The 144,179-nt window shown below is 39.5% G+C and overlaps 4 protein-coding genes across 7 annotated transcripts; 2 read left to right on the plus strand and 2 right to left on the minus strand.

Annotated features, from left to right (window-relative positions):
* Positions 1-8,827: 8,827 nt before the first annotated feature.
* Positions 8,828-46,352, minus strand: msrab (methionine sulfoxide reductase Ab). Its single transcript, XM_055053182.1, is given in 7 exon segments — positions 8,828-11,092; positions 22,242-22,348; positions 34,792-34,896; positions 38,105-38,224; positions 38,436-38,504; positions 46,156-46,267; positions 46,269-46,352. Coding segments are annotated over 7 exon segments (768 nt in total). The 5' UTR covers positions 46,350-46,352; the 3' UTR covers positions 8,828-10,918.
* A 19,704-nt stretch (positions 46,353-66,056) lies between these two features.
* Positions 66,057-76,654, minus strand: ythdf2 (YTH N6-methyladenosine RNA binding protein F2). Of its 2 annotated transcripts, none has more exons than XM_055053181.1 (6): positions 76,573-76,654; positions 74,239-74,263; positions 72,279-72,358; positions 69,701-71,395; positions 68,142-68,207; positions 66,057-67,853 (listed from the first exon to the last, which is right to left on the minus strand). In XM_055053181.1, exons 4-6 carry the CDS (start codon positions 71,375-71,377, stop codon positions 67,830-67,832), a joined length of 1,767 nt encoding a protein of 588 aa, XP_054909156.1. In that variant the 5' UTR covers positions 71,378-71,395; positions 72,279-72,358; positions 74,239-74,263; positions 76,573-76,654; the 3' UTR covers positions 66,057-67,829. The 2 variants fall into 2 exon arrangements, with proteins under 2 accessions (XP_054909156.1, XP_054909155.1); XM_055053180.1 differs by lacking the exon at positions 76,573-76,654 and adding an exon at positions 74,490-74,687.
* A 7,768-nt stretch (positions 76,655-84,422) lies between these two features.
* vgll2b (vestigial-like family member 2b) lies at positions 84,423-91,339 on the plus strand. 3 transcript variants are annotated; one of them, XM_055053514.1, is made up of 4 exons: positions 84,423-84,739; positions 85,144-85,486; positions 86,547-86,779; positions 88,813-89,235. In XM_055053514.1, the coding sequence occupies exons 1-4, from the start codon at positions 84,653-84,655 to the stop codon at positions 89,131-89,133; spliced, it is 984 nt and encodes a 327-aa protein (XP_054909489.1). In that variant the 5' UTR covers positions 84,423-84,652; the 3' UTR covers positions 89,134-89,235. The 3 variants fall into 3 exon arrangements, with proteins under 3 accessions (XP_054909489.1, XP_054909491.1, XP_054909490.1); XM_055053516.1 differs by having other exon boundaries at positions 84,423-84,612; XM_055053515.1 differs by lacking the exon at positions 86,547-86,779 and adding an exon at positions 90,279-91,339 and having other exon boundaries at positions 84,426-84,739; positions 88,813-89,259.
* A 6,292-nt stretch (positions 91,340-97,631) lies between these two features.
* Positions 97,632-100,905, plus strand: ctsl.1 (cathepsin L.1). The gene is made up of 9 exons (XM_055053536.1): positions 97,632-97,730; positions 98,012-98,116; positions 98,238-98,380; positions 98,569-98,766; positions 98,857-99,048; positions 99,976-100,141; positions 100,226-100,331; positions 100,424-100,527; positions 100,685-100,905. The coding sequence occupies exons 2-8, from the start codon at positions 98,017-98,019 to the stop codon at positions 100,521-100,523; spliced, it is 1,005 nt and encodes a 334-aa protein (XP_054909511.1). The 5' UTR covers positions 97,632-97,730; positions 98,012-98,016; the 3' UTR covers positions 100,524-100,527; positions 100,685-100,905.
* Positions 100,906-144,179: the final 43,274 nt, after the last annotated feature.

Genomic DNA, 144,179 nt, shown 5'->3' on the forward strand with positions numbered 1-144,179 from the left:
TGTCCCGACTATCAGTCTGCAAGGTGCTCCATACTTTTCCCCTCAGATTCCTTGCTCCCTCTGCAGAGGACCAGAGGAACTGCATTCATGTAGACAGTTTAATGTAACTACATGAACTTGATACTAGGACACAATCTATGATTTTTTAAAGTGCATATAAGAGTTTCAATCTTTTGTGAGAAGCTCCACAGTCCACACAACTAGTAAATGTTTTACTTTGTGTTACTTACTGACCATTTCAAAAATATGCAGCATTTCAAAGGATTTTATATAAATATACAAACATTGTCTTTTGAAATGTTGCATATATTTCATACAGTTATTTATCATGTGGAGTTATATTTTATTTATTTCAGTTACTTATTGAATATATCATCAATAAATGTTTCTAAATGCTTCATTTATTTCAGTGAATTTATTTGCTACGTTAAACACATTATATAGCTCAATTGCACACAAACTGATGTTTTTAAATATTAATTTCTGGTCATTATGACCATTTTTCATTTACAGTCAATAAAACCATGACATTTAAGATAAAAATATAACACCAGAGCAATTAAAAAAAAAACTCATATACAAATATGGGGTAATGAAAAGTATGTTTTATACCTACCTAAAGGTTATTTTTAACAGACTAATGAGCCCCACTAGAACAGATATAAAAAGTTATTGATATTTCAGTCGATCTCTGTTAGATTCATCCTCAACACACGACGGGACCAGACAGCAATGAACATATACGTCTGCAGAGAGGATCGTCAGGGTTGATCGAACCACGGCTTGTACATGTCTGGGGTCAGGAAAAGGGCAGCTAACAAGTCTGCAGACCGCACACATCCTGGACACAAACTGCTTAAACTTCAGGTTAGTGTTATAGAGACATTTTCCTCCCTAACCCCGTCTCTCTGATGAACACTTACAGTGTCCAGACTCGTAACGTTCATATTTGCACTAATTCAGTCATATAATATCATACATAGGAAAGAAGAAAAAAATGTTTAATGTTATTTTTTATTTTCAGAATAATGTTGAATTAACGTTAAATTACTTATTTGTGTGCAAAAACTTGGCAAATCGAGATAATTTTGAAAATTATATATGCATAAATCTAATAAATTTAGCTTAAATTGTGAAGATGTTGTGAAGGAAAACCGCCTGATCCACAATTTTAGAGAAATTCTCCATGAAACTCGAAATAGTTTCCAAGTCAGTTCTTAAAATATGGCAGCTGATACAGAAAAACAGTGACGGATTGTCTTAAAATGTTTTTTTTTTTTTTTTTTTTTTTAAAACAAATATAAATTTAACTGACATACACATTTATTTGATATTGCTGCACCAGTACAGCACATTTAAACACACCAATAGCTCCAGAAGCTTGGTCAAACATGTCAAAACCACAACACACCTTTCAAATGGCTCAGAAAGAGAAAATTCTGAATGTAATATAAAATAAATACTAAATCTTGATGCTGCTCAGAGAATAAAGCATAGAATTAGACTTAACAGATTGGGGATTGTGCACATTGACTGATTCCCAATACTTTTTTTAAATATCTGGATCAATACAGAAATAAATATCGGATCGGTGCATCATAGTTTATCCATCGTTCAGCTCGGTGTGTAAAAATCAGGGCCACAGCCTTAAAACCCTCCAGTTTCTCCCACTGCTCTTAATTCTTTTGAAACTTGGTGGGTCCCCACTACAGCACACAGGGCCCCATTTTTTGATCTCCTCCCATCCCTCTTTTTTTCTCTCCTTCCTCTATCTCTCTCTCTTTCTCTGTCTCCCCCCTGCTAGGATCCCCACAGCTGCGTGGACCAGGTGCGTTCCGCCCCGACACACACGCACACACGAGCGCACAGACACACAGGCACACACACACACACACCCTTACACCCGCCAACGGACGCAGCAGGAAATGCCTAATACCAGTTTTAGAATGATGCCACTATGCCAGCTTGACAGGGAGGCTGCAGGATCTGTCATGAAAGAAGGCGACAAAGAGCAAGTGAGAAAGTGAGACAGATGGAGGCTAGTGTCTCGCCAAATTCTGGGAAACTCAAGGAATACGAAGAAATATTTGCATTAGTTAAACTTTTGCTTTTACTTTCCATCCTGAAAGGTGTCCACATGTGGACAGTTTCACTTCCGTCCAGCGTCAGAGCGCATTCAGCTGCACGTCTCTCCCCGGGATCATCGCACAAAAAGGAACTTCTGTCAGAGCGAGTGTCTGTCTGAAGTGGGGCACGCATGTGTGACTTTATGTGTGGGTGGATGTACATGTGTTTTATAAAAAAAAAAAAAGTACCAGTTATTTTGGTCTGTGGCTCACCACAGCTCACACTCTCCTGTGTCTTGTACTGATCTCACAAGGCCCTGAGCGAACAAGGGGGAAAAGTGTGTGACAGAAAGAAAATGTCAATGAATAAGGCCAAGGCAGATCAGAATATGCAAAAGAGATGACCAGCAAGTGAAGGAGGAGGGGGATTTCTCATTAGCATTTATCTGAAATATAAGATAATTTAAAAAAATCTATAATAAATGTAAATTTGGATGCATTTCTACACGCTCTTCTTTATTTGTTATCCTCCTTGACGTTTCTTTGTGTTTTTAATATTTATGTTTGAATAACTGTGGCGGTTTTGGTGCAAATAGCACAAAATGTGTCTTGGTTGCTTATTTTTGGGTTAACCCTCACAACTAAAAATGGTTTTCCAGGTCTTTCAGAAACATCTGTGCCCCTTCAAAGCCGTTATTATTGTGAATTTAACTTACATATGACATTTTTCCCATGTTTTTATGAATTTATTTTTGGAATATGATGAAAACTAGAAATTTTGTATTTATTTTCACCCTTTCTTGTTCAAATAATATATTTTAACTACTAAAATAAGCTGTTTTAAATATTTTTAGTCAGGACTAAAGTGATTATGCTGAAATATTTTAATTTTGCCTTTGACTGCACTGAGAAAGTTGCAGTCAAAGGCAACTTTCTGCAGGACAGACAGGTTCATGTATTAGCATTGTATTAGCATCTCCTTATAAATGTTTAACAAGAATTAACCAGTTACTTCTTATAAGTTTTGAAACCAGTATCAGGCAGTTATTTTAATTATGGACAAAAAATATAAGTAATCAAAGTATTTAAATAGTGACAGAGTATTATATTGTCTGACGTTGTTGTCCACTGTTTATTAAACATTAATGAATGTGCTACTACCTTATGAACACGATGCATAAATGTTAACCTATTAAATTATCCGACTGAAATGACTCTGAAAATTGTTGTAATATTTTACTCAGAACAAAATCTGAGTAATGTTTTCCCTCTGAAGTAACAAAAAAACAAAAACGTTAAACGTTTGAAACATGAAAGTACAATTAACAACCAAATTTATCCAGTAAAGATTTTGGGCATCACTGAATCTTTATTAGTTATAAATGTGTGAAAATGTTATTTTTGTTGATTATGCTGTTAACTTTCTACGGTCTGCACTCAGTCAAGTTCAGGACTGGAATCTGGATCTGAAATATTGAGTCTGAGCTTCTAAAAAAGTGTTTAAAATTTATATTTCAGCTTCTTTTTTCTCTCTCTTTTTTTTACAGTTGATACTGCAAGTGTTTGGCACTCAGCAGTACTGAAGTCAGGATTGAAACTATACAACTTTTATCTTTACTTTTTCAAACAAAAGTGTGAAAAATTTAATTGTAAAGGTGTAATAAAAATTATACTGTATGTTTGACAGATGGTGCTGCTAACATTCATTTAAATCTAATTGTTTTTTTTTTACTTCAAATTGATCATTTTCTTCCAAGACTAAATAAAAACTTTCATTATTGTAACCTTTTCAACAAGCATCATTTTTGAAGTTTTGAACATTTATTTTTAATTCATGAAAAACGGGGAGCGATTGCAATCAAAAGTGTCAGAAAACCACAGTTGGGTAAACTTTGTTAAATGTTAAAGGCTTTAAATGTTGTAACAGTTAGAAATATGACTTTCTAGATGTTTCATGCTGGTAGAAATACTTGTAAATGTAGATCTATAAACTACTGACTAAGACAGGTTGTGAAATAAGCTGAATTTTTCTGTTGTGATGTCATACAATGTGAGAATACCTGTTTTATTAAATAAACAGCATTTTAAATTGAGTCTATAAAGTTGACAGCAGCAACATTTCTATAACTCTGCTTCATATTTAAGTTTCAAATGAACAAAAGTTTTTTTTTGTTGACCTTAAAAGGCTATAACAGCACCATCACGCCTTTTATTAATACACATCCGCAATGAGAAGTAGATGGTCATTAATAGTGTCGTGTTAAGCAGACGTTTGACTCACAGCAGCTCAAATCTATGCGTTAGTTTCTGTTCAACTTTTAATCTGATGATCTACAACCTTCGACTTCATGTTTGAATTAATGGCAGCTGTTTTTATCTAAGCTAAATAACTTTGACTTTATGTCAGCCAAAATAACATACTCTTACAAGCTGCTGCTATAATTTATTTTTTGAAAAATGCTCATTTGGAATTCACCACGAAGTTAATACAATTATGGCTTTTTTTGTGTATTGCTAACTCTCATAGCTCTCATTACAAAATCCTCATGTGTTGATCAGAAACCATGAACTGGTAAAAAGTGAATCATATTTAAATCATGCTGAAGAATATGGAAGAAGCCATCTGGAGGTGACACTCCGAGGTCAGTGAGCAACGATGCAGAACACCCATCGGTTAGCTGCAGCAGCAATGCGGTCCACAAAAGACGTCTTTGCATTACTTTGGGTACGAAACCTGAAAAGGCTGCCACACTCACATAGTTGACGCATACACAATCACATACCCTGCTGACACCTCAGTGTGGCCACACTCTCACCTCAAACCTTTCCATTCAGTGAGTGACAGGCCAAGTTTTCCACCAGCGGATGTTTTTTGAGGCCAGCTTTTGTTTGAAGAAACACAAGGCCTCAGTGGGGGCCGGAGAAAGCCGCGTTTTCTGGTGGATACTTCACGTTTTGTTCCACTGACTGAAATCACCCTTTATCAGCTTTTTGTTATTTCTGTTTATCTGAATCAGACACAAATTTATCATTTTAAAGAAGCTGACCTTTCTCATGCGTCTCTTCCAACTTTGAAACAATAAATATGAGGTTACGTACAAAAAAGACACCCAAATCTGAACAACATGAGTTAATCCTTCCATATATGAAAGTAAAACACCTAAACGTCAGACAAAATAGTATTTTTTTTTTAGCTCTTGCTCAGATACACACACTCCAACAGGAAGAGTGTGGGTGTTTGGGAACAGCTGCATGGAGATGCATCAGACCCAGCTTCCTCCTGGTGCAGCGAGCACCAGCTCTCCTCCCTTTTTCTCTTTCACTCCCTCCATCTTCTCATTTCCTTGACGTTTAATTATTCTTTTCCTTTTTTCAACAACAACAACAAAAAAATCTGCTCCTCTCCTACACAGCGAGAAACAGACAGTATCACACCACCATCTCATGTTGGCTCAACTTGAGATTCAATCTGCACCGTTGGCAGAAATGATCAGGCTTTGGCATGCACACAGAAAACAGTTAGTGCATGTTGCAATGCAAACACAATGTGCACATGCGTGTGTGTGTATGTGCGTCTGTCCTGTTTTTGTCCTCCTTTCCACGTAATGGTGAAACATCAGCACATCACCACTTGAAAGCCTGAATATTGCACAACATTTTCCTGTGTCGAGGTCTAATCGCGGCGCTCGCTGGCAACGTTAAAACTTTCCTCCACTTGCACAGCTGTGTGAGTTGAGGCTGAGATGACTCAAGAGGCAGATGGACAGAGCAGATAAAGATTTAAGGTGAACATGGGGAGGAAGATGTTTTGGAAATTTGACTGTTGCATCAGCGACTCGGTTGTAAAATGTCAATGGTTGAGATGGTCTTTGAAGCCGGTTATCAAAATGATAAACGGATGCTGCATATGTTGGCAAATTTGTGCACCATATGAATGTTTCATCCCCCGGTTTGAAACAAGACCAGAGAAAGCTACATGCACAGGTGCAAGAGAGGCTGAGCATCTCCGTGTTTCACTTTCCCTTCCAGTTTTCTCTTCCTGCTCCCAAACGCTAACGCTTCGCGCCGTTCCAGCCGGTGTTCCTGCTGCTTTAAAGCCTCTTTCAGCCACTTTCTGTCAGCAGCACGCCCCCAGTGCACAGTAACTGCACTGAAGACACTCAGCAGTTATTTCTGGGTTTCCTGTGTCATGCGGTGATAGCTTGAGCTAGCTAGCATGGCTGATAAACACACAGGCTCACAGGTGCAGCATGACACAGAGTGGGCTGTCAGCCAGAAAGCCTGTGGGCCAGTTAGTAGTCTACTGGGCCCAGCAGCACGTGCTGCCCTCCACCCGAAACACGGCTCCAGTCCCAGAGGGGCAGAGAACAAACTCTGCCACATTTCCTCAGTGGAATTAAAAACCATTGTGTGTGTGAACATGTGTGAGCTCGCCACGCCACACAAACCTGTTTTAGATAACCTTTTTATTAACTTCACATAACTACATGCACAGTAGCTGCGTTTATTTACTTCTTCTCCCTTGGCGTTGAATCGTGATCCACAGATCAGACCTGGAGTTTAACCAGCTTGCAGGGGCCACCAGGATTTGCCCTCTCTCCCCAGCTTGCCCCCAAGCCACAGATGCAGGAACCCAGACAAGGCTGCACTTCTCTGGGCAACACAGAGACGCCGCTGTGCTCTGGTTCCTGGAGCCCCGACGCTCTGATTGAGACCGTGTGCCCCTGCAGGAACCAGAGGGAGGGGAAGAGAGAGCATGGGAGGGGATGCGAACACATCTGGCATCTGAAAAACCCCGCACATAGCTGCTCATATCATCAGGAGATAAATGTACAAGCAATTAAAAAAAAAAGTAGAAAACAGACATATCTAAAGCATGCCTGCTGGAGCTCTACAATTTGGATGAAGCAATTATGTGAGGAGCAGAACAAGAAGGCACAACCATTCTCCAGCTGGTAGGACAGCACAACTCCAAGCTATTGTTCTATTTATACAACCTACCAAGCAATGCAGTGCTGGTGTCTGAAGCAACAAATTATGTTACTGCAAAGCACAAGAAGAGGAAACGCCAAAAAAACAAAGCAACTTTCAATCATGTGTGTAAATACCGCACAAAAATAAGTTAAGATCTATTGATGTCGTCAAAGGGAAGTTAAATAGAAAGATGTGAAAAGGAGGACACAATAGAGAGTGTATCAGTGCAAGACATTTTGCGTGGGTGCACGACTGTGCAAGGTGTCTTTTTGGTGTCTTTTTGCTCGTTTTGCGTGGGCGCTCCCCTTTGCATTAGGCGGCGGTACAGGACGGCGTTCAGAGCTGCTGCTGCTGCTGGTGGAGACGTGTGTTTACGTGAATGCGTGTGTGTGTGGGTAAAAGTGCAGAGAACCTCCGATAAACAACCGACACCTTTATCTCCACGGCTCAGCCCACTGTTTCATAGCGCCACCTGTTTTCACAAACCTGCTCATTCCTTCATTAAGAGGGTTTTTATTGAACCCATTAACTAAGAGATGTGTATTTTTAAAATGTTTCAGAGAGAGACGCAGTTTGTGGCCAGCTGTGGGGCCATTATAAGCCCATCTGCAGACAATAGGCTCTGTCTGATGGGCACACAGAGCCTGGTTCCTGTCCTGCCTCGCCCCACTGTGCTTGTGTGTGGATGCCCATATGACAGTACCATGCATTTCCATGCCCCTTTTTAACCTATCACAAAGACGCCACACACTCCTGCAGCTATTTCTAAATGTGACTCATTTTTGCATGAAATTTTCGCAGCACATCTCGACTCATTCTGAACCTTGTGTGTGTGGCAGAAATCAGCAGCAGCTCACTGAGGCCAGTGGTGCAGGTGGCGGAGAAGCTGATCACTGATCCCAGCCTGCGATTAGAGCTCGCTTACCGTCAAAGCCTGACGAACTCAACAAGCTCATTTTATTAAAAGGTTATCTACTGTTTAAAAAAAAAAAATCAAACTGACATGCAAAGTACAAGCAGGCTCTGGAAAACAGCTTGTTGGCCAAACCACATACCACTCAGAGCAGTTCGATCAAGCAAGCCGCAGCTCCACATGCCTCGACACACACACGCACGCACGGCTCCTGCATGCAGACACATGCAAAAATATCTGCCCCAATACTAAAATAGGCCCGGGGAGGTTGCACCTGCACCTGTGCCCTGGTCCACACCTACACACAGGTGTCAGGATGTGACACATACACACAGACAGAGAGAGAGAGATAGCGGAGAGGGAGGGGGAAAAACAAGAGCGGGGTGAATCACACTACTGCGGTCGACCAGAAAGCTTTTTCTAGATATCATCTCTGTATTTTGGATTCTAACCATGAGTGTGATTTTCATTTTTAACAACACTTTCACAGCCGTGTGTTTAATTTTAAAAGCACGGCGTGCACAACGGTTTCCGGGGATTTCTTGTTTCTTTTCTCAATGATTGTATTTTTAAAGACGTTCAGCTGTAAGTTGTTTTTTAAATCCTAATTGCGGTTTTGCAAGAAGTGGGGTGAGGGGTTCAGCAAAAACCGAACCAGACAAAGAGCACAAAGGCTCAGAGTTTCTCATTCTGCTTTCCAAAATGAGTCCTCTCTGAACACGTGTCTGAGTCACAGATGTTCCCTTGCTGCTGTGGCGCGTCCCTTCTCAGACGGGACAAAATAGTTTATAAATATAGCATAAAATAGTGGGCAGGTGTGTGCAAAAACAAATACTGACACTTAGATAAAAATCATCCATGCAACAAACAAAAATATGAGAGATTAATTTTATTGTTTCTTAAATGAGATATGAAAGACAGCTTACAAGACAGCTTTAATGAAAATTGTTATGAAATGTTAAAAATGACAATAACAATAGAAAACTGGATATAAAGCATTTAATCTCTGTTAATTACTTTATAATGCGAAACATTATAAAATGTTTCACAGTTATTGTATGTTTACTGACCACATTTGTTTTAGTTTAGAAAGTTTACATAAGAAAAGTTTTGTGAGTTTATTTGATGATGATTTGTAATATGAAAAAAGCAAGTGAAAGTCGATCATGTTTAAGAAATACCACCACCGTGTGGACATTGAGTGTAACTGCAGTTCAAACATTTTGACTTTTTCTCTAAAATAACATCAGGTTTCTGTTTTACTTTTGTTTACTCATCCATCTTGAACGTTTATTTTTTATTTTTGTAAAAGAAAAATGAGCATTTTTCATGTTGTAAATGTGACTTTTGCAGCACATCTCCACACTTTAGCTGAAATTCTACATATGTAATTTCAGGTTTATTAATGCTCCAGTACATGTGAATAACATAAAATTATATAAACAACACTGTTTATGTACACTCATTGGCCATTTTATTAGGTACGCCTGCAAAAAACTAGCAGTGACTCAACCAATCACATCACAGAAACTCAATGTGGTCAGATGAAGCATTTCTGGAGTCGAGCATCAGAATGATGAGAAACTGCTAGAGTCCTTATACTGTCCATTCCTTTTTGACCACGATCTTTTGATGCCTATTTCCATCTAGATAATGAATCAGGTCATAAAGGTCAAATCATTTCAAGTTGGTTTTGGCTCTATGCCACAAAGCCACCAGGTAGATCCCCTTTGGGATGCAGTGAAACAGGAGATTCAGCCCATGGGTGAATATTAGTGTGTGATGTCATCAAGTGAATACGTCCACAATCTCTGAGGAATGTTTCTGAGCCCTGCTAAATCAATGCCACCACTTATTGAGCTTCTTCCAAAGGTAAGAGGGAGTCCAACCTGAAAGTGGGAGGGTGTAGCTAATAAAGTGGCTGATGGATTTCTATCATTTCAGGATTACATGCGACAGCCAACCTGTGGCTGAATGTTAATATACTGGAATTAGAGGTGAAGATCTTGGATCGTTGAGGCACAGATCAAACCACAGCAGAGGGATGGAGCGATCATCTGCTCTATGCATTGCTGCTCTATGTTCTTACTCTGATATATCAGTTTTTCATTATCTTCACAAATTAGCTTTCGTGTAGCAAGAGAGCGTGTTGTTACAGTTGTTTATTTATAAAATTAAAGTATATTTTTGAGCAGGAGGCCGAGTCACAGGGAGAATTAACACCGGAAAACCCTGGGTGTTGTGCAGGATAAAAATCAAATGGGTGGAAAATTTTTAAAATGACTCACCATGGTGTCATTTTTTACATCACAGAAACCTGACATTTTATAACAGGGTGTTTGTTCACTTTTATTGATTAGAAGTCTTTTTTTTTTTCACAAGTTGGAAAATTGCGCAAACTAATATCAATCTGGTTGAAGATGTTTTCCGTCATGAATGTCCTGTTATGTTTTTCTTTCTGAGCCGTTTCAATGTTAGGAAATTGTGATGAAATGGTGATTCTGAATTTGATGTAAAAAAACAAATTGAAAAAGTTCATGGTGTGTTCTTGCCAAATCGCCCACTTCTAACTGGAATGATTTAAGTATTTTCCAGTTTGTCATGTGGTTTTTCAGACTTTATATACAAAATATAATAAAGAGTAGATATGCATTGAATGTTATTTCGGTTTCAACCTCTCTGTTGCATTTCACATCTTTAGGTTCTGTTGCTACAAACATGTTAAATCTGTCACTAAATCTATAAAAGCTCCACTTTTCTTAAGTATTTAGGTTTCTCTACTTTATTCCATTGTTTTATTTTTCACTCTACTGCTTTAAACTGTAATAGTTTCACAAATTTGAAATGTTTTTATGATACATACATTTGAGCATATTTGTTGCTTCATTTTATTGCTTTTTGCTGATGTGAAACAACAAAATCCCTTTTTTGGATCAATATAGTTTTAATTGCCTCCACAGATGCCTTACAGCTCCTCCTTGCTGCCCCCAATAGGACAGGAGACCCCGGTCCCTTTAAGGCCGCAGTAACCTTTGGGTACCTTCCTCAGGTACTGCTGGTGGTAGTCCTCCGCGTAGAAAAACTCCTGTCCCTCCAGGACCTCAGTGGTGATCGGACCGTGGCCTTTCTTATCCAGTTCCTAAAGACCAAACACAAAAACTTAAATCCAAGCAGCAGAAAAAGTCAAATGAAACCATCAGTGCTGAAATGTCTTAATTTGCAGCAGAGCATTTCCAGTGGTTTCCTTCCAAACATTCAGAATGTACATCATTTTTAAATCCAATGTCAATGACAATTTTATTTATAAAGCACTTTAAAAACATTTAATAACATTTTAAGTTATTTGTTCATAAAATACATAAGTGATCACAATTATTCTTACAGAATTGTGTAATTATTTATTTTAATTTACTTTTTTTAAATTTCTTTGCTGGTGTCCATCATAAAATAATTGTAATTGTCATTATGACTATGAAATCAAACAGAATACCTCAAAAACAAAATAGCTCTAATTATTTAAACAGAAATTATTTCATTATACATTTCATATTTGAAAATAACCACTATGGTTGTCACAAGGAACACAAGATAGTTAAATAAATCTAAATAGAATAGTTTTATTTAAATAACCAAAAAAATATTGTGCTAATTTTGTTTTAAGTAACATAAATACATACATGTTTAATTAATTTAAACATTTAAATATTGATAAATCTGTTTAGTATTTTAAGGAATTGTAATTTTAGTTGAATTTCCTTGTATATAAGTTACAAAGCATATAAAAGGATTTTATTTATGCATTGAATTTATCCTCACAGTTGCAAATTTTTTATATTTCATTTTATGCTCCTCAGTCTGACTGCAAAGTGACACTAGAAAGGAACTACAGCTTCTTCTTATAGCGCAGCATGTCTTCTGCGGCTCTCTGTAGGACAAAGCATCAAAGACTATCCGCTCGCTTTGAGAACTCCTCAAGACATTTTCACACTTACCTTTTTCTAAACACGACAACAAAAACCTTCAAATGCTCTAAAACAACGCTTTCTTCCACACACTGAGCCTCTAACAGCTATATCAAAGCTATACCTGCTGTGCTGAGTGGTTTTCTCCATCTAATAATACACACGTTCACTCCTCTATAGATGGCTGCTGCTGGAGCTGACGAAACACGCCGGAGGAGCGCTGAGACTGTTTGTGGGCAACAAGCAGGTCTCTCCGCGTCAGAACAGTTTGCAGCACTCTGGAGGTTTGCTTTGCTTTGTGGGGGAGTACGCCAAGTTCAGCAGGCATCCAGAGAAAGAAGCACAGCATGTTCAATACGGGCTCAAGTTGTTCTCATCAGCCTACATCGGCTTTCTGCAGGATTTAAATATTTTGCTCCTGATAAGGAGGCAAAATATTTGACATGTTTGCGATGTTGGTCGGCAAACAAAACTTAAATTATTTGAGTGAATAAAAGTAAAAATTCTATGGCAATTTATTTTAAAGTGGCATTATGTTACTTATAAAAAAACTACTTGTATTCAAACTGTCACTATGTTGTGATACAACATAGTGACAGTTTGAATAAACATGAGACAGATAATCAGTGAAAAACTGAGTTTCTCTGCCTTCTCCCAGTGCTAACTAGAACAACCAATCAGAGCCAGGAGGCGGGTCTTACTGCTGTCAATCATGCCATTCAGTGACTTGCCCCATCTGCTCACTGACTGGGTAAAGCTTCTCCAAGTTAACAGAGCCCTTTGTGAATGCTAAGAACATTGACAATGTTGATTGACAGCGCTAAGACACGCCTCCTGGCTCTGATTGGTTGGTGTTGGTTGAGAGCGGTGCATTTCTTTCAACAGCTCAGGAAGGAGGAGGAGATCGAGCTTTTCACAGATTGCCTCATATTTTCTGTCACAATATGCTGCTAGCTTTAACTTTAAGCTTTAATCAAAGTTGTAGCTTTAAGGTTGTTGAAGGTTGCTGTATAAAGTTTCCAACTTTAAGTTTTAAATGCTGCCAAATCAGAGAAATGTTTCAAATGAAGAGCTTACATATGAGAAGTGTGTTGTACATGTTCATGCTGCTGGGAAAAACATACCAGAAGATAAAGAAAGAATGCATGTTTCTGCAAGGTTTGTATCTGTACCTACAAGAGATTTGCAGGTTCAGGAGATAAACACAAAAAGAGTTCAACCACGGGTGTGTTTTGTTCTCCTGACAATGCTGAGGATGTTAAACTTTAATGAAATGAGCTCTATTTAAAGATTCATTACAGCCTCGCGATCTGATTTATCTAAGAGTAAAAGGAAATTTTTATTTGAAGAGGATTAAGATGAGATTATAGAGGAAAAGGTCAGACAGCTTTCTGAAAACGGAGCCGTGGGCAGTGTGAGACCTTTCAGTGAGATAACCATCAGAAACTGGTCAAGAAAGCCTAACACACAAAAAGGAAACATTGTTGAACTCGTCTGAGGAAAACATTGACCTCAATTATGTCTTCTCACTGAAAAACGCAAATTTGTAGCTTAATTATGACTTTGCTTATAGAAGCATTTTAACAAATTAGATTGTCATTGAAAATGTTCATTTACAATTTACACAGAGAGCGTAATGCATTCAAGCATTTATTTTTACTTATTTCAATTATTATGGCTTATAGCTGATGAAAATACAAAGTTAAGTTTCAGAAAAATTGACAAAATGGCCACAGAAATAACAAAATGTAGGACAACTGAAAGGTTTTCCTTTACACTGCTTGTTTCTTTAGCATGAATTTGTGCAGTGATTCCCAAAGATTTTCTGGGCCTATGGATTACAATATAATCCCACACACATCATCCAACCAGACATAAATCTATACGCATGTTTGCTTTCAAACTCCACTGAAGGGAACAACTGAATTAGAGGATCAGTGCAGCGTGACATGGAAGGATCAGCCTGTAGTTCTTGCTTTACTATTGACCCTCAGTTTGTCTGCACTGTAGGCTCTCCTGTCTGCTGACCAACCAATCACATTGATCCCATGATCATTACACAAGCTACAGTGTACCAATTAATAAATCACCCAATAAACTGGGTGATTTATTGGTGGGGGCAACAATAGTAACCACACTGTTACCAACAATTTAATCAATTTTAAATATTTATTGACGTAAAACAAGCTCCTATATTGTGCTGAAAAGTTACTTGGAAGTTAGCTATGTCTCATTTCAAATGTACTGAAATATTTACACTAGAAGTTAAAACAGAAATACTAATAGTGTAACATTCAATTTAACAGTAAATCTATGTATAGTTTGTGTTTTTGATTGGAAAAACAAAGATAAACCACTTTTTGATTACATTTAATTTAATCCAGCACACTTATTTTATGATGGAAACTTTAGCAGCTCAGTTTGAGGGCACCGCTGGTTGAGCGTAACATCCTGCTCGAGAGCAGCCGTGTTGTGTGCATATTTGTCCACATGGAGGCAGTGTCACACCGGCTCAGAGTGGCAGAGCTGGGACTGATGCAGGGGAGTCAGTAAATCAAAGCTCTGAGCCCCACAGAGAGGCTGAGGCAGCAGCTGACCTCTAACTCCTCAGTGGCTGCTGCTTCAGTGTGAGGGCTCTGGTCTCCCTGCAGGATCCAACCAGCGCAGCCTTTAACAAACACAGCAGACAGATTCACTTTACCACTGCACACTATGCACACACCGCCAGAAAAGGCCATATTTTGATGATTTCAGGCAGCAGCGTTGTGGAAAGCCGGCTGATGGAAGCGCAGAGCTGCACGCAGTGGCCTAATTAATCAGTTATCACCAACAAACCACAGTCAGCGACGCAGAACTCTCCGGGGCGTTCTGGACGGCCAAGGAAAGGTTTGCTATTCCGAGCCAAACACACACCTCCACCCTGACGCCCCCGCACCACTCCCTCGCTCTCCATCCAAGCCTCTACAGCAGTCACAACACGGCAGCCATTTTAGATCTATAAATCAGAATGCATGGCGTCATGCCACTGTGTATAACCTTATGTGGCTTCACTTTCTCTCTCTCTCTCACTGCAGCAGCAGCAGAGGAATGGAGGAAAGAATATGGAGGATAAAAGCGTCAAACATGGAGGGAAACGGCGTTAGCAAGACGTCTTCAGGTTGATGCCAATCGGGATGTTTGGACTGAAACTGGCGGTCCTGTTCGAGTTTTGTGCATTACTGGGTGAAGAGGGTCCGCAAAGCGACAGAAATCATCTGTGGAAACCATTCAACACACCTAATGTTGGGATGTGAATCCTAAATGTAAACTAGAAGCGCATCTCTGCCTCAGAGAAAACCGGAGTCGGACGTGAACCAAATGTGGTTGAATCTAATGTTAAATTCAGAGTTAAAAATCTCTAAGTCGTCCTGAGTGAGAAAAACATCCCTGAGTGTGTGCGGCCAGAGCGCCGCTCTCTCAGCCCAGTCAGCCCTTCCTTTCTTCACGCCTGTCGGAAACACTCCCATGTCAAAGACATGGCTGAATGGGTGCATCCCTCCTCCTCCTCCTCTTCCACTCTCTCCGTCTCCTGATGGATTTTCATTCTCTTGCTTTCTCTCTCTCCCTCAGACCAACGCTCCAATGTCCTCCCTGCTTCCCAGCCAAGCGAGAGAACCCCTCCGCCCCCCAGCAACGTCGCCGTTGCCACACAGGCGACCCCAGGACACAAATAGGACGTGACACCCCGAGAGAGGGGCAGAGGTGGAAGAGGAGGGAGGAAGAAGAACATGTACTCTCCCTTCTTCTCTTCTTTACCCCACAGTCTTGTCTCTGTGCCTGCTTCCCTCTGAGGGCCTTCAGCAGAACAGCGGTGGGGAAGACAAGTGCACTGACGTAGAGTTTGTGACACTCAGTGACTCACAGTGAAGACATCTGAAAATGGATATGACCTCAATTTGACTGTTTTCTTAGCTTTGCTGCAAAAACACAAAATCGTACCAAGTACGTTTTGTCTAATTTCCAGTGAAAATATCTTGAAATAAGGCAAACTATCTTACAGAAGATTTATTTAAGAATTCCTTAATATTGTTAAAAAAGGTAATAGTTTTACTGGCAGATTATTTCACTTATAACATGAGAAAATGTGTCATTATCAGTAAAATAATCTGCCAATGGATCTTGTACTTTTTTATCAATATTGAGGAATTTTATTTACTTAAAACAAGCTCACACTTCTTGCTGAAAATTCACTTTTAAGCTAATTTTGTCATATTTCATTTAAACTAAGATTTGCATTAAAATTATAACAAAAATACGATGTAAGATTTTTTTTTTGCTGTATATTTTCTGAGCAGAGCAGTAATGGTACAAACATAAACTAATTCAAATTCAAAAATACTTTATTGATCCCAAAGGTAAATTAAGTGTTGAGGTAACTCGTACTAATTAAAAGAGTTATTGTGGAACAATCTCCTGTAGCAGTCTGTAATGCAGCGAATTTGAAGACGCCTCTGACTAAAGACAGTGTTTCTCTAAGACAGACTCATAAAGAAGCTAGTCAGGGTGGTCTATAATTTTCTTTATTTAATGTAAAAATTTCTGTGCAAAGCAACTTCAAACGTATTCATGACTCTGACATCTTATATAACAAGAGCAGAAAGATGGTGCTCTAGTTATATGAGACTAAAATCAAACTTTCGGACCTACATGCAAAGCGCAGCTGTGAACGAACACTGTAAAACTGTGATGGCTGCATCATGCTGTGGGGATGCGTTTCTGCAGTCGGACGGCTGAAGTGAAGAATGGGTGAAACTATTCGCACAAGAATGCTTAGAAGGAAACTGATGCTAAACATACAGCAGAGCGATCATGAAACGATTTGGACCAAAGCATATGTGTGTGTTTCGATTGCCTGAAACTAAATTTTAAAATAGAAAAGATGGTACCCAAAAACTTTCAGTGGAAATCTCACCTCTGAGATTTGAATCGGTAAAGAAAATGAATGTCTTTCCCTTTACTTCTCAATTATGAGCTACTTTGTGTTGAAATAAAACGAATATGTTGTAGTTTGTGGTTATATTGTGAAAAAATGTAAATAATTTAAGGGGTTTGATGTTCCGTAACTGCAGAAGGTAAAAAATTTAAAAACAGGAAGCAAAGTAAAATTAGTGCATTACTAAAGATATGGACTGAATTTAGTTTGCATTTAAGAAGCAGAAAGTCTTAGTAGCAAAGTTTAGATGTATCAGGGTGAATGTATAGATTTTTTTCCTCATGAAGAAATAATTTAAAATGAAATCTGTGATACCAGCTCATTAAATTTTGGCTAAATCCTGTATTATTTTTTACAATATAAAAGTTCTGTGTTACATGTTTTCTCGGTGCAATCAAAAATACATTTGATGAACATTTTTTTCATTTTATTAATTAAACAAGTTAAGCTTCAGCAGCAACCTATAGCTGGTGTCCTCTGAGCACGGCTCTGTTCTGGATCTCAAATACCTTAAACCTGGTAAGGTTAAATATTAAAATAAAAACTACATGTAGAGCTAAAGTTAAAAAGTGAAAATAAACTGCAAATTTCCACCCGAGATGAGTTCATTTAAATAAATCTAGAAGTTAAAAAGACAACAGATGAAGGGATTTCCATTCCCATCCAGCTCCGGATTCCCTTTGCTCTGATCTAAAACTGGAGTGGCGTCGACTGCAGCTGCACACCTGAACTCTGGAGTTCAGAAAAAAAAAAAAAAGCCCTTCAACATCTCAAAAATGTAAATACACTTTTGAGCACGCACTGCACACATCAAAGCTGCTCTACGGTGAAGAGGCGCTAGTAATAGACAGACTGTGGCTCAGCCTGGAAACACATGAAAAAGCCTGACATGGTGCAAGCCGACGAGCGCGCTGCAGCCCCAGGGTCGCCCTCTGTGACCTCAGAGAGGCAGAGATGGCAGGACGCAGAAAAACAGATGAAAAGAGGGGGATTACGAAGAGGAATGAATGCAAATAAAACGCATTTAGCTGTTGGGAAAAAAAAGAGGAACGGAAGATAAGGATGCGTCCTGAATGTGCCCGACGGATGAAGAGAGTTTTATTTTCTGCTCTCCTCATTCGTCTTTTCCTGCTGCAGTATGGGTCAGGATCCATTTTAGTCAGGCTCTAATCTTCGCCGAGCCCCCCTACATTTTGTGAGCGAGAAAGCCAGCACTCCTACATCCCTGGAGCAGAGAGGGATGCACGTGCTTTTTGGAGCGAGGGGATGAGAGCTTAAACTTGTTTTACTGTTGTTTTTTTAAGGCAGATGTGAAGCGGAAGAAAATCTCGGAAGGTCTGTCCTGATTTCACGTTAAAAGAGAAATCCCAGATTAAGAACAACTCATTTCATTAACGAATTTCTCAGTAAAATCAATCAGTTTAGGAGATGGCAATAACTTTTTCAGAAATTGGGGAACAATTAGAATATCAAAATCCCACTTTTGAACACTTTTCAGATAATAAAAAGCAAAAGTAAACTTGTGACTCGAAGTCTGATTACAAAACCTGCTAATGCTCCCCAGCCTCAGGCTTCTGCATTTCACTTCTAACCTCAAATGCCTTTTTTCCCTCTCCACTCATCATCAGAACGTCACCCCCCTTCCCTCTTCATCCCGTTTTCAAGCTCATTAAGTTGGGATGCTTTATCAGAGGGCACACTCCCTCCTCCAAGGCCCGACACACACACATGTGCATGCACAAACACGCACGCCGTATTCAAAGCTGGCTTGATAAACCCCATTGTTCGCACATACACACACACATATAAGAGCCCCCCGTTCATCCATTTTTCTCTCCAAACCCCTAACCCATCCCTAAGTCCCCCACCCCACCTGCCACCTCCGTCTCCTCCTAATCAACTCTTCCCATCCCTTCTCTCTCACCCTCCACTAAACCCTACACCCCTCACCCAGCTCTGGGGAGACACTTTCAGGCAGAGAGGGAGGGATGAAGAAGAAGGGGAAGAAGAGAGATCGGGGAGACGGAGAAAGAGAAGCACTCCTCCTCTCTGCTCTGCTGCCACAGCGGCTGGGCTACAGAAGCCTTTGATGTTCTGCAAATTTCAAATTTCATTACAGAGAACCCCCTTCTCCCCAGCACTCCCCCCTCCTCCTCCACTAACCCTCCCTCCCTCTTCGCTCTTGTGCTTAAACAAGCTTTTCTGCCTCTCTCACCCCCCAGCCCCCAAAACCTTCGCCTCAACACTGAAGTTAAGGAACTGAAAGCCCTGCAGAGGAGACTCCTCATATGGGTTAATTATTCATTGGGCTGCGCCTGTATGTGCCAGATGTATGTTTGCGTGTGTGTGTGTGTGTGTGTGTGTGTGTGTGTGTGTGTATACGTCTATGACTCACGGCCCCGGCAGTGGGTTGGAATCTGGATTTTTGCGATGCCTGTCTTATCTCTGGTCATCATCCACTCCCTCTTGTCACTTCAGTGAACGAGGCTTCGTTTCTGCCACGAAAGTCTTCCAGACCCCGAACGCAGGAGCAACGCCTTCATCTCGCTTCGTTCTAAGACAAGTGTTTGAGAGCAGCGCGCTGCCATCTTGGTTGGGGTTGTGTCAGCCGCTTTAGGAAGATGGGAGCCCCAGTGGCCCGTTGATGGGAGCGAGGTGACGTTAAAGTGCTTGACAGATTGGTTGTGTCAGCAGCGTTGGTGGGGAGAAGGAAGGAACGAATCTGAATGTATGCAGAAATGTGTTTTGAGAGTCTCTGCTGGAAACCTTTCTTGAAATCAATAAAACAAAATAATACAACTGTGTTTTAATATGTCCCTGCATGGTTTTATAAGCTTCTGATCCATGTTATTACTGTAGTTAGGCAGTGATATGGTGATTCTGTGCACCAGGTTGTCTAAAAATAGCAGGTAAAACAGAATTATATGCATGTGGATATATTTCCTTGACTCCAATACCCTTACATAAATTCTTTATCAACAAATTGCCTTCAAAAGTAATGTGAAACAGTCCACCTGAGTGTAATCGAGCTCTGTGAAGGCCTCAGATAGAACATTAGAGAGAAAGTATCAGGAATACAAAGGTCAAGGAGCGAGATATGCAGATGATTTGATAAATGTTGGGTTTTAAATCAATATATCAGGCAATGAACATCTCACAGAGCTCTTCTCAATCCATCAAGTGATGATGGAAAGAGAGTCTTAATCAGAGAAGCCTTTAAAACTTTGGAGAGATACACAGCTCAGGCAGGTAAAACAGTTACCAGGACAACTACAAATCATTTCTTTCCAGAAGTGCAGCAACGGGAAATCCACTGTCGAAGGAAAGCAATATGAACTCGTTTGCAGTTTGTTAGAGAAAGAAAACTGATGGAAGAATCTGAACACAGCATGACTCATGCTGAAACACGGCGATGGGAGTATCATGCTTTGGATGCTTTTGATTCAGCAGGGATGGAGAAGCTGACCTGATGTTACCTCTTTTAATCATCGCCCGCTGTATGAGGAAGAATTGTGTGTCTTTCAGTTTTTTGTGGCATTAATCTGCAAGTGTCAAAAATTGCAGCAACATTGATTATTATATAATGAAGTAAGCGTAAAGTTGATAATAATAAACTGCTCTGCCTGCACAAACAAGTGCTTTTTTGCTCATTGGTGGTGATAGTGGAAAAAAAAACCCAGTAATAATAGACACACAAACAAAAAGACTTACAAAAAACCCCAAAATAAATATCCAAGCGGTTGTGCATTTTGAATAGAAGTCAACAAAAGTTTCCTAAGAATAAAACCAAAATTATTTAAAAAAATATATAATTCAAAAATCACAAGACCTTATAAATTCTAAGACATAACTTTAAATATGAAATCTTTATTTGGCTCTAGGATTATAACTGAGTTAGGTACACAAACTAGTTCTGTAGACAATCCCAGACTAGAATATTCCACACCGATTTCATTTACAAAAAACGTTTGAAATTAGTTTTGTCTGGAAAATAAAAAGAAAGACTCATAAATATTATTTATGATCTCAATTTGCCTTGTTCCAGTGAACTCAGTATCTCCACCTGCTGGATGTTTTGTTGCACACCTATTTTGTGCAGAATTTAATTGGCTTTAATTGGCTGCTCAGTTCAGTGCATGAGAAGTGACAAACTCAAAAATATCAACTTTAATAAGGTTTATGTGTTTCAGGAAGTCAGTGTGGGACATGAGGTCAGCAGAAAGAGGAAGAAATGTCTCTGCAGGTTTTGTGAAATAGTTTGGTTTAGTTCAGGTTTTGATGTGAATGTAGAAACTCTGAGTTGCACATCTCTTAGTCTCATGATCCCTGAAACACTAAGGGTGCCTGGTTTATTACCACAGAAAGTGTGTGTGTGTGTGTGTGTGTGTGTGTGTGTGTGTGTGTGTGTGTGTGTGTGTGTGTGTGTGTGTGTGTGTGTGTGTGTGCGTGTGTGCGTGTGTGTGTGTGTTTCAGTTGACAGCCTGTCAGCAGTGACGGCCCCCTGACATGGCTTCTTCCATCTTTAGCTTTTCCTGCTGTCCTTCCCCGCCTCCCCATCCCTCTGGTCCCAGCTGCCAAAGCTCCCCTGACCCATGACCCCAGCTCAAGGCCAAGGTTGAGAGGTTGTTTCCACGACAACATACCAGCCCTCTGATCCTTGCCTGCTGACCCAGAGCGCCCAACGTAACCAGGAAGATGATAATTTGCTCTTCTTTGCCCCCCGTCAGCTAGTCCATGAATGGCATTTATATCTGAGAGGAGATGAATGAGCCAAGAAGATGCAGGGATCAATTTTAAATGATGGATGGATGGACAGATGAACTGAAAGAACAAAAGGGGGACGCGTGTGCTGCTAAAAGGAAATCAGTTAGGTTGACCTATTGACCCTCTTCCCTTCTTTCAGCTTAAAAAGATGGAGATGAGTTTGATCCAAACAGAACTCGTTTTTTCAAACTAAGTCTTAAAGCACGGACTAGTTATTGTGATTCAAATAACAAAAAAACGGTTAATGAGTGAAATAAATACATCATCTGCATGAACTTATTCTTATTTATTCAAAGTGACCGTCATGTTTGTTTCTTTTTACCCTTTGGTCAATTCAAACTCACATGGCGATACCATTTTAACCAAACACTTTATACCAGTAACTAAAGCAGATTTCAACCTTGTACTAAACTTACATTTTAGTAAGTTAACCTTAGTTTTAGATATTTAAAGAGTTTTTAAAGCTGTGCAAATACCATGATTTAGTGAGTCCCATCTAGCACACATGAGGTTTAAAAAATCATTATGGGACACACACACACACACACACACACACATGTGTGGGCTGGTGTGTGTTTGTGTGTGATCACCTTCTGGAAGGCCTCCTTGCTCTTCAGTGCAGCCTCCTGTTGAGCTGGGCTGGACGTGTAAATGACTGAATGATACTGAGTACCCTTGTCATTGTGCTGCTTCATACCTGCAGAAAACACAAAGCATAGAAGCCATGCAAGGGAAGCACAGAGGATGGAAATGTTCTGCATGAATACGTCATCACATTGCATTTTCACGGAATGAAAAAAACTACCAATATCTCATTTCAGTTGCCACGCTCAGCCCTGATTAGTCCCGGACATGTACAACATAAAGCAGGCCACATTTAGTTTAAAAGCAACATTTTCTGACAATTACTCATATTATCTTCTTTCAATATAATTCTTTAGCTAATCTGAAACAGGCAAAAAGGAAACAGAAGAATTCACAAAAAAATTTTCACAACAGTTAAACATAATATCTGGATCGGATAACATTTACTTGAATTTCTTAATTAATGCCAAATTGGTTTGGATAGTTATTGTTTCTCATTATAAAAACCTTGGTTTATATTTGACTGATATTAAACTTTGTTTATTGAAATCTTTAAGTATCACAAAAAAGTAAATGCAGATTTTAATTTGCAGAAGAGCAAATAGGACTGTAGGTCGATGCATTTTCGTCTCCTGTAATCTGAGAGACGCTCTCACCATTTTCATCAGATTTACATCAGTGGGTTTGGAAGGAGGCCAGGCCTAAAGCGCCTTGATTTAGAGGGCTAAACAGCTTCCATCACTTCTAAGGTTTTAAGAAGCTACAATCCTGAGCAGCTCTTGCATCAAGGAATGCATCAGTGTGCAACTCTCTGCTGGCTGCAGCGTTTGCTTTTTGTCTGATTCTTATGCTCATCCATAACTGGAAATGCTGCTGTTTCTCCATCTCTGGTTGTTATGAGCTGCAGTCAGTGGAGGCTGACGCCTTCCAGCCAACTGAACGCACCATCAGCTCCCTTCATTACAACTGTAGCGTTCTCCTAAAGAGGCACATTTCCCTGTCAGGACTTCTCTAATGTTTCTTATTGTGTTAGGTAATTTTCTGGCACTAATTCAAGGAGGAGCTCTAGCTGTAAACCCAACAGTGATTGCTAATCACCTTATAAAGTTGACGTGAGAACGAGTTGGCAAACGGCTTCTTGGTTGCATATCAAACATGCACCAGTGCTGGATTCCAAGCTGTGTTTGAGCTCATCCAACAAATACGAGTTTCAACATGAAAAATCCTCCTGAGGGAAATCATTGGCTTTTCAGTCACTAAATGTTCTACTATGTTCAATAAATAGTAACTCAGTGTCCAGGTTGGGTGATGTTTTTCAGCGCTGCCATATGCCAGAGCTACAACTGCACAGAAACCAAAACTGTCATTCTGTGTAAAACAACAATAATTTGTTGATTTGACGTCTTTCACAATACACAAAGTGTAAATCATTTTACAAATCAGTTAATGACATCAATTATAATAATCCCATATCATAATACTACCCACATCAATCTAAGAAATGCATTTCTTAGGCAGGCAGACACTTTAATGAACAAATATTTGCATTACTTATGAATTGTGCTAATTTGGTCTGTGGTTATCCACTCTCTATTTAAAGGGGAAACATCATGTAATTCTGGTTTTTGAGCTTCACACAGTCTCCCACAGTGATGGTGGCTCTGTGTGTAGAGCAGCTGTCTTGTGATTGGAAGGTTGTTGGTCTGATTCCAGCTTCCTCCTGCCACTTGTCGATGTGTCCTGAGCAAGGCACTTAACCCCAAACTGCCTACTGATCTGTGTATAAATGCATTGGTGAATGTGACTCTAGTGTAAAGTGATTAGACTGATCAAAATGTCGCTATATAAAACCATTATAATGTCATTCCTTCACGCGTGTTTGAGACATCCTGTAATCTGCACCCTGAAAGCCATTCAGGGTGCAGAAATGCTAGTTTTCAAAGTGTTGAATTGCAATGTAAAATCTTTTTTACGTCTTGTTTGATGTATGAAACATTTTAATGACAACTGAATTTATTTCGAACGGTTCTCAAAAACAGTTTCTATTAAACAGTGTCACTGCTTTTAATTAGTTTTCTATTGTTTTACACTTGTGCATATGTATTAATTAGTTTCATTTTGTAACCAGGTTGCTATGTATTGCAGACTTTTGCCCAGGTCCCTCTTGAAAATGAGATTGACCTGGAGAAATAACGGAAATAAAAAAAGGTAACATAGTTACTTTAATGTACTATAAAATTATACTATGTGCCTGTAAAACACATAATATTGCCCCTTTAATGAAATCAGAAGGACGGAGGTAGCAGTGATGTAAGGCTGCTCTGTGGCTCAGGCTCGTCTCCCCAGAGACGAGTCAGCACTTCACACATTGGGACATGTGTCCAAAACTGCTCACATGGCACCGTTAGCGACAAGCAACAACTTTCCAAATGCTAAGCTGTAAAGTTTGGATGAGAGGCGAAAGGTGAAAAGAAACAGGAGAAAAGTCCAGCTGCATCCAAGTAAAGCACTTCTGTTTGTCAACTCCTAGATAAGTGAGAAATTAGACCAGAAAAATACCAACATTCAACATTTGTGCAATTTCATACAGCAGCACTTATGTTGAGTGAGATTTACTCTGAGCCTTAAAATCTGGCATGACATTTGGCAAGCCTGGGAATTACCCAGAGGATGCATTAAGCACTTTAACGAAGATGTCTGTTACTTCTGGCTGCATTAACCCAAGATGGCCGAAGCCTGACTACTGAAACCAAGGCCTCAAAGCAGTGGTTGAGATTATGTTGCCTATATTTATCCGTTGTAATGAATGGATCAGTTGTGATCACAGCACTGTAAGTTAACCCTGCTGTAATGCATCAGCAGTACTGCTGCGTCGCCTATCTGTGTTCACCACAGGAGAGTAACAATCTCTACTGACACAGAAAATGTCTCCTTGACACAGTAATCTGCATATCTTGTTGTCTTTAGATTAAACGTTACCTTACATCATGGAATGTCACAACCTATCTGCGAAGCGGCCTGCTGGAGCGGAACGGCCATAAGTATTCATCTGGTCGTCATTCAAATCAAATCAGACAAGCAACCAGCGGCTGCTCTGTGACACACACTGAATAAACTCACAATAAGGGATGTTTGCTGCCTCAGAGAATCTGCTTCACTCAATGTTCCTCAATAAAACTACATTCTTGTGCAGTTCAAATGTGATAAAAATGTGCATTGGAGGGGAAAAGCTGAATTACAGAAACTTGTGCTGACAACGTTCAGAGGAAACATTTTTCATTTGCAAAGATTTTGAAAACAAAGGAGAGCAGCAGTTACAGTAGTTGTGATATCAGTTCATACATTCATCCTACAATTATTCAAACAAAACATTAACTTATTATTTTCCCATCAGTAACTTTGTATAACTTTTTCCATAAGAGCAAGAGGAAATATCTCATTGAAATATCAATCGTTATTGGAGAACTTTCCTTATTCTTTTATGAAGCAATAATCTATTAAATATTTCAGAACATTACAAATGAACTAAAGTTTTTTCTTTACATCTTAATCCCAAACAACATCCAGATGTTTTCCAGTAAAACCACTTCCTACATTAACATTACAGCAGCAAATTGTGCAGAATTTCTCACCCCTCTAGCACTTGCATATAAATTCTTTCTGTGAAATATTGCTGAGTGATGATGCAATTCTGTTAAATTTTACTTCACTAAAGTTAATCTGTGAAAGTTTTTCTATTCCCATAAGGAGTGCAGACAGTTCTTAAAGAACAATGTCACAAATATGTTCCAGCAAAAACAAAAAAAAGGAGGTAGCACGGTGATCAGACATCTAAATTAAAAAATTAGGAGGAAGGAAAATGGTCTTCAAAGATTTTTACAAATAAAAATCTAAAATTTGTGGCACGCAAATATTCAGCCCCTTTACTTTCATACCTCAAAATAAAATCCAGTGCAGGTTATTGCTTTCAAAAGTCACTTAATTAGTAAATATATTTCAGATGTGTTAATTTTATTCCTGGTATAAAAAATGCACAATCCAGCAGGCAAATCATTTTGGCCTGGCCCAGACCAAATTTTGGGTCTAAATGGTAGCAAAAAATCAATCTTTTAACAAGTAATTTTATAAAGCATTTGAAGACTAAACTATCTCCGTTGCTCACATTATGATCTATTAAAACAGTCTGAAGATGGCATTGAATAATAAACTTGCAATACCCGATGTGAGTATGCATGCAGTGACAGTGGAGAGGAAAAACTCTGCTTGAGCAGAAAGAAACGTCCAGCAGAACCAGAACCTGATTGAGTACAAGCAACCGTCCGCCACGAACGACTGGAGGTTTGAAAAGACAGAACTGATGCAGACTTTCAAAGTTATAAAAAGTAAAAACTTAATAACAAAAGAGGGGGAACATTTAGTTGTTGGCAGAATTACCTCTGCTACCACAGGTAAACAGAACATCAGACCAGAAGAAGGAAAAAAACTGAGAGAAAACATACAGACAACAGTTTCAAAATGAGCAAATTGTGCAATTTAGAGAGTAGTAGAAGAAGAAAGTAACAGATCTTATAATTGTCTCTATAAGATCCTTGTCTCCATGACTAAAAATCAAACAAAACCCCCATAAAAAGAAAGAAAAAAATAAAACCTCCCGCCTTCACCTCACTCTCTCCATTTTTAACAGCCCCCTTCGTTATTTTCTACATCCATCAAAGGCGGCAGTAATTATTAATGAGAACCTCCCTGTTCTCTCTGCATTATGCATGAGAGCCTTGCCTCTGAAAGCAGAGGGTAATGGGGGTGGACAGAAGAGGAGGGGCCAGAGGTCACACATGTGCACACACACATGCACACACCGCCTTGAGGGGTCACTGACCTACGCCCACCGAGCTGAGAATATTAATTAATAGCCCCTCCCAAAAACCGGAGAATTTCAATGTGGCTCCTTTAACTTACAGCTGAAGTCAAAAGGAAGTGGGAGGGTGGAGGAAGCGGGTGGAGGGGGTGTCGCTAAGGGAGTGACTCTCTCCAGGAGACAGTCATGCACAAACCTAAGGACACAAATGTACACGCAAACACTTTCGATTGTGTTCAAACCCGCTGAGAATTGTTGCAGCTCTGTAAAATCTCTTCCAGTGTTTTTGCTGCAAGGAGGGAAAAAATGGCTCCACTCAAGTTGTCCCTGCTGGCTGCCGGGGATAAAAGCCTGTCATTTTCCCCCCGCGTCCAACTTTCCAGATTTTGCTCTAATTCTCCATTCTCCTCCGACTCGTGGCTTGTTAATGTGTGTCCTTCCAGACTCCCTTTCAACTGTCTGAGCCAAAATTGAAAATCCTGTAAATTCAGGGGTTTGAGATGATTCGTCTTGCAGAAAGCACAAGAGTTTCACCTCAGTTCGGTTTTAGAAGATGAAAATATAATAAGAAGGTAGTCAGTTTGAAAATTATGTTGATATTTATGAGAAAGAAATGAGAGACAAAGATTTTATTTGCTTCTGAACTTCCTATTATTTTCTTTCTGAAGTAACTAGCTGCAATTTCACATTTCGAAAATACATTCATTTAATGGAAACACACCAATTTTGAAAAAACATCATAAGTTGATTAAAAGTATCAAAATTTGCAAAACACTTTTTTCCAATCACACGAGTCACATGATCAGCTGTTGCCACTGGCGGAAACCATGAAGAAAACAACAGGAAGTGGTAGGAGGATGATGGCGCGCTGTGATTTTTAATGATTTATTGCAGGAACAAACTTATTCACGTGTGATTTTAAGTACATTTCTTATTTAATAGAAACAGCACAATTGCAAAATTGTATTTTTTCAACATTAGCGGAATATTGACAAAGTTTTACACACTTCTGTAATGGAAACGCAGCTACTGATAAACGCAGCTACTCTGGAGTATCCAGTTATTGTGGTTTTCTATAACTGGCACGTTTTTGAGGATGAAGAAAGAATATTTGATCTCAAAATTGTTGCACTAGTTTTCTCCAATTAGACGGTGGTAAAGAGAACACTAATAAACAATCTAATACATTTTCCTCCCCATCCTTTTATCCTTTCATCGTCCTTCCCTTGAATGCAATATCAACCCAGTAATATCTGTAAAAACTGTAACCTTGCCCCACATCCGTTCCAACATCAAAGGAGATTGCTTAATGCTGATGGGGTTTAATTTTTGATTCTTTATTAGAGAAATGCGCAGAAAGACCTGCAATTCCATATAGATGCAGAGATCCCCGTACATGTGTGATAGTAGTAGTGTTTGTGCCGTGCCCTGCAGGCCCGTTCCGGCTGTGTGCGTGCCAGCAGAGCTCTCTCCTCCTCCTCTCTCCTCTCGACTTCTATTTTTGCCCTGTTCTTATGTAAGCCGCTGCTAACGCGCTGGAGACAGAGGCAGAGTACGGAGCACGGATGGTGAGAGCCTCCCTGGTGGACGCACACACCTGCACACACGTCCATATGGGCTGCGTACGCATGCAAATGCACAGAAAGGGGAACAGAAAGCGACGTTATGCTTGCACATACAGAGGCGATATTAAATCACAACGGTGACTCTGCACATGACACATCATGCACATTACCACAGTCGCTTTCTAGAAAGGGGAGCACATCTCGCTCGGTTATTATCTGATTGCTCATTAAATACACAGAGAGACACAAGCAGGCTGAGTTTACACTCTGCAGACGCTTCACGCGTTAAAAACAGCTTTATTTTTTGTTTTTAGTGGCACAGCGCTCTCTAACATGATCACTTCATGGTTCTGGGCACACTGTCACTCTGTAACTCTGGCCCTTAACTGTTTATTTTTAGCTGCTTCTAAATGGAATAAGTGAAGCTGAAACTGCATAAGATCTAAATTTTTACTCCTCAAAATGTATAACCGTCAACATTAGACAGTATTTTTTACTCAGCAGCTTTTTTTGAGGCAGATTTCCATAAAAATTATGCTCATCAATATTAATGGATTCTAAAACAACTTCACATATTTTCATTTCGTTAAATTTATTGCCCTTTTAAAATTAGATTACAATGGGATACGGAGTCAATCTGATCTCATATCAGTGTAAATTACTGAAGTAATTCCTGAATCAGATATTGGACTTTCCATCCTCTGGGTCAAACAGATCCTGTATTGTTGCAGGTCTTATTTTGCAAGATTTCCAGGTTTTATGTACTGTGATAGAAAGTCAGAGTATCCAGAGAGAATGCATGCATGCATGGGGAGAACATGTAAACTCCATGCAAAAAGACCCCAGCCCAGATTTTGAAGTATGAACACATGGACAGCCCTACCTTCTTCTGAGATATTCCAGTGTTAAAAGTAAAAAAAAGGAAGAATCTTGTGTGCTTTTTGCAAACATTTAGAGTGGTGGGGATTGTTTCCAGTGAAGTAAGATTGATCCTTCAATAGCTACAACAAGATTTCCCAACGTGCACCAGATAGATAAGTTATTCCAACGAGAGCAGTAGATCAGAAAAGGCATCATTTGACATTAAATCTAAGAGGCCTTGTCATAACTTTAACAAACCCTGACACTTAAATCTGAAAAAAAGCTCAAATGGTTGCAGCCATTTTTATTTTCCAATTTTATGTTCTTGTCTTCATTAAACTCCACTTATTTATTTTAAAGCAACAAACATATTAAGGCATTCTGAGGTTAAACCAGACTTGTGGAAGTCTTGGCAAACGTATTTATTTTTCCATGAACCGCTGAAGGAAGTGACAAAAACCTCAGAGGAAGACTCTTAGGGCAACTTCCTTCTGTGAACAAAAATGGAGTGGCATCAGATACAGTTTCACAAACAAACCAGACTTTCCAGGCAAACAAACTAGAGTTTGATTAAGGCGAACTACACACAATGCACTCTTAGAGAGTGACTCATTTTCATGCATCATAAATGCCATATTCTATAATGTTCTACAAAACACAAGACTTCTTCAAAAACATATATTACAAAATGTATTTAATCAGAATTAAAAGGGGGTTAAAACTCAAACCCCCGCAATGCATACACTCATGCTGCAATCTCCATAAATTAGGGTTGCAGCACGTGTGAGAATGTAATGACTGACACCTGGTAATGAGCAGGCCATCATCAGCCAGCCAAGCAGGAGAAACGGGGTCAGGTTAGGAGAGTGTGGGGCCACAGGTCAGAGGTCAAGGCCTCCTCATGGGAGTGGGGTTTGCTTTAGACGGCAGGGGCACCCCTAACATTAAGGGACGGGGTGACACAGGGGGATGTGAGGAGGAACCCCAACAGGGAATTGGCGTGTGTCACAGCCAGCTGGGCTAAAGATATTATATAAAGGAATATTCATGCTCATTTCAGCTGTCAGAAAGAAACTGCCGCCAGATGGAAGACAGCTTAATTTATGTCCGTTTGATTGTTTGACCCTATAACTGTGATGAGCTGCAAAAGTGTATCTTCATTTCGTGGACGGGTGCTGCACAGCTTACAGGGGAATCTAAAAATCGAAGTTTTGCGAAATGTCAAAACAAACAGTGAACAACTTAATCTCAAAAACGTGTCAGGCAGATATGCACAATGTCTTTTTCCCGACAATCCCGTTCCGCAAATGTTCCCAAACCGGTGTGAGCGTGCGTGTACGTGCAGACGTTATCAAATGAGGACAGCTGCGTCGGCCATTTTAGCTGTGCATTTGTGTTTTTGTGTCTATCGGCACACGCCTGAGTTGCCTGTTCACTGACGCAGCATCAGCAAGACCACACCATAAATACTGCATGGCCTCAAAAAATAGAGAGGATGAATGCAATGAGGGAAGAGGAAGTACAGGGGAGGAAAAGGGATCAGGAGGAAACAACAAGGAGGGTGGGAAAGCATAGGTTGTTAAGATGAAGGGCGGCTGGGGGTTGAAGAAAGGAATGGAGAAGAAGGGAAGATGGGGGGAGGGAGGATGAGGAACAGGAGGAGATAGTGACTAAGAGATAAAAGAGGAGCGAGTGGATGTGAGTGTGTTTGTGTGATGAGCGGATGGCCTGAGGGAGCGGCCGAGTCAGCGTGCCGCTCTGCGGATGTACCGAAGGGGCTCCGGGCCGTTTGCTCACTCACTCGCCCCTTCGCTCTGTTTGCTGCAAAAAGGACAAGGGTGGAGGGGGATGGGGGTGCAGGTGAACCTGACAAGTTGGGGGAGGATGGGAAAATGCACAAACATGAAGAGAACACAAAAACTGAGGGGGAAATGGGGGAGAAAGAGGAAAACCAGGAATAGGGGGCAACAGAGAAAAGTAGAGGATTGCAACTGACGCAAAGATGAAATGACTGGATGACAGAGAGAAGCTGCACAAAAGGATCCATTTTCCACTGCTTACCCACAAAATGTAAAGAAATCATTAAGGAAAACATGACCTGCAGGCCTCTGAAGGTATTTGAAAACAATAAACGGCAAAATATAAACAAAAATATAACATAAAGCTATTAGTGGGCCTTATTTGCATGCTTATGTGAATGTGCATTGGTTAACGTACCGAATATATATCCCGAAATCAAACAACCTTTTCAGTCATGATGATGAAACAGAATTGCTGTGACCCTCTGACACAAAGAAGCCACTTTGTTGACAATTTGTTTTGTGCCTGAGAACTGTGCATGAGCGCATGCGAAGGTATGCTGCTGAGGGCTTGTCAAAACACAGACATAAGAAACTTATGATATGGAAGCGTGTTGAATCGAGGGGGCATCGAGGGGCGGGGTGGGGTTTATGCAACATCCCAGGGAAGCCAGCGGAATGAGACTAACGTTGCTGAATATGGAAAGAGGGCACACAGCAAAGGCTGCTGGGAGTTTCTGATTGGCTGCTAATGTTGCTATCCAGGCCAGGATTGGTGGAGCCGATGCAGCCCGACATCACGTTGTTGGGACTAAACCCTTTTGAACTAAGGCAAAGCAGCAAAGGCACAGATATCAAAACACATCCACCCGCGCCCTCGCGCTCATGCATGCAAGCATTTGCAGCTGCACATATTACATGCAACTAAATAAGTACCTATGCACGGTTCCAATCACATGCCAACACTGATTAATAAATAAGCCTGGCCTCCGTGCTGATGCACATCAGGAGGAAACGGGATCCCAAAACGCTCTTTGGCTTTTCCCCATATACCATCTCAAGTGAATCTACACAGGTCAAAGCGGAAAGAGCAAACTTCTTTAATTTCTTCATTCTCTTTTAAGCCCAGCTCTAAGGTGGACAGAATAAATTGAAGCTTAAGCATGCATGAAGGCACAGCCAGCGGGCCGCTTTCCACCACTCCACGCTACATTTGTCAAATCAGAAGAATTTCTGCTACACGTGAACCCCGGATCTGAGAGCAGGGGAACGGCACGGATTCGCATTTAAGTCACGCGTGAGGAGCAGAGCTCCTAGAAAAAAATGTATATATATGAGCACTTTTGAGTTTGCGGTGATTTTTCAATATGTCGGTCGGTTTTAACTGTGACTAACAAAACAGAGTGCATAGAAAATTAGCTGCATGCTATTAATAAAACATGAGATGAGCCACAGCAGTGTGATCGGGGGAAATGTATGACGACTCCTTTGGCCTCGCTGCCTCTGCCCTGTGGCGTGTCGGCTCAACTCTGTCTGCGACTTTGCCTGTGGTAAGACGTGTCTCTTCCCTCGGCTACTGTGAAGAAGGGACTAATCTCTTCTAATCAGGAGAATGTGCTTCTCAGATAAACCAAAAAAAAAAAAAGTCTATGTCTTCCCCTGCCTCCCGTCTTAAACTTGCCGAACAATGAGCCGGCCTAAACCCCAACAAAACAACTCATAACTCATTTGATTTATTTTACAACACCAATCAATACTTTTTCACAGATCACCATAATGCCACCACAATCTTTAAAATATTTCATTGCTGTTCTTGTGTTATTGCAAAGTGGAAAAAGAAACAAAAATATTGAAGGTTTAGTAAAACTAAAGATCTTCACCAGAGGTAAAACATGCATTTGTTTTGCCAACCAGCTTTAGGTCAATTTTGAAGACCGCCACAGATTCTCAATCGGATTTAGGTCTGAACTTTGACTGGGCCGTTTCAATGCATTGATAAATTTAGATTTAGCTGTAAGGTGAGGCTCAGCCTATTGGAAGGTGAACAGCCTCTCCAGGTTTGTCCAACTTTGACCAGTTTCTATGTCCCTTTTGATATAAAGTTGCATGATGGGACTCTGTGTTTAACCACACAAAGTTTTGCCTATAGTTTCTATGAATGATATATTTTTCTCACCCAGGACATGTTACTGTGGAATATCATGCTATGTCACGAGTATCTCCAGTGTCTTACATCAGAAACTTATTTAGATTTGTTGCAACACTGACTGCTACTGGAGATCCTTCCTGCCCACAGCATCACAGACTCTTAGAGGATTCCTGAATGACAAGAGTAACAGCAGCATTTAATTTCTCTTTGTGAAAAAGTTTTTTGAATTGAAGTGAATTTGAATTTAGTTACGTTCTCTAACAGACTGAAGATGTCTCAATAGGACGACTAGATTAATTAAAGAGATTAAATTCCACACACGAGGACGAGATCTTTACTAAAGAGATTGACAATCATTTGCTCTGGATTTCATTTGGGGGTCTTGGAGTAAATACCCCTCAATGAATACATATGTACACCAAACGCTTGAAATTTATGATTGCAAAGACAAAAAAGTGCAAAATCGTCAAGGGATATGAATTCTTTCGTAAGGTATTTTATGACATTTCCTGAAGTGATGTTACTGAACGAGGTACGTGCGCCTATCGGGCTGAAGGTCGGGCCTATGAATCTTTGATCCGTCTCTCCTGGTCCCACCCAGCCCTACATTCAATATGAGCTAGCAGAGTGCCACTTGGCCCGTTCCTGTCATTTAGCACACACACACACACACACACACACACACACACACACACACACACACACACACACACACACACACACACACACACACACACACACCCTCCATGTGTCCTCCTGGTGCATTAATGTTCTTACATCACCTCCTCCAGTGAGCACAGAAAACAAGAGAGCACCAGACTCGAAGAGATGGAGAGATGGCTTTTAGTGGGGGATGGGTACGCTGTGCACGTGTGGGTGGCAAGTATGTGGCAGGTTTCACAATAATGCAGCAATATGTAACATAAGGCAAACACTTAAATCAGGTGCAAATTTACTCTGAAAAGGTCAGACTTGCTAAATTAATTTGCACCAAGAGGCTGGAGTTAGAAAAAATTATATTTTTTGCAAGATGTAGTTTTTTTTTTTTTCTTAAGTGTAACCTGTGCACAATAAAAAGAAAAAAATACTTTTTCCACAATTTTGGCTTGAATGTGCCACAGTGGCGTGCGCCATCATGGATGGCTGGGTCTCAGACACATTAACACTGTCTGGCATTGCCTTGCACCCACGAGACCTTCCCCCCACTGCAACATGCACGAGCGCATGCCTGGGCATCACCCTTCTGCTCTAATACACTCTCATCCCCTTGGGATGGCTCCTTTTCGGAGGGTGACTGCGGTTTGTTTGGATGCGTGCTCCTCCTACCTTGTGTAGGATCGTGATTCTCCCAAAACTGTCTGAGGAGTTCCTCCAGGCTGATGTCTTGAGGGGAGAAGACCACCCTCACCACCTCAGCGTGGGCCGTCAGACCTGAGGGGGAATCACAAATTGACATTGTTCAAAATAAATACCATCCACCGCACACCCTTTATTTACAAATACTGAACATTTTTAAAACTAAAAATAAAAGGAAATTCCAGGTTTAAAATTGTAGACGAGAGAATCAGAGTCCATGCACCTCAGGTAGAAAACACTCAGGCTGAATCTCCTATGAGATATGTTATTTCTCTTGGCACCAGAGGAGAAAGAGAGAAAAAGGGATGTATGGAGAGAGAAAAAGGCAAAGAAAAAGATGGAGCTTATGGTGGAGGTTGCCAAAAGCTCACAGATACTCATTCCTGTTTGCAGCTGCCAGGATACTGAAGCCTCAGCGAACTGCCAGCAGGCGCTCTCCAACTGAAGGCTGCTTTAGGTCTCATATGTTCTGCATGTGCATCTGTGCACGTTTATAGCAGAAAAGGTACTTTACATTTTTTAACATAGACATATTTTATTAGTAAATGAGGCATCAGCTAAAATCCTGCAGCACTGAAGAGGTAATATAACTGTAGACCTATGAACAGCGAAACAATGTAGGTTACAGGAGAAGATTGAGTTCATATACAAAATAAATTTTTGTGAAATATGATTTGCTAACAAGCGTGGAAAAAATTTAAATAAAACATGCATTTGCATATGTTCATCTTGGAAAAAAAAATCCTAAATAGTTGCCTGCCAACAAATAATAGGAATATATACTGGAAGCATCCATATACTGAAATGACAGTTTAGAAGCATTAAATACTCGTTAACAGCTACAAACTGTATGGGGAAGTAGCAGCTGCAGAGACTTTAGCCATAACAAAAAGCAACAATTTCATTTGGAACAAACAAGATCTTCTCAGGAAAAGGTGACCATGTGCCACATGTAGAAGGAGAAAGGCTGGGAAAGATCAGGACCAGTAAAGCTGCAAGAGCTTCAAAGTTCTGCTGAAGGACCGGTAATCCATCAGCAACAAGCCGGCCTGTTTAACTCCTCTGCCACTGAAAACAAGCAATGCAACTCCGGAAACCAATTAAAACGATTAAAATTAGGAGCAGAGCTTTTACATTTGTTCAAAGATGTACTGATAAAGCGTCATGTTAACATCCTAAAGTACACTGGCTCCTAATATTGTTTTTTTTTTTGTATTATTTTGCATCATGTTTTTGAAATGTAAAAAAAAAAAAACATGTCAAAAGTCATATGATGTGAGAATAATCCTTTACAACTGAAATGCAAAACAAACAAATCGTTTAAAAAGAAAATATAAATTGAAAAATAATAATGCAATAATGTGTTTGTACAGTGTGCACACCCTTGCATTATTTTAAACCCACTTTTTGTGTTGTATGCATTTATATAATTATTTTTCCTCCTTGTCAAAAAGTTAATTTCTTTACAATAAAACATGTCATTGATTGCATCCCACAAAATAAAATATAAAATAGTTTTTTTGCTTTAAGTCATGAAATAGTATTTTTAATCAACCATCCTTGGAAATATATTTTTTATTGAAATTGACTGCATTGTATTTTAGCAAGAACTGAATTAGATTCCATTTAATTAAAAGGAATGTGTTTAATTTAATGTGAATGTGATTATATAATTGAAGTGATTTTACTAAATTGGATCTTTTTCTTTTTTTTAAGTGTCTTGAGATAACACCTGTTGGGAATTGTCACTGTATAGAGTTAAATTGAAATATATGTTTAATGTAGCAAGTATATTTAAATGTAGCAAGTGTAGCAAAAATTAATTAAATTAAAACGTTATTTGTTCATTCACAAATAAAAAAGCCAGAGTATTTATAACTGAAGAGACTGAGTTGGTAATCATTGAAGATGTCATTTTGTTGATGAAACCTTTTTCTCCATAACTAAACGAGGTTCCTGGCTTAAACGAGGTTCCTGGCTTTTTTCAAACTGTAAATGGAAGAGATTTAAGTGCTGACCTGCACGGCATCAACCATGTTTTGTCTCTTCTCAATAATTTGCATAAAGAAAAAAACAAAAATGCCAGAAGGGCCTTTGAGCTCATTGCAGAGTACTGAACATTTTCAATAAAGGATAGAAAGTTGTATTATTGGTTCAATCATTTTACCCAGGTTCTTTGTAAATAACATTTTTCCTTACACAGCTTTGCATTCTACGTTGCAATTGTCTGGCGCATTAGACTGTGCTTGTCCTGTAGATGAGGTAAATTATGCTGATTGATAATAAGATGTTCCTCCTTCTACAAAGGGAATTTCTGACTGCTCCATCCTCCTGTGTTTGTCGGTCAGGCCGTCCACCTGTCTGCCTCTCCTTTGACAGTTCCATCAGCCCTCTCAGTCAGTCTGTCCTGCCACGGAGGCGCTGACAGCTCCTCAGCCACGTGCCGTCGCAGTGTTCTGCTCCGTCATGGCCACTGGAGCGACGCCTGCACTCTCTGAGCCGATGGACAGGACCACTGCTTTTTTCTCACGCTTTTTTTTTTTTTAACCTCCCTTAAAAAGTTTATTTTGCTCATTCCTTAAAACTTAGTCTCATCGTTTTACTCATCCTTCTCCATTTTCCTCCACAGATGACCATCTTGCTTCTAAGAAGCTGAGAGAAGCAGCAACAGGGGAGGCTGCTGGTAGAAACCATGTGATAGAGCATCCTGCAACCCAAAACTGCCCACCTCCTCATAAAGTCCCAAACGAACAGCTGATCATCTTCATTTTCAATATGCATCACCTTCCTACGAATCCATCTGACTGCTGCAATAAAATAACAGGAATTTTCTTAACATTAAAATCAACAAGAACAGAATCTGTTTCTGCAAATCACATTCTGTGGGAAAGAAGCCCATGTATGGCGCCTTTGACGCAGAAACCTCCGTTACTAAAAAAAAACACCGCAATACAGCACAGCAGAGAGCAAAATCCTCACAAGTAGGTCATGTGGGGGTGGGGATGTTGGGGGGGTGCAGCCCATCTGGAGCAGTGCATTCTGAGTAGTTGACTGCAGATGAAGGGAAGAACCAAGACGAGAGAGCTTTATTTAAAACAATCTTCCTCTGCATCCGCTTCCTTTTTTCTTTAAATTCTCTTTAACCTTGACACTTGCAGCGTCAAACGTTCTGCCAACCTGTTTCACTTCCTCGCAGTGAAGGTAGGAAGGTGGAAGGATCTGTTAGCGGGAATCGGAGCGTGGGGAGTGTAAATACCAGTAAAAAATGTGCAATGTGCAATACCTGTGCAGACTTCATTGTAGGTCGGGTTGGGTGTGAAGCCCCCGGCGAAGCCCACCTGGGTGGAGAAGACTCCTGGAAGCCGCCAGAACAGCTTCTCAGCTCCCCAGAAACAGCCCATTCCTGCACACACACGCACACACACGCACACACACACACACACACACACACACACACACACACACACACACACACACACACACACACACACACACACACACACACACACACACACACACAGGCACCGTTAGGCCTTTTTGCACTGCGTCACACAGAGATTTTATGAATGCGGTGAAGTTTTAGGCTTTATAAACGGATGACTGTGCCACCTCACCAAACATGATGGTTTCCATGCCTTCTGGAAAAGGCTCCACAGTGGGATTCCCATTAACAGCATGCTTCTCTGTGAGGTAAAACAGTGGAAAATGTGTTATGGGATCATAACAGTAAAAGGAAACAGTGTGACTTTCAGTGTGTTGAAGAGCCTGAAAGCAGCGCAGAGTTGGCTTCAGTGGCTCTCATTTAACAACATCCTGACGCAGGCTGACGGATCAGAGCTACAAGAAGATATTTAAGAGATTACACAGCTTTGATTGTCCCTATGATTCTTCCTGCTGTTCTCTCTTTATTCAACTACACACATCTAAGCTATTATTGTTCAGCTTTTATTACTCAGACGGCTCAAACGTCCAGTCACAGTTGAGACAACAAGGTGTCCCCATTGCATCACCTGATCTGCAGATGTAACTGTAACAAAAGGCGGTTGTGCAACATGTTCACTCAGGAGGATAAAGTACACATGCACACCACACTTTTCAGGTTTTACTTGGGATTTCATTTCACAATAAATCCCACAAAAATATGTTCAAGTTTATTGTTGTTCAAAATGTGGAAAAGTTTGATTAATATCTTTGAAAGGCACCAGGATTTACATTATATGACACACGTGATCAATATCAACAGGCAATATGTCCAATAGAATATTCAATATTCAGTATAGACAATATTCACTAAACTCCCACCCAGAACTACACAGCATTCTGGAGGATGTAGGCTGCAGGGGTTGCAGCATCCCAGGCAAGATTGGTAGCATCAACTAACTCACTCACCCTCTGGTTACCTAGCAATAACTTGTTGAGTAACTTGCGCAGCAGCAGTTTAAGGTTTTGCCTTCTGCCTCATAAATGCTTGATATTGTCGAGTGTAAATTATGGATAAAAGAGGAAAGGTTACCCCATAAGTTTTACACTAATTCAAATATTTAAAACAAAAAACTCATCAATAATTATCAATACGCTCTTCAGCTTTATAGAATAGTCCTATCTTAACCCCAACTTGCTCACAGTGAAAACATTGAACTATAAACAGAGTGTAGAAACAGTACAGCCTGAATTTAGAGTGCTAAACGGTTGGTGTGTGTGCGTGTCTGTAGCCCTCAGATATGTCAGGAGGATTAAGGTTTAAGAAGACTGAGGTGACTTAGCGTGCAAATCTCCACTCAGCAAGGCTGGTTTGTACTGCAACCCCTAATAGTTGTCTCCAGATAAACAGGCCACAGCATACACTTAGAGCTTAGCCATATATCGGTAATGGATGCTTACTCCAAGTTCCATGAGGTGATCACTTATTGTCCGATTAAGCTACGTTATGTGTGACACTGACCTGAATACTAACAATCGCTAATCTGATACAGACAGAATAGTTCATTTCCTAGATAGGCCTGGGATGATCCTTAGCTGTGACAAAAGGCCAAAGACCATTAGCTACCTGCAGTTTGCTTCAGACTTAAAGGAGATTACGATAAAGACAGACCACACTGGAGCACTGAAAAGAAATGTTTTCCCATGCTGGGACTCTAAAGATAAGGTCTTTTGAAGAAAAAAGGAAGCAAGGGGCCACTGCGACGCTTGAACAGATAATACAAGTCTTGTTGTATTGGGGCATTTTTTGATATTTTACAAAACCGTTTGGTTTTCTGTGCAGCAACAGATTGCAGACATATGAAGGACTAAAATGTCACGGAGGCCTGGATGCCCCCAGGCAGCCGCATCGTGGACTCCTATTGAGCGGCAATTCTGTTTTTGTTTTTTTTTTATTTTTAGCAGGAGGTTGTTTGGCGCTGCCAGGTCACGCTCACAAGCACAGTCGGCTGCAGAATCAAAGCACATCCATGTGACGGACATGCTAAATCTCCTCCGTCTCATTGGACGACTTCAGACGGTGGAAGAACAGAAGAAATGGTCTTTTACCATTTTCACCGTCTCCTAGATATCACCCCCCGGAGTTGCCAAATGACTTCGAGAGGTAAAATGAGAGAGTGAGAGGGAGTTAAGTGTGAGATAAAGGAGTAGGAGGAGAGGAAAGAACAGTCGCAGGAGGAGATATCCGCCTGCCAAAACGATAAAAAGAAGTAAACCGCCAGTTAGAAGCAACATATTAAAGTTAAGGTGAGGAAGCGAAAGACTCCCCTGGCTTTCAGACAACCAAACCTTCAGACACCTTATAAAGAGACAAAGCACTTAATGTAAGTGAGAACACCGAGAAAACAAACACAAACGAGAAAATATACAACAAAGAAAAGGCGAGTTAGCAAAGAACCTGTTGACATGATATCCGAGTGTTTAAGCTGCTCTCCGTCTTTACTTCACACTCGCTTCCTCACACTACCGCACTTTGCTCTGACAATCACTTGCATGGTGACGTGCATACAATCTGCAGCACAACTGTTGGTGCATCAACTGCTGTTGTGCTTTTTTTCTCCTGTGGAGGAGCTGGCCGAGGTCCAGTTGGTGCCAGGCTTTTCATTGTGCCGGGTCCAACACACCCTCCTTCTCACACCCCACTCTGCAAGAATTACCCCATCGTACACACACGCATCCAGAAAGAACCCGGCTGAATACCCTCACTACGCTGCCTTACTATCCCAGCAAAAGAAAGAAGACGATAAAAAGCAAGCGGGGAGGGGGATTGCCTGGGTTTACAAAAGAAGTTAACAGGCTGAAAATGTGGAAAGGACTCATGAATAGGTTTTTTTCCTGTTTTGGATGGGATCCAGGCTTAAGTTCTTTAGCACACCTTTGTTTTTGCAGATATCTGGAAAGTGCAGATCACAGTGTACGTAAGGAATGAAGCAAAATCCTTTGGTCACCTTTTGTTGCTTTAAGCCTAGCTGCTGTAGGCGGCTGGATCAGAACCAAAACGTTGGACCGGGCGCCCTACCATTCTGCTTGAATCAAGGTGACTACTGTTCTGGGGCACAACAATCTGGTGCTCAGCGGAAAACAAACACCCAGTTTGAAGTCGTGTGGTGGATTTTTTTTAGCCTTTCATACCTTCCGATTCAACCTATGGTCCTGTGTTTCTCACCCGCACAACTGAAGTCCAAGCGCTGCTGCCTCCTCACATAGAGACATGGGAGAGGCACTATCCCAGCATGCCAAACTGGTGAAGTTGGGTTGATTTCCAGACCGCTCGGTGTGTTTCCTCCCAAAAATCCTCTCTTTTCTCTTTCCCTTCCCTCCCTCTTGCCTTTCCTCTTTCTAGTTGCGCACAGGTTGGCAAGGAGTCAGGCACGAGTCGTCGGAGGAGGCTGATGCTTTATACTGGTGCCAACTACCCTCTGCTGGATGGGAGGAAGGGAAGGGACGAGAAAAGAGTGGGGCAAAGGGGGCGTAAAGACGGGGGAAGACTGAAATCTGTTTTTACACAACAAAAAGACGTAAATTAAGGAACTAATGAGAGTGACCTTCAAACAACCCAGAGAACTTTGTGAAACACTTAAACATACACGCTCTGGCCACTTTATTAGGTGCACCTTGCTTGTATCTGACTGGGCCCTCTTTTGTCAAAATTATTTGTGGCGTTTTGATTCATATACATTGTTACAGATTTCCATGATGCAAACCGGCCCTTCCTCCACACCCAAATAAAGCTCTTTTTGCAGTTTTAGCAGAAATGACTGAGTATTAAGTGAGAACCGCACAGATTTACTTTATTAGGGAATTCTATCAGATGTATTTTCTACAAATATTGATCATGTGACAATCAAGATTGATATGTTTATTGTATTATAGCCCAGCCCTAATATATTATAAATTGATTTGGGTTCGATACAGAAAAGAAAGGGGGGAAAAAAGGAAGAGAGGTTAGAGAGAAAAGCAGAAAATAAAAATAGGTAGAAGTAAGTCTGTTGCAGTAAGCAGTTAATCAAGTCATCACATTATAAATTGAAATGAGGTCAAGAATTTCTGCTCTGATGTTTAACATGTTAGAGCAATTTTGTTTACAGCGACTTCAAATCAGTTTTAATTATTGTTTCTGTTGTGTGTGGTTTTTACTCCTTTTTTCTGTTTTTGTTGTTGTGTTTCATTTTGGATATTGAAAAAAAATTTCTAGTTCCAGTTTTAAGTGTTTTGAAAAATTCAAGTTTATTTTTCTGGGAGAGAGCAAACTTGCATTATCATGCTATTATCAATAAGTTACTTGAAAATGGTCTCAAAACCATAATATCATTTATTGCTATAACTACTGGGACATCTTATTGTGTGCTAAAATCTGTTGTTGACAGGCGTAGGGAGACGCAGCGAGAGAAGGCAAGAAAACATACTAGGAATCTGTGTACAAACCTGCAGAAAGAGAGACTCAAGTGACTAAAACCTGAACGGGAAGTATCAACACAATTAATTCAACTTTTGACTTCAAGATAGACAAAGAACATAAAGTGTTCCTGCCATGGTGAGCCTTTTTAACCTAAAAATATTGTATCAACTTCCAAGCATGGGTTTGACCACATAATGCTAAAGGCATATTTCACATAACAGATTGCAGAAAGTGAATGAAATAGGATGGATGAACTTCTGACCAGAGCTGCAAACTGAAGTCCCAACTATAGATCACAATGCATATTCTCCATTTCTGTTTATAAAGTTAGATTTTTTTTTTTTTTTTTTTGCTCTCTGTCATCTATTGTTAAATCTATGTTTTCCAATATCAATATCAAGACAAAAAGGAAACGACTAACTTATATTTTAGGAAACCCTCCTCCACATAGAGGAAGTCCTTATTTTATTTGGCTCACATTTGCCTATCTTTGTAAACTTGCATCACCACTTTGTCGTTCTTCACAAACTGACTAAAAACAGAAAGGGCATCTAGAGAGAGCTATGAAACAATACTGGCGATATATCATTGCCATGAATCTGTTTATGACAGTTACAGCGAAACACGGAGCAGAAATTGATTTCAGTCGGTTTGCCCCGCCCCTCCCCCCCATCCTGTTCAGGAGAAATATTGGCAGTCTATCCTGCCCTGACTCAAAATAATAGCGACTGTGCCCCTACCATGTAGCAATCTGCCATTGCATAATTCTTGCCAAGGTCACAGACCACATCACACAGACCACAGTGAGGGAGGGAATGCAGGGCAACAGGAAACAGAACCAGGAATAAGGAGTAACTTTATCAGGGTGCCAGGGCAAAAGGTTAATCTGAAAACGAGTCCTGTTCGATGCAGAGAGGAATAAAACGGTGTCCGCAATCAGGTCCACGGAGCTGGGACTGAACTGGGCCCATGTGAAGACACTCCTTAAATCATTACTGTTTGGAGGACCACAGAAATACTACACACACATGCACACACACACACTGAAGAGAAAAAAACCATCCTCATCTAAACTGCCACCCCCACGGTGAAAGGGGAGGAACAGATTTCTGCCATGCCGTGTCTCCGAGCTGCTTCGACAGACGGAGAGGCAACTTACGACAGGGTGGAGCCTTCATGCGCATAATGCCCAGATGGGCCCCTGGATGCTGTAGTACCTCTTCCTCCTAAGCACTCACGCCTGGCTCCCACAATGCACTTAGCGGACGCAAGTGTCTGAACGGGTGACAAATGCAAGCAGCCGACTCAGATTGCATAATGTTTCTCATAACCGGCCATCCTGTTTCATAAGAGAAACCCAAGCAGGTGAATGAAAGTGCAGGTGCGATCAGCCAAGTAATAAAACTGTTGACAGCAACTACTAACAACAAACAACCCAGAAGGCTCTTACAACCACTAAAAAAAGAGTTTATCAGTGTCCAAAGATTAGATCTCAAAACGTTTCAGTGCTTCAAAATATTTTACAATGCATGTTGGTTGCCAAGGTTAACTTTGGACAAGAATTTTATAAGTTACCGTTGATTCAAAGATGTGTGAATCAACATCACTGTGTGTCCAGTTTAATATCAGGACACACGTTACAGCTATCTAAGATAGATATTCAATAAAAGTATCACCTTTTGACAACCAAACTTTTTGACTACCTAATCACTGACTTGTCACAGAGAACACTTGACTTAAACTGAGATTAAATTACCCATATGGAAATGGGATTTTATTTTGTTTAGGCATATCAGAATAAAGAGGCCACACTTCTTAGACTCTCATTTGTAAAACATGTTAAAATCTTGTACTATTTTCACATCACAATCATGCACCAGTTTGTGTTTTAAACTCACCTGCACAAAACTAAAAGTCTTTTCTGTGCTTGTTTGCTTCCAAACTGTTTAATATCGAACACAGAGGGAGCAGTGAGTGTACCAAAGGTTAAACTAATGTTAATATGTAATCGCGTCCTTGTTACTTAACTACAATGCTGGGTTTGATGTTGAAGAGCTCTGATACTGATATACTGTCAGCATTCGATTTTAAGAACTTTGAGCTGAAATATTCTGTTTTTTCAAGTTCATCAGCAAAGGGTGAAAACTGATCAAGGTAGCTTCAGTTCACTTTTTGTTTCCAGAATTCATGTTTTTTTTAAATTCATGAACACAAGTACTTTTTTAATAATAGCGCATTAAAAACAGCAATTTAAACTGGAAATCTAACAGTATTCACTGAACTTGATTCGTCTTTATTTGGATTATTACTCTGGATGTTTCTTTAACCTTTATGAAAAAAAAAAATCTTGAAATTTGGCTGAATCTGTTCGTAGAGAGAACTAAATCTTTTTCTGTGTTTTTATGATGATCATATTCCTCTGAACTGGACCTCAGTCATCAGGAGTCGGACCTCGATTGTTTTGAGAAACTGATGACTAGTACAGTTTAGGAAATATTATTTTCAATTGCTTCCACCTTTGGATATCTTCTTGTGATGGAAGGTTTTAGAAATGTTGAGGTTTTTTTGTTTTGAACCCGAGAGCCGCTATAACCCATAAAAACTGACATTTCTCTACTTTTCTAAAATAAGAAACTGCTGCATTTCTAGCTTCCCCTGACAAGCAATATACACCACCATTCAGGCATAACATTATGACCACTGATATGAAAACCTATACAGGTGGGATGCACTAGAAGTGAAAACCGTCCTGAAAGTTTAGTGTGTTAGAAGAGATTTGTGTGAGTTTAACAAGGACCAAATACTGATGACTAGACATTTGGATCAAAGTATCTTAAAACCTTTGACCATGAAGCAATGGTTTTTACATGATGTAGATTGTTGGGCGTGTATGAATTGTCTACCTGGGAAACACATGGCAGCTGGACATCCTTTGGAGGATGGCTTGACTTCCTCCCAAGTCAAAATTATGTATGTTAGGTGAATATGCCACTCAAAATTTACCTTACTGAGCTTTTACTGTTGTTTGCCCTGTTTGTCTGTGTTTTTCTATGATGTACAGGCTGAATAGGACCCAGCGCTTCAAGATGCCGCATGGATGGATGTAGCTCCTTTCAGCTGGATAATGCACTAAGTCACAAAGCCAAAATGCCTTAGAGGAGTTTTGCCTGCATCTGTTGCTGCAAATGAATAAGCTGATTGTGATTTAGGTATGCATAAAATATTATAAAAATCCGGATCAAAAAAAAATATATGAAGTTATTTTCTTGCATTATTTTGAATTTCAGTTCTTCTCCAGTCAATGTGAGTCTTTCTTTTCTTTTCTTTTTTTTTTTGTCAACGTTACATAACAAAGCTGTAATAGTTTCAGCAGAGACGTGGCTCCAGAAAAAAAAAAAAATCCGACTCCGCAATTTTGATCAACTTTTATAAACTTACGTTACTCTGCAATTTACCTGCTACGACCATTCTCTCCTCCCTCCCCTTGAGAGCCCGCTCTCTGCTCGGCAGCTCGGTCTGATGGGTCATTCTGTCAGCGGCGAGCAGCGACGCGCAGACCAGCAGCAGCAGCGCTGCGCTGCGCTGCGCTCTTTCTGCGTGTTTGTGGAAACCAGCCCGGCTGCGGCGGAGCCTTCCGGGAAGGTTTCATAACGGCTCGGGCACCGACTTACGTTACACGGCGAGGACTGGAGGGAGCGATACCGGAAAGGGGGAGAGAAAAAAACCCGCCATCAGTATGAATATTCATGGCACGTGGGCCACGTCGTGCGATGCATATTAACTAGTCAAGGGGTTAATATGACTTTGGCACAAAAGCCTGCAGAGCACCGTGTGCGGGAACGAAATTAAATTTAAATAAATATCCACCACATTCAGCATGCAAATGAGCACTCACCAATTATCTGCTCCCGTTTGGTGGGAGGTGCGTCTGGTGAAGCAGGTTAAAGTATAGATGTATAAAATACCAGTCTTAATGGTCTGTGCAAGTTTTGGTAATTTGGTGTTTTTATTAGAAACCAGCAGAAGTGGTTAGAGGAGCCAAACACTGTCCACAAGTAAGAGCAGCCATCAAAGAAACTGCAGAGAGTAAATATTAAATATCTGGTTTAATATTTAAGAATGATGCCATTAGGCAGTCAAAATATAAAACTATGCAGATGCTGGTGTTTCATAGAATAAAAAAATAAACACAAATACATGACAGTTAAAATCACTGAGAGGAAACTTTTCCAAATCAAATTTGTTCAACAGAAAGTTTGACAACAATCATTTCAGAGGCTAATGAAAGTGGTATATCTACATAGTATACTATCTATAAATTAATCAATTAATCAATCAATCAAAGTTTATTTGTATAGGACATTTTAGCAACATGCTGTTCAAAGTGCTGTACACTGTGAAAACTTCAAAAAAACTCATCAATAAACACATAACAGAGTCAACAATTGTGAAAACCAATAACATACATTACATTTTGTGAAGTGAATTCGTTAAAATCATCAACACATCAAATATGTTGGTCAGTGTTTCATTTATCATTGTTCAGGTGGGTTTCAGTCTCGATTTGAAAGGGTTTCAGCTGTTTCACAATTTTTTGAAAGGTCATTTTGTTGCTTCTCCATGTTTAATTCTGGTTCTGGGGAAGCGAAGCAGACCAGATCCAGAAGTCCTGAAAAGTCCGTAAGGTTGATCTTCCCAGAGCAGATCTTTAGTATATCTGGTGCTGAGCCGTTCAGTGATTTATAAACTAACAGAAGTATTTTAAAGTCTGTTCTCTGAGCTCTCTGAGAAAGCCAGATCTGTGTGTTCAACTGGGTTGCTTTAACTTCCTGGTTTTAGTGAGAACACAAACAGCAGCGTCCTGGATCTGCAGCAGCTGGTGGATTTTTTTAGGCAGACCTGTGGCGACACTATTGGATTACTAAATATGTTATGCAGGGAGCACAACTGTCCATGAATAGCTCTGTGAATACTTGAGAGCCCCTCTAAGTTTAAACACTAAAAATGCATTAATATGGATACTGGAAACCATCTTCGCACTTTCATTTTAATTTATAAGTTAAAATGAAGAAAACTAAAGTATTTGAAATATTTTTACTAAGTAAAAACCGCCGCAGTGAATCACCTGTGCAACTTCAACAGCTTTGTTATTGATTTAGCCAAGTACTTTGAATCAAACTTGTCTCACTATGTTTTCACATTATATATGTAATCATAAGTGGGTAAAAAAAATGAATATCAAAGAATGACATTTTCTATCAAATTCTCCACTGCTTTCAACTTGAACTTCAGGAAGACATAACGATGAGACGGTAATGACGATAATTGTTTGTCAGTGGGAGCATAAAGTATTATTCCTTGTTCTCTGATCCAGTCAATGAGAACAACAACAAAAAAGAAGTACTCAGGGCATTGTTCCCATATTCTGCAAGCCAAAATAACATCACAGCCTCTTCTACAACCCTTCCCTCCTCCCTGTCTTCCTTTTTCCCCTCTCTTATCTGCCAGAGAAATGAAGCTCAGTCACCTGTGGAAGAGCTGAATGCTGAACGGGGGGACTTTGCAATGCAAATGCCAGGTAATTACCCGAAAGGTAGGAGAGTGGAGGCACACGGATGAAAACAGAGCAGCCAGAATAAGAGCGGAAGGCAGAAGGAGAGATGAACCAAGTGCCAGGTTCACATGCCTGTTGATGCCGGATGATTGGGTGTAACTGTGAGTTTGGAGAGGCGGTGTGGGAAGAGAAGAAAGGATGAGGTACAGAGGACCAAAGGGATGCGGAGACACTACATAAATACAGTAGACACGCCATGTTCATTTTTTATCATTCTTCTCTGCTTCTAAAAATGCGCTTTCTACTTAAAAATCAATCAATATCATTTCTGTAACCTCTGCAGAGTTGTGATTTTAGAAGGATCTACTTTAATTTGAAGGAATTTCTGTGATCAAATGAATGTAGAAGGAGTGGATATGCATGTGCTTGAGTGCTTTCGTGCACATAGGCAATTTGTCCATGAGTGTTCATACATGCTTTCTTACACCACTTGTGCATACATGCATGCATGGTCGTGCATAGCTGGTGTGTCGTAGCAGAAGATTTTGCGAACATGCCAGCTTGCAGCTGTTTGATTGTCAGAGAGTGAATGCGGTGAGATGTGCAGATGTGATTATCAGAGAGATTATGAAATGACCTGGAATTAAACACTGCGGCAGACTTTATTTACCAGAGTATCACTCCATGTTGAGCCCGGGGTTTGATGGGAGACACTTGGTTAGCCAGGTCACATACCTGCTATATGCGGTGGAAGTCGACATGCCTTTTGTAATTCACTTCATGAAGACAGAAAGCCCTGCAGACAGACTTTTTGTATGTCTCAAAATACAGTTTCTATCAAATGTTTGCATCACTGGCATCAATTTAATTCATTTGGGGCTTTTAATGATTTATTTGAACTTTTGCTTTTCTAGGGTTTTATTGTGGTTTTTAAAATCAAAAACCATAATAAATATTAAAAACAAGAAATTGTTGGACAGGTCTAAGTTTAACATACATTTTTTCCCCATACATAACGTGTCAAAATGATAAATATAGGCTCAAATACTGACATTCATACAGTGAATGTTTCTTTTAATACCTTCTAGCAAGAGAAGAAAATCCACAAGGTTTTTCTAACTGTCAACAAATTTCTGGCATCATTCTAGATGGATTTTGATGACTCTTGTTTTGGCAGAGCTCCATTAAATTGGTTGGATTCCTAAGATGGACCCTTCTTTTAAGAGTACTCAATAAGTTTTCAGCAGGCTTGGACCTAATGGATCGCCATCTTTCAAACATCTTCTCCAAATTTGAATGAAATTTGCAGCTGCATGCATGGACAAACCAAAATGTTTCTGGAGAAAGGTCGTATGACCAACATGAGACAAAGATTCACTTGTTTGGCCAAAATGTCAGGAAGTAAGTTTATAGGAGCCAAAAGAAGACTTTCAAAACTAAGAACACAGCAGGGCCGTGCAGAGAACTTTGGAGGGGCGGGGGCTCAAATTTAAAAAAGGGCACATTTAACAAAAGAACAACAACATAGCAACAACCCATATTAATCAAGAATCTAACTGGATCATATGATATCATTATCAGCATGTGGGGACAATGCAAACAGGTTTAAAGTGTCTGTTTCTGCTGCTGACAGTCCTGGAGAGCTGAGTTGATCTGAGCTGTTAAACAGACCAGAGGAGAGAAGGTCGCTTCCTCCTCCAGGGGGCCTCCAGACATTCAGGGGCCCCTACAAATGGTCTAATTGTAACACAGACCATAGATCTAAAACTGTAGCATTCGTTTATAGAGAATGACAATGTTGTTCAATTTTATTCAATGCATTCAGCTCAGAAAAAAGAAATTGCACATTTAGGATTTAATTAGAAAGTTGTAAAAGTTTAAAGACCCCTCTGCATGTGCCTGGAACACAGTATCAATTGTCACATGGTGGAGGTAGCATCATGCTGTGGGTTTGTTTACCTGTCACAAGTTTAGAAAGAAAGGAGACTACCAACATTTTTTTTAACTATATCTAGAGCAAACTTAAGAGTTCGATGTTGTGAACTTGGACCACTTGGGTGTTTGAATGGAACATTAATGCAAAGCTAAAGCTACAGACAGTTTAAATTTAACTTGATGTTGTTTCAAGTGAGTAAATAAGTTAGATCCAGAACTTAAAATGCATACAACGGCAAAGTTTAGATCTGGCCCATGTTTCAGATTTAGAATTTTGACCCTATGAATTAATAAAAATCAACAGTAATTTCAGACTTGTGAAAACAATTTGTGCTTAAAATCATCGGTGAAATTGGAGTTTGAATATCGTCCAAATCCCATCATTAAAAGTTGAAATTAACATGACATTCCTGCAGTGAAAGAGTGGATGCAAGCTTCTGACCAGAACTGCGCTTCCATTAACATCTGACCAGAAGAAGAGGTCGTCAACCTGGAAACTGCTTTGCTTGTTTAGTCTAATTGTGGCTTTTTTAAAGTCTCACTTTGACTAATTAGAATAATAAATCATGCCGCCTCTGTGTTTTTAAAGGAATCTTTTCTTCTCGCCAAAGCAGGTGGGATTGTGGGCTGGTGAGAAAAAAAACAAAGGCTTTGATTGCTCTGCTGAAGCTGCTACAGGCAGTTAGGGGCAATGTGGTTCTCTGGCAGTATTCACAGACCAGAGTGGGAAAAGCAAACTTGACAAATTTCCATTCATATGCCTGCCTGTGCTTGAGTTCACTTGACATAAATCAGCAGGCTCATTGCAGAATGGGAAGAGATGGAGGCTAGTTTGAATGACTTGGAAGGGTGAGGGTGGTTTGGATAATGGAGCATTTCCAAGAATTTGCAGCAAATATATTCTCTGCATAGGTCATTCGGCTAGAGCAGAATCTGATTTTTCTCTCACTTTAGAGACCCAACACAATGTAACAAAGTGAAAATTATGATGCACCAAACAGTGACATGTTAATAAGTTGATTTATTTGAGCATTTCTTTTATAGATTCATTGGGAGAATTTTTTATTGTGCTCATAAAATCTCAATAAATTTAGAATTTTTACAAAGGCAAGTTCACTCAATATAAATAGTAGTTTTAAGAAAGTGTGTATTCCCCTTGAGATTTTCTGCTTTAATAAAACCTGGGCCTCATTTGTTTTGCACATGTACATGATAGACATGGAATGCACCAAATGCAGACCTCTCAAACTGAAAGACTGAGTAAGAAAAGGAGCTGCAGAGACCCACAACTCTGGAGGAATCTACGTGGTGAACATAAATTGTGTACAAATATGCATTAGTTGCGATAAAGCCATGTATGGGACAGAGCAATAACTTGGAAGGAGGTGACTTTAATAAAAGCCAGGTTTGTGGAGTGTATAAACACAATGTTTTCTTGTTAACGCATCTTTGTTCCTGAACTGTGGATTTCTGCAGCTCCTCCAGTGTTAACATTGCAGCTTTGATGGACATCCATGCCTTGGTGGATTTACAGTTTATAGATTTAGCAGAGCTCTGATCGACGTTGCTTTAAATTTCTTCACAGTTTTATTCCTGAGGTTTTTGCTGCTCTCCATCTTCAGGAAATGGGTTTCTTTTCGTTGACTTCTTCAACAGCCTGCCTGCAATCTAAATCAGTCGAACACTGAAAATCCATCAAGGCGTCTATTTTAAAGAAGAGAAGTGGACAAAAATAATGCAGAAAGACGCACCCAACCCACCAAACCAACTCAGAAAGACAATCGTCCACTTAGAATATCCTAGTGCTTAATTTTGGACTGCAGGAACTTGACGCATCAGGCAAAAGAAACCATTTTCTGCTGCATGAGAGTGGGGTGTTCTAACTGCTGCGATTCAAACCATTTTCCTTCTGTCCTGTTCGCTCACTGCTCTAATCTCTGAACCACCAAACTGGCCCTCACACATGTTAATATTTTTGAAACTAGAGGAGTCACAAATGGGAGATTTTGTTGGATAATTGAAAAGCCTTTGTAATATAAATGATCCCAGAGCTTGTCCCGTTGTTCCACTGATTAACTGTTTGATCATTATAAGACTTAAATGAAGCAAAAATAATAATAAAAGAAACAGTAACATTATTACTGCCTCTGAAATATTATTAAATATAACACGACTTTGAACTTTAGTGAAGTGTATTACTGTCACTTCTGAAATGTTTCCACTTTAAAGAAGAAAGCTGTCACAACCTCTTGTGTTTGAAAGTGATTACACACTGCATGCTCTCATATTTCTGTGCGCATTCCTCTCATTTGACACCAACTGCGCCTATGCAGTGTATACTTGGGTTTCCTATGCTTCTGAGGACCTTCTTCCAATTAGTTCTTCAGTTCAGACTCATGCAGCATAGTCTAAAGTGAAGTTTTGCAGTTGTTATGCCAGCAGTTCAAGTAATTAATTCCATTTATGAAGTGACTCTTAAATTATTGTCAATATTTACAGGTGAACTCAAATATGGAGTGCTCTCAAAACGTAATACCACAAGGATCATCAAGGTCTGCAGTTTAGTCAATGAAAGTACTCTCCATGGAAACTGTAGTCTTCTCTACATAATGAAATAAAACAAAAACACATGCAAGGTATAAATAGATTAGGCTCCTAATGACGAGCTCGTTATTGGAACTTCTTTCACATATATTTTTTAAAGATGGCCAAAAATATGAAGTAAGACATTCGGATCAAATTTGAGTTTTGGTGTTGGAGACCCTGATCAAATTCAACTTATGATACCTGCTGACTGTTATTTCAGCAGTTGCACTCTCAGCCTCTGGCAGAGCCAACTTTTAAGAATGTCGCACATTATTTTGTTGATCTAACAAACCTGGGAATTACTAGTTTTTCACTCAGTAATGCTCCAAGTGAAACAGAACGGCTGCTATATCTCAGTGTCAAGTTTTCCGCTAAGATATCTCTGGACAGCTAAATGTGTGTAGAGGGAGAGTGGTAGGAAAAATCATTAAAATATATGACTTTCAAAGCTAAGCTTACATTTATGAGACAGAACCATTTTTTTTTTTTGTTGACACAAAATTAACTGGAACTGCACTACAATATGATATAAGTTGAATCATCAACAGGTCATATTGCAACAAAGCAGAAACTAATGTTAGCATTTTAAGCTATTGTTTTTCTAGAAGATAAATTTTTTCACAGTAAGATTTTGTAAACATTTAGTCGTCAGAAAGCCATGAAGCATTTCGTCATCAAATATATTTGGATGATTCGATCATGACCTTTTTGGAATGACATCTGCTCATCACTGCTGCTGCAAATAAATGATGAAACTACATTTTAGGTACTACTTTGTACCAGCAACTTTCTTAACCACGTAAAAGCAGAATTAAGAAAACGACAGCTGGGAAAAAAAAAAAAATAATTGGTTGCTGGTTGGAGAGACTGCAGCATCCTGAACATCATAGGAGGAATATTCCTGATGAAATGTGCTATTTTAATGCATATTAATGCTGCAGAGTTCACAAGCTCATAAGTAGAACTGATTTTATTACGTTTACTGGTGCTTTGGTTATTTTAACTTAACTCTGGTTTAAACCTGCCTGCTTTATTCCTTTGTCTTTATGATGTTTTTGTAACAAACCTCTGAGGCCTTCGGAGAACAGCTTGATTTATTCTCTAAACTACACATCGGCGGACTGTGTTTTCTAATTAAGTTTGATGTGGATTTTAAAGGGGGCTCAAATTTGCATTTCTAAAAAATGTCCATCCTTTTCCTTGTTACCTTTATGTGGGTCTATCACATAAAAAGACCAATTTATTTTTATGGGTCTTTTTGGTTATGATGTGACAAAATGTGAAAATGTTCAGGGGTGTGAAGACTTTTACATATTGCTGTATGTGAAACAAGCAGCCAGGCAGAGAGCGGGTGGATAAAAGCAGAAAAAAAAAAAAAAAAAAAAAAAAGAAGGACCTGATGGGCGATTTGAGTGCTGGTCCATAATGCCGGTCCACTTCCTCTCCCTCTCGCTCCAGCCTTGCTAAGAGCGGCTGGGCTAAGCTACTCTTGCCCTACATACAGCCTAAACAGCAGATTACCAACTGTCCCTCTAATCCCATGCACCGGGGCATGTGCCACTGTCACCATGTACGAACCACCCAATCACCCTGCCACCTCTGTCGCAGCCCCCCGCTGAGCTGGTATCCGAATAACCTCCCCCCACTCCAAACCCAGACCACAACAGCTTCCCTCATTTTGATTTCTGTCTGTTAATTTTTATTTAATTCAATCTGCAAAAAAGCTTGCTCAAAGCAAAAAATATCGAAAACGTGACTCTATTTGCTGCTCTTCTTCTTCCCTAGCAACACCCCCTCTGATCCCACATCCTCTTCCAGCTTTAACCTCCTCATGACCACCTGGCATCATGGCACAGCCTCCTCCGGTCCCCCGGCCTTACCTAAACCAGCAGACCTGAGATTAGGGTTAATCTGGACCTTGTGTCATCCTGTATCCATCTACCTCCCCCCACAGCCCCATCCTTTCCATCCTACCTCCCTTCCTCTGCTTTACCAAAGAGGCTTTGATTTAAAATCCTTTATTGCAAACCCCCACTCCCTCTGCAGTGTCTTCCTGCATGCTGCCAACTGCAACTTTTCCTCCCGCACCACATCCTCAGCCAATCCTTCAGCAGACACTGGGAGAACCTGTCCCCGAGCGACGAGATGCTGCAAAGGATTTTTGGTTTTTTTACCGATCGTCTCCTCCGTTAAAATAAATCTCAAATTAGGCGTCAGCAGAAATGTGTTAAAATAAAACAAGAAATCTGTACATTTCTACAAAGTGAAACATAGAAAGTCTGCATCTATGAAGACTTTTTTATACTCAAGTTCAGGACAGAATAACTAAACAATTCATCGCTCCTGATCAAGGCTACCCGATGCATTTAGTGATTTCTGTTCCAGCCGGAGGACTGAGTGAAGATGTGAAGGCCTGAGTTTTATAATAGGTGGAGAAAGAAAAAAGCAAAGATGCACAAAGCAAGGAGACAAATAAAGAGCCAAAGTGCTAATGCTCCCTTCTTTTTCTTTTCTTTTTTCTTTGTCTGTGGAAGTAAATGGCAAATTCCCCCTCAAGCAAAGTCTCCCATCTTGAGTTGAAAGGCCAAAAAAACACAAAAATCCCCCCCAAAAAACACGTGGCTGACGGATACTGGTAGAAAAGAAGAATTAAAGTTGCAGAAGTGGCGGCAGATGTAGGCCACTGAGGATGAATAAGGAAACTTGAATGTAATGGGAAAAATAAAAAGGCCCTTGAGCATAAGAACCTGAATGAAATGATGCTTTCATGATAAAACAGAATGCAGAATGTCATGGCATGATCAGAAGATGCACAGCTTATAATATTAATATCCAATTCCTTGTGTAGTTCTAGTCAGTTTGCTTATCAGTGTTTAAGTTATTCACATTTTTCACCATGTATTTTTATTTTTTTTAATTTTAATTAAAGAGTGGATACACCCGTTAAAATATCATTCTGTTGCTTTTCTGTGAACAGAACAAAAATGCAGCTATGTAACAATCATTGCATGTAGAATTGGACCCGTAGGAGTGAGTGACGAAAAGTGAGATCACCCGCTGACGGATGGGGGAAAAAAAGTCAAAGAGAAACGGAAAGCGTTCGAACTGGTTGCTCAAAAAACGTCCTCAGAGAGCGAGAAGGAGAGAGCAAGCAATGTGGTTAATGGACATAAATTAATTGCTGTCATGTGGATTCTGATCCCAATAAATCAGGGTCAGTGAGGTCTCTGGTGCCATCGCTCCATCACTGGGATTCTGCAGGAAGAAACCTTGATCTCACACATACAGAGTCACACAGCGACCCACGGCTGTACACATGGAAATATTTGACTTTTTCAGTTGAAAATTAAAATCAAACATGCAGGTATAAATAAAAATTTTCCACCCAAAAACAAACAAAACCTAAAATAAGAATGCAAAAATAATATCAAGTTACTGCAGCACTCCACGACTGTATTTTGGATGCAGGATCCTCGCATCAGTGTGGGTTTTTAAAAAATTGCACCACAAGTCAAGGCAGGGCCCTGGATGCCAACTGGTGCAGATCTAACTGGGTTATAAATGCAACGTGCCTCAATAAATTAGCAATGCTTATTATTAAAAATTACCAGTGTGCTTTCTGCTTAGCTAGGCTGCAACATTGATTTGCCTTATTTTCTGACCATGGCCATCACAAACACATCCTCTCTGCTCTGAGAATTACTTCACGTGTTAATCAGAAAATATGTGAACCATGTATTTTAACTACAATTCACACAAGAAAATTCAGAAACAAAAACTGGTAAAAAAAATAAATAAATAAAAAATAAATAAAAGGCCGCAGCACAACAACCCACAGATAAAACTCAGAACAAAAACGCCGTCCACGCTGAAGTTGACATTTTTATATTTAATTTATAACCACTTACAGTAAAGCATGCCTTATTTTGTATACCGTAAAATGTGCCCTCTTTGATACCGTATGCCCCAAAGCAAATCACTCATGTTCAAACAATAATATCTGAATGCGAGCGAAATGGTGCAAAATGGGAAGTAGGTCACATAGCAATTTATTTGACAAAAAGGGGAATGGGGGGTGGGGAACTGGGACAGGGTGTACGCAGCAGCAGCAGCAGCAGCAGCGAAGATTTTCGGGACCAGAGATCAGATTTTAACGGAGAAAGTGATCGATCCTGGAAGAAAAGTTACAAACACTTAACGCTCATTAGATCTGTGTTTGGGCTGGTGTGAAGCTGGAACAATAAGCTCGGCATGAAGCCTCGCACACACGCCAAGTAAAGCAATCTTGCTTATCAGAGGCTTCATTGTCTGTTCTTGTGAAATTGAGACCAATTTCGCAGCGTTGCAACGATACTGCACATCAGCACAACTGACAGCAGCAACATTGATCCCTGACCAAAATACAACAAAACACAAGCGGATTTCTAAAGATATTTTCAACAAGAAATATATTTTAAAAACTCTGCATAAACTACAACAAGTGTATCATTAAGCATCACAAATGTATGATTAAAAAATAAAAAAAACATTTCAATCCTATGTATTTTTCTGATAAACTGCACTTTTTATTAAGGAATAATCTTGCACTTGTAATTTATCTAAAAACTAAATATTTTTTTAATCAGAAAAAAAGAAAACTGTCTAAAAAAATAATTGAAATGCAATATGAAAATAAATTACAAGTGCACATTTAGAGGCCATTTAAAAATGATACATTTCTATGGATGAGTTAAATCTGATATTTAGAGACGACCAATATAAAACATTTTAGATAAATATGAGAATTGCAAGTAAATCAGATATAACAAAAAAAAATCATTTATATAACATCATAGATATGCGGTTACACACGGCAGGTCTGAGGGGTTTTGGGGTGATGCGGCCCTCTGCATGTTTAGAGACGATGTCATAAACATCCTCTGCAATCTGCACAGACTGCGTTCAGGACCTGTAAAGCCACATTAACACATGAGAGAGGCTATGGAGCACCAGTCTTTTCTAATGACCTGATAATCCGACCCAAATGCTGCCTGCTTGCTAATCTCCCCATCAGATTACCAAAGTGGGAGACGAGCACTGCCTATTTGTCCCTGCCTGCCTGTCTGTCTGTCTCTTTCTGCCTGTCTGTCTCTCCTGGCTTGTCTCTTTGTACAATTGCTTGACTCTTTTTTTGCCCGTGTTTCTCTGTCTGATGAAAAAAAGTATTTTTTCCAGTCTTTCTGATCTTTGCAGCTGCCAGCTAGCAGTGGTTGCACGCCCGTTTGCTACTCTCGTCTTTAAAAATTAAGGACCAAGTGTGAAGGCGTAAAAAACGCTGTAAGAAATATTTGTTCTGCCGTGTTTTTGACGTGGACAAGGTTCAACTTTTTGTGAAAAAGGACCATTTATTCTTTCACCATACCATGCAATTAAAGGGCAAATGAAAGAATGATCCTTAACAGAAAAATATTCCAAATGAAAGAAAAAAAAATTATCTTGTCTCCAAAAACAGAAAAACAGGATCTCTGGTGTTTCACACTAGAGCTCTGCTCCAATGTGTCCGTGCATTTCATGCAGAAAACATCCAACCTAACATCATGTAAGTCTCACATCAGCCATGTCTGCATGTTAGCCTTCGAGGCCACGTAAAACATCACTTTAGATCTACAGAAAAACACTTTGAGGAGCCCGTTCCTCCGGTCTGTATGTGCATTTAAATTTTCTTTGCATATATTTGACACATGTATTTACAAAAAGCTCAGACGGAATCTCAAACTGTTTGCACACAGATAAACAAGATGTTTGATTTATTGCTTCAAATCTATAAAACTGTGAGGAGTTAATGACAGACTGTGTCTATGCTCCATAAATTGTGAACGTCAATCTTTTTGTGTTTAAGGAACATTTTTAAAGATTTGTCTTCAATGTTTTTCAGAGGCTGAAATAAAATCAGTTTAACTATTCTTTCCACTTTTTTTCCCGATAACCTTATATTAATGAAGGATAATAAATAATACCCACACTGAATAAAGGAAGCAGTGATGCTGCTGTATGAGTAAATCAGATCAGCAGCCATAACAAAATGTTACATTGTTTATTGTAAAAGAAAAAGAAAAAACCCAACAGCAACAGCTTCACTCTTAAAAAGCTTTTAATGTGTGACCTATTGATTTGTGTACTTCTACACACCGGTGGAGATAAAATACATTAGTAATATGGAAGTCTTACGAAAACAGTGAGAAGGAAAATCTCACTGTTCAACAACGACCAGATGAAAATACGCTCCTGTTTCTGTGTGGATACGACAGCCATGGACACTTTTTAAAGAACGGGAATGATTATAGCAGCGGGAATACCGGGATGAGCTAAGTGGTGAAGTGAGGCGTGAGACGGAAAAGAGCAGCGGTGCGCTGGAGGGAGCGGGAACTGGAAAAGGGCTGGTAATAAAAAAAAAAAAAGAGCTAAGGTCATCCCTGGTAGATTCAGCAGCGTTAGCGGGGCTCGTGTCGGTGTGCACGTGTGTGTTTGACAGGGAGCGAGAGGGGATGGGGGGGGTGGCCGCTGCCGTTGCCCATTTACCAGAATCAGCTGATTGCTGCGGATGATGGAGCGGGGAAGGAGTCAAGGGTCAAAGCCTCGCATTGTCAGCCCTGCTCCACTCTCTCATGGGGTTCCCTCCCTCTGCCGTCAGCCCCTCAACACCCCACCCCGCCGACCCGTGGCCTCCTCCACATTAACATCCATTCACCAGCTTGGTGCATTGTTGTTGCTTGCAGCAGGAAGAGAGGATGTGATGCGTAGCTTACAGACGTCACTCTTGCAGCTCATTTCTGTTCTGCAGCGGTCGCTCCAAACCGTTCATCTGCTTCTAGTGTGTGAGTGCACTAATACGTGTTTATATGCAGGTGTGTGTGTGTAGGACAAGACAAGAGAACTGCCCCAGCCTCCCCCCCCCCACTCCTCTCATCCCCCAGTTTTAGATCTACCCTCACCCCTCGGTTACCCCTCCACCCCGCCGCCCAGTGCAAACCTCCCCCCACTTTGCCTGTGTAATCCCTGCCAGCTGGCCCTGTTGGCTAATCCCTGTGCACTGATCAGCTGGGCCATGCATCCAGTACGGGACAGGATAGGGACAGGGGCAGATAGGGGCGGGACATTCGATAGATGTGTGTTTGTGTGTGTGTATGGATGTATGTGAGATGGGGGGTGGTGTCGACCAGAAAGCATAAATTGAAGCCCGTGCTTCTCCTCAGCGCACTGTGTCTGCGTGTGAGCCAGTCGCCTGTCCTCCTCGTCCGTCCGTCCCTTATTTCCCTATTCTCCTCCTTCTCCCTTGGATCCTCATACATATATACCTACATGGCTTATATATGTGTATTCTACATCGTGGGCTTTTTTTCCCCTTGTTTCTGGTTTTGTCTTGAGCAGATCCAAACGGATATTTCCTAAAGCTGATGAACGGCTAGAATTTAGCTGAGTCCGTGTTTTTTTTTCTTCCTCCTGCTACCTTCTCCTCCTTTCCCCCTTGACTGCATGCGTGACACCTGCCTGCATCCCGTCCCTTCAGTCCCCCCTGTTTGCTATCCCACCACCCCTTGTGTCTTCCCAACACAGAAGAACCCAGACAGGATGGAGATGGAGCAGCGCAGCCACAACAATTACAGCGGCAACAAACAACAAGAAGACCGGGAGCGAGGACCTGAAGGAGGACACACTCTCCATCTTCTCTACTGTTTTTCGCTTCAGCCTTAGAGAGGAAGGACGTATTCGATCAGAGAAAAGAAAGATTCTGTTTTTGGTAGCATTGTGTAGGGTAAAACGGAAAAAGAGACTGAATGCAGTGATGAAGAGTTTTTTAAAAAAAGTGATTTCCTGGAGTGATTTGTATGATAAAAAGCTTCAATTCTGAAAATTTTTCCCTCTTTCCATCACACTTTACTGCTTGCAAATCAATTTGTGCGTGTGTGTGTTGATATTTAGGTCCTGCTTTCTGGTCTGTACAGATACATGCGCAGAGTGTACAGAGCGAGAGAGAACAGTAAAGAGATGGAGAGCAGGAGGGAGGGCGAGAGGGAGATAGCGACACAGTTTTACCAACTGGGATGAAGATCGGGTTGGTCTGGTTAAGCCGTTCCGAGCTCCAGAGAGCAGGCGACGCGTAGAGTCCGGCGCTTTACTCACATCAGGACGTTGCGGAGCGTTGTTGGTGTGTCCTCGTGAAAAAACGAGCGTCCTTCCTTTGTTTTGCTCTCAGGGGGAAGATGTTCTGCAGGAATGGTAGCGATCAGGTAGCCGGGCAGCTGCTCTCTTTATGGTGCAACAAAGGTAGCTTCGCTCGCTCGCTCTGCCGCTCTCATCTCTCTGTTCTGTTTACCCAAACAGCATCTGAAGGCTGTGAACCCTTGCTTTGATGACAACACTTTTTTTTTTACTCTCCCCCCTTCAAATTTTGTTGCTGCACATCCACATTTGCATGCGTGCATGTATGTGTGCCGTTCAGTGCGAGCCACCGTTTGTAGTGTGTGTTTGTGTCTTTTTCTGTACTATCTGCACAGAAAACATTATTCTTTTAAAATCAGACTGCACATTTGGGTGGGATTAACATGGCTGGCACTCTGACGTGTGAAAGACCCGCAGAGCCGCATCTGAGCCTACAGGGAGGACAGATCACAGGTGAGGAAAAGGGAATGAGAAAGTACAGCTGAGCAGAGGCAAAAAATTTTTGCACTTTTGCAACAGAAAAGAGGAGAAAAAATGCAGCCAAAGAAGGAGTGAAGTTCAACGTGCGGTACATGACAGATTAGAGGAGAACATGGAAGCGTTAGCTCCGAATGCTTGGAAGTTTGGGTTTGAGCTCTTTGTGTTCACAGTGGACCTTGATTTAATTTCAATACAATTAAGGCACGCGGTGAATGCCAAGAGAGAAGCCACAGTCGACCCTCACCTGCAGCATGTAGGCGACAGGACAGGGCTGCACAGATTAACGCGCTTCACAATCCAGATTAACCACACACGCCAGAGACTGCACGCACAGATCGAAGAGGAGCAAATGTATATTTTAGGACACAAACCCTCAACCACTGGGCACTGGTGGGTTAACATACTGGTTCCCATATTGTCCCAGCAAACAGAGCCATAGGAAGCATTGCAGTGTCACTCCTGCAGCCAAGTGGACATAGGGATCACACTGGGGGGATTTGCCATGTGGTGACAGTGGGACACTTCAAAGGTCTGTGTATTGTCTTGTGAGAATACACTTCCTTGTGAGGCAAAAAATAATAATAATACTGCCAACTTATGGAAAGCAATAAATCAAACTCCTGCTGTATATTTGTCTTGTAAAAAAAACTTAAGTCATCCTCCTGCATGTTGGTTTATAACTTTAGCTTTGATTTCAGCTGCAACATGCTTACCTGCATCTGAAATGATCCATTTGGATTTTTGACTTTCAGCATCACACTTGTGTTTTTCCCTTCTTTGAAACAATTCAATAAAGTCATCATTTTATGGACTGAATTTCTATCTGTAGTATTTCTTGTTAAAGTACAAAGAAAATCCAAAATAACAAAGCCTCAAGTAATTTTTGATAATGAGCATAAATTATTGCATTAGATAAAAGAAAATCACAGCCCTATATCAAATGATTCAAGCTGCAAATCGCTGCAGGCAACAAAGATGTGAGCTGACCTACATCCTAGATGATGGCGGCAGAATATGCAGATGGTACAAAAATAAGAATTTTTTTTTTTAGTTTTTAGGTAAAAATTCCTTATTTTAAATAAGTTGACATATATAATTTTTTCAGATCACACACAACAGCAGCTAAAAACTTCACTAACAAATTTATTTACAAGCAAAAGCCGTGCCTTGTTTTAAAAAAAAAAAAAAAAGCCAGCTATATAGCAGGTCTATATCTACGCATTTCTATTCACATGCATTTATCTCCTCACAATAAAAGTGTGCAGGGGGTGAGCGTTCCACATATGTTGAGACAGAGGTCATCAACTGTTTTCAGGTCCCTCTGCCTGTCTGCACATTATGCATTGTCACAATGCTCAATACAATTAGGAGACATGCGGAGGGGGATGCCGAACACATCAAACACTGCAGAACCCCTGGTGCTGGAGAGCAGGTGACCATATACAGACGGCCCTTCCCCCACCTCCGAGAAAAATGATCTCCCAACATGACATCTTTTTTTTTTCTTACATATATGCAAGTAAAAAGAGGTAAGAATATGCCACGAGGCCTCCATGTTCAACAAATATTAAAATAAAATAAACATAAATAGCGTAAAATAGACGATTCTGAAACTTTCAACTAACAATAAAATGCATTGATATAATAATATTCTCAGAAAAAGATTTTGCGATCTATCCTTTAATGCAAACTACATTATGATATTTAGAGGATTAATTTTCTCATTTTGATTTGGAGATAATTTTTTTCCAGTAAAATGCAGAAGAGAGAGGCAATCTAATTTAGTCACGTAAATAGAGGTCGGGTTGGCGACATGGCGAAGCGTCACTAATGGAAGAAAGAGATGGATGCCTTATGATAATGAGGGGAAAATAAAGCAGAACCATGACCTTGCAGTGCAAAATGAACCCAAACCGTGTAATACGTCGCTCGCAAAGGGATCTCATGAGTTGAAAATGTTTTCTTTGGATCGATCTCGTCAGGATTTAAAATATATATACATAATTATATCTTCACTCATAGGTGCATGATAATTCTGATTTTATTTTATTTTTATGGATTTAATTCATTTAAAGATAGAAAACGTAGGTTGAGGATGCCATCTCAAACACCATCACAAACTCTCCCATCATGTCTGTTAGTTTGCTGCTTCATCTCCGGCATGCTCTCAGCATAATATGCACTCAGTGGGATGTTCCAGAGCTGACCCTCCTCCTCCTCCTCCTGCTCTTCCTCCTCCACCTCCAGCACCACTTTCTCTTTCTTCCCCGCCGCCTTCTCCGTATGGGGCATCTCCATGCGCCCCTGCTTTATGGCTGCTCATTTGCATCCCAGGAGGGGCTGAAAGGCATCCCCAGAGACACGCAGATAAGGGTCACAGGAGAACCCCTTGAGGGCGGCACGTTTGCCTCGCACACACACCCTCCCCCCCTACCACAACACACAGACGACACGTGCCATGGAGCTCCCTCCCGACACACTCAACGCTCACCAGCCGTGGCTCTTTTATCGGCTGTTGTCACTTTGTTAGATGCCGTCCATTCACGATAAACTTGCCTTTAATAAGGGTGAATCTGATTTCCGAGGGTTATCCCGAGCACTGGGCGACATGGACTGAAAGTTTCATCATGATATTTTGCTGTACTGTTGTGATAATAAAAAATTTGGGGTGGGCATTTACTGTATTGTTTATTATTTATCATGCATGCCATTATAAGAATTTTGATTTATTGTTCTTGCAATAAATTATTATTAATGATGTTAAAACCCCCAAAACTGTCCCTATAGAGGGATTGTTATTTTTAATACTGTCTTCACTGTTTATTTAATGAGAGTGTAGATTAATATCATTAATTTGAAAATGTGATATTGTGTGCAGTCACACTTCTGCATGTAATGCTCATCATTATCACAGCGGTACTACAAAATACTGAAGTAAAATTTTAAGTCGATATTTCCCATCCCTACGATAAATGTGATAAGAACGTTTTATATAACTGAGAGTGAATGTAGACGTTTGTGTGTTGTGGCGAAAAATTACCTCACGGGTGAAGCGAGTCAAAATGCACCAACACAACGAATATAATACGGCATTTAAAAAACAAGCACTTGCTGAAGTTTGGCTATATTGAGGCTCAATGCACAAAAAAAGGACATCCGTAGCAGCCAGACAGCAGGTAAAGCAGCGCACAGCGACCAATGCTTACCTGGAAGAGTATCACTGTCAGAAAGCAAAACAAATGAGCCAAAAAAATTAAGCAAAAAAATCAACAATCATTCCAGGCAATCGGCAGTGATCAGCAGAGATCAGCCTCCTTGATGATCAATATCAGAATCGGCAGAAAAAACCTGATCGGCTCATCCCTACAGCGTCTTCTACACCGAATCATCCAGATGTAAAGGCAAATTAAGCCTAAAGCCATCAGTGTGAAACAACATACAGCGAATGTCAGAATGTGCACAACCTTGTTAAAAAGGTCACATTTTTGTAGCGTAAAAAAAATTCTACAACCATAAAAACAATTTTTTCCCCAACTTTAACGCGGCATGCCAAGTGTACAAGTGAACTAAAAAACATTGGTTATTTATAAACAATTTATACTTTTTTGTCAGTTTATGAATAACTCGACTAAAACAGATTCAGTTTTTCCTCCTACAGAATAACAACTCTCCTGTCATTGCCTCTGATCTCATTCAATCATCAGAATTGACAGAAGTCACATCCGGGGTACCTCAGGGTTCCATCCTCAGGCGCCTCCTATTTAGCATACATGCTTCCGCTAGCTCACGTTATATTAAGTAATTATGAGATTAGCTACCATGCAGGTGAGTCATAGCTCTTTATCATAATGTCACCAGGTGGCTAAATTCATTCAAGCAGTGAAGAGAGGCATGAAACAAGTCAATGCATGGATGTGCCAGAACTTGCTGCAGTTCAGCACAAACAATGTAGTTAGCTACTGCAGCTAAAAACGACTGCTCAGGCCCAAAAGCTGGTGGAAAATATGTTTTAAAATACTTTTGTCAGTTGATAAATCACTGGATGGCTTAGCACCAGAATACTTTAGAGCTGTTGTTTTTCCCATCAAGCTTCCAGACCAATCAGGTCTTCAGGTTCAAGTCAACTCTGCATTCCCAGAATCAGAACCAAACAAGGGGAAGCAGAATTTCATTTTATGGTTCACCAATATGGAGCACATTTCCAAATAAATTGCATAATTGCTGAAACATTGAGCTCCTGCCATTGGTTTGGAGGGGCCTAAAAACCCAAATATTGAGACCAAATATTCTCAAAAAGCCTAATTCAGTTTGTTTCTTTCAGATTATAAAGCTTTTCTCAATTTTTGATCAGATGACACCAGTAGACTTTACACAGCGTCGCTTACCTCATAACTCGAGGCCTCGTGTCCAGGAAGAGATGAACTGAAGGCGGCTGGAGAACTTGGCAGGGTAAACGAGCCTGTGGCGCCCTCTTGCGTCTTCTTCGACTATTACAGGAACAATTTTCGAGAGAAAATGGCGGAATGTGGATTAATCACATATTTATAAGAACAGCATCTTGTTTGCGTCTTATTTTACAAAATGTCATTTTCCACCAATGAGTGAGTGTATGTAAGTTTTTTAATCAAGCTGAGTCACCACATTTCATGCCAAAAAATAACCGAAACGATCCGAAAAACGTAGTTCTAGGATGTATTTTCAATTTGCCTTATGCATGTAGGAGATGCATTATTCCTAACAATTATGAAAAGTTAAACCCGGACAAATTCACAGCAGATGTTTGACTTGAACGCCTAAAGAACACAAAGGTACGTCTGCAAGAACTGCATTCCTGGTTTGATACACTTAGTCCAATAACCGACATGCACCAATGCAAAGGTGGAATTAAACCAGTTTAAACTTTACTGCTTTAAAGGAGAATAAGTGCAAATACAATTACCTAATGAGAAGCAAAACCCAACATAACTTTGTGGAGCATCTTTATTATGCCACAAATAAAAGCCAGTAGTTCTCAAGGTTTCCTTTTTTTTTCTAAACTGACAATGACACCAAGCAATGCATGGCTGGAATTAATGATTTATTATGAATGTCTGACTGAGCAGAAATAAGAATCAGGGAGTGTGGAGGACAAGGTGACAGAAAAGTGGAGCAGTAGGAAAGGCAAAGCAGTTATAGAGCCTCCATCTTTTGCAGGCTGATTATAATTGAGCAGAAAAAAAAAACATTAATACCATGTATAAAACAAGCTGAATAAAGAAGCCACTTTCAAGTCAAACATAAGGAATGCACACAACTCTGCTGAATATACCACATTTATTACTTTTGAACTGATTAATAGAAAGAGTGGAGGCAAGGCCACTCGCATCAGTCATAAGAAAACGGAAGAAAAAAAAGCAGCCCATAGCAACAATGACTCAACTTCTTCAAGAGAAAGAAAAAAAGGCGTAAATAAAGTCTAATGAAGACTGTTAACAGACGGCCCCATTTTTTCCCCATAAAATTATACAGTGAGCAAAAGCTCATCAACTTAACATGTTCTCTTAATTTAAACATTTAACCCCATTCCTTTGTTTTCCTGCCTTGATCCTCCTCAGCCCACCTCCCCTACACACTCCGACAACATGTGAAAACACAAAGGGCTTTTCTTTTTTTTTTTTGTTTCAACCGAACATCTGTAGTCCTCCTAAACAAAAACATGACAAGCATGTACAAACAGAAACTAAAGTGAGAATAGTTGGCACCAGCCGTCGGTGAGGAATCCACTGTGGGAGAAGTTGCTCTGGGTTTCTTGGTTGACGATCTGAGCATCATTTGCAGACAGGGTTGCTTTTAAAGATGAAAATCTTTCCACTTCTTTTTTTTTTCTTCTTCTTTTTTTGGGGGGCAGAGCGGGGCGCTAAATTTTTTCTATTTGTTTTCTGTATGGATTTTTGATCATTAAGGTTTGTGTGAGAATTACAGACTCAAGTCTTGGACCATAAAAAAAAAAAAAAAAAAAAAAAAAAAAAACGGATGCAGATCCTTGCATTTACACAAAAAAAAAGGAAGAAAGAAGGAAAAAGCAGCATACACAAGGAAAAAGCGTATGTAGTGGAATGGGGTAGGGCAAAAAAAAAAGAAAGAAAAGATTTCAGCTAAGGATGCTATGCATTTAGTTGTAGTCCTATGAATAATCGTTTCCTTTTTACTACAAGTTCGAAGTAAGTCTTTAAAGTCAAAAGAAATCAAAGTCTTCATTTAGTTTTTTTTTCCTTTTGTCCTTTGTTAAATCTTCACCCCTATTAGAATTTCTTAGAGATCTGAATGTAATAATGTACTGGAGCAGACAGGGTTTTAGGAAGGGGCATTGCAGTCCTTTGACCAAAGCACCAACTGTTACTTGACTCTTCCTTGGCGCTCCTGAAAAATAAACAAAGCAAGAAAAATAATTAAACAGCAATAATTATAAAATAAAGTACAACAAAACTGTTTTGTCCTTCCATTTCCAATGGATTATAACAGAAGGGGACATGTGGTGCATGTAAACAAGCAGATATAGACTGTATACTGTGAAGAGTGGCGTATCAAATAACCGTCGATGTAGGTAGAATTTAAAAGCAAACACATTTTTATTAAAAAGTCAACGTATCAGGGCATAAAACAACAATACATGTGCATCAAATTACTCCTGAGCTCAAGCAAAGTTACCTGAAGCCTGTAATGACTCCTGTTGCTTGGGTTGCTGGGATATGGCTCAGTGCCTTGGACCTCCACCTGTCAAACACAGCACAGAAAACTGAGCACAACATAAAAAATGTGGTTTCCTTCTATAGACTTCAGTTATACCCAAACATTTTAGATTAAAAAAAACTTTGATACTGTAGAAATAATATTGGTTGTTCTCCAGAGATATGGAGTACAATTAGAGCAGTAATCCAATACAATGAGAAGTTAATATTTCCAGAAATTTATGAAAATAAAACTATTTCTAAGCACTTATTTAAATGTTCAAAATGACATTCAAGAAATGTAAAACTACACAGCGAAGGGGGAAAAAAAAAGATGCATTTTGGACTATAAAAGTATGTTTCCAAAAGTCATTCATGTACATTTTAACTGTAAAATTGTTCTGTGTGCAAACACATGGAAGAAAGGAATAAATATTAGATTTTATCAGATACCCCAAACTGTGAAATAATCCAAAATCTGCTGCTTGATACTTTTATTTATCATGCTTTAAATCCACTATGTAAAGATTAAAGTGCAACAATGGTAAAATAAAGATAGTATTTCACTGTTTCATGGTTTAATCCAGTTCATTGTAAAGCCAAAAGTTAAGGTTAAAACAAAAATTAGGGAGTTAAGCTTCTGGACTATACCTGAAGATGTGTACAAATATTAAATACACACGCCATATTGTCAGTTATGGCAAGTACCTACTGCACATTGGTAAATTAAAATATCTAGAGATGGGTGCGATGCATCATGCCTATTTTCTTATTCCATCACTCTGTGGTCTTTAGCATTTTAGCCAAGGTTATTTGTGTCCAGCGTGAGCATCTGCTGCCATGAGACTCCAACTAAATATTACATTAGCATGTAAAATGCAAGTTCATATCACTTATTAACCAACAATTATTGCTCTCCAAACAGTCCTTTGTAACATATTGCACACACTCATGTTGCGATGATATTTTGTCCATCTGTATTTCCTGCATATAAAACCACCACCAATATGGCAGCTAAGCTGAAAAATAAACCATGCAAAGTCATTTACACAAAGTATTTCCAGTTTATAATTTGACTTATGACTAAAATATTTAAGAACTGCATAATACTTTGCTATATTGTCATGTGTTTGCATATTAACACTGAAAAGCAGTAGCTGAAGGCTAATATACATCAAGTGTCGTCAATATACACTTTGAATGCCAATAAGGATAAATACAAGATTTACTGTAGCAGATTTCCACAATTGACAGATTATGATGATCTGCCATAGGTCAGAGGTCATGAGTAAAATGAAAAGTGGATTTCTTGTGATACTAGAATCATTACATTTACCTACAAGTTTTTTTTTTAATATTGTGCAGCTCTAGTGATAACAGAAGGGATAAGCAAGTCATAGTTAAACGTAGAAGAAAAATCAAACTCGTAACAAACTTTTCATTCTGTATAATTTGACAGAAAAATGCAATATTTAAAGACATTCAGAGTTGAACAAATGTTTTATTACACGTTTCAATCATGTTAGGAATGTGTTTTACCTTTTTCACACACTCTTCCTCCTCCTGACGCTTCTCATAGTGAGAGAAGTCATCGAAGATGGAAGTGGTGTGTTTATATCCAGCGATGATCTTTAACACCTGCCTGGCCTTGTCTAGCGGTACCTCCTGTGTGTCCCGAGAGTTGGTCACTGGTTTGTTTTCGTTGTTCTCTAGCCGAATGTGCCTCAGCTGACTGTTGGGAACGTCTTTAACAAAGATCCAGCGCACGTCGAAGCGGCCCTTCCACTTGTCCTGCGACCACACGCCAGCAGACGTGTTGTAGTCCACCGGTGAGCGCATCTCTGCTACACCGCAGAAGTGCCCGCTACCGTTGACGCTGAACAGAAGATAAAGCGGCCCTTTACCCGCCAACGAGCGATAAGCGGCGTCGAGCCGTTTGTTGCCGTGCTCCGTACTGCACCAAATGTTGTACTTGATGGAGCGGTGGATGTCGTCCTCGGAGTAGCTCTTGATGATGAACACGCGGCCCTGCTTGAGGTTCCAGTCGAAGTCCTTGGGATTGTAGTTGTTAACCATGCGCAGCTTTTCCAAAACGGGGTGAGGCTCGGACGGGACTCCAGGAACCACACCAACGCTGGAAGAGGAGGGAGGCGACTGGCCTGACCCGCTTCCACCGGCGTCTCCAAACCCATTAGCCCGGTTACGCGGAGGGACCCAGCGAGTTGGTTGAGAAGGCTGCTGCTGTTGGTGGTTTGGCGGCGGTGGACCCTGGGAGAGGGGCTGGGGTATCTGAGCCATACCTGGCTGTCCAGTAGGTGGAAGATGATGCTGCCCCAGCTGGGAGACAGGAGGAACCAGCTGTCCATTGCTCAGAGGCATTTGTGGGTTCCCTGCAGCTGTGGCTCCAGGCTGCGGAGAAGCCTGATTAGGCAGCTGCCCATTGGTGGGAATAGAGGGCACCTGCTGAGGGGTGGCAGCTTTGGGCATGTTGCCCTTGTTGTCCCAAGTGCCAATGTCCATGTTGTGTTTAATGGGCGGAGGAGGCAAATTGGCACCTGCCATGCCACCCTTGGTTTTAATCTTGGGCTGAAGCTTGGCGGGTTTGCTGGCGATGTCGGCCCAAGAGGCCGGCTTGGCTGGGGCAATGGAGACAGGAGGCATGCTGGGAGGTCCAACAGAAGATACAGGGCCCAAGGGCCCTCCACCAGGCAGCCCAGAACCAACCACCTTCGGAGCCATTTCTCCATTTCCACCAGGGGCAGCACCACCGATTTTAAGACCCGCCATGCCCTGGTCCAGGCTGTTCATGCCAGGTGCCTTGTTGAGGGGTTCGTTGGCAGCAGGTGCAAATGGAGACTGTCCATCAATCATGGCACCTCCAAGCGAGCTGGGGGCATAGGCATAGCTGCTGCTGTAGCCAGAGCTCTGCGGAGTCCCCGACTGACCCTGAGAGCTGCTGTTGCCCCATGCAGAGAAGTCGATGCCGCTGGGAAAAAAGTTGAAGCCGTGCTGGCCCAGGAACGGGTTGCTCCCCAGGGGACCAGGCTGGCCGAACATTGCATCTGGGAGGTAGTGGGGTTCGCCATTGCTCAGCTGTCCATAGGAGGCCAGGTAAGGCATAGGAGGGTCCCCACCAGTGGACCACGCTGCCTCATTCAGGGAGTAGGAAAAGCCAATGGAAGGACTGTAGTAGCTGGGCATGTACGAGTCCGACATGGCCGTATAGGCATTGCTCTATAACAGAAACAGACAAAGTATTAATAGTGCTTCAAATAAAACTCAATATTATTACTGCACATTTATCATGTCAAAATTCAAAATTTTTCCAAAATCTAGCAATTTTCAGCTAATTTTTGCAGTATAAATACAAAATTTCACAATGAAGTCATTTGGAGATACTTCCACACTGACTGGACTCTGTAAATATAAAAAGAAAACTCTGAGGATGGATAAACTGTAGCAGATTATGCCAACAACAGATTGAAGGATGGATACAATTTTTACACCAAAAAAAAATCAAACCCCTAAAAAATAACACTGGATAAGACTTCTGGTCCCAGAATACCAGTCTAGTCTAAAAGCATTACCAAAAGGGAAACAAAACAGGATTATAATGAAAACACAATCTCCTCAAATATTTAAGCACCAATAGGCCTTCAGCATCTCTCACATATTTTGTAAATTCCCAGTAGAGAGGTTGCAAACAAACCTTTGCAACCTCTCTCCAAGATTTTGGTTAAAAGTTTTCAGATATAAAATCCTTCAGTGTCCTGTTAGAAAAGCAAATTAAATGACACTCTACAGGTTAAAAGGCATAGGATGACTTTTTTTTTAATGAATGAAAATGAATCAGTGTTGCCCCAGATAACAGAATTCAATTGGAAACAAGTTTTAAGTCAAGTTTCAATTTTTATTACATGCAAAATTATTTTTATAAAATTGAACCCATTGTAGGCAAGTAGGTAGGTAGTTTTTGCGATTTTTTTAAATTTGCAAATGCCACTTCCACCATTGTCAAAAAAGAATAAAGATAAGTTTTTTAATAATGCATGAGGAAAATGTGGTCATGGTGGTCAGCATGATTCATTAACTTCTCCAACATCGGTCAAGTACTCACCTGTCTGGCCTGAGTATTCAGGTAAGGCTCAAACTCATCGTCATTCAAAGTATCCTTTTGGGTCACAGCTCCGTTTTGCACTGAACAGAAAAAAATACAAACAAGTTTGTGAATTTGATATAGAAACGTTAGTTTCAATTTATATCATCGTGATTACCAAGATTATACTAATCAGATGATGAGGGAGCAGCCTGAGCAAGTTAAAAGTTAAAAGATGTTTTGATGTACTGAAGAGGCAGGCTTTGTTACAGTTAAAAAAAAATCAAAATGATGTAAAAACCCATGAAAGCCAGAAATGTGAGTAAGACGACAATAAAGTGAAACCTAAGACACAAGAAATGTCAGTTATTAACTGCTGGCTGAATCTGGGCTGATAGTTCTGTAAGGGTCACAGGATTTGCAATTGCATAAGTGATTAGATAGGGAGATAATGGAAGACTTGATTCAGAAAAAGTCTGCCAAATTTGTTTGTGGGTAGGCTATTTTTTTTTAAAACGCTAAAGTTTTTAAGTACTAGTAAAACAAAATCCAACTCATCTGGCATCTGATTTCCAACCAGCAGGGAAAAAACAGTGTCTAATGGTGCTGAGATTAGCAGAAAAATATAGTTTCAATGCTAGTGCTGGAAATCATTACACACAGTGTGAATGAATGACATTTAATATGCAGTATCCAACCAAATATTGCAACCATCCAAGCAATGTTTTATAATCACAATGTTTCATCAAAACTACGATGTAAAGTTGATCTAAAGCAAAACTTAAAATCAGTAGCAGAATCCTGCTACTGATTGCTACTGATAAATGTGCAGTAATAATAGACACAAGTCTATTGTGACTTTGAAAGTAAACTTTCTGTTCAAAATGTCTATATTACCATTTAATAATGACATCCAGGACTTTTGAACATTTTATTTGACTGATGCTTGACAATTTTTCATAAACAATCTCAAATACAGCACATCAATTAAAAGTTGATTTTTAAAAATCATTTCTAATTTCATTGTCCAATAAATTAAAGCCTCAATAATTAATTGTCTTTAAACTGATGGAATGCATAAAACTTATTAAATAACTATATAAAAAATAAAAATTAAACACATTTTGTGATGATTTTTTTTTTACATTTTGGGTTGCAACCTGTCATTTTGGGGGGACACAATTGCTTGAGAATTTTGAATTTAAACACTTTAAACCTTTATATACGTCTGTGCCATTTGAAGTTGGTTTTAAATGAAATCCTTTTGACATTCAACTCTTTTGAAAATGTTGACAGCAAATTTTTACTGAAATTTCTTCTGGGACCCCGCTAAACACTACGTATCTTCTGGGACCCCGCTAAACACTACGTATCACAGTAAAGATTGATAAACCTAAGTGAACTTACAGAAAAATTAATTTAAATGTAGACTTGTAGCGTTAGCGGTAAAGTGGTGGTAAAGCATGTGTACAGACGTCGTTTCGGGTTAACTTAGCAAAATGCTAACATTAGCACGCTACCAAGCGACAAGTCCTTTCAACTTGACGGTCTCTGCTAACATTGGCCATAGAGAATTGAATGCAGATTAAACACAGCTAAAATACCATTTAGTGTATGCTGTACAATCAGACTGAGTGGTTAAACATTGTCTTTGTTCAGTTCTTTGGTCAGAAAAGCGTCCAGTCTAACCAGGAAAACGATGCCGACGTGAATCATTTTGCTATTAACATTAGCAAGTCAACGCTACCTGTAGGGAGCCTTTTAAAACTTGAACTGAAAACGCTCCAGAACTGGGTTTACTTAAACCAACGTTGCGTATTTTATATATAAACCTAAAATATACGTAAAACTAGTTTGTGATAGAGATACAAGGGCCTTTTACCAGCAACAAGCTAACAGCACTCACGAACGCAGGATTTTCAGAGCGTACCGCACGTAAGGAGATCCGTATTCACAACCCCAGTCAGTGAGTAGCTCTTACCTTTATTAGCTTGGCCTTTCGGTCTCTGGATTGGGTCCAGGTGATTCATGAAGGTTTGATTTATGAGAAGAGAGGAAGGGGAAAAAATAGATAAAGAGATGTATTTTCACCAGTCAGTTTGTTTTGCAGGTGGTCAGGCCTACTGCACTACTGAGCCACAGCCGCTGTCTCGAAGCTAAGCTACCTGCGCTAGCCGTCGCGATGCTGACAAATTTGGCCCTCGCAAACGTTCAGAAAATACCTCTTTTTACCTGTTCAAGAAGGCTGCTGGCTGACATGTCTTTCCCCCCCCAAGGCCTGTGTAACTGTACTCTCTCCTAATTAACAGCGGCGGGGTGTACAATTTGTCCGGCTATGAAGGAGTTTCAGGCAAGCACTCTTATCTTTCTACAGAGCCTGGTTTCTACACAATGGCGGGCTGCAGTTTGCTTGACAGACTCCTCAACATGGCTGGGCGGCCCTCGTCAACTCAGAATGACATTTATTCACTGCGAACACGCGCCCCCTAGTGACTGGGAGGAACAATATACGAATGGTCCATTAAAGAAGGGTAGAATACCCTAATTTGTACTCAAGAGGGAGAAGCAATACCTCAAACAAATTAGGGTCTTTCTGCTTGTATTCTTTTATCTTCTTTTTTTCTGTTTAGAAAAAAGTCAGAACCTTAAGATTAAAGTCAAGTTAATTTCACAATTCTCACTTCGGGAATTTTTAGAGAAAAAATTAGAATTCTAAAATTAAAACCAGAATTCCTTTTTTCTTCGTGGCTCTAATTGTTCTCTGTAACTTCAACATAGTGTTACTAATATGAAAATGAAAAGTAGCCACCTAAGGAATTACTCAAGAGTTTATATATATATATATATATATATATATATATATATATATATATATTCCATATAAAGGCTACTTTCAACCTAAGTACTGAGTAGGATTTTACCCGATTATGATGTAATCAGATATACAAAACATATAGTTTTGTGTAACTTCTAATATTTTAAATATTGAAATGACAAGTATAAATGAAAATAAAACTTTTCATTTAAATACTTATCCAAGACACTTTAAACATGTATAGGAATTTGCAAAGCATTTATATTTTCTAATTTTGTCACATTGCTACACCAACCTAAAGTGCATTTTATCAGGATTCGAGGTGACTGACAAAGAGAAAGTAGTGCGTAGTTACAAATTAGAAGAAAAATCATAAGTAATTTTAAATTTTATGCAAATAAAAATCTGAAAGTGTGACCTGCATTTGTATTCAGCCCTCCTGGTACTTGGTAGAATCATATTATGGCGCAATTACAGCTGTGAGTCCTTTTGAGCAGTGACGTCATGGAGACAGGTGAGGCAGAGAAAAATATGATAAAATAATTTGCTATTTTCACCCTGTGGTTTACACTGTAAAGTATTTATTTTTTTATTTAGCTTAACCAATTTTGATAATTTTTTCTTAAAATTTTTTGCAATTTCCTATTCAAATGCTCGGAAGCGCAGCTGGTGAGGCTGGGCTTAATTGCACTGGCTGCCCTTCTATGGGAGCCTGTTTCTCCTCAATAACATGGCTGAAAAACATTTAATATATGAACTGATTTTTTATAATTTAGCTCATATTATGTACAGTGTTTTTTGTTTTTGTCACCAACTGTGTGTGTAACGTGTTTGGTGAGCTGAAGAGCGACCAGAAACGGCATAGAACAGACAGGAGGCGAAGCAGGCAGTTCTCTTGCCTCGTGGCAGGGGGCGCTCATGATCCCAGACATTGTGACTCCACAACTGCAGAGTAAGAGCCAGTAACAGCGAGCTAGCCGTACAGTAAAGTGCAGCGTTAAAGTCATAGTTTTCTCCTCTTACCACAGCAACCACTTATTAATAATCGCAAAAATAAACATTAAGCCTAAAACCATACTACTGCAACAGACTGAATGTTCTGGCTTTTGTGTGGGAAATATGTCAGTGTTTGTTTTAGGGGTGTTTAAATGTATGTCAGTTGCTATGGCAAAGAGTCCTAATGCAGAAACATTGCACAAACAATTTTCATTCGGTTCCACTTTGTTCACTGTAAAAATAATTTAAATATAGATATTTAAGAATTGAAATTAAATGTACAGACAAGGCTATGAATACTTTTACAAGACAACACATGCTTTTCAGTAAAAAGTTTTCGTAAGGTAAAAAAAAAACATTTAAAAATTATTTATTATCTGTTATTTTGTAAAAATAAGAGCACACGCCCTCCTCCAGATTTCATATGTTTTTGGGAGTGAAATATTACATAAAACGTTATTGAGTATAAACAATAAAAACATTTTGTACTTATTTGTTACTCACAGTTTCAACAGAGAAGGTACATATTGAGTGATTATCTCCGCTGAATCTCAAGATCACCAGAACCAGAAAGTTTTGAAGGCTTTTTAAGTGACTTTAACACTTTAAGGGACTTCGGATCTATCTAAATGATGAATCTTGCTTACAGTAAAGTAGATTAATAACCTAACTGGTAATGATGATTCGAGAGCCTTTGCTGTAATGGCATTCCTCTGCCGCTAGATGGACCCAGAGACACTTTTCTAAGTAAAAACAAAGTTAAAATGAGTTTCAATTTGTGCTTCTTATTATTGATGAATCAAAATGAGCTCTGTTTGTTTTAGTTTTATTTTTTTTTGACTCACGACTAAGTGAAAAAATATGTCGCTGCACAGGTTCTGACCATATGCGGAGGGAAATGGGGGCATGGAGGACACCAAGAAAACCATGCTTTCTTTTGGCGTTGAAGGAGAACAGGTTACTACTCCATCACAAAAAGGCAGGTCAGAAGAACATAAAAGGATATGTTGAATTAATTTAAAAAAATCCCAGTTATTGAGTCATCCCTCACAAACTTACCAATCAAGCACACTTATCTGCATAGTCCTCTTCATTTTCCATCAGGCAGTTATTCCTAGTTATTGCCATTCTTGCTTTTCTATCTATAGTTATTCTTTCCCTTAGGTTAAAACAGTGACACCCTGGATTCATTATGAATGGCCTGTGTCCAATTTCTGATCAAATGACTCAAGGACAAGAATAACGCCCTGCAGGCAACCCACCACAACCCAAACACACATGTACATCAAACCATTTTTGAAATCAGGTATTATATTTAAAATCTTAATTTAAATGCAAAACCCAGCAAGTAATTACAAAAAGCAGAATATAAGCAAATATAAAACACATTAGATCAATGATTAAACATAACTGCATGAACATTATAAGATACACAACTGACTGCACTCAGTGCATCAGTGTGACAAATTGGGATGGCAGATCAGTAGCCGTGAAAAGACATTTGACTTGTTAGACATGCTTCAGACAGTAGCATGGCATGCCTATATCATATTCAGCCTTTCAACTCTCAATCATTTTTGGGTGCATGATTTTTTTTCCCCCCTTCTCTCCAGGGTCTTGTTGACTGGTGTGGATTGGGCAGGTGGCGGTGCACGGAAAGGAGCTGGCCCTTTACCGTCCAATAAAAATAGCTGCGGTCTCCATGATGTCACCGCTGAGTAAATCATAGATCCTGAGAGTGAAAAAAGAGATAAAATTAGGCAAATTTGAATAGATATGTGCTTTTTCTTTTAGAATATCACACCTCCATTGGTAATTCTGATCATTTCAAAAAAAAAATATCTTGCTTTTCAGAACATCTTACACAAATTCTCACTGTTTTGCTTGCATTTATAAATGCTAGCTTGCCTGCAATCTTGAAGATGTAGAAAAATAAATCAAAGTTTTCGCCCTTCTCCCACAGGTGACACTACCATTTTCAACTAGTCACACTGGCTGTATGCTGCCAGAAAGGGTGCACAAACTATAGACAGAGTCTGATCTCACTCCCATACCTGTCATTCTGGAGCCACAACACCATGCTGCTGATGAGGAACCCGATCAGTCGTAAATCTTCACTGTTTGACCATGTGACATGTCAAATTTTGAATCTGCCCTCAGTCCCCTTTGGTATCTCATTCTCTTCACCTTTTGCCACCCATATCGCTCCTCTAACTGCTCCGTTCTCAGACACAGATCTGGGGAATGAAGGACTCAGATCTGTGTCCTTCATTCTGAAGTTCTTAAGACTTCAGCTCCCTTATTTTTTTTATTTCCTTTGGCGTCACATCTGGATTCGAACATGTAATTTTAATTGTGTGTGCATAACTTCAGTGGCCTAACAGGAGGGTGTCAGCTATGTCAGTAATAGGAATGTAGCACCTGTCAGCCTCGCCAAGGATGCAGTTTTTCCAGATTTTGCAAATTTCATAAGATTAACTATTGATAAATAGTGAGGCAGCTTCGGAGGTTATTAACTAATCTCAAGTGTACAAATAGACTCTAGATGCAAAGGGGAAATAAAAACTGAAGCCATTTCTTGGCCTTGGCAATTCCTGATACGTTAACAAGATGGAAGGCAAAACAATAAACACTAATATTTTTATTTTCTGAATAATAAAATTCAGAAAATAAAAAGTGTTTATTGTTATCAGTGTTAGTTATTTAACTTTTTCTTTCAAAAAGAGAAGTGGATATGTTTCATGATGATTAACTATACTTGTTAAGGTTCTGTTGATTTTTTTATGATAGTAAAATAATATGGATATGCAAATAGAATAAATGAAATATCAGAAGATATTAAACCAAACATTTTTTTCAACTGAGGTACAGAAAAATAACTGAGTCTATTTATACTCAATAATGACAACTTCAGAATAGTTGCAGATATACAGAGAATTATGTTTTTTTTATTATGCTCTCAGTGGTGTATTAAAAACATGATTTATTTGTAGAGAATGCTAAATGCTTTTCAGCAATCTTCACAAATAAAACCTGAAAAGTGTGGCATGGAGCTCCTTTTTCTTTGATACAACTAAACAGAATCTATTTCAAACAATTCAGAGCTAAGCTCAGGAGTAAACGCAATCTTTAAAATCTCACAGAGAACTCAACCAATTGTCAGAATTTCACCTAAACTAAGAGGAAGAGCATTGATAAGACAAGAATCAGGAGGCACATGGGAAATCAGATGCCGACAAAGAATGAGAGGATAAATATCACTCCAAATCCATAAAAAAAAATCTGGAGGCTCACTTTTCAGTAGGACAATGCATATTTGTTTGATAGAATGGCCTAGTCAAAGTCCAGACCTATCAACAACAGTGAATTTATGAAGATTTAAGAACTACCAATCTGACTAAGATTGCCCTTTCTTATGAAGAAGATGCAGTTTAGTTTCTAGATGTGCATAACTGGTAAAGACATATCTAGAAAGATTTGCAACTTTGCTTTTGGCAAAAGTTGTCTTTTTTAAAGGGAGGCCTGCATACAGAGGCACATCACACTTGTGAGATTTGTGTTGATATAAAAACTGAAAACCCTTACAGTTGTGAAATACTTTGTGTTGGTCTATCACAGAAAAGCCCTACAAAATACAGTTTGTGGTGAAAGAAAGACAGCAAGTGTGTAAAAAATGCAGAGTGGATAACTTTGAAGACTGCAAAATTGAAAAGTATTGAAAAGCAATCAAAGAAACTATAATGACTTCTGTTATATTTTTTTAGATAATCAAAGTTGATCAGACCTCATGTTTCTCTTGAAACCAAAGAAAAGAAACATGCCTTGAGTTGCTGTGTATGAAGTAAAATTTCTAATTTCTAATAAAATTTGTTTCCTTTTATTTTCTTATTTCCAATATCCTGGTGGTCTGTGAGGACAATAAGTCAGTTGTTTGAAAAAGAAAATAGCCGCACATTTGCTCACTCTATGACAGAGGATTTATTACCAACATTTGTGTAGAAGGTTGAATGAGCTGGACCTGTCCATATGTGGCCCTTTTGTAAGAGCGCGCCTGTGTGCCAGAGTGTCTTTCCAATGACACCGGGTGATGATTTTTAACAGCTGAGATGAGTTTGTGTGGAAGTGGACAACGGGGCAGCTGTACATCTCTGCCTTGGACATATACACCCACATTCACACGAACACCAAGGCTTATAAACAACAGTGGAATCCCGAGGTCCAACCCTCCTGGGACCAAGCCACACTAAGGCCTTAATAAAGGACTTGTTGTTTCAGGAGGCTGCTTATATCATTTTGGGTTCATGTTGCAACCTAAACATCTTTCAAGACTGGCTCTAAAACCTCAAATGCTTTCTGAAACATCCAAATTATCTCTGATTGTAAAAGTTTAAGCATTTTATGAAAAGTTATAAGGACCACTGATGCTTTTTTTTATTGCACTCAGGTATGTCTAGCAGACTATATACTATTAAAGGTGCTGTTGCAATTTGAATAGTGTGCTAAATAAAACCAAGTTGCTGTTACTACCTCAACTGGCCTGCAACATCTCAGCCAATGAGAGACACTGGGGTGGAGCAGCACCAAAGGGTCACAAGGAATGATGTAATCTGTGTTTATTTTCAGCATACACAAGTAAATGTATACAACTCCTCAAGATCTCGTTCACAGATTCGCTCTATGAGTGACAGATTCAGTTTTTGCTTGCAAAGATTTACATATTTCATTTTGGATCTCTACCTTATCGGTTGTCTTTTTGACTTGTTTGGTAAGACAAATATCTATGAAATCACTCCCATTTCCGTGTGTCTTAAGGCTGGCATTATAAACGAAGAAGCAGTGTTTATCACGAGGGAAGACAAGTGAGAGGCAGAGACAGAAAGAGAGACGGAGACACAGAAATTTAGTCATGGCAGTTAATACTAATAGTGGCCTCCCTTCCATTCCGTCAGCTGCAGCTGTTGATCACGCTGGTGTAACTGTGAGCTTTCTAGCATTGCATCACTCTCTTTCTCCAACCACTACTTTGCCATCCAGCATTACTATGCAGGAAACTTTTCTAATGGCTATGAACAGAAGCAAGAACAAAAAGGCTTATTATTATCAAATAAAAATCTGCATTTGTATATTTACTCATCAGCTCATATAAACTGAGATAGGAATGCACCTCAATGAATTTGAATCTGCCTCAGTGATTGGATTGTTGGAGTGATTTGAGGAGATAAAATATATTGCGAAAAGTAAATAAATAATCCAATCATTTCCATGGCCACAGGTGTGTAAAATGCAACAACTAAGCATGCAGGCTGTCTCTGTAAACATTGGTGAAAGAAATGGTCACTCTGTCTGGGAAACCAATGATTCTGGGTTTGCCAGTTGCCAGAACAATGACACTTATCTGAATGATGTCAAGTGTAAGGTCTGGTGAAAAGGGGATCATGTTGTGGGGATGTTTTTCAGTGTCGGGATCAGCTCTTCAGTTCCGTTAAAAGGAACTCTTAATACTTCAGCATACCAAGGATTATGGACAATTTCATGCTCCAAGCTTAGGAGGAAGTAGTTTGGGAATGGCCCGGTTGTTTGGAAATTACTGTGCACCCATGCACGAAGCAAATGTGAAAGAACTTAACTCTCCTGCACAGAGTCCTGACTAAACCATAAAAACTCATTTGTGATGAATTAGAGCAAGGACTGTGAGCCCTCTCGTCCAACATCAGTGTTTGACCTCACTGGAAGAACCCCCAAAATGATCCAAATTAAATGCAACTTTGAGGAAACGCATTTCCAGAAGTGTTGAAGCTGTTCTTGTTGCTATGTAGCAGATAAAAGATCCATTCACCAATAGAGTTTAAGAGCATGTTTAATCCATCAGCATGTTAATAACCTGGCCTCAGTTATGCACAGCAAGTTGTTGGTCATGTTCTCCATCTAGAGAACGCAGCAGAGGGACGATGTAACTTCCCAAGGAGCTCGTCCACTAGCATACATCAGAGACATTCCACCTCATCTGACACTCGTCCATGGAATTCTGCAAATTTTCCACACTATTCTCATAGGCATTCTGAAGTGCCTGTCAAAAAGACTGGCATGCCCAGACCTCAAGGACAAGAAGCACGTAACAATTTAAGAAAGCATATTTTTACTTTGTTGAAGTGTTATTTTTTTTTTACATTTTTTTAAAAGTCTGGAAACACATTGAATTGTCGGTTTCTGCTCTCTTGGTGCTTCTGGTGGTCTGTTTGTTTGTGTATGTGTGTGAAAATATATTTTGTTTGCACTGCTGATAGGTGATAATTTGTCATAGATTTGTGCAGAGTCCCTTTCTCGTCCATGTCGGTATGGCCAGTGTATGCAACCTATAGTTGACACCTATGTGTCATTCTGGGAGCACACTAAATACTTCAGATGACTTGAGGGTTTACTTGGCAACCAATGGCTGTTTTAAGAGCATGGATACACTTTCAGTTTGGACCAAGCACAAGGTCTGCAAGTATCCAAAGTGCACACAGAGGAATAGAAAAGTCACAGAACCACATGTATCATGTGCTCATTGTTGTTTGTTTGCTTTATCTAAGTGACTTCATCCAGATCTATTTATGTAACATGACATAGTCGTTAACAGCCGTTTGTATGAGAAATGAGATATTGCAGAACCACAAGTTGTTTCCATGTTTCAAAGCTCTGTAAATTATATTCACATTAAAAGAAAATTTATTTCAGTATTTCAATTCAAAAGATGATACTCTTACAGCTTAATTACACACAGAGGTGTAAATGTCAGCAATGAATTTCTGTTAATCTTGACAATAATGACTTACAGCTAATGAAAACCAAGAGAATTAATACAGAAACCTTATTGTCATGCAGGTTTCAAACGATTCTCTCTACAAGGAAGAGAAGCCAGGAAAGGTCTCTGCAGATGTGGACAATATTGGAAAGTAGAGTAGGAGAAAACATAAAGTGCATAAGTAAATGGACAACCTGGCCCTTGAGGGAATTGTGAGGCATAATCTATTTAAAAGCTTGCAGGAGATTCAGAAGTCTGCAACTCAAAGGTGAAACTTCAAGAACGCAGAAGAACATACTACTAGTCTACAACCGTCATTCCTTTTTCTCAGTCACTCCTGAAACAGATGCAACAAAATGAGTTGAGCTTAAGAGAATGAGGAACTGACTGTTGTCTCAGTGGTCCAAAGTTTTATTTTTAGAGGATGGTAAATTTAGTAATGATAATCAATTTTATTCATAATGTGCATCACATTCACACGCTGATGATGGCAAGCTACTGGACTGTAGCACACAGCTAAATGCATGGATGACTGTACACAGCTGACACAGAGTCAGCACACAGCTCTAGATCTTACAGTTAGAAACTATACAGGTCAGTCTTGAAATCTGGCTGATGGACCTGGACCTTCAAAGACACAGAAAGACAGCAACAAAGTCAGTCTTCTATCACCTGAAGAATGTTTCCAGGATTAAACAAGATTTTAAATAACTCATCCATGCATTTATCTATTTTTGCGTTGATTACTGCAACAAAGTCTTCACAAGTCTGCCTAAAAACTCAGACAGCTGCAGCTGATCCAGAACGCTGCTGCTTACGTTCTCACTAAACCCAGGAAGACAGAGCAGATCAGCACAATTTTAAAGTCCTTACAGTACAGCTAATACTTCTTGTTAATAAATACCTAAATGACTTAGTAACAAAACACATGTTTTTTATTGACATTCCATACCATGACTTCTGGTTCTGGTCCGCTCTGTATCCCCAGAAGCAGAACCAAACATGGAGAAGCAGCATTCAATTTTTAGGCTCTTCTAATCTGGAACAAACTTCAAGAAAACCGCGAAAATCCTGAAATAGTACCGTCAAATGCAAACTAAAAACACATCTTAGTTGACTTTGACTGTCCAACGTTTTACTTTCCTTTTATTACATGACTGTATAATAAGTTTTTATGTTTTCATCATGTGAAGCACTTTGTATTCAAAGGTTGAATTGTCTTATTGTTGAAAAGTGCTGTACAAATAAACCTGGTTATACTTTTCAATAGATTCAGATTTCAGTTTTTTTCAATCCCTTTTTATTAGTCTTATACAATTAATGAATGTATGTGACTATCACCTATTTAGTGAATTGAATGAATTACTTCAACTTTTTAATGGAGGAAAAGTGGAGTCCACCTTTATGTCCATACTCTAAACGATTTATGCTAAATCATCCATTATTAGTTTTCTTATTGTGGATGTAACCGCGCTGCCGGGGATAATAAAGTGGAGCTGCAGGGTAGGAGTGGAAGGAGATGGTGGAAGGAGGGGTCGACACTGCGATGCACAGGACAGGACACCCTCATGCTTGCTTCATAAACCTCTCCACATTTTGCAACCGCGGCTGTTGAGGAGCGCGCTGGAAGCGGAGGGAGTGCGCTCCTTCTGGAGTGATTATGTCAAATCTGGAACGGGCTTTGCTTCACGCTGCATAACCCCAACTGAGCTCTCCCCACTTCCACAAACAGGGATGTTGTCGCGCAGTCGGTTGCGAAGGTCGGTTCCAGCAGAACAGTGAGGAGACCGCTCGTTTACCATGAGCTGTTTGGATGTTATGTATCCAGCCTATGGACATTACGCACCGTACGCACCGACTGCTCCCGCTTTTATCAATAGCTTACAGGTAGGATGCGAGCAAATATTTAAAGTTCAGTTAAAACCCTCCGTCCCCCAAGTTTAACTGGAGTCACTGAGATGAATGTAGAATATTTTAAAATCGGATACATTATGCTGGTTGATGTGGCTTGTGCGTAAACGTGAATAGGCTTGGTTTTAGGCAAGACATTTAATACATTTACGACTGAAATCATTATTTTTTTAATCGAATAACTAATTTATCTTGTTCAAATCAGATGTTTCACGCACTTATATTAACGCGCATGGACATGCCAGCGCAGCAGCACAATGATAAGCATGTCAAAAAGCCTCATAATAATTTCCAGAAGTGTTTCTGCAGCACCTGTCTTAACCCTCGCCCTGTTCCCCCTCCCATGTCCCTCCTCCTGCCCGCTGATCTCCCCCTGACAGGCTCCTTCAGGTCTGAGCAGCTCTGCGCCCAACAGTCGGGATTTTATGGAACCTCCCAGCGTTCCAGAAGGGATGTCTGGGGGCCCAGGTACTGGAGGATCAACTTCCTCCTCATCTTCTTCCAGTTCTTCTTCCTCCTCCTCTTACACACCTGCGAGGACAGCGGAGGGCCCCAAGGAGAAGCAGGAGGGCCCAGAGGCAGAGTACCTGACTTCTCGCTGTGTGCTCTTCACTTACTACCATGGAGACATCAGCAGCGTGGTGGATGAGCACTTCTCCAGGGCTCTCAGCTCCTACATGGATGGAGAGGGCAAACGGCGGGCGCCAGAGCAACAGGGCACAGGTAGCTGCAGGTTTCGCATGACTAGTGGTTCTGCAGGCATATTAATGTTGTTAATATTTTGCAGTACTAATTGAAATAATTGTCTTCACAATTAAAGTCATGAGATATATCATTGTAAATGAGGCTAATATAGGCCAGGGTGACAAAATATTCTGCTAGCTTTTCAAAATAAAGTTTGGATAAATATCAATGTTGTTTGTTTGGGGAACAATTTAGTATTTGTGACTAACCAATCTATTATTATTATTATGGTTATTACTGTCATAATTATTAGATGTATAGACCTAAACTGATTTTCCAGCACAGACAGAGGATGCTGGACAACTGGCAAAACGTGACACCCGTACTGGTTGTAGAAATGTTTGTGCAATTTGATCTGAATTTATTCAACGTGACTCACCTAATGCCTGCAGAGAATATCCTGCTGGTATTTCTGACCCATGTTCAAATTAGTAAATACATGTGGTTCCCATAAATGAGTATTGTGATCTTGGTCCCATTTTGCAAACATTCAGTCTGAGTAAAACAAATGCATGCCAGCTGTGCTTTTGGGTGTATTTTATGAATTTTAAGAACTGGTGGAGCTGGTAGTTCTGCAGAGCCAGCAGAAAATGGGACTGGTGATGTTGTCAGGTGACAGGACTGAAGGGTAGTTGTGGTCTTGGAGAAGTCAGGGCAGAAGGTCACACAGGTCAACGGCTCTTTGGCTAAATAATATGGCTTCTGTGGTTCTGGCTGGGCTAAAAGTTTGAAGTAAGACAAAAAAAAAAAGGGTCCACGCAGCTGTTTGAGTAGCTTTATGTAATTTGTGTCATTACCAGTTTTAATTCATTGGGCCTCAAGAAATTAAAAGTATTTGTAAGAGTTTGTGTTGTAATTTTGATACTTAAAATCCATCTTACAATAAAATTACCGTATGCTTGCTTATCTGAACCCTGAGTAGGACACCTGAAATTGAAAATCGCCCTAAGCTCTGTGCCTCCAACAGGGTGTCCCTCAGCTCTCCATGTAGGGTCTGCCCCCTCACTCGCTGCCCCACTCTGCTCTTTTTTCTCGTTAGGCTGGACGTCTTCATTTCGGCACCAGCGAGCACTCCCTGCCTCACAACAGATGCTATGTTTATACCCGGCTGTAAGCGTACAGCCTCGCCGGCGTATCCCCTTCAAACATCTCCGCGGCAGCCATTCTGACTCTGATTCCAACTCATGCTCCACAATGGTTGCACAGTCAGCTGCCTGCCTGCTACTCGGATTTATATCTATTCTCAGCGCAGTAGCAACAATGAGAGACATGGTGGGTCTTCTTGAGGAATAGCTAAATATAAAGCTATATTTTTGAAAATATATAACAGCATATTGAATCTCTGTCAAGGGCGTGCAGAGAGCGGGAGGGGTTGCAAAAACAACAGGTGAAGGTGCAGGGCGCAGAAGAGAGGGGCAGCGGGTGCTAGCATGGGGTCAGAACTGCTTGTGTGTGTTTTTAGATTTTCAGGAGTACCGGGCTGACATGAAAGTGAGAAGTGTCACCACAGCCAGTGATTTAACACTCTTTGAGCCCTGGGCTGCCTCCAGGTTACAGCGTCTGCCTTATATAGCATTCTAGGATATAGGGACATCTCTCTTTCTAAATTGTGTCTCTCTTTAAGTGTATGGGAGCGTGGTTGTGTTTATTTCTGTGTCTTGTTGGACCTGGGTCGTGTGACCCTATGATCCAATGAGCAAGATATCCGACCCAGAGGGTGTCCAAGTCATGTGAGCAACATCTGTACTTCAGCACTCGTTGATCCATTCCCATTCATTTGCTTCTGTGATATAAGTGCACCAAGCAGTCAGTTATTCTGAACTTGGTCTTCACAGTTAGGGCAACACAATGTGCTTTATGTAAAACAAAAACAAAAGGGTGTGGTTCTAAAATCTAAAATCCTGATGTGAGTTCTGAAACTAAAAGCAAAATGAAAATAGGAAAGATAAATAAATACAAAAAATGTTTAAACTCAAATCTACATTTGAGTCAAACAACCGATATAAATGTTCATCAGCAATAAAACAAATTAAATAATTATTCTAGTGAACAAAATGATTTTAAATCAACATAATGTCCAGGCAAAATTAAACAGTACAAACCATATATTTACGTACACTGTATAAAAAGACATCAAGCTGTTTAAGCTTTTCCTGTTTTACGTCAAATAGGGTCACCAAAATGATTTGCTAAATGCCAGAATATTGAGTGAGTGAAGATTTTCAAAGACCGTGTTTTTTTTCAAAACCAGAAGTGTACATAAATTAAGATTACAATTCCTTTAGAGAATTTGGGAGCCCAGATTATGATGTCATGGCTTTGTTAGCTTCTGACAGGTTAATTTATGAAATTTGAACCAATTAGAGAAACATCTCCACAAGTCTGAATCACCCTTTGGTACGATTTCCAGATGCCTGAAGATGCCGAAGACATGACGATTCAGAAATGTAAGTGTTTCTCCATAATTAAGGGAAAAATGAGAACACTTGGACGCATCATGATGTTTGGCTGTATGAGGGAAAGTGTACTTCAAACAATAAATGGTGTCATAATGAGAGAAAATTACACAGAAATAAGCTAAATTCCCATTGACACAAAATATTTTGGACAGGAAAAAGTGTCCCAAAGCCTACAAGCATGAAGCAGCTACAACAGGTCTGTCAGGAGGAATATATTAAAAGTCCAGCAAACTATTGTGAGAAATAATGAAATGATACTGAAAGCATTTGACCCCAATCAGTGCATGTAAGTATTCGATTGTAAGTGTACTCTATGAAAAAGAGCAGTCATGCTGGTGGAGTTCTTACAGGATTTTTTTTTCACTAAATGTCCGGATAAAAACATTAAATAATACATTTAGAGCTTCAAAACTTAGAATCTAAATTAATTCATTGTTAAGATTGTTCAGTTTCACTGTGATTTTGTTTCTGAATGTCATTACAGTTATAAAATATCAGTTTTATTCTGAGTCATATAATTGTGCAAAAAGCAGCATTCAGCTTCTATGCATCTGAAATCTGGAACAAACTTCCAGAAAGGTGCAAAACAGATGAAACACTGAGTTCCTTTAAATCAAGACTAAAAACTCACCTGTTTGGAGTTGCTCTTAAACCGTCTTAAATGGAGCACTGACCAATATATTTGATTTTTATTGATTACTTTAACTTTGGCGCTTAGCAAAATGCAATGCCTGTTACTAGTTTGAACTGCCTTGTTGCTGAAATGTGTCATATAAAATTAACTTGATTGATTGTTTGATAGGACTCAAGCCTGATGGTGATCTCAGTTTTTCTCTCGTCTGTTAGAAACTTCTTCCTCTAACAGCCGGCGCAGCTTCCCCCCGTCTTTCTGGGACAGTAACTACACGTCACCTCAGAGTCGCCCCCACTGTGAGACCAGCGCCCCAGCTTATTCCATGGACCCGTACGCGTCGGCGCTGCATCCAGGCCTGTCACACGCGCATACTCATCCTCACCCACACGCCCACACTCATCCCCACCCCCACCCACCGGAGGGCTGGGGGTACCCTCAGGCCCAAGCCTACGGCCCCCCTCGACCGCTACATGAACTGTACTCACCGTCAGCTCTGGAGTCTCACTACGGGGGTCTGCTCGTGCCCACGGTGAGACCACCTCATCTTCCCACCTTGCCAAGCCACTATGAAGTGGGCAAGCTGGAGCCCACCACCTCCTGGCCGAGCCTGCTGCCCCCTGGAGACGTCAGCCAGACGCTGGCGCTCAACATGGATGCAGGTACCCACTCAGAAATGTCCTGAATCATACGAGTGTTTCTCTTTCGATTTGTCTTTGAAAGGAAAAAGAAATGTCTTTGCATAATGTTCATTCAAGAAGTTTTTGAGCTTTCAATATGCATTAACAACAAAATGCAGTAAAAACTGATCAAACAACTTGAAAACAAATGTCTATATGCAACATTAAACTCTAAAATTTACAAGCTTTTCCAATGCACATCATAAAGACACACACTGCTCTGAACCAATGAAAATGAATTTATTAATTTGCTGCCTTTTACACCAATCAATAAATTTGACACTAGCTTTGTTTTTAGATTTGTTTTTGTTTTTTCCGGAGGTTTCTCTTGTGGTACGAAGCCTATCCCTCCCACTGTCGCCACATGCAATTGAATCTGACTGTATTACATTACAACTAGGAATTAACTGAAATCCTTATAAATGATATTTAACCGTCTACATGGTGGGATTATTTTTAAATATGAGTTGGACATCTTCTAAAGTGTATTGTGATGATATCTGTTAAATATACGTGTTAAATATAAACAGATGCAAAAGCTTAAACATATTTGTGACGATCAAGATAAACAGTGAATTTATAAATAAACAATACAATAAATTAAACCAAATACCGGATTGAACTGAGTACTGAGAGTTTTCATAAATATTATGTTTCATCATAAACTCTCACTTTATGGCCTACAAGTCTTATGAATAGATTTGACCAAGATCATCAATAGTTTAAAAATCAATACTGTTTCAGGTTAACATCAATTCTGATTTGCAGAGACACACAGGGACGCATGCTCCAGGTTCCACCCCCAGCTGGCCCCCACAGCCCTCCTCCATGTGCAGACCTGCATACAGAAACATGCAACACATCATAATCATCACAGACGCTCTCTTTTCACCCGTCTGAACCAGCATGTTTGGCCATAGAAGGCTCCATGACAACCTGTGTTCTGCTGCTCACTGTTGTCCTTCTCATTGTTTCCATGTTTTTTTTTTTTATTTCCTCAGGCCTCCAGCAGCACAAGAAAGGCAAGGAGCTGTACTGGTTCTAACGAGCCCTTCAGTAACACTGACCTGCCATTACCAGACCCAATTAGTCCCTGGATCTGCTCTGCTTTTCAAGCATTGTGTCCTTTCACTCTCACCCCACACCCCACACATTCACGCACCACATCCCCATCCACCCCCTTCTTTCTGCCTTTAGCCTCCCCTGCCAGTACACGGCCTTGCTCCAGGTCGACGTGTGTGCACCATGGAGATAAAGAAGCGAGGGAACGAGGGAGAGAGGCCCAGCATCTGAACTGGCCACGGTGAGCACCATCGTTGCTCCCTCTCCTGCATCTCTCCTCCACTCTGAATCCAGTTGCTCTGGCAGGATGAGGGCCACGGTGACCTGTTTGGATTGGGAAGCAGGATCACAGCAGACATTTGCAGCTGGGGAAAAAAAAAAAAAAAAGACAGAGGAGTGCAGGGATGAATCACAGCATGAATGGATTTCTTCCAACCTTCCTGGTTATCTCCGTCTCATGCTCTGTGTTGCTACAGTCATTGTCATTATCCACTTATCTGCATTTCACAAATGCAATGTGCAGCAATATCCAAGAGCAGAATTCATGGAGGTTAGAGCTTTGTGACAGTCATCACAAGGCCTTTAAAAAAAACAAAAAAACAAACATTTCTTTTAAAATAAAGTGTTTTTATTTATCAGTGTTAATGTCTATTTTTAATATGATTGCTTGGCCAGTGTTCTGATATTCTTGTGGTTCAGTTGATGTTTTTAAAAGTGGACAGTTATAGATCAGCCAGTGCAATGTGGTTTTGGTGTAGTTTCTCAAGGATATTGTTTCAAATGCTGTCAGATCATATTTATCCATCAACTCTGAGAGAAGGTAGTTTTTTAATATGAATATGTTCCATTTTAGTTCAAAATTTCAGTTGTTTTTTTTCCTTTTATTGTGGTTTTGAATTTGGACTTCTTGAATATTTTTGGGTTTTTCTGTGTGTGAATTATTTCTCAATTTTGTGTCCGAGAAAATGTTATTGTCAATAAATATTTTTATGGTTAATTACCACATCTCCTGAATGATTACTGTAATCATCCTCGTGCAGAAGGCTTTAATTGTCCCTCATTTCCTTGTATTGTCCTTCAGAACTCACTTGTGTTTCACAACAGTATTTTTGCCAATAGTTTCTTTGAACACATACAAATACTTTTTTCCATTTAAAGCTTTGTTCAAATCCCTTTCTTTTTGCAGAACAGACTTTTATACCTGAAGAATTGCTTTGATTAACTTCTGCCCAGTGTGTAAGTCACACTGGGCAGAATGGATAGCTGAAGCAACATTGGGTCATTTTTATGGATTAAAATAAAGAAATGTGACCTTATCATGAGTAGAATCAACAAGTCACGAGCGCGTATAGATTTAGAATAAGTTCTTTGGAAATGTGTTTCATTGTGTGCACATAAACATTGTCCATGTTTTGTGTTTGTAAGTATTTTTGATAATTGAATAAGGTGACAAGTTATTGATTAAGACCATTAGAAAGTATTTAATTTAGCATAAGCAACAAATGCTAAATTAAAGATGTCAGATCAGCTTCTCAAACTCAGGGAATGCACAGATGTTTGTGTCCCTGAGACGGTAGCAGAGCCAGATGTGATCAAGGTTTTGCTTCCAGACTAATCTCATTTAAAAGGCCTTCCGTTTGAATTCCTGCTTGCATTCACACTTTGTCACCTATAAAGTGAGAACGAGTGCTGAATGCAAGCAATGTGCAACACGAGAAGAAGCCAGCTATCCCAGCAATGCTTCAAATGTTGCTTTGTTATTGATCCAATAATCAAATTACGCAGTATGCAAAGTAAAGCCTGAACCAAGCTACTGCTGAATTTTAGAGGCTGATACATTATGTTTGACTCGCAGTGTGAGAGCAGCCAACCGTGTGAATGACTAAGCTGAGGAGATATGCAGGGTAATGAAATTAGAAGAGTTTACAAGAGACTGCTTTCCCTCTTAGTTTCCAATTCCAAACACATCGTTGCTTTATTAGAGGGACGTTTCTTTCTGCTTTGGATCCTTCAAGAGGTCCAGCATGATGTGACAAATTTTGTTACATCATATTTCTGAGCCATCAATGAACCCACATAAAGTCAAGTTAACTACTTATAAAGGATAATTCAGCAAATTCTCCACTCCAGTTTGCTCATTGCTGCTCATTCCAGAGATTGATTCAGTCTAACAGATCTGAGAGAGGAAGCAGGAGGAGGCTGTTTGTATAAAATCATGTTAATATAAATTTAGAGTTTTTTCTAAACTGATCTATATTGTGTGGAAATACTGCCACCTTCTGGTGTTTTCACAATAAAGCAACAGTTTGATCAGTTGTAAGTTGTTGCAACTATTAGATATAAAATAATATTAAAATGAGTGTTGAGTTCTCAGCATTAAGGTGATTCATGTTGGTTTTATTAGCACAAAGTTAATATACACTTACTGCTCACTTTGTTATGAAGACGTGTTCAAAATGTTTGATCAAGACTAAATTGTAATGCAAAAACAGAAAATTTTAACAAGTGATTTTTGCCTATTTTTTTGTATAAATATCTTAGCACACTTGAAATAAGACAAAACAAACTTACAAGTACCTTTTCAACAAAATATTTGAGTTTGTTTTAAGTCATAAATTGCTTGGCAGATTAAAAATTATTTCTTCCATTGGCTGATTATTTTACTTACAACAAAACCCATGTTATAAGTGATCTAATCTGCCAATTGATCAAGTTTAAAGATTGATATAGATGAGAGTTTGTGTCCTGTTTAAGTGATGCCTTGAGCAATGCTGCCATCTCCTGGTGGTTTCTTAACACAGCAAGTTGGATTAAATTATACAGATTATGTCTTTTACCGTGTTGCCTGTTTCACTGTGAAATGATGTGCCATTTATATAGTAGTGTTAAGGTTTGACTTAACAGTATTTTGTCATAAACTAATTCAAATAGGTTTCCAGCGATAAATAAGAGATTTCAACAAATGGCTCCTTTGGGTCCTAATATCCTGCTCGATTGCCTGCAATCTGAGAACAGAGACAATAATTAAATGACTCATAAAACCAGTGACAATTACACATAAGCAGCAATGATTTAGATTATTATTAGGTTTTTACTACAGTCATCCAAAGAGGAAGTTAGCATTAATTCCCATCATTTTCTGACAATAACTTGCCAGTCAGTTTCAGTCACAGTTTGCATTCAGAAAATTTCTGAACTATAACACCTACAACAGAGCGGGTCATATGATCATTCAGTGGAGGAAGTCACATGATGTGACATGCATTTTCACTTTTAAAAACAACTAATTTCACAGAACTTTAAAATAAGGACGGCACATTTGTTTAAGAAACTTTAACGGTGGCAAGAAAAAAAAAGTGGTGAGAAATGTGTCTTCCTTGTTGCCATTTATTAATTTAGGAACAGATATGATGTGTCAGGCATGTGCTGGACAACATAAAAGGAAGGGGAAATTACGGGAAAGGAAATTCTTCTTTTGCTGTGCTGTGAGCCAGTTTCAGTTTTGCCTCCGCAGAACAAACTCAGTATTTCCCCTAAGCTTGTGTGGAGATGCCTTAAAACACATTCTCCAACCACTTCCAATTATATAAACCTTTGAACCATGAAACTGGACAGAATAAATGTGTTTTTTTTAATCTATCAGCTACTATGTTGACTCCTGACTTGCTTGTATAGTAAATGATTGGTAGAACTCCAGATCAGTCACAATCCACAGAGCTCCTCGTGACTCCAACTGTGCTTACACACATAAACACACTTACGATGCTTCTCATTCTATAGGTCATAGTTACTCAGCAGATTCCAGTTGGTTGAAAACAAATATCACTGAAGAACACAGCAGAGAATGTTATTTAAAGCAGAATTAAGTTCTGAAACAAAATCTCTCAGAGCTCTGGCTAATCCATAATCTGAACAGGAGAGGATTATGGCACAATTGCAAAAGTAATCTGAAAGTTCAGATTCAGGTAGCTGTGAAGAACCAGAGATAAAGGATCTGTTATCAGGACCAGTCTGAGTCTGAAACCTCCAGTTTGCTACAAGCCTTGTGGGTGAAGTCCTTTGATCAGATGAGAGCAGAATTATTTTTTTATTATGTGCGGTATGAAACTAACACTGCATATTATCATAAACTCACTGTCTCAAAGGGAAGCATGGTGGTGTCACCATCATGCTTCCCTTGCAGGTTTTCCTACACACAGGAGAAAAACCTGCAAGAGACAAACCTAAAAAAATCTGCAGCTGTAACCGCAGCCAAACGTTGCACAAAGCAAATAAATGCACATCACACTTTTTAGATTTTATTTGTAAGAGGATTAGGACTGCTAAAAAAAACTTTTTTTCTCAGATAGAATTTCTTTTAAAACCATCAAATCTTTTTGCCTTGATGTCACTTTTATCCCAATTAAAATATACTGAGGTTTGTGTTTTAAAAACTGTAGCAGCATGTATACCTTTGCAATGCACTGTAAAACACAATCTAAGGACTGATGACAGCGTCTAGAAGTCATATCCTCCAGGTTGCATTCTCCTTTCATTGTTGTATGTCATGTACACTAACAATTACAGAAATCACTGCAGATGAAGTTAAGTATTTTATATTTAAAACTAAATTACAGTGCAGAATCTTTTAGTCATATAAAGTCTTATCTCTGACAAGAAGCTGACATTCAGTGAAAATTCTGATGAGATCCGCAAAAAGCACGTCGAACTTTGCACTTCCTGCTCAAACCGAATCAATTTGGGATTTGTGATCATTTTCTTATGATCATCAACAACTGATAAGGCTGAAGAAAATCTATCACTGTACTTACATTTGATTTTATCACTTGGTTTAACAACCAGGTGATAAAAGGACATCAATAATTGGATGAAAGAAATAGTGAAACTGGTAAAATTAACCAAAAGAAGAATGAACAGATTTAACAACTTTTTGTTACTCAGGCCATTAAATGCGATACTTCTTCCGGATTTAATCACGATTATAGTTTACATTTTGAAAGTAAAGTATTAGCAGAGTCAAACAGTAACACTAAATTCTTCAAGAATTAGATAATTAGATAACAATCAATATAGATGTGTGTTTTAAAAAATTACTCTTCCAGTTTCAGTTTGACTGCATGAAACAGAAAAACACAAGATAGTTTTCAGGTCTCTTGTCTATTTGCATCCTGACTGCAAAGCAAGAAGTAAAATTAGACAGAGCTGCAACAAAGATAAAAATTATTCATCATCATCAAGTGTCATCTTGAGAGCCGAGCCTCAGAAACAATCATGAAGTAGAAACCAACACAGGAGATCACTAATCAGAGGTAGAGGCAGCATCCAGATGTCTCATTCTGAGTCAACGTGTCTTTTTAAGCACACAGTGTAATATGTAATAATATATAATGGAGGTTTTGGGACCTTTTGAGGAGAATAATGATGTGAGGACTATGTTACAGTCTCACTTTTTGCTCTTTGTAGCTTTGGTCCATAGTTGAAGCACACATGTGTTAGCAGAAGCACTTATTAATCTCTGACATATTTCTGTTTTTGGTTTTAATTAAGCAGAAAATTCTTGTGGGTTTTTAAAATGTTTTTTTTTCAAATGTCAAACATCTGTGAGCTAAATGACAGTTAATTTGATCTAAAATGAAGAACAGCCACATCATTTCTTAAAGTAAGCTGTCTTTGTTTACTCCTGCAGCAGACTGACTGAGTCCACAAAAACAAATAAATGACTTACGTAACGTAGCTTGGTTATCAGTTTGCTTTGTTTTTTACTCAATCTTTGTGGTTTAAGCTCTGTCATGAGACTAAGAGCCTTGTGACATCCAGGACGTAGACTGGACTGAATTGGGAATATATGTGTATATATCACAACACTTTAACTTTCCTATTTATTGAGATGCTACAACCACAAACATCTTGGGTTTTATGTGACAGACCAACATGAATGGAGTGCATTGACTTTCTAACTTCTTTAAAACCTAAATTTTCAGAATTGCTCTAATGAGTAAAAAAAACAAAAAACAAAAAACAGGGCCCAGTTGTGAGTTTATTCAATCAATGGATTTAAACGAAATATAGATGAAAAATTCCCTCACATAATGAACAATCAAAACTTTGAAGTCTGATTTATTGAGATGCAAATTGCCAGAGGTACAGATCTACAATCATTTTTGTGTGTCTTTTCTAATTCCTCTGCCACAGAGTCTAATATATCAGACGGCCATGTTAGATTTTGACATTTGAGTTGTTGTGAGGTCCCATCTATTCTACTCCAAATTCTTGGGAATTTTGACTTTTTTGTGAAATTACGACCAAACCTACAAGTGCCAATGAAGAACAAACCCTTTTGTGTTCAGAGCAAAGGAATGTTTCAGAATGGACCAGTCAAAGTCCAGACCAAAGTATAACTTGAAAACCAACGTTCACAGATATTGTCCACCCATCTCTTAACTCAAGTTTTTTGTAAAGAGAAATAGACAAAAATATTAGGCTTTAAATGTGCAAAACTTGAAGAGAGACACTCGAAAAGACTTGCCACTGTTAAATCTTAATCAAAGCTAATTTAGAAAAAGGTTTTCCCACAGTGGGTGCTCTGTGATATTTGAGCCTGAGAAGACTTCCTCCAGAAGGTTATAAAAAGTTATCCAAGTTGCAGAAGTGTGATTTTTTTGTTTGTTTGTGTTTTCATCAATCTCGGCATAATTTGTTTTTCATGGAGTAAGTGGAGTTATTTCAGCCCAGATCGTTTTAAAGAGGTAAAGATGGAGCAACATTTCACATAAACCCTTATGATTCAGGTAACTATAATTGAGTGGGTGTCTGCTTAAGTCAGCCTGCTTTAGGAAACAGAAACACACCGGATCTGCACGTTCAGTATTTTCCAAAGCACCATTGCTTTGCCAATTAGGTTTCATAAAAAACATGTGGGTGTTAGCACATGCGAAGCCTGTTTTATTTAATTTCTTTTTGTTGTTAGATTTTGTCTGGAACTGAGAAGAATCCCCACTTCTCTGACAGGAATCAGATTGAAAGCTGCAGAAAATCCCAGCTGTGGTATTCAAATGAAAAATATTTTACCATCATATGTGACTGTAAAATCTCAAACCAACAAACAGCTGAGTGAAGTGACTTCGTAGAAACCCCAAATGAGTAACTGATATTGCTTATTTTGCTGAATCTGTTTGACATCATGCAAGCTCCTCATAACTTCTAACTCCACCTTTTATTTGTTTTAGTGCTTTATTTGTTATTTTTTTGTTTCTGGTCTCCTGACAGCCACCTGACTGGAATGCTGTAATCGTAACAGTTGCCATCTATATAAGAAGCTCTTTCCATCACACCTCTGTCACTCACCGGAGGAACTACATCTGTCTTCAGCCCAGAAACAAAGAGAGGCGCAGGTAAGAGCAGATAAGGCCTAAACCTCACACACATTCTGTTATGTATTAACACTAAAACAAAGGGGGAAAGGAGCGAGAGGAAGAGGTAAAAGAGACATTCATGAAAAGTAGGTTATAGAACTAAAGTTCTGCTGCTGAGAGCTGCTAACATCAAACATCCCGTCAAGGAAGCGTCTGAAAAAAGCAAAAGAAGAAAAGCTGAAGTGAAAGAGATCGTGTATAACCTGTGTGGTTTCCTGTAACTCAAACAAGTTTTTTGTTTTTTATCTGTTTGTGTTCAGCCAAGATGAAGATCCTGCTCTTTGTTGCTGCTGCTCTGGCTGTGGCCAGCTGTGCAAGCATCTCACTGGAAGACCTCGAATTTCACGCCTGGAAACTGGAGTTTGGTGAGATCCTGCGTCCGCTAACAAGATGCATAAAATATTCATTTCGGTACTGTTAGGCTGCATTTTGTGTGTAGATTTTTTCTCTTTGTTTTCTCATGTATTTTTTGGTTCTTTATTCCAGGAAGGACTTACAGATCTCCCTCAGAGGAGGCACAGCGAAAGGAAATCTGGATCAAAAATCGCAAACTGGTTCTGGTTCACAACATCATGGCAGATCAGGGCATCAAGTCATACCGCCTTGGAATGACCTACTTTGCTGACATGGTAAATGCATAAAAATCATCTTCCATTTTCACCTTTATTGTCACCACTTTATTTATTCATCTTTCAGCTATGTTTCACCTACAAGGCAACCAGAGCCATCACATTGGCTGACAAGGCTGACAGGAAGAGACAGGTTAAGAAAGCATAACTATTTCTCTATGATGACTCTTTGAACTCTTCTTCTCCAGGAAAATGAAGAGTACAGGCGTGTGATTTCCAAGGGCTGCCTGGGTTCATTCAACACTTCCCTGCCTCGCCGTGGCTCTACTTTCCTCAGCTTGTTCAACGCCAACGATCTTCCCATGTCTGTTGACTGGAGGAACAAGGGATACGTTACAGATGTCAAGGATCAGAAGGAATGCGGCTCCTGCTGGGCTTTCAGCGCGGTACGCTCCCGAATAACTTAGTGATTCTTTTGAATTCAGGAAACCTTAGGAAACTGCTCCCTTCTTAAGAAAACCGTTTCTCTGTTGTAGACCGGCTCCCTGGAGGGTCAGACCTTCAGGAAGACCGGGAAGCTGGTGTCTCTGAGTGAGCAGCAGTTGGTTGACTGCTCTGGTGACTATGGCAACCACGGATGCGGCGGCGGCTTGATGGACAACGCCTTCACGTACATCAAGGCTAACGGTGGGATAGACACAGAGGATTCCTACCCTTATGAGGCAGAGGTGAGAAAAAATGTTACTTAAACTTCAAACAAAATAGAGTCAAAGAATTGTCAACATTCAAATCAACTTATTGAATGTGAGAAGTTTGAATGAGTGAACAATGCTGCCATCTTCTGGATGCAACACATACTTGCATTGATCCTGAAATCGACCAGGAGCTTCCCGTCTGGACTTTTTACAGTTTTTCCAAAATATGTTTTGTATTGCATTTGCTATATTTATGCAAATGGAGTAATATTTGTTTGTATTTTTTGGGTGAAAAGCTTCTATTTTGTAATTTTTTCCCCCCAAGTTCTTCATCTGCTTTGAAATAAAAGCATAGTAAGCTTATTATTCAGGATTCCTTCAGTAATTTTGGTGCCAATTCAAAATATGTTGCTTGTAAATACATTGAAATTCTAATTTTTCACACCCTGCTCTTGAAATCCATAAAAAAATACCAATTTCAAGACAGTTGATTGAAATAAATAAATCTTATTTTTGATAACTTTTAAGTGCTTAAAATGTCAGAAAAGTCGTAGCTATGCATCAGGATTTAAATTAATAATAAATTTAAATAAGTTAGAGGAAGTATATCGATGCACACTATACGCCAATCTTTAAATTAAGCTTTTGATCAGAATCATTGTTGCTGCAGGTTTTTCATGTTTCCAGACTTTGTTATAATGTTATATTTGTATATATTGGATAAGAAAAACATTTAATTACTAAAACAAGAATCTAGAGAGTTACTCTTGTTTTGTTTTTTTAGGAAATGCAAGAATATAAATGAATTGTAAGCAGTTAATGATGGTTAACTGCAGTGATAACTGCACGAGAAAATGCTAAGACTGAGAAAACAATTGAAAATACTTCCATATAACCGCATTTTATCTGTTAGCATGGAAAACACAGAGAGTGAATCGTGGCGTGTTTTGCCTCCTTCAGAATGGACAGTGCCGCTACAACCCCCAGAACGTTGGAGCCACATGCACCGGCTATGTTGATGTGAGTGAAGGCAATGAAGACGCCCTGAAGGAGGCTGTGGCCACAATTGGACCAGTTTCTGTTGGCATTGATGCCAGCCATCTCTCATTCCAGCTTTATAGCTCAGGTTAATATGGATTAAAACCTGCAAAGGAAAGACAATGGGACTTTACAATTTGACCTTCTGTCTAACCTGTGGATCTGTGTTTAGGTGTGTATGATGAGCCTCAGTGCAGCAGCACTGACCTGGATCATGGAGTGCTTGCTGTTGGCTACGACACTGACAATGGCCTTGACTATTGGCTGATTAAAAACAGGTAAGCATGTAGTTCATATTTACTTTTTCCTTAAAATCAAACCATGTTTCTTTGTAAACAAACAAACAAACATTATTTGTGTGTTTCTGCAGCTGGGGTCTTGGCTGGGGAGACAATGGATATATCAAGATGTCCAGGAACAAACACAACCAGTGTGGAATCGCCTCTGCAGCCAGCTATCCACTGGTCTGAACAGGTACGCTTTTTTATTACAATTTTTTTAAGTGCAAATGCTAAACAAATAAACTAAAAACCAGAATACGAGCAGGACATGTCAGCCCAAAGCTCTGTTTATCTTCACTCTGCGGTTTACTGCCTATTCATTTCCTCTTTCTGTTTATCGGATTTTTCAGGTCCAGCACTCTTCTCAACAGAGGGAAAAAGTGACGTGTAATTTGCTGTAATTCCTTTTTAAGAGCAACTGAGTCATGTGCTGCAAACTAAACATGTTTCTCTGTTCTCTGCAAGTTTGAGAGAAACACAATGGCTTTTTGCCTCAGTGCACTTGTAATGAAAGTTGTTTATGAGCATTGTAAATAAATGTAGAGAAATAAAATGTGTCATTGGATATACACATTGCTGGTATGAGCTTTGCTTTGTCAACATTATGTGATTTATAGCTAACGCTACATGTTTTTCTTCCTCTGAAAAACACATAGACAAAACTACATGCTAAACTGAGTAGTGAAGAATTAAATGGTGAAGATGCCAGACTATCTGCCTTAAGCAAACATCAAACACTGGATATATTTAAACTGACAACACAGAGCGAAATGAGCCTTATATATTTATATATATATATACAATATATACATATATAGATATATAAATTTTACTTTAGACAACATTTGGAATACTTTTTCAGAGCTGCCAAATCCCATAAATCCTACCAATGTTTGCACTTTTCCCCCCTGCTGAGTTTCTGCAGGAGATATTTTTATAGTTTTATTGAGCGATAGACCCCTGTAAAGGTAAAAAGAAAAAAACATCCCAGCTGTAGGATCTACATAGTAACTGTTCTGAATCTAACATTAACTTGCCTGTTTTATCCACTTTCCATATCCAGTTTTTGATATTCATTTGGGATCCCTGTCTTGCTGGGGCATCCATTTTTTCCATTCACTTTGTAAAAAGCTGTTGCACCATCAGCAGCAAACACCCTTGTAGCAGCTCATTTTTTGTCTTATCTGACCATAAAATATTTCTCCAAAAGATGTTTTGCTCCTCAGGTAGTTTATGCTTAAAGTTGTTTATTTAAAGATTCTTCCTTGTGATGAATCTGAGTTCAGAAATGCATGGTCAGCTGTGATTTCAGATTTTATATGTTCAAAACAACCAGACAAACCTATTTTCTCTTTAAATTTAAGTCTAAAACCAATCATGTTAGAATTTCTGTCAAATAATATTGTCAACATAATGATGACTTTGAGAGAGGGTTGAGACTACGCTGAGAGAAAATGATTAGCTTGATAAATCGAAATAGTTTCTTTACCTTTGAAAAAGATTTAAGATCCTGCAGAAGCTCTGGTTTAGTTTTAATCCCTGCTGGCAAAATCAAAACCTGCATTTTTGGAAGTGAAATTTAAAGAATGATAAATGTATAAAATAATAAGTCCAACAATTTTTTGTGAAGTATTGATATGACAGGTTGCAAACTCATTAAAAACATAGTGATATCATGAAACTCTGATATCACTCCAACAACTTTAACTTTCCAATTTGACTCATATTCACATGCAGTTAGCATTGACGGCATTTTGTTTGATTGAATCAGATTCATACCCCAGATATCTGAGTTTATGATTTAAACTGTTGTGTTGCTCGGGTCATTTTAAGAGTAGTTTTACCCTCTTCTCCACTTGTAGTTCATTTTTTCCTGCTAATAGTCTCTGACTCACATTTTCCACACAGAGCACACCTGCTGAGGTCTGGAACATTCTTGTTAGCTGTCCTGAGATATCATCTTCTGCTGCTAGTTAGGACAAACTGGCAACACACTCACACCAACCGTCTGCAAAGAGATCCCTTAATGGAGTCTGGCCTCTTTCTACCATCAGGGATTTTACATGTAATCCAACTAAATAGCGATACTTAAATCAGTATTTGAACATCTCTTTTGAACCTTGGGCAGTGGAGAGTTGCTTAACTCTGCTGCAGATTAACGTCAGCTATATATAAGGTTACGGTGCTGGATTTTGCTTTTGTTCATTTGTCGCAGACTGTTCAGCTTCACTGCATTTAATTCTAATTTTCGCTCATGTAACAAAGCTTAAACACTTCGGGATATAAATCAAGAAAAAAGTAGGAGCAAAACAAGGCAAAGCATGGACGAGAATTCACAGAAATGCAATGTTAACAGAGACTGAATTGGTTTAAAATGGGAGAAAATGCTGAAGGCACATATAGATGAGGAGAAGGAAATGATGAGTTCGTCCTGTAACTGGTGGGTTGCTGATTCAAACCCCTACTCTGCCTGTCTCAGTTGTTGTGCTCTTGGGTTTGACACTTAACCAGCTTGTGAATGACTTAATGTAATAATAATATATTTGGTGTCTTCTGGACTGAAATAAGTGATATGCAAGCAGAAAAAATTAAGAAAATAAAATGACATTAAATGAATGTAAAGTCAAATTAAAAGTGCAATAAAACAACTTATACAAAGAGATTAAAAACATTTTAGATATAAAAAAATATTATTTTGTTATTCATTTTAGAAAAATAAAATGAAAAATCAAATTAAATATTACACAATTAAATATTTAAAGTAATTATTTCTGGACAATTTGATTGATGCAATGTGCAGATCATGAAAACCTAAAATTTATTGTGTGAATAAATATTCAAATAACCCAACGAATGTTTCCTGAGTCTCTAAATTGTCTCTAAATTGTCTCTCAGTCTGGGTCAGAAAGATACACAACTATTTGGAAGAAGCTGACTGAACAGATCTCTCTTGGCAAAGTGGACAAATTAAAAAGTGTAAGGTGTAAATCAGAGCCCTGTGAAACTCCACGTCTCATTTTGTGATGCAGAGATCCTGAATTTCCCCTGCATGTAAGCATTTTTTCTGTCAGATATGACATCAACCACTTAACAGTCCCACAGATGGTCATCTTTGTAGGTTGATTAGGTGAATTGCAATTTTCAAGACCAATATTCACGGGATGGTTCCTTCAGATCCAGTTTCCGCCTGATAAGCTTAATTAGATCTGAACTTTTGTAAATAGTTTTTCTTCAGATGCTGCGAAAACCTGTTTAAATCGTTTACAATAGTTTCCTCAGTCTAATTAATGAAGTCAGACTAGGTGGCTGCAAATTGCCGGTGCTAAATGTCACATTAGGTCTGGTGGTGATAATATTTGATTGGAGGAGCATAACATAGAGGCTGTGGATACGGAAAGACGGGGAACATATTAGGGAATTAATCAGCTTGTCTGACAAAATGTGACCTTAACGTCTTTCTTTTTCCTCCCTCAGCTGAAGCAGCAGCTGTGGAAAGAGACGCAGTCTGGAAGCAAACATCCACAGGCAAAGTAATTGAATGAAAGATTTAAATTATCTTTTGTCAGGCAAGCCTTGTAACGACATAAAAAGAGTAAAAAAAAAAAAATCCTTCCCATTTTATCAGCACCCCAGTGTGACAGTATTCAGCCAATTAGGCTTGAATGATTGTTATCCTGTGACATTATCTTCATTATTCCTTTTATTTCTGTGAGTATGAAGTTGGGCATTAGAGAGCGGGAAAAATAAACGATGAAAAAGCTCCCAGACAGAAACAAAGGGAGACAGAAGTAGGGCGTGTGAGAGGTGAGGCAAATTAATTGGTTTTGCTAAATCCTCCTCAAACAGCAGAAGCCAATGTGGTTCCACAAAAAGACCATTACCGGTAATCAATTTAAATCTGTTTTACCCTTCCCAAGGAACCCAATTAGGAAATTTAATTTGGCTTTTTTGATTCACAGCATAACCACAGCACAGGAGAGGACATCCAATTCACTTCCTGCAGGGAGGGACAAGTGAAAACACCGGGAGATGTTGCTGCAACAAACAAAGCTATTGATCTGAGGGAAGGCTATAAGAGCAAGAGAAGGAGGTGGAGAGACAGGCAGCGTGAATTAAATTCTTATTAAGAAAGAGAAAAACACATCCCTGCTCCTGCTGAGTCAACTGAATACTGCCTCAGTAATTAAACTTTAGCGCAGGTTATTTTTTTTTATGAACGTTCTGCAATTTTATTGGCGAAATGAATGAGTTACCTGGCTTTAAAAAACAAGAGCAGGAAATAAAAGATAACTATAGTAAAAGATGTAAATGTATCATGAATGTGTGCATAGATAAAAAAAATAAAATTAATAATAATAATAATAATATGTTTCTTATTATTTTGATGAATACAAATTTATAGCTAACATAATAACACAATAATAATTTTTGTATTTGTTTATTTCATAAGTTGAATCATTATATATATTTTGCATTATCATTATTACTCTTAATAGTGGTAGTCTGTCGTAGATCCAACAACATTTCCCAATTTTAATAAATAAATTAATTAAAGTTTAACTTTTAGATAAATTCTGCAGACTATTTCAATCAACTGAAATGACTGATTTCTACCACTAGAGGACAGCACTTGACTTCTGATGATTATCTCAACGTTTTTGGGGCGCTGCTATTGGCCCGGCTCGAATCATACAAGGCTCTGGTTCAAAGTCAAATGTACTCCTTTGATATTTGCTGTCGCACGTCCTTGGAAGGAACATGTAATACAGAGAAATATACTTGCTACGCACATAGATACACACACACCCCACACACACACCCCCCACACACACACACACAAACAAGCTCAGATTGCATTTTCTTGCACCAGTGAACCCATCACACCATAACAACGCACACGATGAACACTGAATGTCCACTTAATCAACAATGTCACAGCACAATTTCAGTAGATTGGCTGTCTGGTTGGAGGAAAGTGTCAGTCAGCCGTGTCACCTATCACAGAAAACAAACAGTGTCTCCTCGAGGGACACAGACGGGGACACAATATTTCTGCTCCGGAGTTATTCCTCAGCCGTCACGCCTTTCGGTGAGCGCTCCCTTTAGTTTGTGGAAATAGGGGGTTTGGTGGATTCTTACAATGGAGAACATGTGTGATGGCGACAGACAGGACATGACTGCATGACGGCTCACAACACTGATGTGTGCAAAAACCTGTTAAATGAATGAGTAAGCAGGAAGCCAGGAACACATGCTCACCTCTGTAATTTTTCTCCTGTAAAATCTACGTTTTTTTTAACTCAATTTTCCATCCCTCCACCCGTCCTCCATCAGCCAGCTGCAGTTCTTGGACGGTGCTGCTGGCTGTGATTTGAGAAAGACGAGTGAAGCTAACCGTCTAAGAAAAACAGCCCTGGCAAGGCCAATTACCCACAGACAAAGCACTTTGCATGTTATTGTGTTCAGGATTCATGCTTGATTGACTGAGTGGGTTCTAATGAGGCCTGGGGAACGGAAGAGGAAGACAGGCTGCCTCCTTCCTTCCCGATGGACTGAGTTCTCCTCATCTTCACAGATATATGTGTCCAAACACCTGTACTGGCGACAGGCACAGCACATACAGTAGGTGTAAACTGACAGTGGTGTGAACATTGAGATGCACCTATAGAGAAAACAGAAGATGACCAGCAACAGTGTCTTGTATAAGCTATTGCCATTAGGTCCGAACAGATAATGAGATATTACAAGAAGAGCTGCACTCCTCCTACCAGCACTGAATCTCAAACCCAAGTTTGAGCAAAACTTGAAATTTTTATTGCATATCACTTGATAGTGAAACTGATTGCAGCCTGTGTAGATTGCAAAGTCTGTGAAGTAAAGAGGATTTTCTCAAGAATGCAACTGTGGATTTCAACGTTGGGAATATTTTGCAAATTCTACTTTTTCAGCTTTTTATCATGTTCTAATGTCATTCCATCATCAAACACATATCTGGATTGCTGCTTTGACTCATTCCTCCATGTTTGAGTCTCCTGTGACAGACATGCAAGAGCAGGTCTGGTCTACCAGGTCCGTTTCAGTTCGGTTGACTTGAACTCTGGTGAGGTTTCTGGTGAGGGCATTCTGGGTAAATACATGCAAAACAAATGCGAGAATCTAGCACTGGCAGGAGAAATTGTTTGCGGTATTTTGGCAAAGACAATAGAGAAATCCTACAACCATTAAAATCTGATGCCACTTCATTTTATGGCGTTTCATGCAGTTGCTGGTGCAGCGCCACCACAGGCCAGGGTGGGAACAGGTTCCCAGTCCAAGTCCAGTCGTTGCATTACCTCTGTCTGACTGTCCTTCTGTCCATCCAACTTACGCCATCATTCAGAAACAAAGGGGTGCAATTCTTTCCAAGAAATATATACAGAGGGTCAGTGGACTCTTCTGTCATTCTGTGTTTGCATCTGTCTTTAAAATCTCTTTGCTTAAAGCTCTTTTTTGTGTCGCCTCTTTGTGCTAAATTTGGAATTTCTTCTCCGTGTGGTTGTTCAGGCTGCTACTTTTATTGAGGTCATTTTGTGTAATTCTATAAGTCTGTGTGCAGATTTTACATCTCTGCTCTTATTGGTCTCAGAAGGCATCTACCCTTTAAGCCCATTTTTAATACCTCCATGAGAATAAAGGCTGAATATCCCCAGCAGAACTTTTGCTCCCTTTCTATCCTCTTTTAAATGTCTTTTTCAACCCTTCTCCACGTGCTGCTTGCCGTTCCCTCCTTTTCCTCCGCACCTCTCTCATTTATCATTTCTTGTTGCCCTTCGTTTTGCTCTCAGCCCTCTCCTTTGCCTCATTCATCTCCCCTGCCTTACCGAGGTCAGGGTGAAGGGTCAATTGCCCGGGCACACCTCCGAGCCTGTTCTTGAAGGAGCGGTCATGTATCTGAGCTTATCCTTGTGTTTTATTTCACCTGACAGCTCTTTTCTACAAGAGCCCTGCACATTAAACCCTCCTTTTACTGCCACCTTGCACATATATTTCTGTATCCATTTCTGTGTAATTGAGAGTTTTAATGTGTGCGGAAGCTTCCTCTTGTTACTGACCTTTGTTTATTTGCCCGGTTATGTCTCCTCCTCTCCTTCTGTCTTCCTTGCTTGACCTTTTTCTCTCGCTGCATTGTCTCCACCATTGATGGTCACAACTAATAAGGCAATTAAAGCCTAATTAAAGGAGTCTTTCCAGAGAAGGAAGGTCTCAAGCTACTTCTTGAGTGAAAAAGAAGAGTGTTTATTTGCGGGCTTCCTAATACTTTCTTACAATTGCCACAAGGTTGCAAAAAGCCAAGAAATAAGAAAACCCTACATTTTTAAGTAATGCCCTGTTTTTAGAGATTTCAACCAAACTGATTTTAAATGTTTTCTATATGGAAAAAACATATAGAAATATAGAATATAGATATCTGACAACATGAAATAACATAAAATTGGAACTAAAAAAGATCTTTAATCAGTCCGGAAAGGACATGGACTCCAGGAAACCAGTCATCCATCCATTTTCTATAGCTATCAGGGGGTTACATAGGTCAAATTTATGTCAAGGTCACTGCTATAACACATTTCAGAAACAAGACGAAGTGCTTACACCCTGGCCAGGTCACAGAGACACACCAGGAGGTCATAAAAGACACATTGTCTTACATTATTAAGACAATGTAAACTATCACAGCATAACATGTCATACTGATGGTCAAATATGGTGGTGGAAATGTCATGATCTGGGTTTGATTTCCAGGCCAGGACAATATCATTGTCTGACCCGTAAGTTCTGTTCTCTGAAAGGAATAAAAACTAAAGGGAACAAACTAAATTTAACCTTCTGAAGTGGTGTAGTCAAAGTCTTATTTAAGAGGCCGTGGACTGACATCAAACAGGCTAAAAACTCTTCAGTATGGCTCAAATTCCTCCACAGTAAAGTGAAAGGCTCATTGCCACAACCATTTCATACTTTCTGCAGCTTGGATTAGACCATTTGTTGTTACTTTTGCTGCCTCTTGTATTACTCTGGTTATCTTTGTGTGATTTCAAAAATAATTTGTTAATCTGAAAGATTTGAGTCTGTCTTTAAAGGGAAAGGCAAGCACTGTAAGCTGACAAATACTTCTTGCACACCATCATATGTATTGTAAGGTTCTGCACAGTTCCTAGTGTATTTATATAGCCAGGATCAGCCCACTCATTGTTGTAAAATTTGCCAGCAAAGATCAAAGATGAAGCATGTCTGCCAGGCTACCTCTGCTTGGCACCCTGATGCAAAACCGTGGATTAAACAGGGGAGCAGGAAAGGGGAAGAGGTTCAAGACAAGGCCGTGTGAGGCGCGATGATCCTCTCTTTGGGAGCTGCTTGTCACAAAGGTCTCCTGTGAATCTGTCTTCTTTTTGGCACGTCGCACAAGCCCCCTTCTTACATCCTGATGTATACGATTGCTGTTTGCTCTTATAGTCTGAAACAAAATCTTTACTCCTGATTTAGAAGGCACTTACAATGCATTAGCAGTGTGGTAATTACTAGAAACTCAATTAGAAGAAACCGCTGAAGACCTGAACCAAACTGCAGGGCTTAAGCTGCAACGCTAGTAAATGGATTTGGAGTTAATTTAGTGAGTCAGAGGGTGAAACAGCCATCAGTGATGTTTTAAGCTGCAGCAGCAACCTGAGCGCTCAGAGCTCTCTGTACCGTGGGCTGATCTCGTCTGTAGTCTCAGCTCAGTTGGCATTCAGCATCACTTTGAACTGAGTGCAGCAATTAAAATGCTGTGGGAGTTTCATTTTCACGTATGCCTCCGACACCCTGCATTCAGCATGTTCTTTTTTTTTTGGTTTATTATTACTTAGTGGGATTTACATGTGTCCAATCTGACGTTCTCGCCTCATATCCCCTTTGGAATAGCAGTTTTTATATTTTATTCATGAATATTTCTATGTTCTTTTCAATGCCGCAGGGCGTTTTATGACCTGAAGCTGTGCTCCTCTGTTTCCTGTAAAGAACTGCATTAACAGTTGTTTGGTGGTACAAACAAAATATCCTTAATATAAAAACAAGCATTTTAGTCCTTGAAAAATTGATGCCAAGACATAGAGGGAGCAGTATTATTTAGTGCAATAAAAACAAACCTTTTCTGGGATCCCTGCAGGATAAAGTTTTATTGGCGACATATTCTGTAAAGTACCTCAAACACACAGTAACTTCTCTGTGCCACAAATAAGTGAAATATATTATAGGCTGATTTTAGCAGCCGTGTTGTGGTTTATGAGTACCTCAGACACCTGCATCTCAGGGGACTGTATTGCAAACCGAGCTGGCATTCCAATATAACACATATTGGAATGCCATCTAAATCTATGGAGAGAGCAGATGGACTGCACCTCGGAGAAATGGTGGGTGGAAAAGCCTGCCTGTCCCTGTATGTTTACTTCTGAGTGCTCCTAGTAGCGCCAGCATGTGTGTTGGCGTGTGCGTCCGTGTTGGTGGTACTGCAGGATCTTGGATTTGGCCTCAGAGTGAAGTTGTGTGAGTGCGCGCGTGTGTCTCGTTGTGCTGTGTGGGCTGGTGCGTGGGTGTGCATGGCGAGAGCACTGCTGTGCCTCCCTCGTCTTGGGACCAGATGGTGACGGAAACTGCCACTGCTCTCCACTGTTTCTGACAGGGAGATGAAGAAACAAAGACAAACAACTCCATAGGTCACGTATTATGCTGTCATTGTTCCTTATCTTTGAAAATGCATACTGTGCCTTTCAGGAATTATAAGTTATCTGCATTAAAATAGTTAAAGAACAACTCAGAACTTCAGGGACATCCCATTTTTAATTAATAGGGTTTAGTATTACTTGCCAACTCTTCATGGAAGGCTTTCCACAAGGTGTAGAGGTGTATTCAAGGGAAATTGCCAGCATTATTGCTGATGCTCATTTGGATGAAAAGGCCTGGATCACAGTATCCACTCCAATTCATCCCAAGCATGTTCTTTCAAGTTTCAATCAAGACTCCAAGAAGGCCAGTATTCTGCACCGGTCCAATGTTCCCACAAAGTTGGAAGAATAAAATTCTTGAAAATGTTGCTGCATCAAAAACCAAACCACAATCCCCTGTAGACCAAGCTTTACTCTTGACACCACGCAGTCATGTAATTATTGACCTTCTACCAACTGCTTAACTACTTTACTTTGCATTTAAATTGGAGATGTAACACTTGAATGTAGCTGGCCTGACATAGAAACACCATTGCAGAAGTTTTTGAGTTAATTTGCAGGCTATCGCTCAGAATCCACTGATCCCTGTTTGTCTGGCCAATCACTTTGTATCTTAGTTGCTCTTGTTTCTAATTGTTTCCGCTTTGTTAAATAACCAATAACAAATGAACATGCAATGTTTTTTAATGTTGAATTTTCACAAAAGGCCTTCTTGCACTGGTTGCATCCTGTTACAGAACAACTTTCACAGTTTTTGCAGAAACAACATGCACGCCAAGGAGCTTCATTTTATGCACTTGTTAAATACGCCTGCTGGACTGGTTGGAACACCTGCATTTAATGATTTGGAGGGGAAACCCAATGCTATTGGCAACATAATGCAGCATCAGCAACTGCAGATGTTTGTTGTAAACAAAGTTTCCCAGGTAAGAAAATGTGTTTTTACTTTTTACCAGCAGTCTGTCGGTAATAAACCCCTTGTCATGTGCGAGGGGTTTATTACTTACTTAATGTCATTAATTAAATAACAATCATTGCCAAACTCTCCTCCTGCATGTTTACCCATCTCATAAAAACTCCTCCTGCATCAGTGACTTGTATTTGCTCTGTGTCTGTGCTGAATAATCAGTTCCACGACTGAAGCTGAAGCTTCATGAGTGAAACAGCCTAATTCTGCTCATAAATTTGACTTTCAGCTGCTTCTATTCACTATTATGTTGTCACAGACAAGCGCCTGCTAATATAAGGATTTTAGTGACAAATGTTGAGAGTTGGGAGAATTTTTTTCACCAATATGCTTTGTTGGCAGACTAAATTCACCACACATCCACTGTTGAGTGTGTTTGTTGCATTACATTTTCCAGGCAGATTGTGCCATTTTGTAGCATAATAAAGTGACTGTTTCCTTACGTCGTTAGAAAAAGTGTATATATATCTAACATAATGTAAAAAAAATAAATCACATTGCAATTTGATGCCTTGAAATTGGTCTCTATCACTTTAAGAAGCTTCTGCTCTTTCTTTTCTTGAGTTTTTTTTTGGTCTGGTGGCTTTTATTTGAGAGCGGTTAGACAGGAAGGTGGGTACTGAGAGACATGGGGCAAAGGTCATCAGGCTTCGACTTGAACGTGTGACATCCACGTCGAGGACTGAGGCCTCCATTAGCGGGTTGTGTTTTATCTGTGTGCCGCCACAACACCTCGCCTCTGAAGATTTACAAATTACTCAGACATGCGTGAACGAATCATAGCAACACTTCAGGTTTGTTTATAACAAGGGATGTAAAGCTAAAAAAAAAAAAGTCGATATTCCATAGTACCCCATCTTTAAGTCTTTAACACCTCACTGGATGAATATTCACTTATCAACTCACATTTCAGATAGAGACGTCTTCCTATGTGACTGTTGTTTTATGCATTGACTCCATAGTTCACTATGGCATTTCTCCACTTTCTCTCACACAAGTAAAGTTGAAAACACAGCTGAGAAACGGCTTACCGGTTTACGTACATCTACACTCACACATTTTAAGAATTTGGATGAACACATGGCAGGACAAAGAACAGCATCCTCCACAAGTGCTTCATCAGCACGGCTTGTCACCTTTCCCTTCGATTCAGCATTCAGGCGCATGCTGCGCAATGTGATAAGGACAGGTGTGCACGTTTCACAGGGAGAGCTAATCACCAGCCGCACTCGGCTGACAGGCTGCCGTGTGATGCTCTTCCTCCACTGTTCTCGACAGAGTGTCTAATTACATGTGAGGCCATGGGGGCAAAATGCTGAATGACAACTAATGTCTCAACAACATTATGCATTCTTACTGCTTGCACATGCATGCTTCAATCATCATGTGTTAGAGATTTGGTAAAATCATTTCATTTTAGAATAGAATTGAATAATATTTTTTTGTCAGCAGCCAAAGGCAGAAAAATGAAAAGCACAAAAATACACATAAAAGGAGTAAATAAAAGCCTATACAGTAATGTCAGGTATAAAAAGATAAGAAATCAAAGTTATATTAATAGGATTTTTAAACACAAAGAATATGTTTTTAAAAACATAATTTACCCAAGATGGTGCCAGTGTATAAAGGTCAAAGTGATGAGGATCCCTTCTTATTGAGAACAAAAAATCTTATTTCCTTCATTAACTCAGTTAAAATAATGCTGACTAATGTTTTGTTTCCTTTAGTTTCTCTAACCTGCTGTAAAACGTGATGCTGCAGACGGACAAGCCCTGTGACAAACAGGAGGCGAGACGGAGGCGTCCACGTCCATAACTTCCCCTTCTCCTCGCCGCCTGGTGCAGCGGCCAATCAACTGCTCACACAAAGCAGGAATTAGCATATTTCCTGGCACAAAATCGCTCACTTAATTGCAGCTGCACAGAGTCTGTGTTCTGCACGCCTCCTTTCTGCTCTCTCCCTTGCTGTGTTTTTCTCCCTATCTCTAGCTTCTCTAGGTGTTTTTTTTTTTTTTGTATTCCTGTTATTCTTTCACGTTTCACACCGTTCCTCCTCCAATCATTCACTCCTCATCAGACAGCAATTGTGTGAGCTCGGTGGGAAAGGGTGGGAGAGCGCATAAAGAGAGCGATGGGGGCTGGGAGTGTGCTTGGCATGCTGTACTGTAGGAACAAGGTTGTCAGTCTCAAATGATGCTCTCATAATCAGCACATTGGAGCCGGGCTGCTGTACAGAATGACAACATCAGCCTGATGCTGTGCATTTTCAGGCTCTCCCTCTTGGCCTGTCAATCTCTCCATTTGTCTGTGCTGCCTGTCGCTGCGTCGCTGTCTCTGTCTTTGAATGGCTGTTTTTTGTTTTCGTTCTGTGCTTGCTCCGTCTTTTCCTTCTACTGCACATTTTGTTACTGTGGAAACTTGTTTCTGGTGGTGGCTTCCTTCTGCTTTCATGTCTCGTTCTTCAACATCGTCTTCTTTGCCTTTCGCCGCTCACATCTCATCGTTTCCCGGCTGAGTTTCTCTGCTTTGCTCTCCACTTTCTAGTTTTAATCACAAGAGAATGGTGAAATGATGCTTAGTTTCACTACATGAAAAATAACACTGTGTTTGAAAGAGAGACTATTCTAATTTTTTCTAAACAGCTTACATTTCCATACAATTACATTAGAAAGTGCATATTCTACTCATGAAAAAACATGGAGGAAATTTCTTCTGACTCTGCAGAAACTGATAGAAAAATGAAAATTAATCTGTTAAAAAAACAGTAGAGTCAGCATCTTTCTTTACAAACTCACTGCACCAACTGAAAATGTTTGAAGAATCGGCTTCTCTGTAAAACATTGAACTCATTTTTAGTTTTTGTAGTTGCACAGTATAACCGCTGTTCCTGGTTGATGTCGCCTCACAAGATGTTCTTGTTGAGTCGTCAGCAGCATCTGAAGCCCAGAAGAATAATCTTGCCTTCATCAGTTCACAAATGTTGCTCCATTTCTCTGTAGGCCAATGAACTTGTTCTTCTGAATCATTTAATCTCTTTCGCTCATGTGGAACTTTATAGGGACTTGTTAACTCACAGTTAACCACAGATCTTCTATAAACACTCTGGAGCTCAATATTGACTGCAGTTTTACAATTTGAGTTGTCATTTTGTCAATACGAGTGATAGTTTACCATTTTTTTCCCACGTGTTAATGGTTTGGGTTCCCATTTTTCAGGATATGAGCTCATTTTAGCATTTAGCATGTGGGTTTTCTTCTCTTTCATCAGCTTTTGATCTGCAATAAACAGTTTTACTCTGAAAGTAATGCACTATAACCAGGATGTACAACATTTTCTGTCTTCTTCCTCCAACAAGACCACTTGTTTGACATATTTTTATTCACATAATAAGTTACGCACCCTTACCTATCATTATTTTACTTAATATAATAATATAATCAGCAATTGTTGAATCTGTTAGTTTTTTCTCACTCTACTGTACTTACTATTAAATTATGCCCATGTAGATAAAGTCTGCATAATATATCATCATCTCTGTCAGTGTGTGCAATATTCACATCACAAAGGACTGTTCAGAGTGCAATGATATTAAGCTAATATATTCCAAGTGTTATAAACTTGCATTTTTCATGCTAATGTAATACTCTGTCTGCTGACAGCAGGTGCTCACATCAGACACAAATCACATTACCCAAAATGCAAAAGGTCACAGAGTGGCAGAAAGACAGGCAGAAGAAACTAAAACAACTGATAGTCATTACGATATTTACCGATTCTAATTGCCATTGAAAGAGTTTCTATTATTGTGGAACTCTAATGTAGATTAATGCAAAAACAATGATCTGTGAGGTTAGTGATGTTGGATTGCTGTTGTTTTGAACCCAGCTTTATCTGTTTAATGCTTTTAAAAAGCTGTTTAGTCTTTGTGACAACAGCAGCATCCTGCGGTACAAACCCTCGTTGTGATTCTAAACTCAGTCACAGAGTCAGAGCCTTCGCCAGCTATCATATTTCAAAGTTTCTTCACTGAGACCCCCTCCTGAACTGTCATATTCATCTGAATCTTCTCTCATAGTATCACACTTCTATATCTGCCTGCTAACTCTATTATCATCCTGAGGCTCACATTCCTATCTCTGCTAACAGTGCACCGCTTTATCTCCCCTGTCGTACACTGTCACAGCTGCGGTCTGTCTGTCTGCCTCTGTTGTTGCTAGTAGTTTGTTTCACAGCACTTCTGTTGTGGTTACAGTGTTTATTCTGCCAGTCAAAGATGAGGCAGAGACAGCATCACTCATCCAAATGTTGTGGAGAGTCGCTGCGTGGAGAGAAAGGGGGTGAAATGGGAAGGAGCAATCACATCTCGGAGTCTCAGGTGGTTTGTACGGTTCTGCGGCTGAGATAAACTCTTACAAAGCGTCTCCGTTCTGCTGGTTAACCCTCAACAGGATGCAAGAGGAATTCAAAAGAGTTTGCATTTGGATAAAAGTGCAAAGAAAGTCGAGTTTATTTACTCAGGGGCGAATGCATCGAACAAAAACAAAAGAAGCTTCCATTTTTGTTTCTTCAGTGCAATTTCAACCTGTTGCAATAAAAGAAACTTTGAATAAAAAAAATATTTACATTGTAAAGGAGTTCTTCACAACAAAACCTACCTTGAATAATGTTTTCTTAATTGTACCAAAGAGGACTTAGAGCTCAGCAGCTCACAAACTTACAGGTTACTAAAATAAGACAAGCTAAATTAATCTGATCTGCTGTGGTATAACTTCAAATTTTTACATACTGATATTTGTTTAAATTGTCACCATATTATGACAGCATATTATGACCAAGATAATTGTTGGCCAGGAGTTGTGCATTTCTGCATAATGCATGTTAAAAACTTTTTAAAATAAAAGTTACATAATTAATTCTATTATTTTCCAGATTTTCCCTCCCCACAAAAAGTTTAATTGAAAAATTAAAAATGACAAACATGTCATTTTCATCCAGTAAATTGCTGTAATCAATGCTGTTTGGGATCAGATGTCAATGTCAGGAGATTTGATATTACTTGGCTTACTGACATACAAACAACCACTCCTACGCAACGGCAATTTCTGGCTTTATTTGTTGTTCTGGTGTGTAGAGTATTGGCTTTTCTGAATACATTTTCAAAGCTGCCTTTCAGCAACATGAGGGCACTTTTCATGTCTGTATTCATCCACTGCATCTTTGATCAGACACATGCTGAGAATCAACCTACGCCAAATACTTTTAAAATCTACCTGCCGCAAACTGCTATCCTTATTTGCAAACCAAATCGGTTGTGATTACAGCATGCATTATTACACAACATAACTGAATTTTAATATGATGTCTTCCAGAAAAAAATAAATCTGACTGCGATCTTCCCTTTTTTATACTGACAGCCCTGCAGAGACATACAGTCTGTTTGGCAAGTTAACGGGGATGGAGAATGTGAGAAATATGAATTAATTTCAAAACATAAATTGGAAAACACATCTCCGTTGATGAATTTACTTAAATAAGACAGTCAAAAGGAACATTTTCTGAAGACACAACAAATATATATTGGATCTGAATGTCCAGCCAAAAGTGTCTGAAAATTTGGTGCTTTGGAGTAATTTAGAAACACAAATTGGATGGAAGCACATTATAAAATCCACACCAGGTCAAAATTATACAAACAGGCACAAATATTCAGATAAAACTGAATTTTGATTTGGTTCAAAAGATAAATCACATTCTCTTTGGAGCAATTTTGCAGTAGAAAGGACCCAAATGCAGAGGAAAACTGAGGTAAACAGAATACTTTACACAGGGGAAATCATAAAAAGTCTACGCAGGTCGAGAACAAAAGAATCAAACGATGATCAAACGATGAGCAAAGAAAACCCAGAAGCTTTTTTCAGAGTTGGGATGAAAATGACAAAGGAATCAGAGGGAATGGAGAACAGCTGTGACTGGAAGGAATCAGGGAAACTGAGGGAGAACTAACATGGTACATAGATTGTTTTTAGGCTTGTCTGGCCAGAAAACATTGACATTTAGCACATCCAGGTGGGAAGTTGCAAATTTTAGTTAGTTTTAAAGGGATTAACTTTTAGTCCACATTGATAGAAAACTGGTTTCCCTCTGGAGAGAGTTACAGGTGTTCTACCATTTTCCTGTTCATAATTTTGACCCTTCCTGTATTATTTCTAAACATCATAAATAATTTCCTTCCATCTCAGCGAGGCAGAAGTTTGGATACTTGATCGGCTTGGTAATATTTTGATCCTGAGATGGACGATGAAATTAAAACTTGTGCTTTCGATTCTGGCTTGAAAAATCATCAGTTCATAAAAACAATTTACTTGTGAAAATATCGGTTAAAATAAAGGACTGAAAGCTTGAAATTAATACGAGATTCATTCATTACAGAGCTGAGGCAAACGTCTCATCGGCATCGTAACAGATAATTTTTCTGTGGTTTTGTTATCACCTTTTCCAGATCTGGCCTCACAGTTCAGCCTTGTTCATTACTCTTTAAGACATCTTTATAATTCTGGCTGTGTGGCATCGGTGTTTAAACTGGAAGGCCTGAACAAATAGCCTCTTTATTATTAATAATGCTTGATGGGGTTTCTGGTTTGGAGCTAAAGGCTCATTATAACACACTAACTAGTCCCTGCTAGCAGAGACGCATGACTGCCGTTGCTGGTTTCTAATAAAGAGGAGACTAATTGGCTAATTACATTCACAGACAAAGCTTGTGAGTGCATCGCTTATGGACCTCATTTCAAAGGGCCAGATGTTTAAAATGCATGGTGCAGAACCGGGGTCACTCTAAAGGAAGCTTGCTGTATAATGAAGTCTGTAAAAGGAAGTTGCATTTGAGTCTCTCACCCAAATATGCACCAGGCATAAAACAGCCCTGAATGAAAAAACTGAATGATTATGTTAATTTTTCAATTTACTCTGTGGCTCCTCAGAAGTTAGTCCTTTTATGGGAAATGTTCTTCTGACATGGGGCATTTTACCGAGCTAAATAATGGAGAGATAAGGGAATTGCAGCATGGAGACCAAGAGCAGGATAAAAAGAAAGAAGGTAAGAAACGGGGGAACAGTGCAGCTGACCCGACAGGAAGTCTTTGACAGGGACCCACACGGCAGGTAGCAGAGGAGCCACACTCTGACACTGAAACTGAGCGCAGAGTCATCCATCACTGTGGCAACTCTGCCTGTCAGGGCGGCAAGCTGAGGGACGAAGAGGCGGAGCCGGGGCAGATGGGAAGGGAAAGTGAGGCTTGGAGTTCTCCACCGGAGAATCCACGGTCAGAGGAAAAGACAGGACAGCAGCCAGGATGTGCACTGAAACACACACACACCGATCAGACACACACACACGCAGACACACACACACATGGACAAGTCTGAAGCAGGGGTAAAACGCTGCGATGGCCGATGCCCTCTCCTGTCCCTCTGTCCACTGTGCAGAGCGGCTGTCTGGAGGAAGTAGATCTAACCCATTTATCATCACACACTTCCTGTCAAGCCAAGCTGTGGTGAGAGCGAATGTGTTTTTTAATGTATGTGTGTGTGCGTGTGTGCGTGCGTGTGCTTCTTTAACTTCTCTCTGTGTGGTTCTGCATGTCATTTCCCATTTCTTTCACTAAAGACATGCAGTGACTGATGATGATTCCTTCAAACTTACAGCAGCACTGGGTCTAACTGGAGTGCATTAGCACATTCATGCACTGCTTGCCTTTTACCGTCTTTCTGAACAGCAGAGGAATTGATTAACGTTTTTGACATCTGACAACATGGTGTTTGCTATAAGGCTTTGGGGCAATCAATAATAATTAGAGGCATTCAAATGCAGTCTGAAATGTTAGTTCTCTCAGGCTTTGTTCTAAAATCACAATAAGTTCACAATTAAAACAGAAGTTCATCACTAATGGGGATTTTTTTTTTTCCCCAGAGAATTTTAAACACAAAACATAAATGTTTCTGATCTGTGATTGTCATAGAAAGATAAGCCGAGTAAATACAAAATGCAGTTTGCAACATTTCCCAAAAAACATCTTGAAGACTTTTGATAAAATATTTTGTGGAGGGATGATATAAAAATGTGACTTTGAATCTCTGGATCTTCTGGCAGTTTTCATGTTGACAAACAGGTCACTTTAAATCAAATATTAATTGTACAGATCAGACATAAAGAGTTTTGACAAAACTGTGCTTAATTCCAGTTAAATTATTAACAAGGCCAGGTTGGTCTGAGAAGCTTTTTCTTCCTAACAAATGAAATCCTGAAATCTTTGTAATTAACTGATTTTACTGTTAGTGGTCCTAAGTGTATGTTAGACTATTAGGACAACTGAAAAAGAAAAAAAAAGACTTTATTCACAGAATTCTGATTTTAATCTTGAAATTTTGACTTTTATGTAAGTTTTCTAATAATGTCTCATAATTCAGGTAAATAAAAATTCATTATTCAGATTTATGTCAATTATTTTGTTAGCATACGTACAATTTCTTTCATATCATTTTCATGCATGAATTATGATCCATTATGTCAGGATTTTTTTCCAAAGTGATTTTGATTTTTTTGTTGTTTTAAGGCATAAAAAGTACAGATATATATATATATATATATATATATATATATATATATATATATATATATATATAGAAGTGCCTGTTATATATATATATATATATATATATATATATATATATATATAGATAGATATATATATATATATATATATATATATATATATATAGAATGCCTGTTATATATATATATATATATATATATATATATATATATATATAGAAGTGCCTGTTATATATATATATATATATATATATATATATATATATATATATATATATATATATAGCTGACTGGATAGCTCAATACATAAGGCATCAGTATATCACCCGAGAGGGCAGGGTTCGAATCCAGTCTGGGTCCTTAGGCAAGACCCTTCAAGCTACTGCCTACCTCATACCATGAGAGATACTAAGTTGCATAACATGCCGGCTCAGACGTCGCCCGGCCAAACAAGGTCTGCGTCAGGTGTTGGGGAACCAGAGCACCTTGATGACAAATGGGCTACTGGAACAAGACGGAAATGGGCGAGAGATGAAAATGTGGATCTGTTGGAATGCTACTACTCAAGTAACCCTAGCGAGAGAGGTTACATGCAAAGACTGGGGAAGGAATGGTTACTTCGACATCCCCAGTCAACACTAAGCGCTAAACAACTAGTAGCTCAGTGTTCCAACATCCGCAAACGGCAACTGCTATCACAACTTGAGATTGACGAGATACAACACAAATGCTACGGCAAAAGGGAGGAACCCGGATGTCAGGACTGTGGGGACTTAACTACAAGTCCCCACCCAGTGAGGGGATACACGGCCCCAATGAGCGAAACAGAGCTGAACGAGACAGCTGCTGACCTGAGAGAGAGAATCATGACCCGAATGACAACCAGGCCTCCCCGGCGCCAATTACAACGGCTGAGTGAAGTACCATCTGAAAGTCTCATTGAGAATGTGAATGCAGCATTGAGAACGATCCCTACCAACACCATAACAGAAACCAATGAGCTGATCTACAACTCAGCATCAGTGATCCTTAAGATACTTGGCTATAAGAGCAACCATGAGACCCAATACCCACCATGGAAAAGACGGTTAGAGGCTAAAATCAAGGTAACAAGGAGGGAAGTGAGCCAACTGTCAGAGCTCCACAAGGGTGCAATGAAAAGACCAGTACCCAGAAAGTACAGGCAGATGCCCATACCTGAAGCACTCGAGACTGCCAAACAGAGGCTCCAAGCCTTGTCCAGCCGCCTAAAGAGATACACAAGGGAGAATGAATCCAGAAGGATTAACCGGCTCTTCTCCACTCAACCAGCTAAGGTGTACTCTCAATGGCAGGGTAACAATAACAACAGAGCAGACCCACCAAGGCTGGAGACGGAACAATACTGGAAAGGCATATGGGAAAGGGAGGCGTCCCACAACAGCAATGCACAGTGGCTGATCTCTCTACGAGAGGACCACAGCAACCTCCCTGAGCAAGCCCCGGTAACCATCACTGTGACAGATGTCCAAGAAAGAGTCTCAGGTATGAAAAACTGGACAGCACCAGGGCCTGACATGATCCATGCCTACTGGCTAAAGAAACTCACTGCTCTCCATGAGCGAATGGCAGCCCAAATGAACCAGCTGCTACAAAGTGGGACTCACCCTGAATGGTTAACTGAAGGGCGGACAATCCTAATCCAGAAGGATCCATCAAAGGGTCCAGTCCCACCCAACTACCGACCAATAACCTGCCTCTCCACAACCTGGAAGCTCATGTCAGGCATCATAGCGGCCAAGATAAGCAAACACATGGATAAACACATGAGCACGGCACAGAAGGGTATCGGTGTAAATAGCAGAGGAGCCAAACACCAACTCCTCGTAGACCGCACAGTTGCCCGACTGCAAAACCCGACACACCAACCTGTGCATGGCTTGGATTGATTACAAGAAAGCCTATGACTCAATGCCGCATACTTGGATCATTGAATGCTTAGAGATGTATAACATCAACAGGACTCTGAGAGCCTTCGTTGCAAACTCGATGAGGCTGTGGAAAACCACCCTTGAAGCCAACTGCAAACCACTTGCACAAGTGTCCATCAAATGTGGCATATACCAAGGAGATGCTCTGTCCCCGCTACTGTTCTGCATAGGCCTGAACCCCCTCAGCCAAGTTATCAACAAGACTGGCTACGGATACAGACTCAAAAATGGGGCCAATATCAGTCACCTCCTCTACATGGATGACATCAAGCTGTACGCCAAGTGTGAGCGAGACATCGACTCACTGATCCACACCACCAGGATCTACAGCACTGACATTGGGATGTCATTCGGACTAGAGAAATGTGGTCGGCTGGTCACAAAGAGGGGGAAGGTCATCCACACAGAAGGGGTCTCACTCCCAGAAGGAACAATAGCAGACATAGAGGACAGTTACAAGTACCTAGGTATACCACAAGCAAATGGCAACCTCGATGAGGTCACAAGGAAAGGAGCCACAGCTAAATACCTCCAACGAATAAGGCAAGTCCTGAGAAGCCAGCTCAATGGCAAGAACAAATCCGTGCGATAAACAGCTATGCCTTGCCAGTAATCAGATACCCTGCTGGAATAATCAGCTGGCCAAAGGAGGAGATAAAAGCCACAGATATTAAGACTAGAAAGCTACTAACCATGCATGGAGGGTTCCATCCCAAATCCAGCACCCTGAGACTGTACACGAGCCGCAAGGAAGGAGGCAGAGGACTAGTGAGTGTGAGAACCACTGTCCAGGACGAAACAACTAAGATCCATAAATACATCAGGGACAAAGCCTCAACAGACAATGTGCTCAGTGAATGTCTCAGACAAGAGGGAACGGAGGTTGAGGTGCCAGAGATACCATCATGGGAGGACAAACCCCTACATGGGATGTACCACCAGCAAATAACCCAAGTGGCTGATATCAGTAAATCCTACCAATGGCTGGAAAAAGCTGGACTCAAGGACAGCACAGAGGCCCTCATCCTGGCAGCCCAGGAACAGGCCCTAAACACCAGAGCAATAGAGGCCCAGATCTACCACACCAGACAAGACCCAAGGTGTAGGTTGTGCAAGGAGGCCCCTGAGACAGTCCAGCACATCACAGCAGGGTGCAAGATACTGGCAGGGAAAGCGTACATGGAGCGACATAACCAAGTGGCAGGCATAGTGTACAGAAACATCTGTGCAGAATATGGACTGGAAACCCCAAGATCAAAGTGGGAAACACCCCCAAAGGTGGTGGAGAACGCCAGAGCTAAGATCCTGTGGGACTTCCAGATCCAGACAGACAAAATGGTAATGGCGAACCAACCAGACATTGTCGTAGTGGATAAACAACAGAGGAAAGCCGTTGTGGTAGATGTAGCAATACCAAGTGATTGCAACATCAGGAAAAAGGAGCACGAGAAACTGGAGAAATACCAGGGCCTCAGGGAGGAACTGGAGGGCCTGGAAGGTGAAGACCACAGTGGTGCCTGTGGTCATCGGGGCCCTCGGGGCAGTAACCCCCAAACTGGAGCAGTGGCTACAACAGATCCCAGGAACAACATCAGACATCTCAGTCCAGAAATGTGCAGTCCTTGGCACAGCCAAGATACTGCGCAGAACCCTCAAGCTCCCAGGCCTCTGGTAGAGGACCCGAGCTCAGAGGATAAGAACCACCCGCGGTGGGTAGAAGGGAATTTTATATATATATATATATATATATATATATATATATATATATATATATATATATATATATATATATATATATATTTTATTCTAGGATTTTCTTTCTAGATGATCAGTTGTCATTTTCTCCAAATCCAAAGTTGTTATTATTTGGACAATAAATCAGTTGTGTTTTATTTGGCTTAATTGACATCACAGTATTTTTTTTCCTGTGGAAATTTCTTGCTTGTGTCAAAATATCAGATGAGGAGCAGATTATTCCTGACCTGCAAAGGGAGAAAACAGAAAGGGTGGCACTCTTCTGATCGATCCACCTCATCAATATTAAATCAGCAACACTGGTAGACTACAGCGGGATTGGACTGGGAGGAGAGAGGAGAATAGGAAAAGGAAGCAAAGCATTTAGGGCTACAGAAAAATAGAAGTCAGATGTACAGAAGAGATGGAGAGTAAAGCTAAACATCACAAATCAATTCCAGTTACTGAAGAAGGCCCTGAGAGAGCTGCACAGCACTATCCTACTGTAACTACCTCCAAATACAACAAAAATGAGATTGTGGCTGTGCAATCAGAGCCTTTACTGCACTCCTGTGTTCTATGTGTGCATTAGATGTAGCAGATGGAATAAATGTTGTATCCACAGATAATTTCTATATAAATGTACATAATGTATGAATGTGTGCATGTCTGAGTGCAAATCCCAAAAATAGAGCAGGAGAGACTGCTCACATCTGTGACTTCCCAGTCCATTAAAGCTCTTAAAACATCAATTCAACAGGCATCGCTGTGGCCCGCTCCATTACTGCAGCACAAGGAGCGTAGAGCTGGATCACAGTAATCACCTCCTGTTGCTCTTCAGCAGTTTGAGCGATGTTCCCCTGAGGTTACTGTACCTGCAGGCGTGCATCGAGGACAAAGGGTGGCAGTGTGCAGGAAAACAGGCACTTCTGGCTTTTCTGCATTTTATTCATGACCCTGGAGAGTTTCAATAAGACCTAAAACAGTCTGATGATCATATCCTCATCTTTCCCGATGATCTGATTGACAGATCTGAGCTAAAGTTTTGTCAGTGATACTTTTAAACATTACAAAACCACTGTTTGATTAAAGTTTATTAAATTTCTGTTTTCTGCAGAAGTATTCTGCTGTTTATCTTCCAAAAACACAGCTCAAGGTTAAAGGTTGATTGATGTTGTGCCCTTCCGTTATGCCAGCTCACCCCTTTGTATAATAGATTGCATGAGTTGAAACAAGGCACATTGTCTGGTTTAAAAGTGAACTTTTATACCAGACTGGACAGAAGTAAATTTAATTTACTTGATAAAACAACAAAACCTGTAGAACATACACTCATGCAAACCTCTCTGTAATTTAAAACATCATGCAAATTTTTAAATAAAGTTCCTTGCATCTCTTGCAAAACTTCATTTCCTGGATTGTTTTGAGGTTTGATTAACTGATTTTAGTTTTATTCTGTCTTCCTGAAGCCTCTTTGTTGTGATTGTTTTTGTTGTACTTGAATTCAGTCCTTTCTGAGTTACTCTGGTTTCTGTCATGTCTGTTATTTGTCAGATTTATTCTCCTATTTTCCCTTTTTGTGAACTCTCCCTCGCTCCCCATGTCATTTCCTCTCTATTTCTCTCCTTCCACACCTGCAGCCTGTTAGCTAATCAGCCCTGGTCTTTTACTCCAGTGTTCTTCCTCACAGTATTTAACACTTTTCCTGCTGTCACTCCTTGCTGGTTCCTCCTGTTAAATCCTGTTACTTCCTCAGTTCAACCCACTGTTACTTGGTTCCTCTAGTTTTTTTATTTTTATTTTTTAGTAAGTTTTATTTTCATCCTTTTTTCATTAATTAACCAAACTTACTCGCCACTGCATCCCTGCATTTTACGTCCTCTTTACTTTTTTTTTCTTGTTTGTTCTTACATAAGACTGTGTTTATCTTCTAATCATGACCTTCAGTTTAAATAGAGACGTAAAAGTCTGAGGTTCTGGTTCTCAAACAGGAAACATATTTTATCTGAGTTTGCATAATTTTAAAATATTGTTTGCAGTTTCATTTTGCAACTGCAGGCTAAATTTTACACCTACACAATACCATGAAGGGATGGAGGACTATTGAAATTACACAGTAGAAACACTCACAAATTGATGAAGTTATGCAAATGCAGCAAATATATCTTGGTTTTTAAATTCTAAATTTAACAAAAACATTTTGTAGAGTTTTTTTTTTATCAGAATGCATGCCCTTGCTGATTGTTTTCATAAAATCTCAGACATTTTCTTCTTTTAATTTCACAAATCTGGAACAACAGACTACAGTTAAAACATTCTGTTCAAAGCCCCAACATTTTATTATATAGCAGCTATTTTTATGTAAATAATTAATGAGCTCCTTGCTGTAATTGTTGTATTCCTAATTACAGCCATGAATTCACCTTTTCATTGACCCATGAGAAGTCTTTAATGCTCTTAGCATGTAAATGCAGCTGAATTTACCAAATCAAAAAAGTTATAAACTCCTCTAAGTAGAATATTTACCTCTAAATATGGAAGGGCAGCATTTTGGTTGTAGTCTGTTTTTATTGTTTTTAATTAAGAGTCGTTCAGAAAACATCAAACATTTTCTTTGTGTTTGTTTTTTCCCTGCTACCTCGGCGGTTTCTGCTCTAATGATGATACAACCCCCACTGGAAGCAATGTTTGACTTCAAATATAGCCACGGGTGCTGCGCATCGTGTGTTTTATGTGTGTGTTGAAAAAACAGACAGACACTAATAACCAGAGCGATAGAATAACTGTTTGTCACGGTCACTGCTTACTCTCTTAGCCTGAGAGCAGCACAGAAAATTACAGTTATTCTCTTGAAACAGTTTGTCACCTTCCTGAGTAACGCTATAATTTATTTGTCTTTTGGAAAAGGAAAGAACGTCTTCATTTACGTGCATAAGCACTGATGCTAATTTAGCATCGCAGCAATACGTGTTGCATGAAATTCATCAAAAAAAGCTTTTCTTTTTGATGCTCTTGTTCTAAATTGTCGTAATGCAGAATTAATGTCTTAAAATACGTGGATGATATTCCCTAATGCTTCATGATCTTTGCAAAAATAATTATGAACAGTCTGCCGTCACCTACCTGCTGCTGGCTGAGGCACTGCGAGCAAAACATCTTCCATTTGTATGGAAGTCACACCTCTGGATGCACAGCTAATTAGTCTGGAGCTCAGTATGGGCGCACTTCCAATTATAAGTCGATGTGCCCTTTTCATTGCACAGCAGTCATTCAGGGCTGTTGTGTGAGACCCGGCCCGTCTGAGTGGCAGCGACAGGCCAGCCAGAGGTGGGCCATCAGCTGAGAGGTGATGGATGGCTCTTGAGCACAGGGCAGAACAGGAGCTGCTCAAGTGTGTTTCTGAGAACCGGAGATTTAAACAGGTTACACAAAAACACACAACTGGAGGCAGAGAGAAGACAAACAGCTCAGAATGTATAAACTCTGGTCAGAGATGAAGATCAGGACAACAACAGCATGATTGCTATTTTAGTTTTAGTGTTTTTGTATTTTTTGACCATAACCTTTCCAGAGTGGAAGGAATATGTAATGTCCAACTTCAATGTGTATTTTGTGGCTGTTAATGTACATTTCTGATGTTTTAAAGCTACAGCATGTAATTTTAATTTTAAAAAAAGTTTTTTTTAACATCTATGTTGAATCTGTCACTCTGTGCTAACAGTATAGTTTGAAAGAAAAACAACCAATCAGAGTCAGGGGGAGGGAATTAGTGCTGTCAAACATGCATGTGTACTCACTGCTCACACTCTCCCCCTTATTCTTTGGTATGCTGCAGCTTCTTCCCAACACTTGAGCCTGTCATGAATGCTAAGGCTAGCTAGCATGGCCACTGACGATGGATAAACATTTTTCCTGTAACTGTACATTGTTTATTGCTATTAACATGTTGAACAGTCTGTACACCAGGTTGATTGAGAACAATAAGGCTCTCATTGTCTGTTGTTGTTGTTTTTAACGGGGAACAATGCTTTTGGAAACCAATTAATTCATTCTACAGTCTGATACAGTGTAGGCAGATTATGGGACCAATCTTTGAACATTAACATAAGATAATATTAATATTCACGATCAACTTTCTTTCAGTGTATGATGAACCAATTTATACACATAAAGACAAATGAACACAGGTTTTGCTCAAAAATAGGGAAAAATAGGGAAAAAGAGAGCATGCATGGCATGCTCTCTTTAATAAAATTACCAGTTGCTGGTATAAAGAAGAAAAATAAAATCTATACATATATATTTATGTGGCCCTTTCAAAGCCACAGTGGGTGACCCAAACCTCTGAGATTTAAAAGGCAAAGGTTTGTTTTTCCCTCCTTTCTCTCCTCTTTTCCTTCGTAGGTCGGCTCATTCATCTTCCGGCCTGCAGAGACGTCAGAGTAGGGTACGGTTCAATCGATCAGGAAGTCTAACTGCCCTTTGTATGTGTGCTTCCTCATGCAAGACTGTGCACACAAGAGATCTGACTGGAGCGTTTTATTAGTGGCCACAGGGAATGGCAGCAGTGGCCTTTGCCTTGCATCACTTTGTCACTTTTTCCTCCATCCTTTCTATCTATTCTTCTCACATCTTTTCATTTTCTTTTGCATTTATCCAGCGTACAGTTGCCTGGGCTGTTAATTCCCCCCAATCCCTTCATCCGCTCCACATCCTTCCAGCAGTCTTCAATCTTCTCACTGACCTCTACACCCTATCTAGCTCATCTGCCTTTTTTTCCTCCATCATCCTCTTCTTTTGCCAGAAGTGAGATGGTTGACAGCTTTATGGCTTTATCTACTGTCCGTTTACCTTTCATTTTCGCTGGTGACATCCAATTAGCCACTTGTCATGAGAGAACGCCAGCTTGTAGGAGGTGGCACGGCGTACAGGGATTACTTTACAGATAACAGTCACCTGAACCTGGAGATGCAGCGAGAAGGCCTGAGCGGAGGAAAGAATCGAACCAAGACTAACAGAGGGATTAACGAGCAGAAGCGACGGGCGGAATGGAGGCAAGGTGATTTTAGGAAGCTGAAACGGGATCTGAGGACAGATGGGAGGGGTTGAGAGAGAGCAGAGAACTTCAGCTGGGCTCCCAGGTGAGACGGTTGCTGGTCCCAGAATTGAAGCTAATAAAATATATCATCACCTCAGAGTCACAGAGGAAACCTCAAATAGATTCCTGCACATCACGTCTTCCATGCACACAGGATTACCGTGCTGTGGTGTTGAATACCTCATACAACCAAAGCTATGAGGTAGACCTGCTGCAGGAAGAAAAAATCAATTAATCACAAAATAATTTAAAATGGTCAATAATCCCCACTTGCATTCATCAGTGTCTTTCTCTTTTCACTCTTCTGCAAAAATTTGGGCAACAAAAGTCTTCAGTCAGGTGCATTGGTCTCAGCTAGCTCTTGTTTTGAATTATTATTTTGTTCATTTCATTGGTTGTTTTTGTTGTTTTGTTTATTAACAGTTCCAGAGTTAATTGTTCATTAGAATTTAAAGCTTCTTGTAAGATGCTACTGCCTTTAATTGCAGATTGTCTCGAAACAATATAGTTTATCACGATAACTCCACTGACAATTTATCGTCCTGCAAAATTTCTTCCTATTAACATCAGCTTACCAAAGCAAAAAACATGAAAAAGGAAGAAAGAAATCCCTATTTTTGCATGTGTGTGAATCTCTGCAGCCACCTGGCAGCAGCTGCTTCCCACAACCTCTCATTGATAAAGGATGAATGACAGTAATTAGGCGAGAGGAGGTAGCTAATAGCTGGCGCGGGCAGAGCCCATACTGTACATGAATTGGATTCTCCATTTGAAAGTTGGTGAAGACATTTGACTTGAGGTGTCAGCTATTTAAATACTCCAATTAGAAATCAACTGTCTCAGCTTTGCTGTCTCCCTCATGCTGGTTGGAGTGGATGGATCAGAATAAATGTTGCATGCAGGGATTCTCTCTAATTTGTTTCTCGGGTTGCTCAAATTTATTTGAAAAGTTTTAAAGTTGCTAGAAATTAGAAGGAAGCAGAGAAGCTTGATCCAACTAACTCCTATGTTGGTTGATGATTGAACTGTAAAAATGATAGAACAAAGATTAGCAACTTATTTTATTTTAAATTTTTTTGGCAGGCTATTAAAATATAATAATAGGAGAAGCGTAATTAAAATGGGATGTTAATGGTTGCAATTACAGTAATGAGATTTAGATAAAAGAACAGATTTTATCTTAGAAAACCCGAGCCTATTAAAGTCCTAGAGAACAAACGACAGCAATAAATTACATTCTATCATATTTATATGATGAGTCTTAAGTGCATTTTACAGCAAACATGAACAAGATGCCTTGAATTGGTCAGATTTTGCTTCAAAATTAAATTTATGTTTCACTTTTGGATCCAGAAATTTCCCTACAATATATTAAAAAACACAGAAAAACTTCTTTTCTCATTGTCAGACAAGGTTTGTAGGCTGCACAGCCAACACACGTTTTTTTTTTAGCTTTAAATTTCCAATGCTCACTTCAAAAGACTTCATTGTGGCTAATTTGGAAGATGCATTTGAGTTTTATCCTGATTTTTTTCCTCTAAACATTCTGACATTTAGTAAATAGAAATGATTATGGTAATCATAACTGACCTAAAACAGGAAAAGCTGAGCCTGGTTCACTGAGGTCGAACATTAATAACAGAAGATTGCTTTTGCATTTATTTTCTTTTGCAGCATATGCAAAATATTTTCTAATTCACCTTCTAGGAAACAAAGTTCGAGGGTGTTTTTAAACTTGGTTTCCTATTTTATTGTAAATCATCATGTAACTGGATAAAAATAGCCTCACAACAAACACCACACACATTCATTACACTTAGTTCACAGACCAGAGAATTGCCAATTATGGCTAGTGCAAAGCATGATTGTGTTTTTCAGATTTTTTTTATCACACTTGTTTTTCTGTGGTATTGTTTACTGCTCTGGTGCAGCAGAATGTCCAAACCATATGTGAGAAGACTGCAAAGGTTTTTGAAAAACACATGGAGACAAGTTGTCTCTTTTTGAAGCACTAATTGTAGTTTATGGAACAAAACTGCCAACTTATCAGGCTAAACTGCTAAGAATGCAGACAGACTTAAACCGGTCGCCCTCACCTTTCCTCCTGATAAAACACGATCTGAGCTCGGCGACTACGTTATTGATTATAACATAGAACAAGATGCATTGTCTGAATGAGGCAACATTTGGAGTATCACTCTCCATTCTGTGCAGATCATAAGCATGTTTTTTTTTAAATTAATCTCCATCAATCGCAATTGCACAGAATAAATATTGAAAAACAATAAATTCAGCATAGTACTTGCTACAGCCATCAGATTGTTTTCAAACTTGCTTTTTTGTGTTAATCCTAGTTGTATCCTACTAATCTCACCATATAGTGTCAGTCTTTAAAACACTCAATCTAGAAATGTATATTTTTTAACCTTTTGAAGATTTTTTTTTTTATTAGAAATGTACAGTTGTTGAATAGGAAATGCATTTTTATCAATTTACTTTATCCATAGGCAAGGCCTATTTTTAGTACAAATCTTACCTATCTAAATTAAGATCTATTTAAAGTTATTGTAATTTTTATGCAGTTTAAATTACTTTTGATCTACCTCATCTATTCTGCACTAAAATATTTGTGGAAGGTCAGTTTGCAAGGAGTCGTAACAATTTGCAGCATAACAGTTTAATCCCTCATGCTCTGTTCACACAAGCCGCCGTCTGCTTTGGCTGATTAGGGGCTGAGAGGACAGAGCAGACACATACATAACACATAAAACACCATGTCAGGGAAAGTTGTTACGGGAAAGTAAAAAAAAAGCAGAGAAACACAGAACCGGGGACAGCTATTACAGCACATAATGGTTAGGCCACAGTTGAGTGAAGAGAGGTGCTGAGTGCACTAGAGTTTTATAGCAACATTACTGAAAGGATAGCTCAAGGTCACCCAGAGCAGTCATGAGTCTGAGGCTTTTTCAAGTTTTATTAGGGCGTCACAAAAGTTATCGCAGTTGCTTGCGAAAGGTTTAGAGTTTTCCTCGTGCCTGAGTGGGTTTTCTCCAAAAATCATTTTCCCTTTTATGTGTAAAATCTGTGTGTTACGTTAAATCCTGATTCTGAAAGAAAAACACACAAATACCTTGACATACTGTTTTTGTTATGTTGTATCATCAGATTGTTTAATACAAGGTATTGTAAAATATACAGCTTTGGTATTGAAATTTCCACATTTTTCCACAGAAACAAACTTCCGTGTGTTTTATGGAGACTAAATGATCATGTCCACAGAAATGACAGACACAGTGCCTGAAAGTGGACTAAACCAAACTAGGCAGAATGAAAAGTGATTGGTGTTTGCTAATATTTGTGCCCACAGTGTGATCTAAGCAAAATCCTGGAGTCCAACAATCTATTTCTGTTTCTCTTTCTAAAAAAATAAAAAAAACGTTTTTGCTTGAGCTCTGATGCGTTTCCTCCTTCCTCTGGAGAAAGAGCATCCTTCCTGATAACATACATGACTTAAGTTTCAGGAACGTGAATTAAAAAAGTAATTCTCAGCATTCTGCAACTCTCCATAAGAGGAAGTATGACAACAAAACACGGCTTCTTAGTTTCTCTCCATTTAATCCGCTCTGATTGGCACTTGTTGTACTTAATGTGTAATATAAAGAATGTTGTGTAGGCTGCATATTTACTTCATACTATAAAAAAGGGGAAAGAATAAACCAAATCACAGAAAATATATGAAAATGATCCATCAGAGTTTCAACTTTCAAAACATTTCTAGTATTTCATTTAATGTTTATCAACCATTCAACCGTAAATTCAGCTTAACGTTTTTTTTTAAATCAACATCAAAACTCAGCAAAGGAAGTCAAGATAAGTAGTTATGTTTTCGGAAGCGCCAAATTACGTTTCGCAACAAAATCCAAAAATATGTGCCGTGACCTGAGCTGTGCTACATTATGGCTGTAAATTAGCTTTTCGTGGCTGGATGGAGGGTGTGTGGGCTCTTTCAGCTCAGTATGCTTCAGCAGGGTGTCAAGTGGATGATCAAACAGCCAGGTCTCCTTTAAAGCCTTGAGAAAGTCTACTGTAAAATGCTTTGAACACTGAAACACATTATACACTCCATCAAGTGGTCTAGTGGGAATCACATGCTCAGACATGTACGCAGGAGACGGAGTCTGTCTGCTAATTGCTCACTCACAAGTAAGAAATAATGTCATTTTCATTACAGCTGATATCAAACATAAAAGAATCGTTAAAGTCTGCTCAGATGACAGTCGTCGTTAGCACATGCGGTACTTTTGGACGAGTGAACGCCAAAACTGACTTCAAACCTGTCACACAGTTTTGACTTAAAGGTTGGGCTTCTAAGAGATCAATAAAGACAAAGTTCTTTTTAACAGTTCTGAGAAAAACCGACTGTCACATCAGGACAAAAAGAGATGAGAGATTAGATATGAATAAGTCAAAACACATTAGGTCTGGAGATGGAAATGTGTGTGTGACAGATAAGTGTGAAAAGAGTCTGAGTAGCAGAGGACGTGGGCTAGCAGGTGAGAGATCTTTTTCATTTCACAGTTTCACACATTATAAAACGTTCCTGTTTGTTCTTGTTGGTTAGCCGTTAAACTCTTTTGAGCTGCCACACTTCAATCTCTGCGTAAGCAAAGAACTGGATTCATTTCTGGAGCCTCTTTCCTCAGAGGCATTTTGAATCAAGGCATAAAAACTAAACAGGGTTGAAGTTTTCCCTTCCAAGCAGCTGGATTATAAAGTGTGGTGTAAATGTTTCTTTTAGAAAAACATTGAAAGTCTTGCTGAAAATCAGTCAGATTCAGAGTCAGAAAGATTCAGTAAACAATAAGTTGCTGTTGATTTCTCCAAAAGACATTTTGGGGAGAGAATACAGATGAGCTGAAGTGGACACATGATCCAAAAGTCACATTTTTGTACTTCCATTTGGGTTTCTACTACTTCTAAAAAAAAAAAAAAAAAAAAAAGCGCTTAAGAAACCACCCAGCCAGTTTTTGGTCATAAGTTAATGTTTTTTGGTGACTGGAAAATGAGCCTGTTGGAAAAGACAAGAGTTTTGTTGTTGACTAACTATCCAGAAACCTCTTGCTGCTTTCTTGTTAATTGTGCAGGAGGATCCACTTCTGCTGGTCAAAGATATTTCACATGTCAGTGTAAACATCGAGTTTAAAAGAATGAAATGTATCAGTACCACTCTGATCTCTTTACTATTGATAAATTATGCCAAAGAAACCAACAAAATACACAACTATAAACAAACTCTACTGCAGAACTATAAAATTGTTTTTTGATTAGGAAAAATGCTCAACATATTAGCTGATTAAATATCCAACATATATGAACAGTCTATTGTTCTCAGATGCCAAATATTGATTATGACAAACTGATTGTAGAAAATGAAGATGAATTCAAAGCCAGTAAATTGCAGCCACTGCTTTATTTAAGATTGTGCAGCGAGGCCTAAAGAGCAGAAGTCTTCATTCCTCAAGTCGCCACCATTAAGTTTAGTGTATTTTTTGTATGGGGGATTTTATGTGATAACCAACATGTGAAGTGCATAAGTAAGAAAGAGGAGGAAAAAACATGGTTTCCAAGTATTTTAGAAAAAATCTAAACAGTTTTGAGTGCATCCGACTTCAGCATTTTTTTTTATTGCAACATTTTTTGTGGTATCGTCATTTGCTGTCCAAAATGTTTCAGTGTCTCTGCAGCTTTGCGTATCTAAAGACTCTAGATTGGTGAGGGAACATCTGTGCGCATCAGTATCCAAATGTTGCCACAAATTCTCAATCAAATTTAGATGTGAACTCAGACTTGGGTATTATTGCTGAAGAACAGTGCTCCCAAGTCATAATGCAACCACCACCGTGTTTCACAATGGAGGTGATTTGTTCAGGATGAAGTTTATTGTTAGATTTTCACCACACAGCATTTTCCATGTAGTAGTTAAAAGTTTTATAATTAAAAATTTGAAGTATAGTATGCAATTACACTAAGCTCCTCTGAGCCAGTACTCTGTAGACCCACCTTTCACTGCAAGTTCAAACTTTTCCCAGCAGTAAAATGTCTTTTTGTGACTTATTCACTGTTTATCACCAGTTCGTGTAAGAATGGAAATGAGAAGCCCATTTCCAGCCTGAGAAATTGAGGTTCCTAACCCGATAATAAGGTTGTGTATGTATCTGTGTGGGCTTTTATGTCAGTTGTAACTGCAGGGCTAATGATCACGAGCAGGAGAATGTTTCCTTATCACTGCTCAATAAATCTACATATTGTTGCTGAGTCCACAAACCTGAACTCTCATCCACCGTAAACGGTACATTTAAAAGACTGATAATCACAGTGGAGTCATTAGTTCCACTTTTATAGTCCCTACATTTGCAGTGTGGGTATCCTAGCCATTAATATCCTGATGAAAAAACAGAACCAGTTACTCCTAATTTCTTAACTTTAATGATTAAAAACCTCCCTCACCTTTTTTCTACCTCGTTCCCTTTGCCTTTGCTTTCACTCTGAATGTGGATGAAAGCTGCAGAAAGGAGAGGAGATCCACAAACTCACTTATGAAACAAAAAAACCCTGGCTGTGTGAAAGGATTGATTCAAACTTTATATTTATATATATTTCCATCGTTACATTTTCTATAACTAGTCAAAACATTTCAGTTCAGCACTGAGTTGCATTAAACCAGCAAATCTGACTGCTGAGTCTTAAACGTAGTGTTAGAATTGATCAAATAAAGTTCATTACATTGTAGAACAACAGAAAATGACTTATCAAGGCGTTTATGTTGCATGCCAAGTAAAATTGGCTTTATTAAAACATATTCTAAGAATTATTTTCCCTGTTCTGGGTCTCTACATTAACATTTTGATATTTTTAAGTGTGCATTCAAAACTGTAGAAAGACAATATCAGAGTTTTGGGAGCAGAAGCTTAACTGACCTCTACAGGAAAGATTCACAGCACCTACTCAAAACTGCTTCATCATATGCAGCGTTAATTTAAATGTCGTTTTCAATTACTCGCATGGTGTATTTTTCGTTTCTTTCTCTTGTTTCTTTTCCAACGAGGTTGAACTTTTATCACAGTTACAGTGCAGCACCACAAATTTTGGATATTCAACTCTTGTGGTCTTAAAATTTGCACTTGATCTGGATGTCTCTTCTGCCACATCAAGATTAGATCTTTTGTCATTCAAATGTGTCCACTAAAATATAAGGTCATCAGTAAATATTTTCTTTTTGTTGCTTTAAAGTTTTCAAAATGAGCCAGTGGACATTCTGTGACTGTAAACTGGAAGAACAAGGAAGACTGAAAAAAGAGAAATAAACATTAATCCATCCATACTGAATAGACGGATCCATATCTGAAAGAGTCAAATGGACGAGAGGTGAGGTTCAAACTGAGCAAGAGAGATGTAGAGAACAGGCGTCTTGACAAAAATGTCAAGACGCAAAAAAATTAAATTTGTTTTTAATCACAAAGCCTGTACATTACTGATTCTGCAGACAGCTTGTTAACTTCACCGCCTCTCTGTCTTTCTGTTCTGGAGCAATTAAACCAGACAATTGCTCCCCTGGAATTGCCTGTCTGGAAGAGGCTTGATGCCAGCAACTCAGGAGCCAATATGCCTCTTGCTTTTTACAGCCGCGAGCAAGTCATGCTTCTCCGACGTGATAACATGAGTGGCCAAACAATAGCGCCAAGTTTCTGCCAATCACAGTCACAGTCAATCAAATGCCACTGGTTCTCCAGGAGAATTACAGCAATAAGCACACAGCAGTTATAAACTTTGAAAAGAACAGGATTTTGACATCTATTATTGTTGTGAGGAGACAGCAACTTTCAGAGTCGAACACAAAGGCAGTCACGTGAGAGTGACTGAGTCAATGCTGAAGACTCTGTCTGTGTTGGATAACTCCCCCCGAAGCTCCAGCATGCAAAACTCTTTAAAAGATGGTGTCACAAAGTTTAACCTCCCATCGAGCCAGGATTCTGCTGACTCTCGTGGGCAGAGGTTTTTCTACGCTGCTGCTTTTTTTTTTCCTCCTTCTGTTCGTTCGCGCCTTGTTAGAGTGGCTGGGAGTGGAAAATAATAATATAAAAGAAAGAAGAAGAAGAAAAAAAAAGTGAAGCAACACTTCTAGACAGGAACCAACAGCTGTCAGAGGGACTCGGCAGTAAAAACAAAATGCAGTGCTGTTTTAAACAGGGATGGAGAAACATCTTTTGTTTTCTGGTACCTGACTCCGGTACGGATGAGAAACAAAGCACAAGCTGTGACAGAACTGGGCTGATTGAAGGCTTGGGGAAAAATAACGTTTGCAGGGAGGTCTCCAAAGGTTCCAGGAACAACTGGCTCTAACTCACCATTAAATACAATATGGAAATCTTTTCTAACAAAGCGTGCTGCTTTGGCTTTTTCAGTTTGTAGACAGTATGTCAGTCTGACTATATCAGCATTGCACAGGCCTCCTCTGTACCAGCGGCAAAGCTTGATTTAAGCTTCTCTGTTGAATCTATTCCACAGCTGAGATATAGTTTAATCTGCACCCTTCCAGAAATACATCTAAATACTGTAGTAACACTTTCAGCATGAACTAAAGTTTGTCCACTTCGTAGGTAGTATTCAAACAGTGTTAAAAATATATATTTTTTTAATATATAGCCCACATTCAGTTATCAAATTTACTTCAAACTCCAAACCTGTCTGTGTAGTGAAGTTTTGTAGGTAGCTGTCCATACTTTGGGTTCATATTTGCTGGTGTGTTTACAAGGACGAGAAAAACCATTTCTTACAGACTTCTTCTGTTTTTGTATTAAATTGTCACATCTAAATGTTAACATATTTACTAAATGAGTCATTATTTCTCAGTTTCTGTGGTTAGGTCTGAAATTCAAGAGCAAACTATGGAAATTGCATCAATCAGCATGGAGTTACAAATCCATTTCTAAGACTTTGGGATTCTGGTGAATCACACACGTCAAGTAAGCAGAAATCTGTTTTTGACAGCCCTCATGAAATTACAGATATGAAAAAATATAATGAAATGTATTCAAAAACAGCCTCAGATGAGGGAATTTAACCTTCAAACATATAATTTAATAATGTCCAAGTTTTACTTGAGTAAACTTTGCAGGCTTAAACATGGAATATTATTCAAGCACTTCAGAGTATCGCATTTAAAACTCACTGAAATGTGCAGGTTTTGAATCTACAGCAGAGAAATGATCAATTTCAGAAAAATCCATCTGAATGTCAGACTGGGACAGCCACTGAGATGTAATGCATTAACTTTCCACTAGGGGCGTAACGATGCTTCCAGTATGCTAGATGGGAAAAACTTTTTTCATGAATGTTAAAAAATTGTTTTCATAAGACAAGCCCCTGTATGTTGCTGAAAAGTTACTTTTAAGTTAGTTTGTTAGTTATTTGCACAAAGATACTTCAAACAATTTTATTTATAAAGTACCCTTCAAAGTAAAAGCAGCTCAAAGTTCTGTACAGATCAATAAAAACAATTACAATTGTGCTTTTGCAGTGCTAGTAAGTTATTCCCTCTGTGTCTCAGTACTAATAACTAAAATGTCTGTTAGTTAAGATGTGGAAAAAGGGAAAACAGTGAGAGTTTTTGGGAAAAAAACAACACAAAATTACAAAACTGGAAGGCGTAATCTCTGGATGGTGAGGAAGGAGGAGAGAATTAGCATGCTTCCCAGTGGAGCGAGCAGGTGACTGACAGATGGAGCTGGGCTGGCCGGCCCGCTGACCAGCTGGTTCTGCTCTGCAGGTCGGCCACTCTCTCCCTCCGCTGGGCCGGTAATCCTCTTCTGCCACTTCCAGTCACAGCTCTGACCTCGTGATCACGCGTGACTTCCCTTAGTCACTTGCTTGTGACAACAGTGTGCCTCGTGCAGAAAGAAATGGCTTCTGCTGCATTGAAGGGAAGTTAAAAAAAATGGGTGTGAAAGCTGTAAAACAGATCAATCTGAGTTGAGAGATAGCGATATGATTTGTGACAGCATGATCTTCCCTGACATGATGTTTCTTTCGCCAACCTCCTGCTGAGTTGACACTAAGCTCCCAGTTTCACTGCCACATTCTGATCTTTTGTGCCCAACCTTTCCTCTGTGGCTTCCGTTGAGTTTATTTCTTCTTGCATCAGGTCTCTTTTCTTTCTTTTGCCTCTGTTCTCTGCACACTCCAACTTCCCTTTATACCAAAGACTTAACTTTTTCTAAGAAATCATCTGTCTGTCATCTTAATGACGCATTGCCTGTTATTTTTGAATTTGAAATACATAAATCTTCATTCACCAGGATCATTTTATGCGCACATAAGGTGATAAGAAAACATGTAGCATAAACTTAGAGGGGCAGATTCATGAAGCTGTGTCTAAAGTTAAGTTTGTGTACTTTAAAACAGTTTGCAAAGGAAAATCTATTTCCAAATTTGAAAATCTAAAAATTGTATATATGAAAGAGTAAGTAATATTCTGGATCCTTGTAACATCTTTCAATAATACTTTTCGCTTACTTTATAAATGCATAAAAAATAATGCATACACTTCCAAATTAAACCTAATTTATTAAATTTAAGGACACAAAACTTTGTCTACCTTTAACTTATATTCATGAGAGGAGCTTCTTATTCACCTTTCCAAGTGAAGTGAGTTGGAAATTTACAAGTAGGAGAAATTGGACACTAATATCTGCCATAATTCAACATTTACAAATGACCTGTTTAAATATCTATAATGTGTTCCTGGTTTACAAATTTGAAAAATATTATTCATGAGTGTGTATTTGTATTTTTCTCTCATGATGCTGTGAAGTAAGAATGAATAAAATTGTTTAACCATAAAAACAAGAAAAGCTGCATTTCCCTTCAACACACAAATTGATCAATGAACATTTGCTTTTCTCCGACATCATATCAAAGTGTGACATTCCTGTCAGTTTGCTGGTGCCGCCTGTGGGCAGGAAAGGTTGGGAGCGTGTCGACCGAGAACAAGGTTGGGCAAACCTTGAAGGGAAACTGACTGACCAGCCGAGTTTAACCAGCCGTGAAAGACAAAACCATCAGCAGAGGCCTGAAGACTGACAGATGCATGTACTAATTTTGGACAATAATTATGCACTTGTGCGTCAACATTTCCATACATAAAGAACAGTGAGATGAGAACAACCAGGGGCTCTGCCAGTTTGAAGTCACGCACTCATTAGCCTTGGCATAACTTGCGCTTCCTCTCCTACCAAATGTACAGACAAAGGCTTCTGGAGGTGGGATGGGGGGAAACAAGCCGTGCGACAGAAGGGAATAATTTTTGGGGCAGCACAAACAAAATGTGTTTTGATGTGAGAGATTGCCTCGTCTCAAAGGGGCTGTTGGATCTTCTAGAAAAGGGATACAGGCGCAGAATGCCTCATTTATGTGGGGACAGCTTGTGGGCGGTTCTTTGAGTGTCTTCATGTTGTGAGGAGTGAAAAAAATCGCTTGTGCCATTCACACGTCTATGTGGCATCCTCATTAAAGCCTCCAAAGTGTCTGAATATGAAACCCAGGATCCGGCGATCTCACTGTCATCCATCATTCATCAATAGTGTGGTGCAAAAATAGAAACGACCTCATGAGTAAATATGGTCCACCTGTCTGTGACTTAACCTAAACAACCGTTTCTGCAAAACATTCACGCCAGACATCAATCCGGGTTATGTTAAGAAAAATCGTGCAAAATGTTAAATGAAACATTTTTAAGACACCATCCCCATGGTGAAGCACGGCAGAGGCATCGTCATGATGTGGGGAAGCTGGACAGAATGGATGAGTATGAGCCATACAGGATCCATCTAATTTATTTGGGCATAATTCATTTTCAAAATAAGAATAAAATAGATTTTATTCTCTTGATGTCCACATCTATTAGAGACAATCTTACTCTAATTGAATCTTTCAAAAACATCACCTTGAAGAGCTGGATAAAGATTCACACAAATTAATAAGGGTACAATAATTTTGTAAAACATGCATGCTTTTTCCGTCAGATAAAATAAAATAAATACACTAAGATTTGCAGTTTTAAAATATCAACATTTGGAAAAGTATTCAAGCAGTACGAATTGTTTCTCAAGGTGCTGTATATGTGGAATAGCTGCTTTCATTTATTTATTTATTGCATCACCACAGCAGATACATGAAAAAAATCTCTTATTTCATGCCACAGCGTTGTCTTTGTTGCCAGCTTGGAAAGTTTTATCTCCACAGAAAAATTACAACCATGTGAATGAACTGACTTATCCAGACTCAGTCTCCATAATTCACCAGGTTCCAACACTTTCTCAAGGGCAACTTTGGAGCCTAACCTTCAACAACAGCCAAAGAACAACACTTGCTTTCAATTTATGGAGTTCAGTCACTGCACTGTTCACCTTCAAGGTACAGAGGGTTTGAATCAAGAGGTGCTCAACCATGGCTGCCTGCCTCTACAAAAAAAATCCATTCTAATTCATAACGCAGGTGAACGAAAGTCCACTTCTATTAAACTGAAAATGGCAAAACAAAATCACTTTTTTGCCACAAGCTAAGAGAGATTAGGGAAAGTAAATGAAGAACTTAGTGAGGGTGATTTAATTGAAATTCTGCAGATGGGTGGAAACACTGAAAAAGTTGAAAGCAACTAAAAAAAAAAAAAAGTGCCTCGAATGTCATTTCTCTCTCACTTTGAAACAGAAGGGCATCCTGCAGTTTTAATGTACCACCTTGATGATTGGTTTTCAATCTTTAATTAAAACCTTCACACGCTTCAAGGCACAAATCTATGATTAAGAAACATTTCTCTCCACCGGTCCTATTTTTCCAGCTTCAGGCTCGCTCGTCCATTTATTTACCACAAAAAATGCCATGCTCATTTTTTTTTTGCTTTGTTTGTGTAAAATAAATGAAACAGAGTTGAAATTACAAACATAAAAACACAATAAAAACAAATACAAATAAAACAATGTGAATTACACAGACATTACGAAGCACAGGCCTCATGGTAACTCATTAACTCAGGCTGGACCTACAAGGGAATAAAGCTTCAGGCTTAATAGTTTAAGATTAACAATAAAAGGAATTATATGTGTTAATCTCACTCCTAGAAAAAGCTTGTTGCGTAAGGAAGTGATGTGGAAAAGTACATCCAAATGACTGCATTCATGAACAACTTTAACTTTTTTGAAAAACATTGGGGTATTTTAACTTAAGCAACTTGAACTGAGTGCAGCTTTCTGTAGTTGAAAACGTCCACATTAAACACCACAGCTCTCACATAAACATGCCTCTTGCATATTATGTTCTATGATATGCAGGCTCTCCCCTCACACTGGCACACAAGATGCTTAAATTGAAATTAAACACTCAGGAGGATGAACTGAGTTCCACACTCCTGATCCCAATGAACAAACAGTATCCAGAAGTGTGTAAATCAAAACTGAAACATGTAGACTTGATATTTCAAAAAAATCACATTAGACAGCGAGCTGCCCAGGTCAAATTTCAATTATTATTTTTTTGTTATTTTTATTTAAAGCTCATTTTCCCACCATCATTTGCAACCTCCAACAAGCCTCTCCTAACTAATATTAGCATTAATACAGAGTTGACTGAAAAAACTCCACATCCACCAATAGAATTATAAGTATGAATGTTTTCAAAACACATCATAGTGATATTTGGAGGGCTTCCTGTTTCTATCAAAAATATTTTCACTGATGTATCTGGACGCATCATCAGTGATGTTCCTGCAATCATTGGGTCTTTAAACATTCACCCTTATCCAGGTGACCCAGCAAGGGTTGATCAGTCCCCAGATTGTGGCTAAATAGCTACAACAATCTTTTCCGTGTGCAGGTTAGATGGGTTTGGAAGGAAGAGATAAAGATTAAATAAACTTTCTCTGGTTTCAGAGAACCAGAAATGCCAGTTAAAACTGATGGTCGGGACCTCTGTTCTTATTGTACTGACTTTCAATCCCAACAGCTATTAAAAATGTTTTGTTTTTTTTAGCATAACAGCCTCAGCTATTTATCCACAGTATGGGCTCTGGTAGCTTTTTATTTGTTTGTATATCTGGCCCATTAGCACAGTAATAGAAAGAGTCACATGTTCCAACAAATCAATAAAACTTATTTTGCTCGCTGGCACATGTGTATTTCAAATTACAGCTGCTGCATATGCTGACAGCCTATCAATTGATCCAGCCATTTCTGCAGGGCATGGAGTTTACCAGCAGGCAGAGCGCCAGGCCTCAGCGCTGAGGAGCTGATCGCTTACAAAATGAAGAACCAAAAAGGCAATCGAAATCCAGCGCTGTGACACATGCTCAGAATGCACTTAAGCCTCTTTTAGATGTGAAATATGAAATATCAAGTGCTTCATCATTTTTTCAAAGCAAAAGCATTCAGTCATTGAAATGCTTTTGTAAATGTGTGGGTCCTTGGCATGCCAGTCAAACAAATCCCTCCAGCCATCCATACATCTCTATAAAGTCTAGCAAAAACAGTCAAAATAGACGTGTTATGGTGTTATTTTGTAAATGCTAAATCCGGTAAACATAGAAAACATGTACTGCAGTCATTCATAAACTAGACTATAAATATGTGATATTTTGCATCATTCAGTGACAAGTGTTAAAACTCAAATTGAGTTTTGTGCAGTTCAAATTCAGCCTCAAATATTACAAACACAATAATTTGCATGGGAAGTGGTGGGCTGCTGCGCTCCAAGCCCCCTGGTGGTGGCTGATAGGTACAGCAGCTTAGCTCAACAGAAACTTGCACTTAAAAAACAATTAAAACAGCAACATAATAGAACATAAAGTATCTAGATGTTCATGTAGTGAGTTATAAAAAGAAAACAGCTGAAACAAAGTACCATGGGAGCACAGACAGCTCCTACAGGAAGGTAGAAAAGCAGATGTATAAAAGTCCATTGTTTAAATTTAGACTCTTAATTACTCTTCTCCGTATTTATTGATGTTAGTAACCGTTAAGCAGGTTACCATTGCTTTGACATATTTCCTGGTTATTATCTCCCCTCCATTTTAAATGTTCCTTCAGAGAAATTGAACTATTTGTTCGAAAATAATGGAACAAACATGTAAATTCATTTCTCATTAGGTAGACCTCTTCATCCACATTTCAACATCAACAGCAAATCAGCCTGTCACATAGCACTAAGTCAATGCATTTAAGCATCTAGACATGATGAAGTTGGCTCTGAAATTCGAACCAAACATCAGAATGGGGAAAAAAAAGCAATTTCAGTGACTTTGAATGGCTGTCAGCAGGGGGCTACTCTAAATATCTCAGAAACTGCTGACAAACTTGGATTGTCATGCATAACCATCTCCCTGTTTTACAGAGTAGCTTAGAAAAGAAAAATTGTCGACAGAAGTTGGATTGGATGAATAATTTTTTTAAAAATTTATTTGATTCGTCTCGAATTCAGCTGCATGTCCTGCATCACTGGTTCTGACTGGTAATGATGGTATAATGGTGTGGAGGATGTCTGAGTACCAGGTGAGTATCCATAAACACAAAAAGCTGCTTTCCCTTGGAGTATTTTGTTTCTGCTGCTGTGACAAAAAAAAAAAAAAAAGCCATTTGCTGTGTTTTCACACGCAGCTCATTAATTAACTTACAGAACATGACGGAG

The sequence above is a fragment of the Poeciliopsis prolifica genome, unplaced genomic scaffold (genome assembly GCF_027474105.1).
Source record: "Poeciliopsis prolifica strain line A6 unplaced genomic scaffold, Auburn_PproV2 SCAFFOLD037, whole genome shotgun sequence".
Classification (NCBI taxonomy): domain Eukaryota; kingdom Metazoa; phylum Chordata; class Actinopteri; order Cyprinodontiformes; family Poeciliidae; genus Poeciliopsis; species Poeciliopsis prolifica.

Coding starts and splice junctions, on each gene's coding strand:
- ythdf2 (XM_055053180.1), bottom strand. CDS start 74,516: ATGTCAGCCAGCAGCCTTCTTGAACAG. Junction 72,359..74,238: donor GAAAGGCCAAGCTAATAAAG/GTAAGAGCTACT, acceptor TTTTCTGTTCAG/TGCAAAACGGAGCTGTGACC. Junction 71,396..72,278: donor TGAATACTCAGGCCAGACAG/GTGAGTACTTGA, acceptor TTTCTGTTATAG/AGCAATGCCTATACGGCCAT.
- vgll2b (XM_055053514.1), top strand. CDS start 84,653: ATGAGCTGTTTGGATGTTATGTATCCAGCCTATGGACATTACGCACCG. Junction 84,740..85,143: donor CTTTTATCAATAGCTTACAG/GTAGGATGCGAG, acceptor TCCCCCTGACAG/GCTCCTTCAGGTCTGAGCAG. Junction 85,487..86,546: donor GCCAGAGCAACAGGGCACAG/GTAGCTGCAGGT, acceptor TTTTCTCGTTAG/GCTGGACGTCTTCATTTCGG.
- ctsl.1 (XM_055053536.1), top strand. CDS start 98,017: ATGAAGATCCTGCTCTTTGTTGCTGCTGCTCTGGCTGTGGCCAGCTGT. Junction 99,049..99,975: donor CCTACCCTTATGAGGCAGAG/GTGAGAAAAAAT, acceptor TGCCTCCTTCAG/AATGGACAGTGCCGCTACAA. Junction 100,332..100,423: donor TATTGGCTGATTAAAAACAG/GTAAGCATGTAG, acceptor GTGTTTCTGCAG/CTGGGGTCTTGGCTGGGGAG.